Source organism: Ovis canadensis, chromosome 17, assembly GCF_042477335.2.
Source record: "Ovis canadensis isolate MfBH-ARS-UI-01 breed Bighorn chromosome 17, ARS-UI_OviCan_v2, whole genome shotgun sequence".
Lineage (NCBI taxonomy): Eukaryota > Metazoa > Chordata > Mammalia > Artiodactyla > Bovidae > Ovis > Ovis canadensis.
The window spans coordinates 29056384-29200562 of record NC_091261.1 but is presented as its reverse complement, the minus strand read 5'-3'; the positions used below and the strand labels follow the sequence as shown (position 1 = coordinate 29200562).

General features: G+C 40.7%; 1 non-coding gene and 1 pseudogene across 1 annotated transcript; both read right to left on the bottom strand.

Moving 5' to 3' along the window:
- Nucleotides 1–22788: 22788 nt before the first annotated feature.
- On the bottom strand, nt 22789–22860 carry TRNAE-UUC (transfer RNA glutamic acid (anticodon UUC)). Its single transcript has one exon. It is a non-coding gene; the product is annotated as a tRNA-Glu (tRNA).
- Nucleotides 22861–57124: 34264 nt separating this feature from the next.
- LOC138422830 (large ribosomal subunit protein eL32-like) lies at nt 57125–142917 on the bottom strand (annotated as a pseudogene).
- Between the last annotated feature and the right edge of the window lie 1262 nt (nt 142918–144179).

The following is a 144179-nucleotide window of genomic DNA, read 5'->3' as shown; positions in this document are numbered from 1 at the left end:
CTCATGCCCAGTGGAGTCACCCAGAGAACTTCCTACACTAGCCAGACAATTCAGTCAGAAGCTGGAGGGAGGAGAGCCTGGAGGTTTTAAGTCTCACCCACACACCGAACACATTCTTATTCAAATCGGCAGCCATGGATGAAATCTACTGGTACAGCACCAGCTACGCAAGATGCTCCATGAAACACAAGGGTTCTCAAAGGTAGGATAAGTATAAAAGACTGTCATCCATAAGCCCCTCTTCTAGATTCCCAGTGCAATCGGTCACATCAAAGAATCTGGAAGTCCTACGACAAAAATTTCAATTTAATTTTACTTAAATTTGTTTAAATGTATTTAAATTGCTCTCAAATTTTAATTGGAGAAGGAAATGGCAACGCACTCCAGTATTCTTGCCTGGAGAAGCCCATGGACGGAGGAGCCTGGTAGGCTACAGTCCATGGGGTTGCTAACGGTCAGACACGACTGAGCGACTTCACTTTCACTTTTCACTTTCATGCATTGGAGAAGGAAATGGCAACCCACTCCAGTATTCTTGCTTGGAGAATCCCAGGGACAGAGGAACCTAGTGAGCTGCCATCTATGGGGTCGCACAGAGTTGGATACGACTGAAGCAACTTAGCAGCAGCAGCAGATTTTAATTGCAAAAAAAAAAAAATCCACTTGCTGTGTGTGTTTGCGTGTTTGGTGGCTAAGATGGTTGGGTTTTACAGAATAGGAATGAACATCCTGTGTAGTAGGAACACACTTAAATAAAGGTGTGTTTATTTTCTGAGTGAAGAACTAGCCATGATGTTCCAATGCAAATATGTGGCATTTTCTGAATTATCATTCTGCTTCCATCAAACTCATTTCTATTTACTATTTTATCTCTGGACTTTCTGTTGGCACTGACTCTCCCAAACTTGGTGATAGGTTCTCCTTCAAGGAACTTGGCTGAGACAAAGTTTTTTTTTTAACCCCTTTACCTTCATTCAGCCTAACTTGGGGGACACAGCCCGCTCAAATGCAGTGACATGTCTCTAAGTTGGCTGCAAACATATATCCAAGGTTTTTAATATCATGATTTCCAGTTATCCATATCCCAACAAGAAAGGGTTGGAAAACGAGAGACCTGGAATCGTGTGTATGTGGAGCTTGCCCACAACTGGATCTCCATTGCCTAAAAACTATAACACAGGAAGCAGGGGGCAACCACAGTTCCCATGCACACACTTCCCTAAGTGGCCAATTTCCAAAAGGGGAGCAAAAGTAAGTCATTAAAATACGTGAGGAAGATGAAGTGAAAAGCAATGGACTCTACTCAGAAAAAAAGAGAGGCAAAGAAATAGTGAATTTTAAATTAGTGACATTAAATTTCTCTCCCACTAATCCAGCAAAAATTGTCATTCTAACTAGCACTAACTCTATGATGGGATCTCTCCACAGCAGCAGTCCTGACATTGTAAGTGAAGATGTTTAGCAGTAACCCTGGGCTCTACCTGGCTTCCCTGGTGGCTCAGTGGTAAAGAATCTGCCTGCCAATGCAGGAGACGTGGGTTTGATCCTTGGGTCGGGAAGATCCCCTGGAGAAGGACATGGCAACTCACTCCAGTATTCTGGCCAGGGAAATCCCATGGACAGAGAAGCCTGGCAGATCACAGTCCATGGGTTCGCAAAAGAGTCTGACCTGACTTAGCCACTAAACAACTTGGTTTTACCCAGTAGATGGCATCGGCAAGCCCTCTCCCACATTGTGGCAATCAAAAATATCTCTGGATATTGCCAAATGTCCCTCAGAGGCAAAACTGCCCCAAGTTAAGAACTGCTGCTCCAAGGCATGATTCCTGTTTGTTAAACATTATGAAATCCAACCACAGTGTGGGAAATAAAAACTTAAATCACAAATGTTTTTTCTGGATTATTTCACTGGGATTAAATAAAATATATGAGTATTAATTTTTCTAAGAAATTTCCCAAGATTTTTGTTTCCTATAAAAAGTACCAACCACATTATTTTAAATCTTCAGTTGATTGGTGGAGGGTAATGATTTGGGGGAGATGGTAAATTTCTAAGCTCAACCTAGAATATTTTTAATTACCAACAAAGTTGGGGAATTATGAGTTTACTACAAAAAAGTTTACAAGGTTGTGTTTTAAGAAAAAAATAACCCAAGTAAAAAGGGAAACAACAGGCAAGAATTCAAAATACATGTAACAAAGATTAATGTTCAACATACGAAGAGTCTGCCAAAACAATTTGTAAAAAATAGAAACCACTAGGATTGTGATAAATAAGTAGCCAAAGATACATGCAAACAATTCAGAAAAGAGGACACTCAACAAATGAATAATGATGAGTGCTGGAAAATTATAAGCATCATTGGAAATCAGGGAAAACTAAATGAAACATAAATTTTGACCTCTAAAACCAGTATCTTTGTAACTAGGAAGATTTTGCACTAATAAAGGTGAGATTAAAAAAAACATCCTCACATACTGACAGAAGAACTTTTTAAAATTAATTTGGCAAAACTTAGTATGAGCTTTAAAAATATTCACTTTGCATAATCAATTCTAAGAAAATAATCTTAATGACTGGAAAGGCTTTAAAAATGCTCATTATAGTATTATCTAATAATGTGAAAAATTGAATATCACCTAAATGTCCAACAAGTACATTGCAGAGGTTACTTGTGGTGATTGGCTGTAGCGTTATGAAGCCACTTGGATCGCAAAGTCAGGCAGACACGACTGAGCAACTAATAGACACAAAAGATACTTTCCCTAAGAAGAAAACAGGCACAAAAATCATGCTAAAAGTATGATTACAACTATATATATATTTCAAGGAGGTTGGGTAGAGCCTAACCGAAAAGCTAACCCTGTTTACTCCTGGGTGTGGATTACACATGAGGTTTTTCACGCCCACTGTTTTCTTTCTGAAATTTTGGTAATGAGCATGTACTTCTTTCACAGTGGTGAACGTGAGCTTCACAGGAAACGATTAACTTTTCTGAAAATGCAGCTCAGTACAGTTTAGGTACTAAAAATAAACTGGCTTCTCAGTCATATTTTCTTCACATTGAGCTGTTTTGAAAACACTCCCATTGTATGAAAGCTGACTGAAGCCAAGGAAACCTAATCTGTTGTGACTTCAGGGCAATCAGACCCAGCCGCAGAAACAGTCAGGGTAAGATGGCTTCCGGGACAGCCTTAAAAAGCCTTAAGATACAGTTTTTCTTCCTTTGCTACTCTTTTTTTTTTTCAACTGAATACATCAAAGAGGCTCCTCTCCACACATCAATAGAAAAATCCTAAGCAGGGAAAAGTAATATTAAGTCAATTCATTCAGTGAGATAACAAAAATATAAGATAAAATAAATTGTGAATTCGCAATGTATCTTTCTCATCACTGAAGCCTGGTCAATATTTATTGATTATTACTCTGTTCCCTTTATCACACCACATTCATGAGACATAAGAAAGAAGCAAAAGATATGAAAAGATCTCAACTATGAAACAAATAGTAATAAAATAAGGAAGTAGAGAAAAGACATAGCTACATGCATATGTAAGTATTATATATACATATATATACAATTACTTATTTGCAGGTCAGAAATTCATACAGTTTAGGATTGGAAGATACTTTAAATACAACTACTTCCACTAATTTATTTTGTATATGCTTTTGTGTTGAAATAAAGAAGACTGCTACAGGAGGTCATTGTAGACAGATATCAGAGCAGGCACAATGGTGGGAAGATCCTTAGAATCAGAATCTTAGATTAAATTAAGATACTAAATTAAATTAAGCAATTAAAATAGTTATATAATGCCTTTAGTTATCAAAAGCAGAATTCTTTTCTACATTCCCTAATGAGGTCGAAATCCTTTAAGAATCATCACTGATGCCTTTATCTCCATACCAAACTCCAGGTCATATGAATTTTACTTTGCAAACATCTTTTCCATACAACTGCCCTTTCTACACTCATCAGTTAGATGAACATAGTAAGAAGAGGATGGCACTGATCCAGGCAAGAAATGAAGATCTGGGCTGAAGTGGTGACAATGAGAACAAACAGAATAGGATAGATGAGATATACTTTAAAAGAAAGTGCAAAAGGAGATTGATGACTCATTATATATAAATATGGAGACCAGTCTGACAGGACTGAAGCGACTTAGCAGCAGCAGCATGTTTTCTGAACCAAAAATAATGGGCTACATGCCCTGACAATCGTGAGGGCACTTTTGAGATAAATGGGGCAAAATATTTGCTCTCAGCACCAACTCAGAAAATCCATAGAGGGATTTTTTTTTTTAATGAGTATGGCTGGGAGTTACAGAATGAAAGTCAGGATGAAAGAGTGGGGAGCCAGCAAAAAGAAGAAAAGGAAGCCCTCCGTAAACTTTAAGGACTGGAATATTTTCTTTTTCTATTCAAGCATGTTCTCCTCGGCTGAAAAATGCTGTGTTAAACGGATCCGAGGTCGTTTCCATCCTCATGAGAAATCTGATGCAGTATTTCATCCTAAACATTATAAAACTTGGCATTAAAAGCTTCCCAAAGTCTATTTTCCCCTGGAGTCAGGTACCGTTTGTCATGTGCTCACACATTCCTCTGGCAGACTGCTTTACAATGATTCCCACGGGCAGCTGAGGAGCTGGAGAGCATCCTTCACACATGACTTTCCACTGAGTCTAGAGGCCGATGGACCCAAGTAGGAAGCCAACTCACCCCATTATGGATGGCGCCTGCCACAGAGGGCACATGTGTGTTGTCTGCTCTCCTTATTGCCCACCTGGGTTTATAAGGTGCCACCAGAAAACAGAAGCTGAAACCTGACAATAAGTTCTGTATTAAAGTGGTCCTCCCTGGGAAGCATTGTTCTTTTTGAGTGTTTGCCCAAGCCTATCTAGTCCAGAAAGACTGGGAGTAGAGAATATATTCTCAGGGTGAAGACAGAAAGATGGTGGAAAAGGAATATGAGCAGTATTTTAACCAGAAATATGGTGACTGCATTTTCTGAGAAAAAAAAATGTGATTTATAGTCTGAAAACACATTTTTATATTCAATACAATGGAGGCCAAGAAAAAAATCATTTTGAAATTAAAATTGAAAAATCTAAGATGTTGGTCACTATAGCGCCACAGACACATGGAGAGCAGTCTTTTTTTTTTTTTTTTACCTTTGATAAAAGAATTTTTTTAAATCTTAAGTCCTTAAATTTAGAAGGAGTACAGGGAAGGAGGGCTTCCCTCGTGGCTCAGTGGTAAAGAATCCACCTGTCGATGCAGGAGACACAGGTTTGATCCCTGGTGGGGAAGATGCCCTGGAGGAGGGAGGGCATGGCAACCCACACCAGTATTCTTGCCTGGGAAATTCCACAGACAGAGAGCCTGGTGGGCTGCAGTGCATGGGGTCACAACTGGAGAGCCTGAGCACGCACACAGCGCAAGCGCGGGAGGTGGATATCAGAATACATAGGCATCATGCAAATTAAATCAGCAAATCACTATTTTTGTAAATATGGTACATAGTCTAAAAGAGGAATGTTTTGGTCCATAACGCAGCTCTCTAAATATTTCTAATCCATAGCCTAAACAAGTCAGAAATTGTAGGAAGTGTATGCACCCATTTGCTTCCTTGTGTATGAGTCCTTGTGACCTTATGAACAGCAGCCCTCCAGGCTCCTCTGCCCATGGGGTTCTCCAGGCAAGAACACTGGAGTGGATTGCCATGCCTTCCTCCAAGGGGTGTTCTCCAGCCAGGGATCAAATCCGCATCTCCTGCCCTGGGGTGGATTCTTTACCCGCTGAGCCATTAGAAGATACATTTTATCCTTACCTTGTTGACAGGAAGGAATACGGTGCAGAGAGACGCTAGGAATAAACCATCCTAAAATAGCCATGTTTTGGTCGGCCTTGATGGTGGTCTGTTTTACCCTCAGAAGCCATTAAAGTTAATGACAGTTATAGAGACACAAGAAAACAGACCTCTAAGCGGGACTTTTCAGGTGGTGTCTCTGTGAATATGAGATGAAGTTTCTGGTATCTATTAATGTTATTGATTAAACCACATGCTTTTATGTATCCAGAATGTAGTCTGTGTTGAAAATCTTTCTTTGAAATATTTTCTCTACCTTCCAACACCCCCATCTGTAGGGGAAATTTTTCTCCACTCAAGGGGCAATCATGATGTAAAAATGCTCCCATCTCTGGATACAAAAGATGGGGGGACTCCTGAACCACGACAGCAGGCCTCTGTGGTAGTTAAAACCAGACCTGCACCTCCAACACAGGTCTCTCCCCAGGGAGCTCATTCTGTGGTGACAGACGTCCCCTGAAGAAGATGAGCTGGCAGCAAGGGCCCCACACCCACAGCCCTAACAGACCTCAGGAATGGCAAGGTCAGTGTTTGGCCGTGGGCTTGTGTACCACACCCTGCTGCTGCTGCTGCTGCTGCTGCTGCTGCTGCTGCTGCTAAGTCGCTTCAGTCGTGTCCGACTCTGTGCAACCCCAGAGACGGCAACTCACCAGGCTCCCGCATCCCTGGGATTCTCCAGGCAAGAACACTGGAGTGGCTTGCCATTTCCTTCTCCAATGCATGAAAGTGAAAAGTGAAAGTGAAGTCATTCAGTCATGTCTGACTGTTAGTGACCCCATGGACTGCAGCCCACCAGGCTCCTCCGCCCATGGGATTTTTCAGGCACTATGATCCCTGATTTCAAGGAAATGGAAAGAAACTCCCACCTGTGAGGGAGTGAGGAGAGAGAGAGAAAACAGGTTGTAGACTTAGAGTAATCCATTTCTAAGGGGAACTCCTGCCTCTCTTGAGGACCAAACAGATCCCACTGAGCCCCAGACAAAACCAGGCATATTCTCGAAGTCTCAAAATTCTAGGCAACCGACTTCTCTGGGAGTCCAATGGCTAAGACTCTGCACTCCCAATGCAGGGGTCCCCAGTTTGATCCCAGGGAACTAGATCCCACATGCCACAACTAAAGATCCTAAGAGCCACAACTAAGACCTGGGGCACCCAAATAAGTGAATAAATAATAATAAAGTTAAAAAAAAAAAAAAAACTCGGCAAGATCTAAGAGAAGGCTAGTATGACTCATTCAGAACCATAGTCATCCAGGTTGTGTCCACACACAGACAGATTTATGTCTTACCTGTTGAGTTCAAACAAGAGCTCATATAAATATTCTAGAAACTCTGCCATATGACTTAGATCTGTCTTTAAATGATCGCAAACATAACTATCAATAGCTTAACCTTTGTAGAGGGCAATTCGGCAATACCTTTCAAAAGCCTTTATAGTGTGTATATACTCCTAGACTCAGCAATTTCTCATTCAGGAATTTGTCCTAAAGAAAAATATGGACTTATGCAAAGATTTAGATATAAGGATATTCAATCTGTATTTGTTTATAATAGTAAAAAACTGAAACAACCAAATGTCCAGCATTAGGGGGCTGAATAAATTTTAGTATGCTGGTATGAAAGGCACCATTTAAAAACAGTGCACCATTTAAAAGTAGTGTTTTAATGAGGAAATATGGTAAATGAAAAAAAAATTACAGAACAGTATCAATAGCATGGTTCTATTTTAGGAATGCATTATAAAAAAATATGAGTAAGCAAAATTATGAAAATCAAAATCTCCATTGACTTGTTAATAGTTTGGTGTAGCTTTGAAAGTTTGTAGGAGTATGGGTTATTTAAAATAAAAAAATAAAACAAAGTTTTTTAATTGCTACTTTTAAATTTCAAACAATTAAGTATTCCTCAATAATAATGATCAACCCAGCTGCTGGGAAAGAAAGAAAAGAGAACTAACGTGAGTTGTCTTTACATATGTTACTTTGTATTCAATATCATCCAAATGTAGGGTCAATCCAACTTGAACTGTCTCCTTCTGGTAGATGTAAGATAATTAGAATGTATATTTTCTATAAGAGGAGGGAAATGCCTGGCTTTTTCTTTGACTCCTTTATCATTAAAACCCTATCATTATGATTACTTCCTCTGTTTACTGAACTGGATGAATTCTAAGGTTCTTTTTTCTGAGGTGAAGATGTTAATTTGCATTACCTCTGATTACTCATTTGAAAGAATGAGCCAGGTTGCATCTGCTATATATTATGCAATGAACTGTTGATTATCTGTGGAGACAAGGGCAGCACAAATAATAAAAATCCACAGAGAATACCCAAACTTCATTTTAGCCAGAAGTGTCAACAGTTTGCCAGAGTTGTTAGCAAGGAACAAAGCTGATTTGAGTTTTATCTCCCAACTCCCTTCCATCTGCTAGAGGATTATGCTAATAAGAAGTGAAATGACCAGCAGCAGAGGCAGCCCTAGGTAATTCCTACTTAGGAGAGTTGGTTTCTGATTAATCAAGATTTGGCTGAATTGGAGCATGGACATACAACTCCCTCCCAATAAGGATCTTAAATATTCTTTAAATATTCATCACCTAAAAATTTCCATTTACTTGATAACATGTTTCTTTTTTACTAGAGCTACATAAAACTTGATTTTTATAATACCCTATTTCGGCCCTACCTGAACTCTACCTACATAGACTAAACAGTGAACTCATTTCTCTTTGTTGTACTACCCTACTAAACTATCCAATTAAAATTTCTAAATAGGTGTTATTTATAGCAATTACCATTCTGTATTCCAGATCAGTCTATTTAGGCAAGATGCAATTACCCTAAAACTCAATAGCCTAAAATTATTAGTCGCTAAAACTTGGAAGAAAAATATGTCCTTCTGTGACCTTTCTTTAGTCAGTATCATCTACAGAAATTCTACACTCCTACATATTTACACATACATAAGCCCTAGCAATGTCCATGATTTGAATTAACAGATGCCTCTGACACTCCATATGTCCACGTATCTCGTTTTAAATTTGAAACTACGAAAGTTAAGATAGGCCTTTTTAGACCTTATGAGAAATACCATTTCTCTAAAACTGCTTTTCTTTGAGGGAGTATCATAAATTGACTGACAGGGACGTTAACTGCATTAACTTTTTAAGATTCTTTTAAGCCTCTGTCTTTTTCGAAATGACTGTAAATTTAGATACATGGTTCAGGTGGCTTTTCTCCCCCCACAACAAATAAGATAAATTGGACTAAAACTCTTTTATGCTTTATTGAATAACAGTCGGTAACAAGGCAACCTCAGAAAGAAGATTTTAATATCAGATGCATGGCATAGCTTTAAATATCTTCTATTGCACTAGATAACATATTAAAATCTGTCCCTTCAAGAGATTCAAAATGCCTCTTCTAGACTTTTCATCAAGAACATTTGGTCTTTCCTTTCTCAAAGTAGTAAGACATTTTTTCCCCCAGCTGTGCCGTGTGGCATGCAGGATCTTATTTCCCCAACCAGGGATTGAATCCATGCCCCCAGCACTGGGAACTTAGAAGTCTTAACCACTGGACCACCAGGCAAGTTCTGTTAAGACTTTTTTTACTTAATTTATACACAATTTGTGTGCCCCTCCATCTTCACCACAACCTTAGAAAATACTAGGCATTCTGAAGAGAAACTGATTTAGACTGATTTATTGCCAGTTTTTAGCAATATAACATTCCCTTTATTGGGAATATTGCAAGTCACTGTCACCAAGTTAAAAGACAAACCTGAGCAATCATCTGCAGGAATCCCTATTGCTTTTAAGTTCAAGAAGCTTCACAACTTCCTAAAAATATAAACATGAATGTTTATTAAAATAAAAATTCAGGAAAAAATTCCAATGTAAATCTTTCTTGGCTTGTATTATTTGCTTCTTGACTCAGACTTTTTTTCCTTTAAATAATTAAACATCTCCCTCAGAGTCTTGAGGAATAGTGGTTCTATTCTGTATATGACTATTTCAAATCAAGTTTCCTAGTCACTTTCTCAGTGTTTTCCACATGAGGCAGCAGAAAGGAGAACCAACGCATTAAAATAACGCACAATGATTTCTGCACACTCATTTCCTGATTTGGGGGTAACTTTTCCCAAAATTTAATTAAAGTTTTAAAAAGATAAGTGTATACTTTCACAATGTGATCAAACTTCTTACAGTATTTTCACATCCCATAAAATTCAGCTTCAACATTAATTGAGCTTTTGGGACCTCAAAATGTCCCTGGTATTTTTCAAATATAAAAATTTCAAGAAGTAGGATTGAAAAAAATAGCATCCACCTAAATATGAATGAAGGCGCCATATATAGACCACATATTCATTCACCAGGCATTCAATAATTGCTTACATTAAGTAAAACAGATTCTAGTGGTAATGACAGGGAAAATTATGCCCTCTATGATAAAAATATGATGCCTTCTTTTATGACTCAAATTTTTCCAGAATTGGCAATGTACTTTTTTTCATTTTTATTTTTAACACTTTCCTTACTCTTTTACCTCATTTCAACTCATTGGCAGTAGTCCTGGACACTGAAAGCTTAAATCCCACTGTGAACACATATGCTTATTCCAGAATCCACCTGAACTCAGTGTCAGATCAAGGACTGATTCCAGCTCACACACACACAGAAACCCAAGTCCCCAAATATTCCTCCCTTCCTCCCCGACCTTGTTCCAAAAACTAACTTCCGGTTATTTTTTCTCAATCATGAGGGGTGGGAGGAGGAGGTGAGTTAGAGAATGAAGAGCTGTGTTTATTCCCCTAACACAATCAGTGTTTGCAAAGTCATTTCATTGAGAACACAGAAAGTGCTATGCAGTTTAATAATAAAGGGAAAACAAACAAGCCAAAAATATGGAATATGTGGGTCTCACACCAACTTTCATATAGAAGCTGAAAACTGCTATTTTAAAAAATGAACTAATCAAATGGGGTTTGTGAGTTTTAAAAAAATGCTTTCTACAACTAAATGTTGCCTTAGGTTAAACATCTATTACGTCTTTAGCTATTAAGTGATACTAAATTTGTTTGTATCACATACACTCATTTAACTAAGCCAGGTCCTTTATCTCAGTTATTTTAAAAAATTCAAAAAATGTCCAGAGTAAAGAAAAGATAATTTCACAAATTCCTGTGAGAAACAGTCCTAGGCTGTGTTACAAAGCCAAAGAGAAATTGGGAATTGAGCAACGTGCTTTATTGACTATGCCAAAACTTTTGACTGTGTGGATCACAATAAACTGTGGAAAATTCTGAGAGAGATGGGAATACCAGACCACCTGACCTACCTCTTGAGAAACCTGTATGCAGTTCAGGAAGCAACAGTTAGAACAGGACATGGAACAACATACTGGTTCCGAATAGGAAAAGGAGTACGTCAAGGCTGTATATTGTCACCCTGCTTATTTAACTTATATGCAGAGCACATCATGAGAAACACTGGGCTGGAGGAAGTACAAGCTGGAATCAAGACTGCTGGGAGACATATCAACAACCTTAGATATGCAGATGACACCACTCTTATGGCAGAAAGGGAAGAAGAAATAAAGAGCCTCTTGTTGAAAGTGAAAGAGGAGAGTGAAAAAGTTGGCTTAAAGCTCAACATTCAGAAAATGAAGATCATGGCATCCAGTCCCATCACTTCATGGGAAATAGATGGGGAAACAGTGGAAACAGTGTCAGACTTAATTTTCTGGGGCTCCAGAATCACTGCAGATGGTGATTGCAACCATGAAATTAAAAGATGCTTACTCCTTGGAAGGAAAGTTACAACCAAACCTAGACAGCATATTAAAAAGCAGAGACATTACTTTGCCAACAAAGATCCATCTAGTCAAGGCTATGGTTTTTCCAGTGGTCGTGTATGGATGTGAGAGTTGGACTATAAAGAAAGCTGAGCACCGAAGAATTGATGATTTTGAACTGTGGTGTTGGAGGAGGCTCTTGAGAGTCCCTTGGACTGCAAGGATATCCAACCAGTCCATCTTAAAGGAGATCAGTCCTGGGTGTTCATTGGAGGGACTGATGTTGAAGCTGACACTGCAATACTTTGGCCACCTGATGCGAAGAGCTGATTCATTTGAAAAGACCCTGATGCAGGGAAAGATTGAAGGCAGGAGGAGAAGGGGACGACAGAGGATGAGATGGTTGGATGGCATCACCAACTCAATGGACATGGGTTTGGGTGGACTCCAGGAGTTGGTGATGGACAGGGAGGCCTGGAGTGCTGTGATTCACTGGGTCACAAAGAGTTGGACACAACTGAGCGACTGAACTGAACTGAACTTCTGGTTTTATTAATTGTATAAGCTATTTGGAAAAATACACACTAAATTAAGTCTGTTTTTTCTTTACTAGCAATACTTTGGGGTCTGAGATATCTAGATATCAGAATTTTGCTTGGCTTTTACATGCAAGCCTAGCCTGAAACACTATAATTAAAAACCTACCTTGCTCCTTTCCTCTGAAAATAAGTGTCTCCAAAAAATCCAAAGGATTTCCTTTCCTGCTGTTTCTCTCCTATATTACACACTAGACAACCCACTTCTGCCCCCACCACTCCCTCCAGCTGCTCTCTCTGAGTTATCAGCGACCATCCAACTGCTAAACTTTTAAAAATACCTTTCAGTCCTTATCATAGTTACATAGGTTGACTCTTTCCCCCATCACTCATCCTTGGAAACTGCGTGAGTATGACTTCCTCCATGAAGCCTTACCCAACTCACACCCCAGAGGTACCCCGGGCACCCCACTCTCTGTGCTCCTGGATCAGCTTTTCACATTCTAAGTGAATTTCCATGCAGCAAGTTACCCATTTTGTGTTTCCTCCGCCAACTGTACGCAGGAGGGATTCAATTTATCTAACTATATACCCACATCACCTACCTAGTGTCCAGACTTGGCTGGCAATCTATGCAACTTTTTCCACCTCAGGAAGTAGAGCAGAGAGCCCTGGCTACACAGCCTGGTAGCTCTCTCCCATGCATTTAGATGGAGAGGTTTTCATAAATTCTGGAAAGAGTGTGAAGAAAAGGGAACCCCCTTCTGCCCTGTTGGTAGGAATATAAATTGATACAGCCACTATGGAGAACAGTATGGAGGTTCCTTAATAAACTAAAATTAGAGCTATCATATGATCCAGCAACTCCACTCTTGGGCATATATCCAGAGAAAATCATAATTTGAAAAGATACATGCACCCCAAAGTTTATTACAGTACTATTTAAAATAGCCAGGACATGGAAGCAATCTAAATATCCATTAACAGAGGAATAAAGATGATGTGGTACATGCTTACAGTGGAACGTACTCAGCCATAAAAAAGGATGAAATAATGCCTGAAGCAACATGGGTGGACCTAGAGATCGTCACAGTGAATGAAGTAAGACAGAAAAGGATAAATACCACACGATACCGCTTATATGTGGAATCTTGAAAAATGGTACAAATGAACTTATTTACCAAACAGAAAGAGTCACAGATATAGAAAACAATCTTATGGTTACCAGGGAGAGAAGGAGGAAGGATACAATTGGAGACTGGGATTGACATATGCGTACTATCATATATAAAATACAGCTTCCCTGGTGGCTCAGATGGCAAAGAATCTGCCTGCAATGCAGAAGACCCTAGTTCAATACCTGGGTCGGGAAGATACCCTGGAGAAGGAAATGGCTACCCACTCCAGTACTGGATAGCTAATAAGAACCTATTGTATAGCACAGGGAATTCTACTTGATACACTGTAATGATCTGTATGGGAAAAGAATGCAAAAAAAAAGTGGATATATTTGTATGTATAACTGATCCACTGTTTTACACGGCAGAATATAACACAACATTGTAAATCAACTATACTCCAATAACAACATTTTTTAAGGATGGACAGATTTTGCCTAATTTCTTTCTAAGCACACTCCAGCAACGTTCTCATCTACTCATTCCTCATCCCAAGCAAAGAAGATGTTCTTTCAGCCCACCGTGTCATCTAGCATCTCAGGACTCCTCTATACCTGAAATGGAGCCTAAGCAGAAATGAGGCACGTGGTGGCAAGAGGGCAGGGAGGCAGCAGAAGCCTCAAAAGTTTTCAAAATGAACTCACTTTTTCTGCCTCCTTTGCTTCTTCTGCAGCTTCATCTCTTTCAGAAGCACTGACACCTCCTAGCCATCTAATCAAGACAAATCTTTCATGCGGTAATTAAAATACAGCTCATCTTCAAGGGGAACAGAAAAACAAAGGCTGAAACAATTAGCTGACTGTGCCGAACAGCATGGTTCACCCCCTCCCGCCCCCACCCTCTCCCCACTTCCTCCAATTGCTTGCTTTTAAGTATTTTCACTGCAAGGAAAACTTCATTCTGCTGAAAGGTAAGAAACTGCACAGACATTCAGACTCAGAAATAGTTTAATTGAATTTCATATGAAAAATGTTTAAGACTATTTAAGACGAATGTCAGGTTCCCTGCTTGGCTAAAAATGCCTTATGCAAGGAAAGGAGTCAGAGATACTCACTAATCTATTATGCTCAGGTTAGAAGAGAATCTTGTATTAGCATGCAAAAGGACACAGGCTGGCAAGACAGGGAAAAGACAAGCTTCCCCAGAATGAAGACTGCAGAGGAGAGAGGTAATTTGTAATAACTCAGAAGGTGGAAAATGAACTTGTAAGACTCCTAAGTCTCTGTGTGCCTTGATTACGTAGCACTACTGCAATATTATACTGTATATTCATTTCTACTGTATTAGTTTTTGAATAGTCCAGTGTTTTACTTGGCTCTCTGAGCCGCCTGTCTTTTCTGCAACATCCCCTACCAGCACATTCAAGCATTAGCATTCAGGTTTTCTAAAATCTTTTAACCATTGATGACTGCCAGCCATCAAATTAAATTCAAAGGATTCAGTGTAGCTCCAGCTTTTAGCTATATAATTTACTAAGAAGGCCCAAAGCACTTGCAACCTAATTTGCACTTCAGCAATGGATACCATTTCCTAACAAAATCTGCCTGAAATCTCTTTTTGAGGCTCCAGAAAAAAAATACACCTGTGACACCTGTGCATCTTCCTTCTGGCACCCACTCAAAAAAAAAAAAACAAAAAACCAGAATGCCATACCTCATGTAAGATGGCAGAGGAAAAGTATCAAAAGTATGGATTTATTTTATTGCCAGGCTATCTGGGCCAATATAGTCAAAGCTATGGTTTTTCCAGTAGTCATGTATGGAGTGAGAGTTGGACCATAAAGAAGGCTGAGCACCAAAGAATTGATGCTTTTGAACTGTGGGGCTGAGGAAGACTCTTGAGAGTCCCAGGACTGCAAGAAGATCAAACCAGTCAATCCTAAAGGAAATCAGTCCTGAATATTCATCAGAAGGACTGATGCTGAAGCTGAAACTCCAATACTTTGGCTACCTGATGCAAAGAGGCAACTCACTGGAAAAGATGCTGATGATGAGAAAGATTGAGGGCAAGAGGAGAAGGCGATAACAGGGGACAAGATGATTGGATGGCATCACCGACTCAACAGACATGAGTTGGAGCAAACTCTGGGAGATAGTGAAGAACAGGGAATCCTGGCTTGCTGTAGTCCATGGGGTCTCAGAAAGTTGGATGTGACTGAGCGACTGAACAACAACAATCTGGGTCAATATAGTCACTCAATATTTCTTTTTTAATTTAAATTTTTTTCTATATTTTCTAAGTCCAATGTTAGCAGTATATTCATTACAGCTTGACTGGCAACCAAAATGCCTGCTCAGTCACTAAGCTGTGTCTGACTCTTTGCAACCCCACAGGCTGTAGCCCACCAGGCTCCTCTGTCCATGGGATTTTCTAGGCAAGAATACTGGAGTGGGTTGCCAGGTCTATCTCCAGGGGCCAACATAGGCTTAACCAAAGTCTTGGCCCTCTGATAAATAGATGGAAAGATACATGATAGATAATGATATGATATGTAGATACCACTGCAGAAAACCCCAGAGTCAATCATTTCTCCATCTGTATGGAAGTAGATTTGGCCTCTCTTTCAGAGCCAGGCCAGAGTATCAATTCCTAATACTGGTGCTAATTTCACTTCTATCGCTTAACCCTGAAGCACCACTGCTTGCGCCTCTATTTCGCTCTTACAGAAGGGAAATAAAGCAGAACTGTAAACTGTTAAAAGTCTATAGGTAACTTATAATATTGTTTTGTCTTATAAGACGATGGCCCTCTCTCACCTGAGGTCAAGGCATGAGGAATCCTTGAAAACCGTTGTGAATCTTCTGGGAAGTTGAAAACACACAATGTCATTTACCTTTGATTCTTAAACTTTATTTCTCTTCCTCTCCCTGTATTGAGGAATTCCAGTTCCTAGCCCTAATGACAAAGGAGCGAGGGGAAATGCAGCTAACTATTGCCAAGTAAAATCTGAAAGCTTTCAAGTTTTCCTATCACAGAGATGGTACTCACCCCTAAAAGACGATCTAGAGATAAAATCATCAGGCTTATCTAACTTAATTAATAAACGGCATAATCTGGAAGCCCATTAGAGAAGTCAGAATGGCCAGCTATACCCACAACAGTGTTCATCACCACTCAGCCAACTCAGTGTAACTCTAGACATTGAACCATTAAAGTACAAACTGGAAAAAGCCTAGTTCCTGGTCACTCTAATAATCTAAATCTGGTTCTTGACCACTCTCCTTCCATTTCTCCCTCACCAGCCCCCATTATACTTTATAACAGCCAACTCATTGGAAAAGACCCTGATACTGGGAAAGACTGAGGGCAGGAGGAGAAGGGACGACAGAGGAGGAGATGGTTGGATGGCATCACCCACTCAATGGACATGAGTTTGAGCAAAATCTAGGAGGTGGTGAAGGACAGGGAAGCCTGGCGTGCTACAGTCCATGGGATTGCAGAGTCGGACACGACTGAACAACTGAACAACAAAAGTTTATAAAATGTGAAAATACTAACAGAAAGCATTTGAAGTGTTTTTTAAGCCCACCAAAATACCAGCTTTTATTAAGGTTGAAAGAGGCACCTGAAGCCGAAAGGAGCTGAACTAGAGCGAGTGCTTCCAGCCGCGTCACGCCTCCCATCCCAAACGCTCTCCCTCCCCAGACTTTGGAGGCTGCTTCCTATCCAAAACTATGGCAGAAAATGAAACAAAAGTGAAGGCCGCAATATTTTGATGTTTGCATTTTTATTACAATGGAATAAAAAACATAACTAACCCACTTCATAAAAATGAAAATGAATCTGCTTTTCAAGCATCACCTTGCTCCTCGCTGCTGACAGCACCCATCTCCACCCACCTCAGCTCATAACAAGCAACTGTGTTTGTTAGTGGCACACCAGACAGAAAATTAATGTAGTCAGCCATTCGCTTGCCAATTAATTTAGTGAAGCAGCAACTAAATAAATCCAATTCTCTCAAGTCTGAACATAAAAATATCAGCTGCATAGCTGATCCTAGACATAGGAGGAGGAAGAGAAGTAACTAGCATTTGTAAATATCCATACCTTCTACCTTTTAAATACCTTCAAACACATTGGTAGGCCCTGACACGCATTCTTTCACATCCAACCTTACAAGAACTCTGCAAGGAAAGAATTACTATCTCCATTTTACATAAACTCGCTTTACATAGGGAACTTAAATAACTTCCCCCAAATCACAGAACAAGTTTGTGGCAAAGCTGGGATGTACCCGAGGTCTTGCGGATGCCTTGAATTAAAACAAAAATGAATGAATGATAAAAAATGATGACACTTTATGTGTACGCTAGATGAGGGTTTGTACTTGGTACCTTTAATAATTCTGTTTGAAGTTTTTTTAACACATATATTTTTTCAGATTCTTTTCCATCATAGGTTATTATAAGATATTGAATATAGTTCCCTGTGCAATACAGTAGGTCCTTATTGCTTATCTGTTTTACATATAGTAGTTTATATCTGCAGAGTACATCATGAGAAACACTGGACTGGAAGAAACACAAGTTGGAATCAAGACTGCTGGGAGAAATATCAATAACCTCAGATATGCAGATGACACCACCCTTATGGCAGAAAGTGAAGAGGAGCTAAAAAGCCTCTTGATGAAAGTGAAAGTGGAGAGTGAAAAAGTTGGCTTAAAGCTCAACATTCAGAAAACAAAGATCATGGCATCTGGTCCCATCACTTCATGGGAAATAGATGGGGAAACAGTGAACACAGTGGCACACTTTATTTTTGGGGGCTCCAAAATCACTGCAGGTGGTGACTGCAGCCATGAAATTAAAAGACACTTACTCCTTGGAGGAAAAGTTATGACCAACCTAGACAGCATACTCGAAAGCAGAGATATTACTTTGCCGACCAAGGTCCGTCTAGTCAAGGCTATGGTTTTTCTGTGATCATGTATGGATGTGAGAGTTGGACTGTGAAGAAGGCTGAGCGCCAAAGAATTGATGCTTTTGAACTGTGGTGTTGGAGAAGATTCTTGAGAGTCCCTTGGACTGCAAGGAGATCCAACCAGTCCACTTTGAAGGGGATCAGTCCTGGGTGTTCTTTGGAAGGAATGATGCTAAAGCTGAAACTCCAGTACTTTGGTCACCTCATGCGAAGAGTTGACTCATTGGAAAAGACTCTGATGCTGGGAGGGATTGAGGGCAGGAGGAGAAGGGGACAACAGAGGATGAGATGGCTGGATGGCATCACGGACTCGATGGATGTGAGTCTGAGTGAACTCCGGGAGATGGTGATGGACAGGGAGGCCTGGTGTGCTGCGATTCGTGGGGTCGCAAAGAGTAGGACACGACTGAGCGACTGAACTGAACTGAACTGAACTGAATCCAAAACTCCTAATTTATACTCCAGCCCATCCCCTTGCTGGTGGTTTAGTAGCTAAGTCGTGCCCAACTCTTGCAACCCCATGGACTGTAGCCCACCAGGATTTTCTATCCATGGGATTTTCCAGGCAAGGATACTGGAGTGGGTTGCCATTTCCTTCTGCAGGGGATCTTCCCAACCCAGGGGTCAAACCTGGGTCTCCCGCACTGCAGGCAGATTCTTTACTAGCTGAGCTACCAGGGAATTCCCCCCATCCCCTTTGGTAACCATAAATTTGTTTCCTGTATCTGTGAGTCTATTTCTGTTTTGTAAATAAGTTTAGTATATCTTTTTTTTAGATGCTACATATAAGCAATATAATATTTTTCGGTTTGACTTTGCTGTTATCTTATTGGTAACTTATTCTTGTGCTGTGCTTAGTCACACAGTAGCGTCCGACTCTTTCTGACTCCGTGGCCTATAGCCCCCCAGGCTCCTCTATCCATGTAGATTCTCCAGGCAAGAATACTGGAGTGGCTGCCATGCCTTCCTCCAGGGGATCTTCCCAACCTAAGGATCAAACCCAGGTCTCCCGCATTGCAGGTGGATTCTTTACTGTCTGAGCCACCAGGGAACTTATTCTTAGATCTAATCATTCACTTCTTCAGAAACAACTCCGCCTGTATCCATTCTTTCCCTTGCTTCATTGTCATCTTTCCTTTCCTTGTTGACTTGTCTATATCTCCCAAAGATCCAGACAGGCAAGATGACTAGATGGGAAGTAATGAATTGTGTTTAATGTAAAATTAATTCTGAATACAGATTCTTTGTTACATTTTATGGACACTTCTCATGTGCATTTGGGATTGGAATAACTTGACAGAGGATTAAGGACCAATAAAATTGCACAAGATATACAGTGTATGTGTCAGACATCTAAAAATTCTTGAGAAAGCAATTATACTGAGTGCTGTCTAATAATAAATCCAAATGGACAGCTATGATCTGAACATTTCCTAACAACGCTACCCCCACCTGACTCCGCATTGCAATCTTTGCTCGACTTTCTGCAAAAGAACAGATGTTCTGCTTTGGGTTGAGAAATCAACAGTTACCATTCATATGTTCCAAATATTCAAGGGCCTAGTGCTGCTGTTTTAAGGATGCTAATTAATTCCAGCCCTTATGCTCCAAAATTCTTGCAGTTTTAATCAATTGTATGCTCGCAGGACCTTGGTCCCCAGATCTGCTTTGAAAGCCCCTGGGATAAACAACTAGGAAATGGACACTTCACTGACCCAGGGGGAAGAAAGAGATTAATCTAACAGGCTCTGATTTTGTCTGTTTCTTACAGTGTTATCATCACCATCCTCTCTGTTGAATCTATTTGAGCAGGTAAGCAGAGCCCAGATGACAAATTTAATTGAAACAGCGCCTAGAGATGACTTTGGTCATATTTTTCCCCATTTATTTACCATTTAAACACAGACTAATTTTGAAACCAGCATAGCAAGATCTATTTCTGAATATGTTTCTAGTTTTTATACTGTTTGTTTATTTGTTTGTTTTTATATCTACTGTTGATTGTACATAATATCCAGGTAGGAGCATGGGAGGAAAAGGAAATGGCAATCCACCCCAGTATTCTTGCCTGGAGAATCCCATGGACAGAGGAGCCCAGCAGGCTATAGTCCATGGGGTTGCAAAGAGCTGGACACATCTTAAAGACTAAACCACCACCACCAGGGACATGGTAAAAAATGCAAGTTCCTGAGCTTCAAAGTCCATAGATCAGTGGATCTGTGAAGGCACCAGGTCTTTAAATAAATGCTCTATTCTGAAGCAGATGGTCTAAGGAACTGATGAAATGCTGTGTTCAACCAAGTGCACTCCTGAACATGGATATTAACAATCTGTGTGACCTTTGCCCCAGATGAGAGCGCTCAAGCAGAAAAAGAGCTGTGGGTCAAGTATGGTATAAAGTCCCATCGCATTTACACTAGCTCTGCTCCAGGCCCCTCAGACGTCCTTCATACCAGCCTTTCCCATCATCTCCTATGCTTGTATAATCTGGAGAGATGACCACCGCTGGGTCCTGGCACTTGCTTTCTTAACAAGCACCCCAAATGACTCTTACAAACCCTTCAGTTTGATGTGTGTATGTGTATGTGTATGCTCAGTCATGTCCAACTCTTTGCAGCCCCACAGGCTGTAGCAAAGAGCCAACTCATCGGAAAAGACCCCGATGCTGGGACAAGAGGAGAAGGGGGCAACAGAGGATAGATGGTTGGATGGCATCACCAACTCAATGGACATGGGTTTGAGCAAACTCAGGGAGACAGTGAAAGGCAGGGAAGCCTGGCATGCTGCAAATTCATGGCATTTCAGAGTTGGACATGACTTAGTGGCTGAACAACAGACTGTAGCCCACCAGGCTCCTCTGTCCATGGAGTTTTCCAGGCAAGAATACTGGAGCATGTTGCTGTTTTCCTACTCCAGGAGATCTTCCTGACCCAGGGATGAAACCCGTGTCTCTTGCATCTCCTCCATTGGCAGGTAGGTTCTCTACCACTAGCACCACCTGGGAAGTCCAAAGTTTGATGAGCAATTACATAAGACCAATGCCAAGGAGTCAGACAGACCTGGCTGGGAATCCAAGATATTTTGCTTATAACTGTCTGACTCCTAAATTTCTTAACTCTGACTTAGTCTCTCTGCGCTTTGGTTACCTCTCTCTAGTTTGGAACAATAGTGTTAACCTTCAATTGTAGTGAGAATTGAATTAAATATGATAATGTATGTCAAAATATGTGCACAGGGTAGAAATTTGAAAACAGGAGAACAAGCGGTTTCTCCTTTGGGTGTTGCCCACTTGTCCAAGGAGCAGGACCTGTTGTAACTGAGCAGGACTGAGGGAGCCTCCTGGGAACAGACTCCCTGCCATGTCCTTCAGTTGCCTCTTGTCTGTAGGAAAACTTTAGCCTCCCAGGCCTTCCCCAAGTTCCAAAGAGTAAATTTAATCAGAGAAGTGAGAAAATGCAGAAAGAAAGAAAAAGAAGAAAGAGAAAATAATTATAGTTCAGCCATTCAACAAAGTCAAGGACCTTTAATATGTCTTCAAGGGTTATAGATAATATTCTGAGCCAAATCCTTTGACCTAGGGGTCCCCAACCTTCAGGATCTAATGCCTCATGATCTGAGGTGGAGCTGATGTAATCATAATAGAAATAAAGTGCACAGTACATGCAACGTGCTGAATCATCCTGAAACCATTCCCCACTCCCCGCCTGCGGAAAACTTGTCTTCCACAAAACTAGTCCCTGGCGCCAAAAAGGTTGAGGACCACTGCCATGAACCATTTTACAGAAATTGAAACCCCCACCAAGTGGAAGAAGTAACTGTGCAGTGGTCACAAGCATGCAGACCCCAGACGGGTTGGAACCAGAAGTTGGATGATGTTGACTCCCGATTATGTCACTGCCAACCCATCAGAAGAATGTCCATGAGCTGATGACACACCTCACCGCTGCCCTCCCTCATCCAGTCTTTAAAAACCTTTCTCTGAAGGCCTTCCAGGAGTTTTCAGGTCTTGAGCGCTGGCTGCTCCTGCTCCGGACCCCTTGCTTGGCGCCCTGTACTAAAGGCTGCACTTTTCCTCACCACCACCTGCTGTCAGCAGACTGGCCTTGCTGAGCACGACTGTGGCCCTTTCCCACAACCATCTGCACGAGTTGATATACAGGATCCCTTTGGTGTTTTGCTGAAGGAGAGGAAGAAATGCTATTTTTTGTTGTAGGGGACTTTGGGAGGGGGCTGGGAAGAGGAGGAAGAAACACAGAGAGGGTGATCATGGGACCTGTCTGGATTCTCACATGACTTCACACTGTCCCCAACACAGGAGCAATTAGGGCTATGGTCTGAAGGAAACTCTTTCTTTCTTCCTTCCTTCCTCCCTTCTCTCCTCCTTTCTTCTTTCTTCCCTATTTCTTTCCTTCCTTCCTTCTTCCCTTCCTTTCTCTCTTTCTTTCTGAATGTTGGCCATGCCACACAACTTGTAGGATCTGTTCCCTGGCCAGGGATTGAACCTGGGCCACAGCAGTGAAAGTACCAAATCCTAACCACTAGGCCACCAGGGAACTTCTAGGAACTATTTTCTTAAGAGACATTTTGTGACTGCACACCCAGGTTACCCAGACTGGATGAGGGAGGGAGCTGTGGGGTATGTGATCAGTTCATGGACCTTCTTCTGATGGGTTGGTGATGAGGTAATCGGGAGTCAGCATCATCAAACTTCTGGTTCCAACCCATCTGGGGTCTACATGCTTGTAGGCAGTGCACAGTTACTTCTTCCACTTGGTGGGGGTTTCAATTTCTGTAAAACAATTCAAAGCAGCAGTCCCCAACCATTTTGACACCAGGGACTGCTTTCATGGAAGACAATTTTTCCATGGACCAGGGCAGGGGGTGTTTTCAAGATGATTCAAGCACATAGCATTTATTGTATTATTATTTGGTGTGCCCAAATCATAAAGTGGAGCTAAGAAACAGGGAGAGAGCCATTCTGCATTTCTGTGGGGATTTCAATGCCACACAGAAACCTAAAGATGGGCATCGTTAGAAGAATCAAAAGACAGGACTTGACTTAAGTATCATTGACTTCACAGCTGCCACTGTTCAAAACCCAGTGGAGTGCTCCCCCAAATGGTGCAGAGGGCTGCGTGTAAGGGATCATCACAGAAAGCAAGGAAAGCTTAATTTCTAAAACTGAAAATTCAGTTGTCAGCACATGCCAGGCTTCCCTTGGGAGCCCCACACACCTGGAAAGGTCTCTGTGGGACTGCTCCAGGCCCCACAGAGCAGAGGAGGGACAGGGGCAGAAACCCCAGGTCCTTGCCCTCCCCACGCTTTGCTCTGCATCTACAGATGGGTAAGGAGTCGCAGTAACAATCTTCATCATAAATGCTAGTTATTGGTCCCAAGGGGGACCAGCCAAGCAAGAGCAGAGAGAAATGAAGGCTTTTTGCTTTTCCAGGACTAAATGCCAAAGTAAAAGTTCAGAGAGCAGTAGGTAGTGATCATTTCTACATGGGTTTGTTTACTGCTGATCTCAAACTCTTCTAACACACCTGATGCTGCCTCTCCGTCTGTGTAATAGTCTACTTGATGGAGATTCCCAAAATTTTGATATATGAAGATCAAAAGAGCTCAGTATGGTACAGAGAGCATATAAAAGCACACAAAAATGAAAGGTTTGGTCTGTACCTGATGGTCAAATAGCACAGCCATCTGTGACTTATACTTTATTCAGATGGGTGGCAGAAAGAATGCAGTAACTCTTTGTGAATTTGCTAGGTCAATAACAAGCTGAGTGACCGTGAGCAAGTCTTTTAAACTCTATAAGCCTCACTATCCACCTCAGTAAAGGGAAAGGGTCTGTAAGGTCTATTTCATGACCTTAGGGTTCCAGATAGAAGATGCCAGGTCTTGACAAGTGTGGTTTAAAGTACCGTCTCCTTGGAATGCCGAGGGAGTTACATCACCCTGCGCTTACAAGCATCCAAATGTTGACTGAGATCTTCTGTAAGCAAAAAGAAACACTGAAAAGCCTTGTCAGGCATTTTGTAGTCATTTGGCAATGCAGATTTGAATGTGTCTATCTTGAGCATTCCCAGATGTTTATACCATTTGGACGTGTGGTAAAAAGTTAATGTTTCACTTAATGAGATGCATCCAGGCCCCTTTCTGGCATTAGAGCCACCGTGAGAGGTGGAGGAACAGGGCAGCTGGCCTTCATAGTGAGAATGACACACTGTAGTCACCAGTCAATTGATGACATTGGCCGTTTGAGTTTAATCTGGGTTCATTCATTGGTTCCTCAATAAACTGTTACTGTTTCACTCTCCTAAGCGAAGCGCTGTGCAAAGATGTGGGAAATGCAAAGGTGTTATCCCTGCCTTCCATGAAGGTGAAATCTAATTTTGAAGAGTTAGGCAACTGATTATAAAAAAGATAATATACCGTGAGTGTCAGTCACATGATTCTAGGCAATACGTGACGCTTATCTGGTGGATTTTAAATGTATTCTGTTTCTTTCTTCAGCTGAATAAGACATCAGTTCTAGATGGAGTGCTCCAAGGTTTTTCCAGTGGAAGTGGAATTTGAGCTGAATGTATTGGGGGGATGTAAAGAGAGGAATGAATGGAAAAAGGCTCCCTCCCGGCAGGGAAATTAGCATAAACAAGGGCACTAAATGAGGAAGTCTCAGAAGCAACCTGAATAGAGCAGATCAAATCCTGCACTGCTGCTCAGTGTGAAAACTACTTTCAGCTCGTCCTCACTCAAACTAATCCTTATACACAGCAACTTGACTGAGAGCACTGGTTTCTCTAACCAGAACTACGCATTTCGTTAAATTAAGTGGTTGGTTGCCAGACTTAAGTTTAGAGATCTGTAAATCCAATCTTTCCACTAACACAAGAAAAAAATACATATCTATAGACCTCATTTTTGCTCTCATCCAGCAAGAATGGAGAAGGCAGTGGTAACCCACTCCAGTACTCTCGCCTGGAAAATCCCATGGACAGAGGAGGCTGGTAGGCTGCAGTCCATGGGGTCTCTAAGAGTCGGACACGACTGAGTGACTTCACTTTCACTTTACACTTTCATGCATTGGAGAAGGCAATGGCAACCCACTCCAGCACTCTCGCCTGGAGACTCCCAGGGATGGCAGAGCCTGGTGGGCTGCTGTCTATGGGTTCGCACAGAGTCGGACACAACTGAAGCGACTTAGCAGCAGCAGCAAGAATAGACCAGCATGTAGTCCTCTCTGCCTTCTTAACTTTAGGTGGATCTTCCATGTTTAGCTATTCCACTTGTCTTAATCCACAATAAAGCCACTGGGACATGTCGGGAGCGTAAGTGCCCAAAAGCCAAACCATGAGGCTTTCCAGTGGAAACCATGTTGATAAATACCCAGACGTGTCTGGGTTGAGCAATATAACATCACTCCACTGAGCATGGAAGAAATCATGTTAGCCATTAGCCATCAGGGATACCACAGCCCTACCATAAACTTTCTTTGCAAATCAGAAAGATCTAAAACACGACATCAGCACAGCTGGTGCTGGAAATAAACTCAGGACTAACACCAACTGGACACATAAACACTGGAAAAGAAAATACCATCAACGAAAGAGACAGCCTTTATATCACACACCTCACCATAACCTACCTCCCTCACAACTGAGTTGAATTCATCCTATTCAATAAGTATTAGCCTACAACAGTCCTGATGATTTTTTATATTTTTCAGCACTCTGAGTACTTTAAATTACAAAAGGCTTTTTACAAATAAATTATCTTCATTGCAAGATTTCTACATCAATTACCTCCTGTAACACAGCAGGTCTATTATTTTAAAGTTTGGTGTTTGCTCTGTCACCTGACACATTCCACCTTTGACAAGTTTCTCTCCATCGGCAGTTTCTATTTATATTTCCACATATTAGTATAACAAATTTAAATAAAATCCTCCACTTGTATCATTAATTAGCATTTGGCAATGGGCCTGATTAAATGCCCTTGGCAGCCAAATGATTTAAGTATCTAAAAGGTTATTTTTATCATTTATTAAGAAAGCCTGTTAGAGAACTATTACCACCAACTTCCCAGTAAGGGGAACTCTTCGGAGTGTAGAGCAGCTTTTAATGCCCGTCTCAGGGCTGTGATGAGTAACCAGCAGTCGGCATGGCCCAGTTTTTCCAACAGAGGAAAGTTTGTCTAAATGAGAGGAAGTGTAAATGATTTTAAATCATTTAAACTAATGATTAATAATTTCTTGTTAATCTATGCTAGAACTTCAGGAAGCAAAGTTTTATCCTCGTTAATGGTAATTTAGGGAAATGTGAATTGAGTTTTTTTTGTTTTTTTTTTGAAGTATAGTTGAGTTACGATGTTTCAGGTGTACGGCAGAGTGATTCAGTTACTGTACCGCAAAGTGATTTAGTATACATATGTATTTCTTTTTCAAATTATTTTCCATAATTAGTTATTATAAGATATTGAATATAGTTCCCTGTTCTATACAGTAGGTCTTTGTTATTTATATAGTAATGTGTATCTGTTAATCCCACACTTCAAATTTATCCCTCCCCACCCCAGCAACCCCTTTTCCTTTTTGTAAAGCATAGTTTGTTTTCTATGAACCCATTTCTGTTTTGTAAATAAGTTCATTTGCATAACTTTTTTAGGTTCCATATAAAAGTAATACCATATGATACCTGTCTTAGTCTGACTTGCTGCACTTAGTAAGATCATCTCTGGGTCCAGAGACCCACTTGCTGGAACTGGCATTATTTCATTCTTTTTTGTGGCTGGTAATTTATTTAACCAGAAGTCTTAATCCACACTCTTCTGTGAAGCCAGATGTACTTCTCCAAACAGCCTTACGGCAAACAGACTGCACTGGGCCTCCAACACCTTTGCTGTCTGACCGGGCTCTCATCCACAGGGCCCCTGTGCACTGCTGTGTCTTGAGCAACTAGCCCAGGGCCTGGCACATAAGTACTCCATAAATACATGTTATGAAAACTACTAGTCTATATTACACCTTTTAAGAGAGGATGGCAAAAAAATAAAGTGGATTCTCATTTATTTTTTCACTTGTTTGTGATTCCATTTAAACATCAGACATAGCTCTAAGAAGAGAATAATGTGGAAGAATATTTGAAGCAAGCAAAGCAGCAAATCTTGGAAAGTCAGCCACTGCAACAGTGTTATCGTCCCCCTTTCATGAAACGGTCTACGTAACAAAGAAAGAAGGAGTAGAGGTAAGAAAAGAGGGAAAAAAGAAGAGACATCCATTTTTACTTAGCATAGGAATATACAGTATTGTGCTTAAATATTATCACTTCAGTAATCTATTGGACCAAGAGCTTCTGAAAATTAATATGTATTGTATAAAATGAGTGAAAATGTTCACTTGCTGTCAGTTTTCCAAGTACAGTGTTGCCTGGTTTTCTGACTCATCAGGAGAATTAGAAACAATGTCCCACGATGAACAATGCTTTGGTGACTAGAATATAGGCAGAACACTGCAAATGGAGCAGTTGACTTCCTAGAGAATTTCCTGGGCTTTTGCATATGAGTAAATATTTGCTGAGCAAAGAGATTTAAGACATAGAGACTTCTTTCAGAGAGCTTAAAATATGGTTGTCTTCAGGAAGAATCTTGGGAGGAAAAAAAGAAAAAATATAAAGAGGAATCTGGGTTTCAAGAAAATCTTCAAGAATGAAATAAAAAAAAAAACTAGAAACTTCCAGGACAGGATATGAGAGGAAACTACAAAATATAAGGCAGATAGCACCTGAAAGAACCCCAAACTCTAGGAGAAAAAAAGCTCAGAAATGTAATCCACCACCACCTTCAGTCACAGGTGCCCTGTTATTCAATTTTAGCAAAAACTTTAAATAGACATATATATATACATTTATAAGTTTTATATATATATATAATTTATATAATATATATATAGGAGGAAATGAATATAAATCTAAGCTATATTGTGAATAAAACATTTAGCCATCAAACCAGTTCGTAATCAGAAGCTGGCTACTTTTCAAATACAATTTAACAGTGAATGAGGAGAATTTTAGATCATGTGTAAAAGAGGCTTGAATAATTCTCTGAATAGCAACACTAGGTTTTATAAACACAGATAATACACTGTTCAGTAGACTGGGTCCCCTCCATCTTAGGAGACTTCCCCTGCATTATTTGCAGCCCCTTACTTTTCTTCAGTTTCCTTAGCGCTACTAAAAAGTAAACAACCCCAAAAAGGGTTCCTACCCTTTTCCTTGGAACAGTTATGGCAAAAGCATCAGACCAATAGACTGACTGGTATAAGCTTACTCTCTGCTGGAAGAGAAAAAGATAGAGCAGGGATCTCTGTTGAGGGTTTTCTACCTGCCAGGTGCTAAATGGAGGATATTATTTGTATCCTCTCTTAATCCTTATGACAACCCTGCAAATTTGTGTTTATAGCAACATTATTCCTATTTTTCAGATAAAATAATTAAGAATCAGAGATTTACTAGTTTCCACCATGCTAACCATTAGAGGAAGTAGGATCTGATCACAGGTCATTGGACTGAAAATATCTGTGTTCATCCCACTGACCCATGCAGCATCCTTTCCTAGAGAAAGTTTTCCGTAAAACCACCGCATCTCCATTCTGGGCTACAGATGTGCATTCAATCCTGTCTGACCTCCATCACGCTTAACTGAATGACCACTACCAGTGACTTGTCCTTGGTGGTTTTTATAACCTGTACTCTAGATACAGTCACACATCCACATATGCTTCTTGGGTGTACTTTTTAGGTAGCTCTCTGATGAAGCTAACATTGCCTGTTTTATAGATATTACATTTGTTTACTTGTCTTACGCTGGCAGTCAGCTCCACCACCATCATCAACAATATCAGATTGTATCTGCAGCCCCCAACACAGTGCCTTGCAAATTACTAGCAGTAAATGGGTGCTGAAGTAACTGAAATCTACTGAACTGAGTTGGATTATTCTGAGCTATAAGATCAAGTTGTATAACCCACATCATATTTGATTCAAATAATTATTGAGCACCAACTCTGTGCCAGATGATATTGTATTTTGTAGCACTATCCATGATATTTAGTTTTTCTACAGTATCTTTTAAATAGTAAGTGAGACCTCATTGATTGCGATATCATTATGGATCGCTATGTCTTAGAGATATTCTGGTATTTGATATCTTCAGATTTTGCCATTCAGAGCTGTAGGTCAGTACTGTAAACAAGTCTTTCTATGTGACTTTCCCCTCCATGGGTAAAGCAAAAGCGTGAACATTTCACCCTAATTTTTTTTATGAAAACTCTGCTCTTGAGTGAAGTGGGGGCATTGCAAGTTTGAAGGAAGGTGGGGGACCTGAAACAATATCAAGATGCTTCTGTGATTTAGTCCCTCTCCTGCTCAGATTTCCCCTCCACCTTTTGTTAGAGTTCTGAGAACCACAGTTCCCGAGTAATGAAATCCACTGGTTCCTGATCACTTTCCTGCCTGGCCATTCTGATTGTTAAGATATGCCATTTTCTGTGTGGCCATTCTGATTATTAAGATATGCGAATCCTTGGGGACACAATTAAAGAGACACTGAGATGCTTTCATCAAAGGACAGTCCGTCTGCTGCAGCTCTACTGCTGTGTGTGCAGGCTTACTGCTTGGCAGTCCTTTCATGTCCCGGAGTCAATCTGTGTTTAAAGGATGGAGGTGAGTGGGCAGGACAGGGCAGTTTATCTTTGCTGCCTTCTCATTTATTATCACACTGCTCTCACACGGCACTACCTCAGCTGATCAAGATCAAGGACCACATATCACCAGAGTTGTTGGGATGAAAGGCAAAAGACATTCTTTGTTCAATCTACATAAGAGTATTTAAAATAATCATGGCAATAAATCTGGTGGAAATACCCAAACATGAGCATGGCTTATTCGTGACAGGAATTCAAGAAGACAGGAATTCCTGTATTGATTCAAGACAAGAATTACTGTCTTCCTTTATTTTATTTATTTATTTATTTTTGCTAGCTTCCCACAGCACTCACAGACATCTTTTCAATATATGAATATTCTCAATTATCAGATCAGCCTGAAAAATTGTGTCAGTCCGAACACTCTGCCTGCAGCCAGCACATCTGTGCCTGATTTCAAACAGGGAATGGCCAGTTAACAGCAGGAGAAGCTCAGCTCTATTCTCCTTTCTGACATAAGGCCATAACCCTTTGAAAGACATCAGAATAAAGAGGTTCCACTAAAATAGCATTCATCCAAATTGTGCCTTCTCTCTCTCCCTTCTAAAATTCAACACAATCCAAATGTATTAGGTGCCTATCATGTTCCCATAAGGTCAAAGTGAGGAGCCAGAAAAATAAGAGTGGAAGAGACAGAGGCAGATAAGAACTTGGAGAGATGAAAGAAAAGCGGCTGCAAGGAATTTCTGAGGATTTTTCAAAATACCAGCAATCAGACCACTGAAATCAAAGAACAAAATTACGAAAGCAGACATTTTTTTCCACCCATTGAAAAGCCATGAAAAGTCAATCAACATAAGTGTGACAGCCCAGGACCCTGAGCACAGAAAACTTGAAACCAAATTCTGTGCCAGGAAGACAGATGGAATTCATCATTCCTCTGCAGTTTGCTGAGAAAAATGCACAGGGATCTGCATACTGCCCCTTTGAATTATGACAGTAACATCATTTAACACAGCCATTAAATGCAAGAGCTGTAACATGTATAACAACCCTGTGTAGGTGACGGAAGTCTGCTGAAAGATACCCAGGACATTACCAACTTAGCTGGCAGACTGAACTAAAAAAACCACACAGGGCTCCCCCGCAAAGCTGAAAACCTGTCAGTTCCAACTACATCTATTGAGGAGACACTGCATACTCCAACTAGCATCATTCGATAAGCACGTGACCAAAAGTGTGAAGAGTGGCAATCCATGTGCCAAGTTCCCACTAGATAGCATAGGCGGTGGGTGTCAGAGGACAGTGGGGGAGGTTTGTGTGACCTATCCACTTTGAAAACAAGACACAGTTTTTCTAGGGGTCTCTGGCATAGAGCATTTTTGCTGCAATGAAATGTTATCTCCAAACAAGCCACTCCAGCACACAACAGCATGAGCTAACAAAGCCTGAAGTCCAGTGGAGGCCACCTCCTCACCCTGTTATATTATCTGAGGCCAGTGGCCAGTGTTGCTATGACAACCTTTCAAAGTAGCCTTACTAGGGACCAAAAAATAAAAAACCACCTTCCAAGCACAGATTATGTCTACAGGACATGAAAGAGGAGGTCAATTCAGTGGAGGGTAGTCAGGACATTTATTTAGAGAACCTCCACCCCCAATTTTGAAAATTGTCAGAAATCTTCACTTATGCTCTCAAGAAAAGTATGGAGAAATTTCTTTATAAACGTTTATAAAATAATTACATAGGACCCCAAAGGTTTGCCCTTTCTGATTCCTAGGATCAAAATGTAATTTCCTCTGTTGCAGGACAAGCATCCCCCATTGCAGGAGATTTTTATAGCCCCCTTGATATTCGAACCCCGTAAGAGAAGAACTCTGATGCATAAAAGCAAATGGGAAAGAGAGACAAGAAAGTTCCTGGATCGCAGTGCCTCCATGGACAAGGACAATCAAAACAAGACAGAGAATGAAGGACTTTTTCTCTGTTTCTGATTCTATCAAGGAAAAAATTACTTTCCTTAGTAATTATTTATTTTCCAGTTTCCACACGTGGTTTCTCGTGATAATTGCTAACTTTGTGAGATGTTAGAACGCTGACAGTTCTGTAAAGCAAAGTGCTTTTTGACATTTATGAAGTGCTGATTCTCCATAAATATAGAAAAGTGGCAATCATCACAAGGACTACTCAATGGAAGAGATCAATAGTAAAGACGAATACTCCTTACATTGAAATTCAGAAGGCAGGGGAAATGTCTACTTTTTTATCTCTTTGATAAACTGGCACATTCTGTGGCTTGCCAAATAAGATTTAAGATCGGAGCTATGACACAGGAAAATTATAGGAAAGGAATCACAGGTCAACTTGGTCTATTTCCCGTCCTCATATAGATCTATCTATAGATAGATGTATGTGAACACCTTAGGAGACAAGATAGTGAACGCTATACTGTCACTCACGTTATGATCTTTATGAAAAAAAATCACCAACTGTAGGTAGCTTGTAACAAAATAATCAGTGATATCTATCATAAAATTGCTGGAAAAGCAGATAAGCCACCAAGAGTGATTTGAGGAATATTAAGTGTAAAATGTGCCTCCATTTTCAAGGGATGTTTCTTTTCCCTCAGAACCACAGGAGATTGCTGGAGAAGGTACAGTAAGGCTTGACACCTCCATGAAGAGCACACCAAGCCCGTCAGAAGCTTCTCAAAGGGCTGAAGGTGGACACTGCAGCGTACTTGGCAGTCAAATCCCATTAGGCTTACCTGCAGGATGAGTGGAGACCTAATCTCTGCAAACCATAGAGTAGGCACCACACCAGCACGGGTTGCGTCCATCTCCTGACCTCAATTTGAATGCTGGGTTAATTTTAGCATCCGGAAATCTAAGATGGCTCTCTGATCCCTCCCCAATCACACTGCTGCTGCTAAGTTGCTTCAGTCATATCTGACTCTGTGCAACCCCATAGACAGCAGCCCACCAGGCTCCCCTGTCCCTGGGATCCTCCCATCATATTTTAGTGTCTTAAAAGAATCAGGGATCTGATTGCTATCCAGGAATTCCAATTCCCACACTGGTGATATAAGTCTCTGAAAATAAACCACGTGGCATCATTCACTTATTGAACAAATAAATATTTGTGGAGCACCCCCTCTACAGGAGTGTGGGGGATAGCAGTCCAAAGCATGGACCATGGAGCCAGGCTGCCTCACACACTCAAATCCTGGCTCTGCTATTGGCTAGGCGGGATGGCCTTGGACAAGTTAGTACTTAACCATTCTATGCCTTAATCTCTTTATCTGTAAAATGGGTATAATGATAGTGCCTGCTTCGGATGGATCCTAGGAGGCGGATCCTCCTAGGATGCACATGAAACACCTCAACAGTGCCTGGCATACACTGCTGTCAGCTTTTAGGTCTTAGAAAGCACAAGCTGGTGTCTGATAATGAGATGAATTAAGGGCCCCCAGTTTCATGCATCTCATCCAGTCTGTTCTATTTAATCTACTTCTCATCACCAAAGAAATAAATCAAGTAAGACATTCTTCTATTTTTTTCCCACTTGGCCTAAGATATTCAACTAAGTGTTAAATTGTTAATTCTGCCTCAGTCTTTCCAAAACAATTTACTATAATTACTCTCATAATCCATTAGGATGAACTGAAAAAACTAGTTTGTTTCAACTTCTAAAAGGAAACACTCTAACATTCCTATTAGCATAGCAGGCAGATTCTTTTCTGTCTGAGCCATCAGGGAAGCCCAACAATACTGGAGTGGGTAGCCTATTCCTTCTCCAGAGAATCTTTCCCACCCAGGAATTGAACCAGGGGCTCCTGCATTGCAAGCAGATTCTTTACCAGCTGATCTACCAGGGAAGCCCATTATTATTAATACCTACCATTTATTGTGTATTTACTGTATGCTAGGCAATAGGTTAAACATTTTATAAACTTTACCTCTTTCAATCCTTACCAAAAATGTTCCATTAAATGGGCATTAGTTGCCCCAGTTTATAGATGAGGAAAGTGGGGCTGACAGACTCACAGAAAACACACTAGTAGTTACCAGTGGGGAGAGGGGAGGCAGGAGGGACAAGATATGGGCAGAGGTCTAAGACTATTAAGTACAAAGTGAGCTACAAGGATATACTGTTCAACACAAAGAATAGAGCCCATATTTTGCAATAACTATGAATGGAGTATAACCTTTAGAAACTGTGAATCACTATACTATACACCTGTAACATAATATTATACAGCAAATACACTTCAATTTTTTAAAGCCTGGAAAAAAAAAAAAAAACCAGCTAAGAGAAACACACAAAAAAAGAAAGTAGAGCTGATAAGGACCATGCGTCTTGCCCAATATCTCACATGTAATAGAAGAGTACTAGCTTCTCTAACAGGCTACCTGGTGGTTCCGATGGTAAAGAATCCACCTGCAATGTAGGAGACCTGGGTTCAATCCCTGGGTTGGGAAGATCCCCTGGAGAAGGGAATGGCAACCCACTCCAGTATTCTTGCCCGGAGAATCCCATGGACAGAGGCGCCTGGTGGGTTACAGTCCATAGAGCCACAAAGAGATGGACACGACTGAGTGATTAAGACATCACTTCACTTCAGCTGCTCTAACAGACCCCCAAATCTCAGGGGCTTGACAAAGCAAGATGCTCTTGCGCATGTCTCCACCCGATGTAGAAGACACTATGGGGTGGGAGGGTAAGTAGCCAGTGCTGTAAGAAGTCATTCAAGGACCCAGGCAGCTTCCATTTTCTCAGCCATTCCACAGCCCCACTATGTCCCCCCATCCCCGAGTCGCCATTCAGATGGCAGAGGGGGAATGCAAGCGAGTGTCACAGAGGATGGAAGAGCGTACTTCTGGCCCAAGGCTGAAAGCCCCTCATTCTACTCCCAGTCTCTCCTTCCAGCAGTCAGAATTCAGCCACATGGCCACACCTCAGCTGCAAGGGCGGCTTGGGAATGTGACTGGTCTGTTCCACTGGTGCTCACCCTCTTTGAGACGCTGCCAGAGCCCACCGAGCCAGGTCCTGAACCAGAGCCAATGGCTCCAAAGCCCTTACTCTTTTCTTTTTTAACCTTATGGTTTTTGTTGTTTGCTGAGCGACTGAACTGAAGTATAGTTACTTCAACATGTGTCACTTTCAAACATCCAACAAAGTAATTCAGCTATATGTGTGTGTGTGTGTATACACATCCTTTTTCATATTCTTTTCCATTACTATATATTACAAGATATGGAGTATAGTTCCCTGTGCTATACAGTAGGTCCTTGCTGGTTATCTATTTTACATATATTTTATCAGTTCAGTTCAGTTGCTCAGTCATGTCTGACTCTTTGCGACCCCATGAATTGCAGCACGCCAGGCCTCCCTGTCCATCACCAACTCCTGGAGTTCACTCAAACTCATGTCCATCGAGTCGGTGATGCCATCCAACCATCTCATCTTCTGTAATCCCTATCTCCTCCCTCCTTCAATCTTTCCCAGCATCGGGGTCTATTCAAATGAGTCAGTTCTTCGCATCAGGTGGCCAAAGTATTGGAGTTTCAGCTTCAACATCAGTCCTTCCAGTGAATATTCTGGACTGATTTCCTTTAGGATGGACTGGCTAGATCTCCCTGCAGTCCAAGGGACTCTCAAGAGTCTTCTCCAACACCACAGTTCAAAAGCATCAATTCTTCTGTGCTCGACTTTCTTTATAGTCCAACTCTCACATCCATACATGACTACTAGAAAAACCATATTTTATAGTAGTGTATATATGTTAACCTGAAACTCCTAATCTATCTCCCTCCACTCTGCCCCCCACCCCAACTATCTCCTTTGGTAACCAAAAATTTGTTTTCTCTGTCTGTGGGTCTATTTCTGATTTGTAAATAAGTCCATTTATATCATTTTTTAGATTCCATATATGAGTGATATCATATAATATATGTCTTTTTCTGTCTTACTTAATAATATCTAGGTCCATCCATATTGCAGTAAATGGCATTATTTCAATCTTTTTTATGCAAAGCACTTATTCTTGCCAACAACACCATTTATGTCTGCGCCAGCCTTTCACATCCCCTGCCTCACTCTGCCAGCTGACTTCCCAACAGACTGGAAGGCCACCTCCCTCGATCTATAGTTATACTTGTGAAATTCCTTCTTAAATTTCATACATTTATCTAGCTGTAAACATATTTACTTAATATGGTTTATTCAATTCATCATGAAAATAGTCAAGAATACTATATGACTTTTATCAACCCACCTCAGTCTCTCAAACCAGACTTTGATTCCATGAACAGAAACCATCTCTGATTGAAAGAGTACAGCCTCCACAGGGATCCCGAATTATTGCTGTCTCTTCAAAGTCCATATCAAAATATCACTATTATTAAATTTAAATTTGTGACATATGAGATTCCAGATCTGTGTATGACTTCTGTTTAATCATCCTCATGCACATATTCACTGGATTCTTGCTCTTGAACTAAGAAAATAAGACACATTGATGACCCACCTGCTCAATATGCAATAAACATTATGAAAAGCCTTTAAGAGCAATACCCAAATTGGATGTGTTGATGCTACACTCAAAAAATTTTGATGATATATTTTTATAGTCAGTGCAGAGCTAAAAAATAATTAAACATCAGGGAAGGCTTGAGGTACATACTAAACAGCACCATTTAAGTCTTACATATAGCCTAAAGATAATCAAACAGTCTTGAATCTGATTGGCTAACTCTGTTACATGAGCTGCACACTAATGAAAATCAAGAAACCTATTAATTCCCAACAATAGAAGTCTTTATGGTCAACAATTGGAAATTTGTTATTAGCATCATTATTTCCATTCACCAAATACTTTCAGCCTTTTATCTTCTCAGCACAGCGTAGGGAGCCATTTCCCCACCGTCTTTGAAGACAGGCATGGCCATGTGACCTGGTTTATGATGTGAGTAGAAGCGACAATTGTCATATCCAAGGAAAAGATTTAAGAAGAACAGGCAGACCTAGTTTCATTGCGCTTCATTTCATTGCACTTCACAGAAAACTGCATATTTTTACAAATTCAAGGTTTGGAGCAACACTGCATCCATTCTATCGGCACCACTCTTCCAACAGCATTTGCTCACATCATGCCTCCATGTCACTTTTTTGTAATTCTCACAATACCTCAAACTTTTTCATTATTGTTATAGCTGTTACAATGGTTTGTATCAGTGATTTTCAATGCTATTACTATGATTTGCTGAAGGCTCAGATGATGGTTAGCATGTTTTAGCAACAGATATTTTAAAAGTAAGGCATATACATTGTATTTTAGATATAATGCTATTGCACATTTAATAGACTGTGTAAACATACAGTATTATGTAAACATACCTGTTACATGCACTGAGAGAAAAAACAAACTTTATGTGACTTTATTATGATATCTGCTTTATTGTGGTGGTCCAGAACCAAACCCCCAGCGCCTCTGAGGTCTGCCTGTACATGATTTGCCGCAATCCCATTCTCCTGCTGTGGTGAATTAAAAATGGCCATAAATTCTCTGTGGTTTCTCCCATCAGCAGGTGGAGTCTTTTCCCTTCTCAGGGACGTGAGCCAGCCCCATGACTTGCTTTGACCAATAGAATGTGGTGAAAGTGATAATGTGGGCAGCCTTGCAACTTTACCCTTCACCCTTTACTCTTTATCAAAACAATGAAACCCAAGATAGCTTCATTGAAGACGAGGGAAGGTGGTTAGAGAGATCCAGCCACCCCAGCAGCTCCAGGAATCTCAGTTGAACCCCAGACGTGACTGAGGCCAACCTGTACAGTTAGTGGATAGGGAGAGTTGCAGAGGACCCTTCCTCGTGAGCCTCGGTTCAGTTCAGTTCAGTTCAGTCGCTCAGTCATGTCCGACTCTTTGCAACCCCATGGACCGTAGCATGCCAGGCCTCCCTGTCCATCACCATCTCCCGGAGTTTACCCAAACTCATGTCCACGGAGCTGGTGATGCATCCAGTCATCTCATCCTCTGTCATCCCCTTCTCCTCCTGCCTTCAATCTTTCCCTGCATCAGGGTCTTTTCAAATGAATCAGCTTTTCGCATCAGGTGGCCAAAGTACTGGAGTTTCAGCTTCAACATTAGTCCTTCCAATGAACATTCAGGACTCATCTCCTTTAGGATGGACTGGTTGGATCTCCTTGCAGTCCAAGGGAGCCTCAAGAGTCTTCTCCAACACCACAGTTCAAAAGCATCAGGTCTTCAGTGCTCAGCTTTCTTTATAGTCCAGCTCTCACATCCATACATGACTATTGGAAAAACCATAGCCTTGACTAGACAGACCTTTGTTGGCAAAGTAATGTCTCTGCTCAGTTCTTGGTAAAGACACAAAGAAGAATCTGAGGTCTTTCCCATGGCAAAAACAAGTTTATTAAAGAAAGAACATCTCAAGGGAGAGGTGGGTCAAGCCAAGAGAGGCACTGGTGTTAGAATGATGAGGTATGGGGCTTTCTAGACAGGGCTTTAACATATTCATCTAGGCCGGCATGGACAGACAGTTTTGACTGACAGATGCAACTTGCAACAGACTCTATTGCACATGTCTTTTCCACAGTTCAGTCTGTTATAATCAGATGTATGTATAGAATATTTATGAACCCTTAATAGGCTCCCGGCTGCCCAAGGTCATTTGAGGACACAGCTGTGCCTCAAGGGTACATGTGTTGGAGTTGGAGAAGTCTCTGTGGTTATTTTGTAGCATGTATCTGTGAGCTCTCCTGGGCCACTCTGGTGCCCTAATCACCTGGTATCTCCTCTTCAATGAATCTAGCCTGGGTTTCCAAAATGTTGTGTCTGGGGTGGGGTTTAAAGATCAGCTTGTATCTTTTTCGTCTAGGCCACCCCTTGGTGCTCATACCTAACTTCCTACCTAGTAGTATCAGCTGTCCCCATCAACCCACCAGCTGACTGTAGCTGCAAAGCCATCCCAAGCAAGAACAGCAGAACCACCCAATTAATCCCACCCCAAGTTGCAAAATAACAAGCAACTAAGTAATCATTTAAAGCCACCAAGTTAGAAAGTTGTTTGTTATACAGCAATAGGTAACTATGACATCACCCTGAGCAACTGTAGAAACAGACAGAGTTTCTTTCAGCCTGGATGTCAGGGTGAGGAGGACAGAGCAGCGTTCCTCAAAATACATGCTAAGAATAAGAGATCATCCTTTGTCTTTTAAGTCACTGCAGTTTTGAGGTTGTCCTTTACTACAGCATAACCTGGTCAATCCTGACTGATTCAGAAATTGGTTACCAATAAGTGAAATTCCACCCTACGAGAAGGAAACCAAAAGGTGAGGTCAGGGAACAGACAAAAGGAAAAACGACCATCAGAGGCTGCAAGGATGACAGTCTCCACCACACAGTGACATAGTTTCTGGTAAAATGCTCACCTGTGAAAACTCCAAAGGGAAAAATGTACCAAATGAATATGGAGCTCCAAGAGCAATGCGGTCATGGAACAAAGTCCCACGGCCCCACCCTCCAAAGGGCACTTAGCCTGAGCAAGAAATAGACCTCCATCTTTAAGACACTAAAATGTTTGTGGTTGGCTATTATCAGGACATGTCCTGACAAACACAATCTCTGAGCCCTTCCTAACACTAAAGTGGGGTCTGTCAGCACTGAAAGAGGAAAGACAGCCAGTCAGAGCCTTACTGTGATTCCACAGGGAAACGTTCAACAACAAAGTGAGCATGGGAAATACTGAACTTGAACGTTAAGCATTTGGCTCCATAATACTGGGAAATGGAAACAACCAGCCAATCCTTCAAAACAACTCAACCTTCTTGAGTAAAACCATCAGGTAGCCTGTGGAGAACAGAGCTGCAAGTAGGGAGAAGCCCAATGAAAGGAGGAAATAAAGGTTTGTTTGGGATTTTCTCCTCTTTTAATAGTCTTATGTCCTGACAGTTAGGAGTTCTTTGTTACAAGTGGCATCACTGGAGAAAACATAGCCCCTCTCCTCACCCAAAGAAAGCCTAAACCTGTCATTTTTACACACTGTAATCAGTGTGTATGGCTGGTACAATCAAACACATAGTTAGGTATTATGTAGAATGTGAATCAGCATAAAAGAGATGGTTTTCTTTTTTTTAGTTGGATTTAGAGTTAGTTTTTGAGAAATGTGATTTTTGCAAAACTGCAGGACACAGAGGAGCTGGTAAAATTTTGCAGTGATTCTTTAGACCTACCCAAAGCTTTCCTCTGATATTTTTATAGACCTGACCTCCACGCAACCTTTCTTCTTTCTGGAACTGCAACCACCATACTTGAAGTGTGCAAAAGAGGACTTAGATATCAGCAGGAACTCCAGGTGGGAGAGTGAGATTGAAGTGTAATTGATATCAGGCATCAGATAAATCTCAACCAAGGGAATGAGTCTGTCCCTTCTCGAGCAGCAGGCTTGCACATGCCTGGATCTAGGATTGATAGATGTGTGCCGCTGTTTCATATACACCAAGGTGACCTCATTCACTCAGCCAGCCATTGCAGTGATTCTTGAATAAATGTCCCCAACTGAGAAAGAAGTAGAAAAAGTGATTCTAATGAGCCAGACTCATCATCAGAATCAACATCTCTGGATTCCAATGTCTGAACCAAACCAGGCCGGCCCTGGGGAGCCCAGGACTTCATGTAGCAACAAATGAGAATTTCCCCTCCAAAGCCCTGCAGATGCTCATGGAAATGGACACCCCAATATTAATACCAGCTGAGCAGCTAATAAAGCAAATCTCAGTTTTCTAAGAAGGCCATTAGTATTGGCTACAAGTAGAGAATAGAGGCAAGAATGAAGGAAATAAATCCAAGGGAGGGAAAATGTAACATCTCTGAAGAACAATGAGCAGAATTGTTGTTATTTAGTTGCTCAGTCATGTCCAACTCTTTTTCAACATCACAGACTATAGTCTGCCCATAGGATTTCCCAGGCAAGAACACTGCCATTTCCTTCTCCAAGTAATCTTCCTTCCCAACCCCCAGGGATTGAACCCATGTCTCTTACATTAGCAAGCAGATTCTTTACCACTGAGCCACCAGGGAAGCCCATGAGCAGTATACATAATGCCAAACCATTTAAACATTTAACTGGGAAAGAGTTGAATGAAAGATTACTGAAACTTGAAAAATGGTGCATTTAATGATTTGAAGGTATATTTGTTTTCCCAACAAAATGGGCACCAGCACAGAATCCTAAATTCTCCATTTAATTCAGATTAGAGAGTACTGTTTGTTTGTTTTTTTAAAAAAAAGCATTTGCTGAATCACTTTCCTGGCTCTAGGAATGCCTATAGTTGAGAGATGTAAGACTCATTGATGTTATATAGTTACCAACTTGTGAAATACCTTATTCTGTAGCTTACCATAGCTTTCAGAAATTTCATGCTGCAATAATTTTGACACTTGGATTCTTTGCAAAGGTGAGATTAAATATAAATTATAGATAAACTACTATATTCAATAATATAATGATAGCATATCTAGTGAACTTGTAGGCTCAGTGAAAAACAGAATGACTTACTCCTAGGGGAGGAATATATTAACAGCTTTCTGTCCAAAGACCCCTGAAGCCAATAAAAAAGGGATACAATGCCTTATTTTATTTGTTTGCCTGTTTGTTTTTATTTGTTTGCCTGTTTATGTAGGTTTTTTTCTTCCAGCTTTATTGAAATGTAATTGACATAGAACACTCCATACGCTATAGAAGGTGATAAGTTGATATATGTATATGTTGCAAATTGAATTCCCCAGTAAGATTAACTAATACATCCACCACCTTAAAAATGATTTCAACTATATTTATCCTACACAGAAAGAACCCAAAGAAAAATCAGACAAAACCGTTTTTAATATCAAACCAGTAACATGATGAGATTTTAATGACTTAGTTTGGCAATATCTAGGCATGGACTATGCAGATAATAAAATATCAAGGGGATGTTTTTCTCGCCCAACATTTGGGCTCTGTGGTCTTCACATCATGGTAGATACCAGTTTCAACAGACAGATTTTCAACCCATGGTCCACCGTTTTACCACAGGTTGAAAAATAAACCCTAGGTTCTAAAGCAATCTCTGCAGCCTTGTGTTCCCACGCATCCTTACAGATCACTCCTCATTCTCCAATGAGCCTGTCTCACTAGACTGCCTGACGTTTCCCAAACATGCCAGACTCTTTCACAACTCCCTGTGCTGGGCTCCATGCTTGAAATGGTCTCTTCTCACTCCTTATACAGTCAAATCCTAACCAAACCCAGTGAAGTTACTCAACGCGATTTCCTCTAATAACTCCTGGCCAAATGAATGGAACTCTCCTCCCCATCCCTAAAAACTTTGCTCCTGTAGCCACTCTGGTAATCACTGCAGAAATATGTGCTCCTTAAAAATAGAAATCATAGCCATCATCATCCCCCAACCATCTATATAATAGAGTGATATTTTAGTTATCTATCACTGCAAAAAAAAAAAAACCTCCTAACTTAGTGGCTTCAAGCATCATTTATTATTTCATAGTTTCTGTGAGTCAGGAATCTGGGCAAGGCTTAGCTGGTCTCTAGGCTCTGGATCTCTCATAGGCTGTAAACAAGCCATAGGTTGGCAGGGGCCAAAGTCTCATCTGAGGGCTCAGCTGGGAGCAGAACTGCTTTCCAAGCTCACTCCAGAGGTTGTTGGCAGGATTCTGTTTCACATCAGCTGTTGACTGGAGGCCTTCCTCAGTTCCTTGCCACCTGGGTCTCTCCATAGGGCAACTCACAATGTGGCATCTGGTTTCATCAGAGCAAACAAGTGAGAAGAAATGAAAGTGCCAGCAAGAGAGAGCGAGCTAGCAAGAGAGAAGTTACAGTCTTTTGTCAAGGTAGTGGTATCCCATCACTTGTGCCATATTCTCTTTGTTACAAGCGACTCGCTAGGTCCAGCCCACACTCAAGGGTAGGGGGAAGGGAGGTATTACAAAGGACATAAGTACCAGGAGTTCAGGTCATTGAGAGCTCTGTCAGTAGCTCTGTCCCATAAATGCGTCCTACAGTAAGCACTCAGTAAGGGTTTATTTATAAAAGCAGAAAAGATATGCGACATTTTCTTCAAATATCCTTACTTGTGTGATCAACTCCATTAACTTTAAGTTTATGTAATAATAGAAATTATGGGCTTCCCTGGTAGCTCAGATGGTAAAGCGTCTGCCTACAATGCGGGAGACCTAGGTTTGATCCCTGGGTTGGGAAGATCCCCTGGAGAAAGAAATGGCAACCCACTCCAGTATTCATGCCTGGAAAATCCCATGGACCAAGGAGCCTGAGTCTATCAGGTCGCAAAGAGTCGGACACGACTGAGCAACTTCACTTCACTTGACTTCATGCAAAGCCTATGCTCAGAAACACATTTTCAAAATAAGCATCTTGAAGGCAATGTGACTGTATCATTTTAATAAGTAATACTAGCCGCCATAACTAACAAACCCAACAACTCAATGACTTCACGTGATAAAGGTTTATCGTTCACTGTTGTCATAGTGAATGGAGGGCAGCTCTCCTAAATGACTCTGGTCCACACAGCAGGATCCGTCATCCCCAAAACCCCAGAAGGAGAATGTGTGTGGGTGATTATAAAGGGATTTTCATGATCAAGACTGAAAATGGCATCCATCACGTCCCTTCATATCCCACTGACACCCCTGAGATGGTCCCAGCTCAACTGTAAGCAAGGCTGGGAAATGTCTTTCTGTGCGCACAGAAAAAGGAAACTGACTAGTGAATACCTAGCCGATCTCAGACAGAAGGATGCTGTCACTCCAGTTACTCGTCTTGTAAATGAAAAACTAAACCCTCTTTAAATAAGATTATGCTGCATCAAGTCCCTGACAGTTATTAAAGTATAGGTACACAAGCTCTCGAGCTTCCCTGGTGGCTCAGGGATAAAGAATCTGCCTGCCAACGCAGGAGGTGCAGGAGACACAGGTTCGATTCCTGGACTGGGAAAATGCCCTGAAGATGGAAATGGCAACCCATGCCAGTATTCTTGCCTGAGAAACTCCATGAACAGAGGAGCATGGTGGGCTACAGCCCATGGGGCCACAAAAAAGTCAGACACAACTTAGTAACTAGGCACACACACACATCAGCTCTCAAGTCAGTAGTTCAGCAATGAATTCCAAGTCCTAGTTCAAGTACTCTGTGCACTGCATTCAACTAGTTACAGTTAGGCCTAAGGAGCATCACAGTGTTTAAACAAAGTCAGATATGCTGTCGTCTCAGGAGGTTAAAGTCAGCCCAGTTCAAATGTCTTCATCCAGATGAGACAGAGTTCCATTTGGAGCCTAGCTCTGAAGCAAATCTTTTATGCTTCTATGGGCTAAAAATATTTTGCAAAGCCAAAAGAGAATTCAATCTCTATTTATGAGAAAAGTAACCATTATTTGCATTCTGGGTCCAAACTCTCTCTTATTTGTACCAGAGATTTCAGGATACCAGGAAGCATGGTGGAGAGGGATAGGAAGATGCAGGGACAGAGAAAGTGTGAAAAGAAAAAAGCAGAAGAATAATTAGAAGATCCATTCAAAGTTCTACTGGTCTGTTAGCTAATGGGTTGTCATTTCAGCCCAGATGCTTTAAGAGACTTTTAAAAATCTAGAATTCTCCTATAAGAGTTGGGTAGGAAAAAGAAGTGTGAAAATATCATGCTGTATCTTTTTTATATTCTTACAATACAAACCACCAAAGCAAAAAAACTCGGGTGTGTATGTGTGTGTGTGTATGTGTGTGTGTGGTATGTCTAACAGGAAAAATCCTGTCTGACCATACTGAACAGATTGGTATAAAAAAGAAGAGCCTATAGATAACCACTCTACCTTATGGATGGTCTGCATTAGCACAACAGGGGAGAGGGACTCTGTGTTATGAATAATGTATACAGCATACGGAGCAATGCAATTTCTCTTTAATTGTTAGTACCTCTTTCACCAACAGAAATATCAGAGACAAAACTCTAGGACTTAATAAGCACATATTTTGTTACACACGGAGGAATTTTAGTCCAAGGGTACTATGAAAATATTAACTATGTTTGTCCCTTCTCAACATCACAGTCATAAGACAGAAGAGTTGAGCATGAGGACAACTGTAATGACGGCAGAGTCACTGCCTCACACTGGAGCATGAATTCTTCATGACCATCTAGGTAGGATGCCTGGGCTTAAGAGGCTGAACACCAAGAGGGTTTCAAAGACCAAAGGGCAATTATTTCTTCTATATTTTTCTGTGCAAAGCATAAACTGGGACTATTTTGCTATAACTCAGCGATCCCTTAATTTGCAAGCAGAAGAAAAAAGGTATCTTTCTGTTTAGATTATGATTACACTCATGCTATTTATGTCTATCTATTTAAGGAATGAAGGTACGTAATTAAGAAGACTCTTGAGACATTAAAAACCAGGCTACTTACCCACCAGGTCCCTAACACTCTCCCAGACTTCTGAAAAACTTCACTTCATCCTTATGCTTCCCAAATTTCATTTGTTAGAGAAGAGCTGTGTAAATCCATAAATCTCCTGAAATGGCCTGCTAAAATGTGCCCTTCTTGCCTGAGCTTGTGACATTTTCCTAGGGACAGTGGCTAGAGCTCTCATCAGATTCCCAAAAGGATCTTTGAGCACACTAAAATAAAGGCACTGGACAGTTCTTTGGTTAATAAGCTCTTCAAATGCAAAGTGCCCTTGGAAGGTTGGTGATGCCTTTTACACAAACAGTTCCCAAAGGCTGGTTGGTGTGTGGCCCATGCTGGCAGAAATTTTTTACCAGTCTGAAGCCTCCCTCTTAAGTACATTTTTGATGACTCCAGGTTGGGCAAATGGGGCACCCAGGTTGCACAGACGTGTGTGCCAGCAGATGCCACATGGTGCTTGCTCTGCAGTCTGGTTTTGGAAATTTTGCTAATCAGATGCCCTGCTCATTGCTGAATTTCTCAGGTTTCTCATCAGTCCTACAAAGAGAAGTTGTGAAAAAGCGATGGAAACTCGAGGGCAATCATCTCAGAGCTCCTCTTAGTTCACCTAGAACTTTTCAAATTGATGTGAACAAGTTAAAAAAAAACAGAGCTCAGAGTTTTGTCACGCTCCTCCATGTGAAATTTGATATTTGACAATGACTATGCTAAAAAAAAAAAAAGTTCCAGAACATGACAGATGATCTTGATCTCTTGATATAGATTGTTCAGTTGACAATTAGACATGTGAAATTATAAAATAAAGATGAATGTCATAATTTTATTAAATTCTTTTAAAAATACATTCTATTTTTTTAACATGTCAGTATGAATTTGCCAACTCTCTGTTAGGCTGAACTATATTTTATTGTAAGATTATATCCATTCTAATTTGAAAGTATTAAGCTATCCTTTATTTTAGAAAATCATGGTGATAGAAGTTGAATAGAAAAGATGGCAATTCAATTTTTTTAAATTTCCATTATTCCTAAAATCCAAAACCCTAGAATTGATTTATACTGTAATATGAATTTACTTATCAACTTGATTTTGTACCTAGAAAAGAAGGAATGCTTTAAGGATGTGAAGGCAATGGAGAAAAGGATGAAGAGAAGTAGAGATGTCCCAAAGCTTAGAACCCTATGGAGGGTTGACATAGGTGGAAATTCCTATGGGTTGGGAGAGGTCAAGGTCAGTATGAGGGATCTGGGCACCTAGATATGAAAAGGGACATGGGGAGGCCCCAAAACAAACTCCGCCTCTTCTGTCATGCTGTCAATGGCCTTCCCAAGCTGTCAAGGTGTATCTGCAGTAATCACTGCTAAACAAAGCTAAAAGCAAATGTCGGCACTGCAAAGACACCTTGGAAGTGTTACATTTTATATAAATGTAAAAGCTGTACTTGGAAAAGATTGCTTGATATGTGTTTTTATAGAGAATCCTGCATTTTTGTTTTATTTTACTTGTATAGGTCTACCCTTCTAGATACATATAGAGATGTCACTTCCAGTCAAATCCAATAGAAACCTACAGTCAAATCCAAAAGAACCTCTACAGTTTACCTGGGCCCAGCAACAAGGCCATAACTGCATGGCCATAGAGATTGTTGCCTTTCTGAAGATTCTCTCAAATATCCCTTTACTGTTCTGTAAATATTTCTTTGGAATCAGTGAGATACTTCCACTCCATCCAATTCAACTGACTCATATTCAGCAGCCAAATAAGGATGTCAGATTTTTAAGTACTAAAGGTCATATTTATATTAAATGGGGGAAATATATATATTTTTTTTTAACTTCTAAAAGCCCTGGCAGAAGCCTGGCTTTTTTTTCTTAACAATTGTGACCATCCATCTGAGAAGTGACCGCTCACCCAGTGGCTTGCTATTGAAATCTCTCTGGGACACTCAGGGCCTTTTGGTTTACAACAAAGAAAGATTCATTCTGCAGCTATATAAAAGGATCTTCTAATAGAAAAAAAGCTTCTTACCTGTCTCAAAGGAATATCAGATGGATGACTTAGGTAATGCCTTCAAAAAGGCACTTTTAAACGATGCCTTAGAAATAGAAGATGCTATCACTATTGTCATTTTTGTTATAGATAATAATGTTACTTGTTTTTCTTGGGAAAGCTATCTTTCCATCAAAAAATTTAAAGAGCCAAAAAAAAAAAACCCAAAAAAACAAATATCCTTAAAGTTGCCATTTGGTAGATTTTAAAATGGGTTTGTGGCTAGATGGCTACTTCCCTTCTCCCTTTCTCCTCTCTGAGCCCAAGCAACCCCATGGAACCTGAGATTTCTGTAGTCAAGGTTGGCAGAATTGAGACTGACAATAGAAATATGTAAGCAGAAAACAGCAGAGAACAAAATTATAGAAACTTACCATAAGAGGAGACACTTGACAGCATGCAACTTAAACTCTGCTGTACTAGTGGACGACATGGACCCAGAAAGCTTAAGCACCATTCCAAACATTATATAGCTAGTTAGGAACAGAATTGTGATAGTCCTTCAACATAACCAATTGATTAGAAGGAGAAAAGGAAACCCACGCCCCCCTCCACCATGCCTGTTTTAGCATCACCATGGTCCCAGAGGCTGCTTCATACTCAAGCCCATCAAGAGGGCATCCAAGCGCTGATGCTCTACAGCATGGAGGTTAGGAACTGGCACCCTCAACTCTGCCGAGGTTCTTTCCTAACCCCACCCTACTGCCTAGCTCAGTAACTTTGAGCAAAGAATCGCTCCAAGCTTAATTTCCCTCAGCTGTATGAGTGGATATTATCAGTACTTACTCACCAAAGGGTTGTTGAAAGGATTAAATGTGATTACACAGACATATTTAACACAATCTAATGATAACTGTTGCCTTTAATATCTCTAGATAGCAAAATTAAATGAGGATTAAAAGAGAAATGCATATAAAGTGCTCAGCTCAATGTTGGACACCGTAAGTACTCAACACATTTTGGGAACCATTATAACTTTGATTCCCAGGTGGCAGTAGTGGTAAATAACCCACCAACCAATGCAGGAGATATCAGAGATATGGGTTCTATCCCTGGGTCAGGAAGATGCCCTGGAGGAGGGCATGGCAACCCGCTCCAGTATTCTTGCCTGGAAAATCCCATGGACAGAGAAGCCTGGCGGGCTATAGTCCACAGGGTCATAAAGAGCCTAACACGATTGAAGTGACTTAGCACGCACACACGCATTATGACTCCATAGTCCTGCACAGGGATCCATTCAACAAGAATTTGAAGAGTCCTTCTTCCCTGTGTTTGTCGCTCAGTCATGTCTGACTCTATGTCCCAGGATCCCATACCTGAACTCAACTGCTGACAGTCAAACGGGAAAGATGGATGTGTGGCTGAATAAGAGCTCTACCTCAGAGCTGGGCAAACACAGCCCATGGGCCAGATCCATGCCTCTTTTTGTATGGCCCACAAGCTAAAGATGGTTTTTATACTTTCAAATGTTTGAGAGGGAAAAAATCAAATGAAGAAGACTATTACAGGACATCGCAAGAGTCCATGAAATCCAAATCTCAGAGTCCATAATTAAAGTTTGTTGGGGCACAGCCATGCTTATTCATTTTGATATTGTCTATGACTGATTACACCCAACAGCCAAGTTGAATTTGAAGAGTTGCAACCGACACCATATGGCTGGCAAAACTGAAAGTGTTTACTATCTGGCCCTTTACAGAAAGCCTGCCAACTCTTGCCCTGTGCCTTGGTAAATATTACAATACATATGTGTGAGGAAGGATGCTACAGAAGCATGCGGTAGGGCGTGGGGGTGCCTAACTGTGTCTGAGAACTTGTGGAAGCTTCTCTAAGGCACTGAGTCTTAAAACATGAGTAGAAGTTGCCAGATGGAAAAAGGGCATATGGATGCATAAAGGTTCAGAATCATAACAGAGCAAGAGAGGTTCTGGGGAAACAGCAAGACACGACACTGGGTGCTTCTGAAAGTTACCTCTGACTTCACTGTCCTGACAGCATCCGCAGAGGCCATATTCTATGTCCCTGTGCAAGAATGCATTAGGTCTTCAGCTGTCTAGTAATCTCCAGAACATTGTCCTTGATGCCAGAACAATTCTCTTCTCTGAGAAAAATCACATAGAACTTTAGATCCCTCAGAGGTTTTTCAGCTTCGAATAGAAATGAGATTTAATGGCCTCATTATGAATATGCTCTTTCCTTGTGTCCATGCCTGGTCTCATCAGTACGTATCACTGAATTCATCGGTAACTGTGACTGGTACTTATGGCAGGTGTGAAAACCATACTTGGCCACAGGTTTAAGGAGCACTGAGACATGTGATCCATGGATTTAAAAAGAGTAGAGGAAAAAGAAAATAAACAAGAGAAGTGCAGGACTTAGCAGGTGGCACCAAAATGATACCTGGTAACCTGGGAATGGCTGGTACAGGGGATTAGTATCTTCCAATCCTGGGGCCAGAAAGTGAGCAGCACAGACGGCCAGAGACATTCCTAAAACTTGGGACACAGAGGAGAAACAAATGGCAGATGCAAATGTGACTAAGGTCACTAAGATCTGTGACTGGTACTGACTTCAATTAGTGAAATCAGTTGAAGGCTCTGCTCTTGTAAACTAAGAGGCTGCCATAAACTTAAAGTCACATGGTAGAAGCTAAGAAAGACAGAATACAAATCTGAAATGCTTACCAAAACAGAAACCAACAACCCTCAAAAACAAGTATCAGGCTCACTTCTGACTTGGAAAGGTTGATTGGTTGGCCCACGATTCAGGGCAGCTCTGCTCCCCAGCCCTTCCTATTTCCATACAAGGCCCAGAAGCTCATCCCAGCTCTTCCAGGCACCCCAGTGCAGCCTTGAGCATCACTACCTTCCTCCACCCAAATTCCATCCATCCAACAACAGGGTGATTGAGTTCTGCTAGGAGGCAGACCTATACAAAGTGCTGGGGATACAATAGGGAACAAGACAGAAGCCAGTTGGCTCTCAAGGAGCTCTGTGCAGAGCCGGGGAAAATGTGATGGTCAATGAACTGAATTCTCTAGAATGAGACAACCAAGGATCCTACTAAAGCCAAGTGAGCAGTGGTCCACAGTGAGGAGAGGGAGAATGGGCCACCCCACTCTGTGAAGCGTGCTTGTATCCCATTGTTTAGGAATGTTGACCAAACAGATCTGAATTTTGCTTATAGCCATGAGGGCAGAGAGGTTGTGCCAAGGAGACAGATCCAAGCCACATGCAGTACACAGCCTTCAAAACATCTCTACCTGCTCCCGAGTCAATCTCTCTCACCTAAGATGGTGGTTTTCCAGAAGTCTCCTAAGTCCCTCCGAGTGTAGACTTCAGTGGGCATCCCCTCCAGGTGAGCAGAGGCTCCTGGAAACATCTGCACACCAGAAGGAGAACCAGCTTGTGTTCTTTCTTGGGAAACTACACAGCCCCTAAGAAAATAAATTGAAATTTTCAATTCATCCAGCCCCTGGTTCATTAGCTATGTTGGACATGCCTGAACCACACTTGGAAGCAAATCAGTACCCAGCTACAGGCAGACGAATGTCACTTACTGAGTGACCCTGGATGCAAAGAAATTGTGCAGTTTGGATTGCTGGGATCAACACAGAATCCACATTGCATATTTATCATCCTCCAAACAATGTTCACACCATAAATCAAGCCCTAGCACTTTGCAGAAATGCTTTCAGGCAGAAAGTACCTCGTTGTTACGTCCCTCACCCACAAACAGTGCATTTTCTTAAACATGCATGTTCTCTACCTGCCAAACTTCAATAAAGTCAGAGGGAAAATACATTTTCTTTGCCCTCAATAGAAGGAACGTGCGTAAGTTTGAGAAAAGCTGAGGGACCCACTTCTAACCTCTCTCACAAAAGCAATCAAACAAACTACCTGCTTTTTGTAAAGAATGACTGCATATAAATCTCCTACAATCTATGTAACATTATTATGTTAATATTTATGTGTGTGCCAAAGTATACATAGCCTTATACAATAAATAAGACTACAACAAAAAACACAGTAAAATCTCTGCCTAAGGATCTTTATAATCAAATGTATAAATAAAACAAGAAGGCAAACCTCAGATGAAATCCAGAGCTGGAAATGGGAATTCGAGTCAGAAACTGCCTCTAGTTTTGAGAATGTAAAAGGAAAGACTGTTGTAGAAAGGACAAAGAGAAGAAAAAAGAGAAAGGAGACAGTAAGTAACCACTTCAAGAGTGAAATGCTGTCTCTCCCCCTGGGCTCCAACACTTGGGCTGATGCTCAATTCCTTTCCAAGGAGAATCAGAGCAAAGAAACTGCAGCAAAGAGCGTGAGTGTCAGGGGGCAGTTGAGAGTGAGGTCTCTGAGATAAGACTGGGCTCAAATCCTGGTTCTCAGAGGTGTATGATTCTGATCAAGGTCCTTTAACTCTGTAAGCCTCAGTTTGCTTATCTGTAAGGTAGGTAAACAGATGTAACAATAGCTTAGTAGAGTCAAAGCATTTCAGAAAGATTCAATGACATAATGCAGAAAGCACAGTGCCCAAAATACCGCAACAAATTCTAAATAAATCTAAGTAAATCTAAAGCACAGTGCCCAAAATACCCCCCAAAAATTCTAAATAAATCTTATCTATGCTGATTTTTTAGTAAATATATTAGTCTTCACCTTGAAGAGGAAAGGAAGTGGTTGAATGGCATGGTGAGGGACCCACTGGCTGGTGCCCTCCAGCCTTGGTTTTGGTATCACCACCAGGCAAATCATCTCACCACTCTGAAGCCAGGTTCCTCATAGAAAACAAAGATGTTGGACTAAACTATTCTAAAGCTTCCTTATATGTGTAAAAGAATTCTATGAGAACTGTTTGAGATTAAAACCAACAAGTTCCTATCTAACTCATGTTTCTTGCCAAGATGCCAAGCACCATATGGGCCTTCTTGCTCTCTGTAATCTGGACTCGGTATTGCCACAAATCAAATCATGTCTCTTGAGACACCAATGACAAATTTAGACTAGAGTGTGGGCGTATGTCTTGTTCCCCAATAAGAGCTACAAGAAGGGTCAATCTCTTTCTTCCTGTACTTTAACATCAGTCACAAGAAGCAGGCTCTCTTTACTCTGAAAGCCACGTGACTTTGGCATTTTTCCAGAGTTGAGGTGACAACCATTACCTTCATCCTATAGGGAAAAAAAGAGAAAAAAAACAAGACCTGGAATTATGGAAATAGATTCAATTTACTTTGTAAAGTTTCCCAAAATCTGGTATCATGGAAATATAAAGTACAATGCTTACTTGGAACAATAAAAATGAGGTTAAAACAGTACTGAATACAGCAAAACAAATCATGGAACTATATCTTTCCTAAGAAAATACCTAACAATAGGTGATTTCTGAAACCCAGGGTTGTGGTTCTGAGTGGCATACATGCAATTTTGAAATATCTCTTTGCTCCTGTTTCTCATAACCATCAGTGCAATACTCTTGCTCTTTTGATAAGAGACTAGATATCATTTCATTTCCTTAGTGTTTCACAAGCATTTTGAAATCCTGTAACAAAGGGTGATATGAAACGGATATATGGGATTTATCTGAAATCCAATTGTGCTTAAGCAGAATACTTCTTACAGAAATCCCCCTTGTATAAGATCATATGTGATATATTTACACAGCAAGAGACAGTAGTCATAATAAATGATGCTAGTGATTACTGAAGCTGCAGGTATTAATGTTGTCCTCTTCTTCCCTTTTCTCTGGCTATTTGGGTCCCTTTTAAGCATAGCTCATTTCTATGTAATCCACATCCCTTTGGTTGAATGCGCTGCTTCTCTCATATAAAAATTAAATTCCCTAACAGCTAAAGATAGTACATAAACCAAGAGAGGACAAATTCCGTATGTCTCTATTGTGTTTATAATAATAGATTTTGATTTTTTTTGTTCAGTTTCAATTACTGAAGAGCAGCTCCAATTTTGAGATATAGCACAGAAAATAAAAAACAGCTCTGTCATATCATACTTTATCATAGTGACAACCTGACTGGATGGCATGATATTGGTAAAAGAACATGGGTATAAGCCAAAAAACCTGGGTTTGCATCCTGACTGTACCATTTATTATGTGTGTCTGAGACTCAGCTGGTTCATCTGTAAAGTGAGAGACAGGATACTCTCCTCATAAGACCATTATGAGGATGAAACAGAGGAATTTAGATCAATGAAAGAGTGCTATGCAAATATTAGCTGTGATTCTGTGATTTAATCAGTGCCATCTCAAATCCTTTGTGAAAATTAGAATGATTAAATGATATAGACAGATGATAGACAAATAGATAGGACAGTGTTTGAGAAATAGAATGTACCATTACTAATAATTCCCAGTATATGTATGACATTCTATCATTACAAACTAAACTTTTAGAAGCCTTGGAGTCTGTGCACACAGCTGTATGACTTGTGACCTGTACCCAGAGCATTCACCCAGCTAAGAGGATGAGTAGGGAACACAACCCACACTTCACTCACAGGGCAGATCCTGGGGACAGGGCTGTGTCTGCCTGAAGGTGGGAACACCTTTTTCTCATCATCGCAAAGCCGTCCTCACTAGCAGTGAGCCTGATAAGAATAACTGTATTAAACCCACATGGAGAAGGCAATGGTGGTCCACTCCAGTACTCTTTTGCCTGGAGAATCCCATGAATGGAGGAGCCTGGTAGGCTGCAGTCCATGGGGTCACTAAGAGTCGGACACGACTGGGCGACTTCACTTCATTTCACTTCATTAAACCCTCAAATATTTCTGAGAGATATCATTGTGCCACTCTTACAAATTAGAAAACTGAGGCTCCACTGAAATGAACTGTCCAAGGGATTGACGCATCAGTCAAGGTCTTCTGACACCCAAGCCATCGCTCTGTTTAGTACACAAGGAGACCAAAGAGCCAACCAAGTCAGTGCTAAGCTGTCTGACACAAAACTGCTGACAAAAACTCAACCACAGGGGTTAAACCTTACACTCTGCTCATCTCCACCTTCCCAGGTGGTGCTAGCGGTAAAGAACCCACCTGCCAACGCAGAAGACATTAAGAGACACAGGTTCGGTCCCTGGGTCAGGAACATCCCCTGAAGAAGGAAATGGCTACCCACTCAGTAGCCATGCCTGGAGAATCCCATGGACACAGGAGCCTGGGGTCGGGGGTCGCAAGGAGTTGGACACGACTGACTCGACTTAACACAAACATCTCCACCAAAAGATCCTAAACCCACAAGAGAGAGAGAGATTATGTCAAGAGCTCACAAAACAAATCTTCAAAAGACAAACACGACGTCCACCACATACAACACAACAAAAAAATGCAATTCTTTCCACCAAATATTTTTACTACAAGCATAGGAAAAAGACATAGAGCTTATAAATAAACACAATGAACTATTTACTGATAGGAGCCATGATAGAAACACAATGTGTTTTCCAGTGTGTATCTCTAAACTGATGGAAGGTTCAGATAAATGCTGTCAGGATGGGGTGGGACTGACTGGCAGCTGGGAGGGTGGCCTGGAGTGTGTGATGATGAACTCTCGGTGGTGAAACTGCCAGGGCAAACTGGCTGACCTGGTCACCGAGGGTGAGGCAGCAGCCACAGCACCCACAGCCTGGGATGGGCAGAAGACTCAAGAGGTAGAAGATGAAAGCTGAACAGAGGGGATCAAAGCATGTAAAAGCAAGCTTCACTGAGTGCCCATCACTAGTGTGTAGTAGTAATCGTATAGAAGCAGCTGCAGTATCGTGTAAACTAGATCACTAGTGGGGAGTTGCTGTGTAGCACAGGGAACTCAGTTCTGTGCTCTGTGATGCACTAGAATGGTAAGATGGGGAGGGGGACGATCAAGAGGGAGAGGACCTATGTATACATACAGCCGATTCATGTTGTTGTACAGCACAAACTAACACAACATTGTAGAGCAATCATACTCCAATAAAAAACTAATAAGAGGCAGCAGCAGCAGCGGCAGCAGCTGACACTTAGCACTTCTATGCCACACACTAGTCTTGTTCCGTTGCTAAGTTGTGTCCGACTCTTTGCAACCCCATGAATTGCAACACGCCAGCTTCCCTGTCCTTCACTATCTCCTGGAGTTTGTTTAAACTCTCATCCTCTGTCGCCCCCTTCTCCTCCTGCCCTCAGTCTCCCCCAGCATCAGAGTCTTCTCCAATGAGTCAGCTCTTCACTCGTTGGTGGCCAAAGTATTGGAGCTTCAGCTTCAGCATCAGTCCTTCCAATGAATATTCAGGGTTGATTTCCTTTAGGATTCACTGGTTTGATCTCCTTGCTGTCCAAGGGACTGTCGTAAGTGTTTTCCAGCACCACAGTTCCAAAGCATCAATTCTTCAGTGCTCAGTTTTCTTTATGGTCCAACTCTCACATCCATACATGATACTGGAAAAACTATAGTTTTTACTATACTGACCTTTGTCAGCAAAGGGAGGTCTCTGCTTTTTAGTATGCTGTCAAGGTTTGTTAAAGCTTTTCTTCCAAGGAGCAAGCATCTTTTAATTTCATGGCTACAGTCATTGTCCACAGACTATTCACGAGACTTCAAAATGATTTAACCTTTGCTCCCTTATGAGCACTCCTATAGAGGAGAAAACTGAGGCACTGAGAGGCTAGGTTGCCTGAAGTCATTCGGCTAGTGAGTGGCACCAGCAGGGTTTAGATCCAGCCTCTCTAGACCCCGGGTCCATTCTCACATCCTTAACATAACTGACTGCTATTCTCTGCCAGCTTCCACAGCTATAATAAAACTTGCCCCCTTTTTCTAAAGGAATTTGCCATCCAATAGAAATTTTGGAAGACCAGTAAACAGGACCATGGAGGCAAAGGTCCCATGTAAAGCTTCAGTCAGTCACAATTTTCCTGGGTAGACCCAGACTTTCTTCCCCTCTGTTGGATCCTCCCCATGGAGAGCTTGCCCATTATAGGAGCTTCACATTCATCAGAGGGAGGAGAAAGAATCAGACCTCCCAAAAAGTTCACTATCCTTCCAACAATAGATCCCAATTATGCACATTTGGTTTGAGCTCTTAGCTGGTACCTGGAATCTCTTTCTGGTTCATCTGAATTCTTCATCAAAAAAAAAAAAAAGTCTAGAATATCCTATAGTTTGCCATCAAATAAATATAAGCCTATACCAGGAAGCTGTTTGTTGTGCTTAAGGTGTTCTCTGTGAGAGTTAAATGGTCTTTAAGAAGAAGCTCTGGATATTTGTATTAAAGATTATTTATAAGCAGAACACACTATAAGTATACTGTTAACAAGAGTGACACGGTTTCCAAAAATGTGCAGGAAGGTTCAAAGGCATTCAAACTGCTTTGTTTCCAAAGCCAGTATAATTGTTTCACTGATGGGCGCTGGAGCTCCCAGCTTCAGCCTGTACAGAGCCCAACAGCTCAACCCCGTATGTGTTTGGCACACTGATGCTGTAAAACACTGCTGCTGAATTTTTTGTTTTGTTTTGTTTGTTATTGTTTTGTCTGAGTTTTACAGTTTTATTAACACAAACAAAATGTGCAAAGGAGCTGTCTATTCATTTTCTTAGCTGCACAGTCTGGCATTAGGATTGGCGACTCCAGTGGGCAGGTGTGCTGCCCTTTCCACAGTGGCTTTGTGGGTCTTGGAGGAGACATTGTGAGCAGTCTCAGCGCAGTGACATGTGTTGCACATCAGTAGCGCTTCAAGCTCCTTGATGTTGTGGACCAGGAACTTGCGGAAGCCGCTGGGCAGCGTGTGCTTTGTTTTCTAGCTGCTGAGGTAACTGATGTTGGGCATCACTGAATCTCCTGCACACCCCATTGTCAGTGCCTCTTGGTTTCCTCCAGTTCTGCTTAAATGTGTATATATCGGTTTGACAGATGTCAGATGAACTTTGTGGCCCTCTTTTTGGTCATCATTGGACTTCATGAAGGGTCTGAGGGCAGCCAAGATGCGGAGTCGGAGATGGCTGCCAACTTCACAGGCATCAGCCAAGGAAGAGAAGTTGCTAGAGTTTAATATTTTCTTTTATTTTCCAGATTTTTATTTTTTTATTTTTAATATAAATTTATTTATTTTAATTGGGGGTTAATTACTTTACAATATTGTATTGGTTTTGCCATACATCAACATGAATCCGCCACAGGTATACACGTGTTCCCGATCCTGAACCCCCCCTCCCTCTATATTTTCTGTAAATAAACTTTCCCAGTTACTTACTGCTACATAAAAAACCACCTTAAAACACACCAGGTTAAAGCAACAAATAAAACTTATTTGAGGGACTTCCCTGGAGGTCCAGTGGTTAAGACTCTGCCCTTCCAATACAGAGGGGGGCAGGTTCAATCCTGCAGGGAGCTAAGATCCACAGCCTCTGGACCAAAAAAAAACAAAACAGAAACAATATTGCAACAAATTCAGTGAAGACTTTAAAAATGGTCCACACCAAAAAAATATAAAAAGAAAAAACAAAACTTATTTTGGCTCATGAATCTGCAACCTCAGCAGCCCTCAGCAGGGATGGCTCATCTCCTCCCACTCAGCTCCATCTGATTGGATGCATCTCTTTATCTCCATCACATGGTCTTTACATCATGGCAACTTCAAGGTGCAGAGACTTTTCATATGTGGGCTCCAGGCTTCCCAGGCATCTATTCCAAGAAAGAGAGCCAGGTGGGAACTGGGTTTCCTTTCACTGCTTTGCCTTGGAAGTCATGAAGCCTTACTTCTGCCAGGTTCTATTAATCCAGGCCAGCAGTTCCAAGCCAGCCCAGGCTGAGGGAGAGGGGGAAAGAGACTCCACCTGTTGAGTGGCAGTGAAGAGGTTTTGCAAAATCAGGTGGGTTGGAAAATATGGCTCCTATGATTTTTCTATGCAGTCTAGTATATGAACCCACAGGAAGAATCTGTTTTAGAATCTATACCAGGAATTAAGGTGATATTAACCAACCAAATGTTGGCTGAACCCATCAAGCTATGGATCTTGTTTCTCTTTCTTTCCATTGGCTTCCAGAAAACTCAGTGACAAACGTGTTGCCTTCCTCTAATCAGATCCCTCAGTAAACTCCATATTTAATAACTTACCTTGTCTTCATTTTATTTTTCTACCATTAGTTTCCCTCTGCTTCAATTTTCTGACTTTTAAAACACCCTGTTTTTGTGTGTGTATTTTGCTAAGCTGTCTTAAAGTGAGAAATGAATTTTAAAATACTCTGAGAAACCAGAGAACTTACACAATAGGAAATACATCAGTTAAAAAAAAAAATACAAAGAGAGTTCAGTTCAGTTCAGTCACTCAGTCATGTCCGACTCTTTGTGACTCCATGAACCACAGCACGCCAGGCCTCCCTGTCCATCACCAACTCCTGGAGTTCACTCAAACCCATGTCATCAAGTCGGTGATGCCATTCAACTGTCTCATCCTCTGTTGTCCCCTTCTCCTCCTGCCCCCAATCTTTCCCAGCATCAGGGTCTTTTCAAATGAATCAGCTCTTCACATCAGGCGGCCAAAGTATTGGAGTTTCAGCTTCAACATCAGTCCTTCCAATGAACACCCAGGACTTGTCTCCTTTAGGATGGACTGGTTGGATCTCCTTGCAGTCCAAGGGACTCTCAAGAGTCTTCTCCAACACCACACCTCACTAATAAAGAAGTGCATATTAAAACAAAGCACCGTTTTTTTAATTCATACTGGAGCCTAACTCAAGGCTTAGTCCTTCACTGGTGAATTTTCAAAACAATTTTCTTCCCTTTTGTCAGGGATGCAGGCTGGCACGTGAATAATGACATCAGCACTGATATGTGCGCCTGAGAGCTGTAAACCTGCACAGCTGTTTTCACAAAACAATTTGGTGACATTTATTACATGCCATAAACTCTGATCCAGGAAGATTTCTTCTAAGGTCTAAAATAAGGAAATAATCCAAATACTGGGAAATTTCTATTACATATTAGGATATATGTATTTCCTATATGCACTGGGATACCATGATAGCTTTTTTTTTTTAAAGCTGTGATAAAAGATATATATATACTTTAACTAATTTTAGGTGCACAGTCAGTGGCATTAAGAAAATTAGCATTGTCATGCAACCATTATCACTATTCATATCCTGGACTTTTTTATCATTCTCAACATAAGCTCTGTACCCATTAAACAATAACTCCCCATTCCCTTCTCCTCAAGAGTGGTTAGCTCCTGGTAACCACTATTCTATTTTCTGTCTCCAAATTTGACTAATCTATGTATTTTACATAAGTGGAATCATATTTGTCCTTTTGTGTCTAGCTTATTTTATTTAGCCTAATATTTCAGGTTTGTTCATACTGTATCCAGCATCAGAATGCATATAATACATATCATATATATGTCGCATTTTGTTAGTCCATTTTTTCATTCTTGGGCACTTTTATTGTTTCCACCTTTTGGTTATTGCGAACAACGCTACTGTGAATGCTGGTGTACAAGTATCTGTCTGAGTACCTGCTTTCAATTCTTTGGTGCACATATCTAGAAGTGAAACTGCTTCTAACCTATATCAATGAAAAATTAGAAGCAATGGTCAGGCACAAAAAAATAAGGGAACTGCTAACTAAATTTTGGCATGTGCCCTTGATATCGTGTCTCCTTTTAAAATGAGGGCTCTCGAGGCCTCACAGGCTGCCCACCCAGGCCTCCCATTCTCCACGCCTTGCGCTGCTTCCATCACAGCCCCTGTCCTGCCATGCTGACTGTTTCCGCTGCAAGAGCTCTGTCAGGATACAGATTATGTCTTCCATCTCTGGCCTCAACTCCTAATAGCTGGCACATAATATGCGCTTGATAAGCATTGATTAGGTGAACAAGAGATTAGCTGGAAATAGGACAGTCAAAAATCACCTCATAATAAATTTGATTCAGATGGCTGTCAACTAACTGTGAAAACTTTATCAAGGACATGAACCTAGACTCTAATTTGGGGAATACAAAGTGAAGATTCTATAATGAATAGGAAAGTCTTAGGAGGAGTGTGATTATATCTAGTAATTCAGGGCATGCAAATCGGTTCCTTTACTTGAGTATTTAATGTACAGAGAGAGAGTAAGAGTCTTGAAAAATCTGGAATCTTTCAGGAGGGTCCAATGAATCTTTCTTACATGGAAGCATTCACACTTACACATTACTCTTTCCATTCTAGCCCACTGAGTGTGCATACAAATATACATGCCTGTATTTTGAGATAATAAATATGTCCAATATTCTACAATGCCAGAACTGATAAATATTTAATAGCCATAATATATCTAACCCACTCCTAAGTCTGAAGAAATAAACTGGTCTTTAGTAATACACATCAGTAACCCCAAATCTAACTCACTCTAGATCTTCCCTCTTTTCATTTAATAATGTATCCTCTTGAGAGTTGAGTCAGACCTTTATTCAGCACCAGTTCCTCTGAGAAGTCTTCCCTGATACCCTTTCCTGGACCACATCCATCACTCTCTCCTTCCTTCCACTGCTTTACTTACTCTTCATGTCATTGATTGCCATCAGACATGCCTCTTGTTTAATGTTTCCTTTATTTATTTTCTCTCCCTCATTTTAGAAGGTACATTCCTTGAAGGCAAAAGCTTTTATCCACCCAGCACCTAAGCAATACCTAGAATATAATATCAATTCAATAAAAATTTATGAAATGACTGTACACAAAAAAAGGAATATTTCATTAAAAAGTCAAGACCTATAGAAGAGATCATAGGCAAAACATTCTCTGACATAAATGATACCAATGTTTTCTTAGGTCAGACTCCCAAGGCAATAGAAACAAAGACAAAAATAAACAAATGGGACCTAATTAAAGTTACAAGCTTTTGTATAGGAAAAGAAACCATAAATAGAAAGACAACCTACAAAATGTGAGAAAATATTTGCCAACAATGCAACAAACAAGGGCTTAATTTCCAAAATAGAAAAACAGCTCATACAACTCAACAACAAAAAAACAAACAACCCGATCAAAAAATGGGCAGAGGACCTAAATAGACATTTATCTAAAGAAGAAATACAAATGGCCAATAGGCGCATAAAAAAGATGCTCAACATCACTAATTATTAGAGAAATGCAAATCAAAACTACAGTGAAATATCACCTCACACTGGTCAGAATAGCCATCAGTAAAAACTCTATAAGCAACAAAGCCTGGAAAGGATGTGGAGAAAAGGAAACTCTCTTACACTGTTGGTAGAAATATAAATGGGTGCAACCAACATGGAAAACAGTATGGAAGTTTCTCAGAAAACTAAAAAGAGAATTACCATATGATCCAGCAATCCTACTCCTGGGCATATATAGAGACAAAACTCTAATCTAAAAAGATACGTGCAACCCCTATGTTCATATCAGCACTAACAATAACCAAGACATGTAAACAACCTAGATGTCCACTGATAGACAAACTGATAAAGAAGATGTGTCCATATTTGCAATGGAATACTGCTGCTATTGCTGCTGCTGCTAAGTCGCTTCAGTCGTGTCCGACTCTGTGCGACCCCATAGAGGGCAGCCCACCAGGCTCCCCCGTCCCTGGGATTCTCCAGGCAAGAACACTGGAGTGGGTTGCCATTGCAATGAAATACTACTCAACCATAAAAAAGAACAAAGTTATGACATTTTCAGCAGCGTGGATGCAACCAGAGATTATCATGCTAAGTAAGTCAGTCAGAAGGAGAAAGACAAACACGATACGATGTCACTTATGTGTGGAATCTAAAATGTGACAGACATGGACCCATCGGTGAAACAGAAAGAGTCGTGGGTATAGAGAACAGATCTGTGGTTGCCAGTGGGGAAGGGGTTGGGCAGAGATGGCGTACAAGCTTAGGTCAGCAGATTTAAGCTACTCTACACGGAATGGATAACCAACAAGGTCCTACTGTATAGCACAGAGAACTAGATCATTAATAAATATCCTATGATAAACCATAATGGAAAAGAATATTTTAAAAGAATGTATTTATATGTATAACTGAATCACTTTACTATATATAGAGCAGAAAATAACACAACATTGTAAATCAACTATATTTCAACTATACTTCAATAAAAAAATAAAAGTTACCATTTTGATTTTTAAAAATTCAGGACCTCAGTTACATATATATATATATATATATATATATATACACAACATAATACAACATTGGTGTGTGTATACACACACACACACACACACAAATTACATGGTAAACGCCTCAAAAGTAAAAATGACATCAAAACTGTAACATTAGTGAAATTGTGACTGATTTTTTACTGTATTCTAAATGTCCTAATGTAACTGCATGACTTTTGTCATGGGCTATCTGTCTTGGTAGTATGGGGCCAAGATGAGAGTCTGCTACCAAGAATCTTCATATTGGTACTTCAGTGAATTCATACTTCTCCAGAATCCTTTCTCTCAAATTTGCAAGTTCAACTAATTGATCTTTTTCATAATCAGAGAGTAAGCAGATCATTCTTCAATGGATACACTCAAATTAACCCTGCATACAAATGACTAGTATATAAATCTAAATGCAACCAATGTCTTTAAAGCAAGAAATTTAACTGCCAAAGGGACCTCAAGTTGTACCCTGTTAACTTAATGATCATAGAATTAAATCAGCACCTCTTATCTTTAAGTCCTGATGTTTAATGGGATTGATTCTTCTATGTGGGGACCTGTTAGCTATGTCACTTCAAAAAAGCTGTTCTTGTCCCCAGAGAGATGAAGTCCACAGGCCAGGAGAACATCTCTTGGGCACAGCTGGGATGTTAGGGCAAGACAATTTCCATAACTTTGCAGACTTCCATTACTGATCATCTACTTTCTTTTCTGACTGACATGTTTCTTCTTATAATGTATTAATTCAACTTAATTCATAACTTTCTGACATGCTAAAAGAGGCAGTTTTGTATTGCACTTCCTGCTTTTGGATTTGAGCAATATTTATATTTGAGTCCTGATTTGCATGTATTCTAATGTTGTTATTATTGTGCTTTGATTTTATAGATAATTCTCAGAGACCTCTGGAGGAGGAAAATGGCACCCCACTCCAGTAGTCTTGCCAGGAGAATCCCATGGACAGAGGAGCCTGGTGGGCTACAGTCCATGGGGTCGCAAAGAGTTAGACACGACTGAAACAACTTACCACACACAGACCATTTCACCAAATTTGAGAAGGCTGAAATTTCTGAAGACCAAGTGAGAACAAATATATAGAAATACTGCTTTGTAGTTGTTTCTGCCATCCCAAGTTTTACCAAGGTAGATGTGACCTGGGAAATAACGTTTCAGTTCAGCTCAGTCGCTCAGTCGTGTCCGACTCTTTGCAACCCCATGAATCGCAGCACACCAGGCCTCCCTGTCCATCACCAATTCCCAGAGTTCACTCAGATTCACGTCCATCGAGTCAGTGATGCCATCCAGCCATCCCATCCTCTGTCGTCCCCTTCTCCTCCTGCCCCCAATCCCTCCCAGCATCAGAGTCTTCTCCAATGAGTCAACTCTTCGCATGAGGTGGCCAAAGTACTGGAGTTTCAGCTTCAGCATCATTCCTTCCAAAGAAATCCCAGGGCTGATCTCCTTCGGAATGGACTGGTTGGATCTCTTTGCAGTCCAAGGGACTCTCAAGAGTCTTCTCCAACACCACAGTTCAAAAGTATCAGTTCTTCGGCACTCAGCTTTCTTCAAAGTCCAACTCTCACATCCATACGTGACTACTGGAAAAACCACAGCCTTGACTAGACGGACCTAAAAATTAAGTTTCAATGGGCTAGAATCCTTTCACTTATGGAAAGTGATTCATTCTCCAGTGAGAGAAGATCATGTAGTTAGTCACTATGATTCCTAGTAAAATCAAGCTATATACAACTTTAAAAAAGGGTTATGAATTTGCAAAAAAAAATTTTAATGCCAAAGAGTAAAAACAGCATTATAAATACCCATCTTCACCACCCAAAATAAACATTAAATATTTTGTCCTATGTGCTCCAGACCTTAATATTTTAATAAATAAAGCATCACAGTCAAGGAAACCATCCCCTACATTCCCTTCTCCATCCTCATTCCGTCCCAAGAGGAAGTAATGGATGCAATTTTTGAACATATGATAAATAATGTAGCACACTGTTTATGAATATAAAAATACGTGTACCCCAACGTTCACAGCAGCATTACTGACAATAGCCAAGATATGGAAGCAACTAAGTGTCCGTTGACAGATGAATGGATAAAGAAAATATGGTATATATTTTCATACATACATACAATGGAATATTACTCAGCCATTAAAAAGAATGAAATTTTACCATTTACAGCAACATGGTTGAACTTGGAAGGTATTAGGCTCATTGAAATAAGTCAGACAGAGAAAGACAAACACTATAGGTATCACTAATATGTGGAATCTAAAAATACAACAAACTAGTAAATACAGCAAGAAAGAAACAGACTCTCCAGTGATAAAAAAAAAAGGAGGTGCTGGCAGGATTGGGATAAGGAATTAAGAGGTACAAACTACTATGTATAAAATAAATGATACAAGGATATATTGTACAGCATAGGGAATATAGCCAATATTTTATAATAATTACAAATAGAATATAAACTTTAAAATTATGAACCACTATCTTGTATACCTAAAATTTGTACGATTCTATAAATAAACTATGCCTCAATAATAAATAAACAGTAGATAAAATAATAAGCAAAGTATAAGGGCAAGGAATGGCTATATCAAGGTAAGTTTTTAATACAAAAGATAGGAAGGTAATATTTTATTCTCCTTACAACTACTATAAACTAAAACAAACCTGATTTCTTTCAAACTAAAGAAAAAGTAATTAAGAATAGCAAAATACTTTACTGAAAAGTATAACACAGCCATAATCTCACTCTTCCCTTTCAGCTGAGTGTGAGAAAATGATAGGAGAAAGTTGAAAGCTGGGAACCAGAGATAAGATAGTGTTTGCTCCTTCCAGCAGTTCTTCCTGTTTAGAAACTGACGGAGGAGGAGACTAGGAGAGACTACAGTGACTTCTGATCACTGAGTAGCTGGAGGCACCATGATGCCAGCCAAGCCTAAAGGATAAAAACCCATGTCTGGGCATGGCTTTTGATTCTAAGCTAAGAAATTCAAGGTAAACTACAAAAAGCATTGTAATCATGGACTACAAGTGTTGGTTTACAATAAATAAATAAATCTAAAATTAATTTTAAAGTTACCCAATTTTTCCCTAATTTTTCCATAGTTTTGTCTGCCTTAAAAGTGACTATAAAGCTTTAAGTATACAAGTCATTAAAGGTATTTCAATGAGGTTTTCAACTGAAAAGAAAAATAATGTACAAATTGGGGCTTACATATCAGGGTCAGATTTCTAATCAAACAAGAAGATTAAACCTTTTATTTGTTGCTGATTCTTACTAAAATCCAACTAATTATAACACTGTGTGCGTGTGCTCAGTCATTCAGTGTAGCTGATTCCCACCAGGCTCCTCTGTCCATGGGATTCTCCAGGTAAGATTACTGGAGTGGGTGGCCATTTCTCACTCCGGGGGATCTTCCCAGCCCAGGAATCGAACCCACATCTCCTGCATGGACACGCAGATCCTTTGCCACTGTGCCTCCTGGGAAGCCCCCATAATAACACCAAGGGAATAAACATATATTCACTCCCAAGTTCTCAGAGTACGAGTGGGGCTTAGCAACTGACTCTAGACTGTGGGAGAGAGTACAAGTCACCCAAAAGGCAAACTGCAGGAAACAGGAGGGCAGAAAGGAGCAGAAGAAACGTAGCAACAAAGCTCTGGAAGCTGGAAAAGCTGTGGACTTGAGGCAACTGAATAGTCAAAGGGAGAAGGCAGAAAGTACCATAGTGGGGAATAGGGGGAAGAAGATAAGAACTAATCCCTTCATACCACAGAATTCTAGAAAGAGTCAACATTTGGAATGCTGAGAGACAAGGCTGACAAACAACACCTCTCTTTTTTTCACTTGAATATGCAACTGGTTAAGACACAGATGCGGGCTTCCCAGGGGGCGCTAGTGGTAAAGAATCCATCTGCCAGTGCAGGAGATGCAAGAGAGATGGGTTCAATCCCTGGGTTGGGAAGATCCCCTGGAGGAGGGAAGGACAACCCGCTCCCGTATTCCTGCCTGGAGAATCCCATGGACAGAGGAGCCTGGCGGGCTACAGTCCATGGGGTCGCAAAGAGTTGGACATGACTGAGAACACACTATTGTACCGTTGCATAAGACACAGAGGCAGGACCAGGGCAGCAGGGGATCGAAATGTCACGTTTAATGTCAAACCCAGGATTGGATCCTGGGCCAGAAAAAAGATTTATGGGAAAACTGATGAAATTCAAAAGGTCTGTGGGTTAGTTCATTGTAGTATATTATGATCTATCTCGGCTTTCTAACTCTGTCCTGTGGTTACATAAAACATCGACTTCAGGGGAAACTGGGCAAAAAGAATCTAAGAACACTCTGTACTATTTCTGCAACTTGCCTGTATGTCTAAAATCACAAAAATTAAAACTTTTTTAAAAGTTAAATGTTTATTACAAATAAAGCACTTCTTAGAAAACATGGCTTATTATGCCTGAATTAGACAAATGTTCTGATTCCACTCCTGGATTAAACAGACTTATCCAATCAGAATCATAAGCCATGACAGGCCAATTCAAGTCTCATCACAGGACAGTGCCACAGGCCCTAAGGTGACCACCATCAGAGGGTGATGAGAACACATGCTTTATTACAGACAGGCAAATCTTACGTGTAAGAACTGAGGACCGTGTAAAGGAAAAGTGAGAGGAAACAGCTGAGCCCTACCTCCCCAGTTCTTCTCCCAAACTCTTCAATTAAGTCACTCTTGTCACCTAGAGAGGAGTGAGGCCAAAGAAGAATCCAAGAGTATTATTCTAATTCAGCGACTTCAGACATTTTGATCTCAAGACCCTCTCATACTATTAAAAAGTATTGAAGACCTCTAAGAACTTTAGTTCACATTGATCATATACTAAAAGTAACAGCTTTTGGTAAATTTATATGCCAATATATATTTACACATATGAGTGAAAATGTTAGTTGCTCAGTCACGTCCATCTCTTTGCGACCTCATGGACTGTAGCCCACCAGGCTCCTCTGCACATGGGATTTTCCAGGCAAGAATACTGAAGTAGGTAGCCACTCCCTTCTCCAGAGGATCGTCCTGATCCAGGGATTGAATGCAGGTCTCCTGCCTTGCAGGCAGATTGTTTACCATCTGAGCCACCAGGGAAGCCTTTACATGAATGTGTGTGTGTGTGTGTGTGTGTGTGTGTGTGTACATACATACATACTTGGACTTCCTGGTAATTCAGTGGTAAACAATCTGCCTGCCAATGCAGGAGACCCAAGGTATACAGGTTCAATTCCTGGGTCGGGAAGATCCCCTGGAGGAGGAAATGGCAACCCACTCCAGTATTCTTGCCTGGAAAATTCCATGGACAGAGGAACCTGGCAGATTACAGTCCTTGGGGTCACAAAGAATTGAACGTGACTGAGCATGCACAAACACACACACACACACACACACACACACACATATATATTTACCCAAAACTGATACTTTCTGTATTTATTTATTAACTGACTTAACAATATTAATAATCCCAGTACCTGGTAACACGAATAACATACTTTATGAAAGATAATTGTTTATTTAAAAAAAAAACAGTGAGAAAATCAGCTCTGTTGTACATTTTTACACATCTCTGTAATGTTTGCTTAGCAGAAGATAGCCAGATTCTCTTACCTGCTTCTGCATTTAATCTGTTGTGGTATCACACATCATCTTGCCTCTGGAAAGTTCCCCCATATGCTCAAAGGAGCATAAGAGAGAAAAAGGCAAATTTTATCTGAGTATCATTATAAATTCTTTTGACCTTCAGACCCCAAGACTACACTCTGAAAACCAATGTTCTAATAAATGCCCCTCAATGTGCAGTAATGTCAAGGTACACGTTCTCCAAACAAGAGACATGAAGTGCTTGTGAAGGCTGGAGGGAAGGTAAGCCTCAACCAGAGCATCACTGTTTCAAAGTCTTTCTACGAAGCAGTTAAACCCCTCATCCTAAGTCCCCTCCATTAGCTGGTGTGCATGTGGGTGCATGCTAAGTCACTGCAGTTATGTCCAACTCTTTGCAACCCTGTGGACCGTAGCCCACCAGGCTCCTCTGTCCATGGGATTCTCCGGGCAAGAACACTGGAGTGGGTGCCATGCCCTCCTCCAGGGGATCTTCCCAACCCAGGGGTCAAACCCACATTTCTTTTTTTTTTTTAATACTTAGATACATATTTATTATTTTCAAAATTACAGAATAAAATAAAACTTTCCCTTGAAAAAAGGTCTGAGTGGAACTTAGATTTTCATGATTTGCAATTATTCATATTTTGAAAAAATTACTCTGGAGGTACTTTATTTTTTTAATTTTTACTTTATTTTACTTTACAATACTGTATCGGTTTTGCCATACATTGACATGAATCCACCACGGGTGTACATGCGTTCCCAAACATGAACGCCCCTCCCACCTCCCTCCCCACAACATCCCTCTGGGTCATCCCCATGCACCAGTCCCAAGCATGCTGTATCCTGCATCAGACATAGACTGGCGATTCGATTCTTACATGATAGTATACATGTTTCAATGCCATTCTCCCAAATCATCCCACCCTCTCCCTCTCCCTCTGAGTCCAAAAGTCCGCTATACACATCTGTGTCTTTTTTGCTGTCTTGCATACAGTGTCGTCATTGCCGTCGTTCTAAATTCCATATATATGTGGTGTTTTTCTTTCTGGCTTACTTCACTCTGTATAATCGGCTCCAGTTTCAACCATCTCATCAGAACTGATTCAAATGTATTCTTTTTAACGGCTGAGTAATACTCCATTGTGTATATGTACCACAGCTTTCTTATCCATTCATCTGCTGATGGACATCTAGGTTGTTTCCATGTCCTGGCTATTATAAACAGTGCTGTGATGAACATTGGGGTACATGTGTCTCTTTCCATTCTGGTTTCCTCGGTGTGTATGCCCAGCAGTGGGATTGCTGGGTCATAAGGCAGTTCTATTTGCAATTTTTTAAGGAATCTCCACACTGTTCTCCGTAGTGGTTGTACTAGTTTGCATTCCCACCAACAGTGTAGGAGGGTTCCCTTTTCTCCACACCCTCTCCAGCATTTATTGCTTGTAGATTTTTGGATCGCAGACATTCTGACTGGTGTGAAGTGGTACCTCATTGTGGTTTTGATTTGCATTTCTCTAATAATGAGTGATGCTGAGCATCTTTTCATGTATGTCACCTGTATTGGCAGGTGTGGTCTGTACCACTAGTGCCACCTGGGAAGTCCATTAGCTGGTACAATCAGGTAGCTGTCTGTCTCCCTCCATGTTAGCAATTTACCGAAAGCCTAAACCCAGACAAGCTCCAGATTCAGGGGTGCCAGCAGAGCTGAGGAACACCCCACTAAGGCAGAAAAACCAGGTGAAATTGTGCACAAAGTGTGATGAGATTTCCCACCCCACTTACCCAGCTCTGCTCTTAGAATCCTGAAGCCTAGTTTGTTATCTGTCCCCCAACATACCCACCCTAAAACAAAACAATCCAAGAGGGGGAAAAAAAGATTTATAAATACTAAGTTGAGATATTTATCAATGAAAGAGCACCAACCAATTACCCTAAATTAAAGCCCCAAGTCTTGACAGTCCCTGCCTCTGAACATATAGTTCCAATCAGCTTTCATGTATCATTCTTCAGCACTAATAGTTCAATTTCACTAAGTCAAACATTCTCATAAAGCATCCAATGGGGGGAAAAAATTAGACAAAATGATAAAAGTAGAATGGAAGGACAAAGTGTTGAGAGAGAGAAAGAGAGAAACATTCATCAAACAACAAAGGAGCTCTTAAAAGTTAAAAAATAAAAGCAGAATTTTAAAAATCAATAAAAGTCTTGGAAAATAAAGTTGAGAAAATCTTTCAGAAAGCATATCAAAGAAACACTGGTAAAAAATAGAAAGTATGATACAAAGAAAAGCAAAGAATCAATACAGATTAACCATGTAACAAATATGACCCCAGAAAGAGATAACTGAGAAAATTACCAATAAATAAAAAACTTTATTTTTAATAAATGAAAACTTTACAGAATTGAAGAGCTTGAGTTTCCAAATTAAAAGAGCCCATCACATATCCAGGGCAATACACAAATGTATGAAGAAGAAAAAAAAATCCCACACACAGTATGAAACTCCAAAATACAAGGGATAAAGAGAAAAGTCCAAAAGTTTCAAGAACACAAAGACAAGGAGTACACAGCAATAAACATCCACAATGGCATCAGACTTGCCAATAATAACTCTGGAAACTACATGATAAAGAATAAAGCCCTCAAAATTCTGAAGAAAAATGCTCTCAACCTAGAATTCTAAACCGAAACCCTCATTCAGGGATGAGGACAGATTAAAGACAAGTTCACAGATGTAACATCTGAAAAAGATTACTTCCCAGGCAACCTTTTCCAGGATGTTGCCAGAAAATGTAGCCCACCAAAAGAAAGAACATGGAATCCAGGATAGAAGATTTGGTAGCCAGTCTTCAAGGTGGACCCAACAAGCCCCTCTCCTGGTATCCACACCCTTGTACAGCTCCCTCTTATGCTGGACAAGGGCTGGTCTGTGAGACCAAAAGAGGACGGCAGAAGTAGCAATCAGTTACCGTTCAAAGTAGGGTCAAAATATTACTGCTGCTGCTGCTGCTGCTAAGTCGCTTTAGTCGTGTCCGACTCTGTGCGACCCCATAGCCGGCAGCCCACCAGGCTCCCCTGTCCCTGGGATTCTCCAGGCAAGAACACTTACTACTCAGCCACAAAAAAGGAATGAAACAATGCCATTTGTAGCAACGTGGCTACAACTAAAGGTAATCATACTAAAAGAAGTCAGGCAAAGAAAGACAAATATCATATGATATGACTCATGTGTGGAAACTAATTTTTTTAAACAACACAAATGAACTTATTTACAAAATAGAAGCAGACTTACAGACATCAAAAACAAACTTATGGCTACCAAAGGGAAGGGATAAATCAGGAATTTGGGATTAATACACACATAAGATAGATCACCAACAGGGACCTAATTTATAGCACAGGGAACTCTACTTAATATTCTGTGACAACCTAAATGAGAAAAGAATCTGAAAAAGAATGAATATATGTATATGCATAGCTGAGTCACTTTGCTATATACCTGAAATTAACACAACATTGCAAATCAACTGTACTCCAATAAAAATGTTCAAGAAGGAAATACAATTAAATCAAAAATGGTTGCCCAACTATGAACAATATTTGCAAAATCATAATAATGATTTTATAACCAATTTATACCAAAACTATAAAAATCTCCTGAGAGTATGAAGCAATCAAAGGTTGTGTAGTAGGGAAGATATGGTGGTAGGATGTGCTGAAAACTGAAATCTAACTTCTAGAGTAGGAAGTAAAAAGATAATGTGTAAACAGAGAAAACAGACCTGTGGTCGCCAAGCAGGAGCTAGATACGAAAGGGATGGATGGGAGAGTGCGATTCACAGATGCAAACTATTATACATTAAGCAGATAAACAACAAGGTCCAACTGTATAGCACAGGGAACTATATTCAGTATGCCATGATAAACTATAATGGAAAAGAATTTTTTTTAAGTGTATATGAATAACTGAACCACTTTGCTATACAGTAGAAATTAACATTGCAAATCAACTATTCTTCATTTTTTTTAAATTTAAGATATCTAAAACGCAAAGATCACAAATTGTAGTGTAAGTATGCTATTGAGACATTCAAAGATTAATACCAGAATAAGAGCTAAAAGAATTGATAGTGCTTGACACTGGGGAGCAGAAATTCAGAGTGGAGAGGAACAGAGTCATGCAGTGTTCTTCCACTACAAGCCTTATCATTCTCTTTGTCTCAAAAAAAAAAATCCACTTTAAATAAAATATCAATTTAACAGTCTCTACCTGTCATAGGACAGCACCCATAGACAATGTCTCATATTTAACAAATCATAAAACAGAAAATTTCTTCGGATATCTGTTAGTAGCCACTAGAAGATACCAAAAATAGAAAGGTCAAGTGTGTTTCCTCTGGGAGGCAGGACGGGGAATGGTCTTCCAATAGGTATTGCTATGTTACAAACTATGTCACAGTTTAGTAACTTAAAAGGAAAAGAATAAAAGAATCCAGACTTAAAAACAATGCAGTGCTTGTGTTGACTGAAAAAAGAAAACAGACAATGTGAGAGGGATGAGGTCAGTTATATCTGGGGACTTACTAAGGACAATAGCCAGGGAGACAGCCTCTCAGAGAGCTCCGAGGAACGACTCCAAAGAGGTGGGCGGGGAAGTCAGCACATATATGCAACTTGCTAAGGAGGTACATGCAATCTAGAAAACATTTTAGGGGACTTTCCTAGCAGTCCAGTGGTTAAGACTACACTGCCAAGGCAGGGGCCTGGGTTCGACCCCTGGTTGGGGAACTAAGATCCCACACACCACACAGCATGGTGAAAAAAAAATTTTTATTTTAATTAAAAAATTTCTCAAAAAAGAAAACATTTTGGTAAAAAGTTTCTAGTCTCAAGGAGCAGATTTCTCCATTAACGATTTTAATGCTTTTCCAGGTATGAGAAGATGCAAAAAAATATCTAACTATTTAGGGCCTGTTCTGCCAGTTTTTTCCAGAGGACAGAGTGCCTCCTTCTTGATCTTCACCATGAATTCCTTTCAGGGTGTGCTGGTCAGCAACTGCAGTGACTAATGGCTAACTCTAATAGAACCAGGTGGCAAGTAACATTCTTTAGTTGGCACGTGGTAGATTTGTCTCTGCTCCACCAGAGGCACCTGGGATAACTCAGCTGGGACATAAATGATCCTCAGCCCAAATCTTGCACAGTAGCCACACAGTCTCCAATTGCCTGACTCCTCATGCTCTGCTTAAACCCACACTAAATTTCATTCATGCAGTTTTGTCAACTTGTTGTCAGCCCCCAGGAATATGAGAGAAAATCACCAAGATTAAAGAGAAAGTAAGGGCATGGAACACACGTAGATTTCTGCCTGAAGGGAGAAATTTCTTCCCAGGAACTGAGGGATTGAAAGTGGTAGGAAAGTTGAAGACATTAGTTATTAGATGGTTCTGCTACCCTGAGGGACCTCTCGTTGCTCAGGTTTCCTCTCTGAGATACAGAGATGGGCAATTTACACTAGTAGTCCCCAGGCTTTTTGGCACCAGGGACCAGTTTCATGGAAGACAATTTTTCTACAGATGGGGGTTTGGGGGAGGATGGTTTGGGGAAGATTCAACTGCATCACATTTTTTTCTCAGGATATTCCCCCTTGACTTTAGTGTTAGGGTCCAAGTTCCTAAGAGAATCAAATGCCACCACTGCTCTTACAGGAGACAGAGCTCAGGCAGTAATGCAAGCAATGGGGAGCAGCTGTAAATACAGATGAAGCTTCACTCGCTCACCTGCCACTTGCCTCCTGCTGTGCCGCAGTTTCTAACAGGCCATGGACCAGTAGCTGTCCGTGCCCAAGGGGTTGGGGACTTCTCATTGACATGTTACAGGATGTTGCTGCAAATGGGGTGGCCTTTTCCTCTGTTGCTCCTGAATGTTTTCAGAGAAACGACCTGCAGCCAACCTGGCCTCCTACCTCACATCTCTTTAAGACCCCAGTTTCGTGCTTCAACAGCCAGATGGGTGACAGAGAAGGTCATGATTGTAGAGGCTTGTAGGTCATGATGTAGAGGCTTGCTAAGACTGAACTACTCCCAATCAAAAATGAGGAAAGAAATGCCACTTCAGGACCTCTTTGAAATGTCCCAAGACAGAAGCTTGACTCCTTCATGTCTAAAGTAAAGTGACTCAGTCTAGCTGGGTGACTTTCACAGTTGGACATGGGTGACATTTTTAAGGGCAGTGTCTCAGAACTCTCCATTGCTTTGACACTGGTTAGTGAACAGGAAAACAGCTCAGGTGTAATGGGTCTTTCTTAGTGAGAAAACAGCCCATTTCCAAACAATTTTACTTCATGTGAGTTATGGTGACTTGGAAAATTATTTCTTTCTATTTTTTTTTTTTGGCTTTGCTTTGCTCTTTTGTCAAAAATTCTACTATAGTAATAGTATAAAATGTAAACTAGGCTAAAGCTTTTCTATTCCCTATGTACGTAATTACAACTGGGAAGAAGCAGAGGTTTCCTCTATTATCCGAAAGTAGAGCTATTCCTAAAAAATAATTTCTTATAAGCCAAAATGGCATAAAGCAAAGAAGCAAGTATCTTAGGACACATATTGCTAATGATGCACAAAATAATTCTAGTTAAAGCACAGATGCTCACACAGTTCAAAACCATAACAGCTTGATGCTGAGATGCTGAGTGTAGTTCCTGGGGAAGGAGCTTGATGGTTCCACTCTTGCTGCTCAGGATTCCCACTGTTTCTATACCAGCCCCCCGTGAAACAAACACTGTTTTTACTTCTCAGCTCAGTTCAGTCACTCAGTCGTGTCCAACTCTTTGCAACCCCATGAACCGCAGCATGCCAGGCCTCCCTGTCTATCACCAACCCCCAGAGTCTACCCAAACCTATGTTCATCGAGTGGGTGATGCCATCCAACCATCTCATCCTCTGTTGTCCTCTTCTCCTCCTGCCCTCAATCTTTCCCAGCATCAGGGTCTTTTCAAATGAGTCAGCTTTTCACATCAGGTGGCCAAAGTATTGGAGTTTCAGCTTCAACATCAGTCCTTCTTCTTTTCAGAAACATGTAAATCCTCTTTGGATTTTTACAGATTAGCGAAAATAGGTATCAATGTTAAGTCTTTCGTATAAGCAAAGTGGAGCAAAGTGAACTTTCAAAAAATGGAGGATACCTGTACAGCAAGGACAAAGGCAATCAACAGATAATACCAGACCTTAGCCTCTTGCTCATGAAAGTCTTTGTCTAGACAAACTAATATTCTATCTGCCAAAAATATGTACATGTAACTAAAATGACTTAAAAAAATGCTTTCAAGAAGACCATATATTTAAGCCTTACATTCAGCTTGTGTGTGTGCTCAGTTGTGGCCACCTTTTTTCAATCCCATTGGCCGATAGCCTTCCAGGGTCCTCTGTCCATGGAATTTTCCAGGCAAGAAAACTGGAGTTGGTTTCCAGGGACTGAACCCATTTCTCCTGTGCCTCCTGGATTGGCAGGAAGGTTCTTTACCACTGCATCACCTGGGAAGCCCCCACCGTAAGCTTAACTTTCCTTTATTCAGATCTTGTGAGTTGTCTATTCTCTTATATATTTATTTAAAAATTCAGCTGGAACTACTAACCTGAAATTTCTAAAAATACGAGGGGATATACAACATGTAAATTAATTAACCAAGAGTTGCCATTAGAATAAAGAAGACTAAAGGAAGTTTCTAACCAGAAATCAGGATACTTTTTTCACCTGAAGAGCTCTTCCTCTTATGCATTAGCCTTGGAAATCACTTCTGTCAAGAGCCACAGGCCTGCCAAGATTCAAATGGAAAATCATAACCATCCCCAACACACATATCTTGATGGAAGACTGTCAATATTACATTCTAAGAAGACAGGCAATCTTGTAGCCATCTTGGAAAATTCAATCTGTCACAAGAAGTAAACAAAAAAAATAAATAAAGTCTCTACCTCATACATATGTTTAGGAGTGGGAGGAGCCTGGCAATTAACAAATCCAGAGATAAATACAGGAAATATCAGATGATGATAATTCTATGAAAAGAATAAGGGAAAGAAAGGGATATTGATGGAGAAGGAAATGGCAACCCACTCCAGTACTCTTGCCTGGAAAATCCCATGGACGGAGGAGCTTGGTGCAGGCTACTGTCCATGGGGTCGTAAAGAGTCAGGCACGACTGAGCGACTTCACTTTCACTTTGAGAATGGAAGAAAATATTTTCGACATATTATGCTTTATTATTTCAAGAGAGGTAAAAATGCAACTGAAATGCAAAAAAAGATTTGTGCAGTGTATGGAGGTGTTCTGACTGATGGAATGTGTCAAGAGGTTTGTCAAGTTGGCGATTCTTGCTGAACGATGCTCCACAGTCGGGTAGACCAGTTGAAGTTGATAGCGATCAAATCGAGACATTGAGAACAATCCCGACATACTTCAAAATATCCAACTCAAATTTGAAAATCAGTTGCACCAGTTTGATTATGTTATTCCCTTTGATGTTTGAGTTCTACGTAACTTACAAAAGAAACCTTGACCGTACTTCTACACACGATCCTCTAATGAAAACATTCATTTTTAGAACAGGAATGGGCAATGTGACAATGAAAAGTGGATACTGTTCCACGAGGTAAAACAGCAGAGATCTTGGGGCAAGTGAAATGAACCACCACCAACCACACTTAATTCAGGCCAGTCTTCATCTAAAGAAGGTGGTGATGTAGATATGGTGGGATTGGAAGGGAGTCAGTCCTCTATTATGAGCTCCTCTGGAAAACCAAACAATTCCAAGTGTACCGCTTCCAGTTAGACCAAGGGAAAGTAGCGCTCGACAAATAGTGTCTGGAATTGTTCAACAGACAGTGCGTCATCTGCCATCAGCTCACGTTTCTTTGATGATCAGGCAAAACTGACCACTTGACTGGGAAGTTCTGATTCATCCACTGTACTCACCAGACATTGCACCTCCGGATTTCCACGTATTTGGGTCTTTACAAAATTCTCTCAATGGAAAAAAATGTCAATTCCCTGGAAGACTGTTAAGGTACCTGGAACAGCTTGCTTTGCTTGAAAGGATAAAAGTATTGGGAAGATGGGATTATGAAGTTGCCTGAAAATTGGCAAAAGGTAGTGGAACAAAATAGTGATTGAGATTGTTCAATAAAGTTCTTGGTGAAAACAAAAAAAAAAAAAAAAAAGAAAGGGATATTGAGGGCATCATCTATTTTATGGAGGGTGGTCACAGAAGGCTTCTTGATAAGGGACTATTTAAGCAGAGATTTTGGAGCAACTGGGGGCTTCCTAGGTGGTGCTAGTGGTAAAGAACTCACCTGCCAATGCAGGAGACCTAAGAGATGTGGGGTTGATCCCTGGGTCAGGAAGATCCCCTGGAGGAGGGCATAGCAACTCACTCCAGTATTCTTGCCTAGAGAATCCCTTGGGCATGGGAGCCTGGAGGGCTACAGTCCACAGTGTCCCAAAGAGTTGGACACGACTGAAGCAACTGAGCACGCCCTGGAGCAAATGAGCAGTAGAGCCACGCATTCTAGGTGGAAGAAACGGCAGCTGTGAAGATCACAAGGGGAGAGAGTGCTTCCTGTAGTCAGGGAATGACTGGTGAGTAAGCGTGGTTGGAACGGTGGCAAGGACTCAAGAAGCAGGCAGAGAGGTTGCTGGGGACCAATCTTGAAGGGCTTTTGGCCACAGTGTGGGCCATGGCCTTTGCTCTGAGTGAAAATGAGAAGCCACGGGGAGTTTCTAGTGGGGAAATGGAAAACTGACCCGCATCTTAGAGGAAAACTTTGCTGCTGTGACAAACGCAGCCCAGGAGCCACATCCAGGGAAGAAGTGAGAGACCAGCATAGAGACTTTTATAACCATCCAGGTGTGAGGTGATGGCACCTCAGGGGATCTATTAGTAGAGGAGGTGGTGAGAAGGGATCAAATTCTGATGCTAGAAATACCAAGTTAACCTTCAGATTATAAACTGTGTTTATTGATCTAAATATTAAAACCTTGGCTCAAACAGTAAACGCTGAAAGATTAAAATGCATCAGTTATCACTGGGTTGTGTATCACAAGCAAATTTTCTTTAACATAGCATTATAGATTATCTCTAACACTTCGGAAAACTTTTCCTTCTATAGCTTTACTATTTTTGCATCCTGTGACATAGTCCAGTCCTCCTCTCCAAAGTGAAATGCGAAATTAAGGCAATCAGCAATGAGGCCTAAAATCATTTGACTGAAATATCTAGGCAACTGGAGAAAAAGCATTTTTAGGGGTCCATAGGATTTACATGGTTAGCTCAAACTTTCACTTTCCTTTACACAAGCGGATAACGGTAGAAGCTGAGTTGAAGAAAAATGTCACCCCTGTGAAATAAGTGGCGTTTTGTAGGACAAGAGAGTAAATCACCTTTCAGGGTACTAGGTGTCCTAAAGGAGGTCATTTCCTCCCACACATCAGATCACTTTATTCCCAGGGAGTTTTACGTTCGCAGCGGCTCATTGACCATGCAGTCAGGACAGTTAGGCAGCTCTTAATAGATTAAGGGTTATTTCCTTATTATGTTTGCTAAACGGTGGTGCAGCTAATCATTTTTACCATGTGGGGAAATTTCATGAGGTCTCTCTGGCCAAGCCAAATCCCCAAACAGGATTCCCTGTTTATTCCCTTATGCCGTAACTAAAAGTTAGCAGAACCAATTAAAGAGTACATAATAAGCCAATTAGTAGTTCCTTATTTTCTTAATGAGTGGATAATGTGTGCCTGCTCAAATTACAGCTCATTTGAGAAGATTCTTTGCCATGTTGCTACTACAACTTGGCATTATTTCATTTCTTTCAGTATCAACAGCATCAGTTCAACAGTTGAGATCCTCCTTTGAGATTCCATAGGAATTGAGCTTGTCCTTACAACCATTCACCCTTCAAGTCCAGCATCGTGACCAGCACTCTGGATGGCTGCATCAGGGCCCCTCAGCAACACTAAGGTAAAGCCAAACCACATCCAGAAGATGGGGCACTTCCTAGAGAATCAGTTGACTCTTGGGGTATAAGGGCTATGGGTCCCCTATTTTCAGACTTACAGTATTGTCTTGCTGCCACCAGAGGTTAATCATTACGTTGTTAGGTTCTTTTTGCCTTGATCCACGCATCAAGATCAAGCATACAAAACAAGCAAAACACATCCAAGGCCAAGGCCGAGATCCTATCCATGGATGATGTGAAAAGATAAACTCTTGGATTATTGCAAAATAGCCAGCTCCAATATCCAAAAAAAGGACAACAATGTTTATTTTTTATTTTTTATTTTTTGGGTTGGCCAAAATCTTTATTTATTTATTTTTTTAAATTTATTTATTTTTTGCATTTATTTTTTATTATTATTATTTTTTTTAAATTTTAAAATCTTTAATTCTTACATGCATTCCCAAACATGAACCCCCCTCCCCCCTCCCTCCCCATAACATCTTTCTGGGTCATCCCCATGCACCAGCCCCAAGCATGCTGCATCCTGCGTCAGACACAGACTGGCGATTCAATTCACATGATAGTATACATGTTAGAATGGCATTCTCCCAAATCATCCCACCCTCTCCCTCTCCCTCTGAGTCCAAAAGTCCGTTACAACAATGTTTAAAAAAAAGAAAAGAAAAAAAAAGAAAATTTTGTAACTTTGTCAACATTTATTTTCACCAAACAACTCATTAAATCACTATAAAAGTCAAGGCGTATGGTCGGTTTTGACAGTTTAAATTCCACAAAGAGTTATAAGTCAAGTTAAACTCATAATACATAATGTAGTCTGGGTGTCTCATCCATGAATTATAACCTTTTTATTATATTCCAACTGTGAATTACTAATGTCTTCCCTGTCCCGCCAATCTCTTGATTAAATGGGGGACTATTCAGTGTTATGAACGTATATTATGGTAAAGGATGACTCCATCAATTGTCTCAGTTATCTCAATATTCTTATTTAAAGCTCCATCACGAGAGCAGCTGGTCCAACCTGAATTGTTGATTTAAAGAAATGAAAGCAGTAGGAACAAACAGGAAAAAAACATTGGCCAAAAATGCCCATGTTCTGTAGTCATTATCTTGCTGTGTCTCATCATATTTTTCTGTAATATCTGTGTTCCTTCAATACTTTTGGTGTCCATTTTGATCACTTTAGTTTCTTCTCTTCAAAGTTATTCTTGCCTTACAGGTCTTATTCCCATAGGTCCAACTGAAGGGTATTTTATTCTGTGTCTTACACTGATAATGGGGCAATAACTTGTACCCATCAAGTCTCCTCATAAAATGGTTTAATGTCTTGAAGCGATGCCAGTATGTCAGCTGAGGGAGTGAATCAAGTAGATACCATTTCACGTTTATCGGAGACCCACAGAGCATTAAGTCCTTAGAAAGAACTTGCTTAAAAATTATTCTCTTTTAGAAGTTTTGATTCTAAAACTATAGGACACATAAATATTTCAAAATATAAATAACAAGTTGATCAGTTTTAGTATTCTTTTCTTTTATTTGTATTCATTTTGGATTAAGTGGTTTGTTCACTTTTTGCCAGTTGCAAATAAACACACATTCACTACAGAAAATTTTGAAGATAAAAATTTTTAAAAAATGAAAACAACAATCACCCATAATAATCTCAGTACCCAAAATATGGAGTGGTAATATTTTACAGGTTTCACAATTAATTCTGACTTATGTTTTCCACTTACAGTAAAAGAGAAAAAATCGTGCAGAAATTTCTCAAGGAGAAAACCATCTTTGTTTAGGAACATACCTATATAGACATGTTTGATTACAAAATTGAAACCCAGAAGGCTTGACTTGAGTCTTCTAAAACAAGACGAAAGAAAATCTAGGTGATTCCCACCCACTCCCCTCGCCAGAAATGAACGAGAATTCTCATCTAGAAGGAGAGAGGAGGAATTAAAGGAGAGAAGGGCAATCCTGGCATGGTAGAATAAATGACCAGTAATTTTTAAGGCAGATCTATCTCAAGAGTAGAATAGTAATGTCTAGTATGCTTTTCTGTTGTTAGTATCAATAAATTCTGTAATATTTTCTCTAATATGCTTTAACAAAATCAGTGAACACAGACCCTCTAACCCTCTGGGTTGACCACCATCAACCCCTAAGTCTTCCGTAAAGTCTGTAATACATAGCAGCTTAAGTTGGTGGGGCTTTGGAGAGAAAAGATCCTGGATAAGGGCAATACACAGCAGGATAAAACCATGCAGGAAAAGAAACAACATCCAAGAAGGCAAATGCAGAATAGAAACTAAATCTGGAACCAAAGCAGAATCTCACAACCAGAAGTAATTATGAAAAATGTCACTTCCCTGGAATCCCAAAGATAATGAGAGAAACATTGAATTTCCCACTGTAATGGAGACAAAAACCAAACTCTATTTAAATATCAAAGATAGATGACCCCCAGTAAGGTAGTTTTAGACGGATGTCTGCATTACATTTTCAAGAAAATACTGGAAGCTTTAGATGATGATAATGATGGAGAAAATAATGATGCTGATGGTGGTGCTAACATACTGACAGGTGGCTGTGATGAAAAATACCATGGACGTGCTCTACACCTGTTCTGTCAATCAAGTAACCAAATAACATTCCAGAATTTGCCAAGCACTTTCAGAGACAGTTTGCTGAGGGAGATAAAACACAACTCTGATAGAGCACGACCCTGATTGCATCAGGTTTCACATCTGGTCCCGTTCAGTTCAGTTCAGTTCAGTTCAGTTCAGTCGCTCAGTCGTGTCTGACTCTTTGCGACCCCATGAATCGCAGCACGCCAGGCCTCCCTGTCCATCACCAGCTCCCGGAGTTCACCCATCTCATGTCCATCGAGTCAGTGATGCCATCCAGCCATCTCATCCTCTGTCGTCCCCTTCTCCTCCTGCCTCTGGTCCCTCCCAGCATCACAGTCTTTTCCAATGAGTCAACTCTTCGCATGAGGTGGCCAAAGTATTGGAGTTTCAGCTTCAGCATCAGTCCTTCCAAAGAAATCCCAGGGCTAATCTCCTTCAGAATGGACTGGTTAGATCTCCTTGCAGTCCAAGGGACTCTCAAGAATCTTCTCCAACACCACAGTTCAAAAGCATCAATTCTTCGGTGCTCAGCTTTCTTCACAGTCCAACTCTCACATCTATACATGACCACTGGAAAAACCATAGCCTTGGCTAAACAGACCTTTGTTGGAAAAATAATGTCTCTGCTTTTGAATATGCTGTCTAGGTTGGTCATAACTTTCCTTCCAAGGAGTAAGTATCTTTCATGGCTGCAATCACCATCTGCAGTGATTTTGGAGCCCCAAAAAATAAAGTCTGACACTATTTCCACTGTTTCTCCATCTATTTCCCATGAAGTGATGGGACCAGATGCCATGATCTTCGTTTTCTGAATGTTGAACTTTAAGCCAACTTTTTCACTCTCTTTCACTTTCATCAAGAGGCTTTTTAGTTTCTCTTCACTTTCTGCCATAAGGGTGGTGTCATCTGCATATCTGAGGTGATTGATATTTCTTTTGGCAATCTTGATTCCAGCTTGTTCTTCTTCCAGCCCAGCATTTCTCATGATGTACTCTGCATGTAAGTTAAATAAGCAGGGTGACAATATACAGCCTTGACGTACTCCTTTTCTGTTTGGAACCAGTCTGTTGTTCCATGTCCAGTTCTAACCCAGTCTCCCTACCTCCAGTTAACACTATGGAGAATCTCTGGAATTGGTTACATGGTAACGAGGGAGGTATACAGAAGGCAAGAGAGAATGGAATCAGCTAAGTATGAGTCTATTTGCATAATCACTATGCGCACTGCCCTGAATCACAGATAAAAGGAACTACAGGAAAATAACCTTGAACTCACAAATAAAACCACATGGGTGGTACCAAGTACAGTTCAGTGATCAGATAACAGAAAGTCATCAGAAGTTAGAAGAATCAGGGATGTTTGGTAACTGAAGTGGTATACATTCAGAATGTATAGAATGTTGGTGGAAACAAAGAAAGAAAGGGACAGAAATAGGAAAGATGGAAGGGAGGGAGGGAGGGAAAGGGGGATTCAGGAGAGAGGAAGAAGATTAAAAAAGAAAGAAGATCAAAAAAAGAAGAAGAAAGATGAGGGAAGATAATTCCAGGCCAGACAAGGGTTTGCTACAGCTTGGGATATAGTAGATAGGAAGACAGTAACCCAATCAAAACAGCAGGTTCAAGGTCAGGCTAGAAATCCAGAGGAAGATAAGATTTTGAAAACTAAAAGGAATCAGTTTATTAGGAGACGGAAAGTCAGTGTCAATTCTTGATGAGGGATTGCCATGATAAAAGGGGCATATTAGTAGGAAGGTCAGTTTTATCCAGTTAGAGGGGGAAAACATAGTATGGAGAACACAGAGGAGGTTGCCACAATCATACAGGTTTAAGTAAGAAGGGATATGGCTGCGTGGGCTCAGTAGCGCCAGCTTCGTATGTGCAAATGGCTGCATTTACTGGGCATCTGAGAGGAGTTACACAGAAGAACAGGAGTTTAATAAGTACCTATTTCTATTTTATTATCTAAAACTCCAATGGATTAACAAAACTAATACACCTCAAAGCACAAGACAGAGCGGGAAGAAGAGGGAGACAGTGCGGAGTTATCGGAGGAAAGCGTTTGGGTAGGAAAACAAGCAAACCCAGTGTATTCATTTCCTACTATTAGCATAACAATTCCTTTTCTGCCTTTTGGTTTTATTTTTCATCCAGATATTTTTAATACAACTTTTAAAGGTTACACAGCATTTACAGTCACTAATTTTGTAAAAACTTAACTTTTACAAAATATTAGCTATATTCCCCATGTTATATAATACATCCTTGTAGCCTATCTTACACCCAATAGTTGGCACCTCCCACTCCCCTACCTCTGTATTGCACCTCCCACACACACGATGGCAACTACTAGTTTGTTCTCTGTCTGTGAATCTGTCTCTTTTTCACTATATTCACTAGTTTGTTTTATTTTTTGGATTCCACATATAAGTGATATCACACAGTATTTCTCTTTCTCTGTGTGGCTTACTCAGCGTAGTGCCCTTCAAGTCCATCGCGCCTGCATGCATGCTAAGTCACTTCAGTCGAGTCCAACTCTTTGTGACCCTATGGACAGTAGCCCACCAGACTCCTCTGTCCATGGAATTTTCCAGGCAAGAGGACTGGGGTGGGCTGCACACCCTTCTCCAGGGGATCTTCTAACCCAGGGATCGAACTCACATCTGCCTACATCTCTTGCATTGCAGGAAGACTCCCTACCTACTGAGCCACCTGGGAAGCCCGTGTGTGTGTGTGTGTGTGTGTGTGTGTGTGTGTGTGGTGTGTATACACACTATACTCACACACATCACACACACACATCTTCTCTATCCATTCATCTGCTAGTGGACATTTAGATTGCTTTCAGACCTTGGCAATTATAAATGGTGCTTCTATGAACATTGGGGTGCATGTATCTTATTAATGTTTGTTTTTGTTTTTTAGTATGTATACCCTGGAGGAAAATTGCTGAGTCACATGGTAATTCCATTTTTTTAGGTTTTTTGAGAAATCTCCATATTGTTTTTCAGCAGCTGCACTGCTTTAACAAATTATCACAAATTTAGTGGCTTGAACAACACTAATTTATTACCTTATATTTCCGGGAATCTATAAATATCATCCTCTATTTACACTCACTGGACAGATCTCTGTCATGTAGTCACACTCAGCCAGCAATATCTATAACACCCCATAAAACTATTTCCTTTGTAGAAACAGAAAGTTTCCAAATGGAAACAAATCATTGCTTCACAGTCACGTACCAAGAATGAGAAAAAGAAGGGTGAGGAAAGAGAGAAGGAGGTAGAAAAACATTTCCTCCTAGAAAACAACTTCTTGATATTTGATAGTATTTATAGGACATCAGGAGCTATTTCCGAGGGAGCTGGTGGTATGCTTTTCCCTGGAGAAATTTAAGGATTTTGAACTGCAATCAAGTGAATGAAAATAGTTTATAATTTCTCTCTTACCAGAAAGCAAGGAAATTAACCAGAGTCCTCTGAGTTGCCATTTAATCCCAATCTGTTTTTATGGCATATTTGTTTTCTATCTTCTCAGAACTGTTCAGGAAAGTGTTTCTGGCAATAAACTATAAGTTCCAAGTACAGAAATGAGGCCAAGAGAAAAAAAAAAAGCCAGATTTTTAACTGATACTGAAATATTCCCACATTAATGTTGTGAATGGTTTGATATGTCATCTTGTGTTTGACGAAATAATTTTCTAATCAATATTACCTGTCCTGTGCTCAGTTGCCACAGTCATGTCCAACTCTTTGCAACCCCATGGACCGGACCAGGCTCCTCTGTCCATGGGATTTTCCCAGCAAGAATACAATATTACCTGTAATAAGTCAAATTACACACAGGAACTTCCCCCATAGCCCCAAATACGTAAATCTGAGACAGAAGTAAAAACAAAAATCATTAAATCTTTTAAGAATCTAGTCACTTGAGAGAGAATATTATCACCCCCAAATATTCAGTGGAAATTATCCAGTTGAAAGAATGTGTATATGTGTGAGTGTGAGTGTGGGTGGTGGTGGGGGGAGATTGAGGAAGAGAATTCAGAGACAGCAACAGTAAAAAGAAATAGAAGTGGTTTTCATGAATAAAACTCTGAAAATACTTCACTCCACCTGTGCAAGAATTATGGAGAGCAGCATTATTTTGCTGACCCAGCAAGATACTTGCTTAGCAAATCTCTTGACTACCTAAGAACACTCTGTCAAATTATTTAACTTGTTAATAACTTCTAAAAACAGAAAATTCTTGGCTGCCTCTTTGCTAGGAGGCATGGCTCTCATTTCAGAGCCGTCTTCGCTGCTCTGGCTGCAGTTGCTACTCCCCCTCCTCACGCTCTTCAGTCTTCCTCTTCCCACTGTTGGCTCCAAATCCCAATCTATCTATTTCTCTCTGTTCAGGAAACTGCATCACAGCCCTTCATTCTCATGCGTCCTTGCCCAGACTGAATATATTCAGCGGTTCCCTCCAACAAGCCTCTTCTCTCGCCCCCTATAATTTATGAAAAGGAATTCTGTGCAGGTTTAAACGTAGTCCTTGCCATAACCAATTTAATTCAATAAATATTTATTGAGGGCCTGCCTAGAATTGTGCTCTACACTGTGTGGAATATAAAAGAAATATATAGCACAGTCCCTCTTGTCAAAGAGTTTGCAATATTCCTGGGAATAAAGCTTGGATGCTGAAGTAATTACAGGGTACAAGATAGAATAGAACAACGCAATAAAATTATGTAACCAAGACCAAAATATAAGGCACAGACAACATTATCTTTGGTCGGGGCTGGCAGGATGGAGCTATGGGGAATTGTTCGTAGAGAAGATAGAACTTGAGCTTGTCCTTAAGAGATGCATGGGTTCGGCTGGGTGCAGTGGTGGAAAAAGGCACTTCAGACAGCATGAATAAAATCAGAGAGCAGGAACAGCAGGCAGAATATGCAAGAGGGAATTTGAGAGGCCAGGCTGACTGGAGAGAAGGGGATGGAGGTCGCAGAGTTGTGTTAGAAAAAGCTCCATGGAAGAATACAGTGAAGCCACAGAATGCCACGAAGGGCACAGCAACAGATCCGGACGTGAACTGTACGCTCTTCATTTCTCTCTGTCTCTTGATGTTGATGCTTTGTCATCCGAGAATTCACTCATTGGCAACCAGCATGATGTGTTGAGAAGAACATGGGCTATGGAATGAGAAAACACTGCTCCTGCCTCCTGTATGACCTTAGCAAGGTCATTTACCTGCTCAAGCTTCAGTTTCCACAACTGTGAAAATGGGAATCTCATTGCCTGTCGTAGGGTCATATGCCCATCATATCTTTATTTTGAAAAATAAAGATAATGTGTGCAAAGGACCTTGTGGGTACAAATATATGGAATACTTTATGCACTATATTCACTCAGTAACTATCTATTATTGAACATCTACTCTGTACCAAACATTGTGCTCAGCACTAGGGATTTAAAACACACGGTAACAGTGCTTCTTTTCAAGACATGAACAGATACAGTTTAAAACGACAGAAAGAGTAGCATCGTAAAGTCACATAAACCTGCTGGGTTTTCAATTGGGGGAAACTATATCATTAGTCTGAACCTCAATTTTTTCATATGTGTATGTGTGTTAGGCGCTCAGCCATGTCCAGCTCTTTGATTTCATGGACTGTAGCCCCGCTAGTCTCCTCTGTCCATGGGATTTCCAGACAAGAATACTGGAGTGCGTTGCCATTTCCTTCTCCAGTTTATCACCTGGATAATTGGTCTAATAGTATCTACCTTATCGGCAGACTTGAGAATTAAGTATAAATCTGTAAAGAAATTAATATACTGCTTGATAATCAGAGACAGTAAGTGATACTTCTTTCATAATGGAAAAGCAGACATGAAAAATCATAACAGTACTGGTAGGGAGTTAGAGAAGTTTTCACAGATGACAAAGTCCCTGCACTAAGACTTAAAAATGAATAGTATTTGCTGAATGGGCATGTATTGAGAGGACATTCCTGGAAGAGGAAATAGCATCGAAAAGGTGCAGAGACATTAAAGTGACAGGCATCTTCCAAGACATGCAGGTATTTAAGTATTGCTAGTTCATAATCTCAAGGCAGGAGAGAGTCCAGAAGATGACAGTGGTCAGATAGACCCGTGTCAAATAATGAAAAGCCTGGAACATCACAGGAAGGGGTAGAATCCATCTCATAGAATTGGGGAGATGCCGAGTAGTATGCTCACTGTTGAGTAGGAAAGTATCATGACCACTTTTGTAGGTAGGACACCTCTTTGCAGTGTGGATAAACAGAGCAGGAAAAGCATTAGAAGTCTGCTGAAAAATCCAGGTGAAACAAGGAGATGGAGAAGATGGGATGGTTACTTAAGATGTTTACAAGTTGGTTCCAACAGAATTAATTTTAGTTGCATTTTGGAGGAGGGTAATGCTGTGAAAGTGCTGCACTCAATATGCTAACAAATTTGGAAAAGTCAGCAGTGGCCACAGGACTGCAAAAGGTCAGTTTTCATTCCAGTCCCAAAGAAAGGCAATGCCAAAGAATGCTCAAACTACCGCACAATTTCAGTCATCTCATATGCTAGTAAAGTAATGCTCAAAATTCTCCAAGCCAGGCTTTAGCAATACGTGAACTGTGAACTTTCAGATGTTCAAGTTGGTTTTAGATAAGGCAGAGGAACCAGAGATCAAATTGCCAACATCCGCTGGATCATCGAAAAAGCAAGAGAGTTCCAGAAAAACATCTATTTCTGCTTTATTGACTACGCCAAAGCCTTTGACTGTGTGGATCACAATCAACTGTGGAAAATTCTGAAAGAGATGGGAATACCAGACCACCTGACCTGCCTCTTGAGAAACCTATATGCAGGTCAGGAAGCAACAGTTAGAACTGGACATGGAACAACAGACTGGTTCCAAATAGGAAAAGGAGTACATCAAGACTGTATATTGTCACCCTGCTTATTTAACTTCTATGCAGAGTACATCATGAGAAATGCTGGGCTGGAAAAAGCACAAGCTGGAATCAAGATTGCCAAGAGAAATATCAATAACCTCAGACAATGCAGATGACACCACCCTTATGGCAGAAAGTGAAGAGGAATTAAAAAGCCTCTTGATGAAAGTGAAAGAGGAGAGTGAAAAAGTTGGCTTAAAGCTCAACATTCAGAAAATGAAGATCATGGCATCTGGTCCCATCACTTCATGGGAAATAGGGAAACAGTGGAAACAGTGTCAGACTTTATTTTGGGGGGCTCCAAAATCACTGCAGATGGTGATTGCAGCCAGGAAATTGAAAGACGTTTACTCCTTGGAAGGAAAGTTATGACCAACCTAGATAGCATATTCAAAAGTAGAGACATCACTTTGCCAACAAAGGTCTGTCTAGTCAAGGCTATGGTTTCTCCAGTGGTCATGTATGGATGTGAGAGTTGGACTGTGAAGAAAGCTGAGCACCGAAGAATTGACACTTTTGAACTGTGGTGTTGGAGAAGACTCTTGAGAGTCCCTTGGACTGCAAGGAGATCCAACCGGGCCATTCTAAAGGACATCAGTCCTGGGTATTCATTGGAAGGACCGATGCTAAAGCTGAAACTCCAGTACTTTGACCACCTCATGCGAAGAGTTGACTCATTGGAAAAGACTCTGATGCTGGGAGGGATTGGGGGCAGGAGGAGAAGGGGATGACAGAGGATGAGATGGCTGGATGGCATCACCAGCTCTATGGACGTGAGTTGGGTAAACTCTGGGAGTTGGTGATGGACAGGGAGGCCTGGCGTGCTGCGATTCATGGGGTCACAAAGAGTCAGACACGACTGAGCAACTGAACTGAACTGAAAGATGAACAACAGATCTAGGATGCTTTCCTTACTAGAAGGTGATGCATTTCTTGAGATTGAGAATGCAGATGGAAGCAGTTTTGGAGTAAAGGTGATACACGGTATCTAGGACACGATGAATTTGAGGTGCCTGTGGAACATGCAAGTGGAGATCTGGACGTGCTGTTCGGGAGTGGAGACTGAAGAAAAGAGGTGGCTGTAGATGTCAGTCCGCAGGTTGCTGACATGGACGGATGGATGGAAACAGCCACGAGGGCAGACTCCCCAGGGCAAAGGACAAGAAAAGCGGCAGCGCCCAGTCAGGCCTTCTCTGCTGCTGCTGCTGCTGCTGCTGCTGCTAAGTCGCTTCAGTCGTGTCTGACTCTGTGTGACCCCATAGACAGCAGCCTATCAGGCTCCACCATCCTTGGGATTCTCCAGGCAAGAACACTGGAGTGGGTTGCCATTTCCTTCTCCAATGCATGAAAGTGAAAAGTGAAAGGGAAGTTGCTCAGTCATGTCCAACTCTTTGCGACCCCATGGACCGCAGCCCACCAGGCTCCTCCGTCCATGGGATTTTCCAGGCAAGAGTACTGCAGTGGGGTGCCATTGCCTACTCCACAGGCCTTCTCTAGCTAGCCTTAATAATTGAGCTGCTCAAGGAGATGACACTCAAATCCTTTAGGGCAAAGACCTCAGAAATAGAGTATGCTTAGGTATGCCCAAGGTCAAAAACATCCATTTTCTGGCACACCTTTCCTCCACATGGTGTAAGTTTCATTTGTCTGAAAATAACCAGAGGGAGCTCATGGAGAGAAGCTCTTGGATATTGAGGGACTACATACAGGATGACAATTATAAACACACTGTCTCTAGAAAAGCACTTCATTTACAAAGCAGATTTGACAGCTCAAGTTGCTTTTTTGGCAGAGCGATCGGCCTGGCCCCTGAGCGACCTGGTGAGCTTCGATTACAGCTTTGATGCTAGCTCCACCACAGAGACCCCCTAAAAGGGGAGTGATAGATGAGGTCCTGTCAGGCTTCATTCCCTGGGTGGCCTTGAATCTCTGCCGTTATCTGTTACCCTGCCAGCGCTGACAGTGATGAACACAAGGCAGGCAGCTAACGACACCCCGATTCATTATCCAAAAAGAAGGGAGAGCAGAAATAAAGGGAAGGTGACTGCCATGTCGAAGCTTCACTCACATCAGTGCCATCTTCCTCCTACAGAGCTGAGTGGTGAAGAAATGATGGAGGCCATTTGTCCCAAACAAGGGCTACTCAGAACAGAACAAGTCACAGTGAAACTTGCCCAGGAAACTGTGCCCCGGCTTCTTCATGGCTAAGCTCTTCATAGACTTTTCAGGCATAAGAAAAAATATTTAGAGGGCCTGAATTTTTTTCTCAGTCCACTTGCACTCTGGAAAAACATAAAAGAATCAAAGATACATAAAACTATCGATCTCTACTGCTTGCCCAGGCTAAATTGTTATTCATTCCAGAAGAGTACACAGTTTCTCTCTGCACAATAGTATTAAGCCTGTGAGTCAGCGATAGCAAATATTTTAGGCAAGCCTAACCATTGCTTCTCATAATAGACATTTATATCTTTAAGTGGTTTCTCCCTAAACAATATTTCATCAAGATTTTTTTGTGTCAACTGGTTTTTTCCCTGACCTGATGGGAAATGAAGGCTTTTTTACTTACTTCATTGTCTCCTTTTTCTTACTAATGGTATTCTTGTGATACCTAAAGACATGGTTATATATTCAATAAATATAACAAATTTAATGCCCAAAGAAGGCAAGATTTTCCATCTTAATTTAATCTATTTTAATCTAGAATGTTAATCAGAGCACTGGTTTAGTGGGACATTAAGGCAAAGAAGTTTTTAAAAAGAAGGGGAAAAGTTTCTGGTCAAATAGACTTGAGAAACCCTGGGTTTACTACTTTGCTGCAGATTTCCTTCCTACTGGACTTCTTTTCAGACTCTTTAATATAGAAACGTGCATTTTGACTCTCCTAAATAAAATACAATCTCAGTCTATATTTTCTTAGCATATTTGTATGGGATATACATCTAGACTAACGTTACCTAGAACCACACTTTAGGAACTCTTTGTCTAGACTTGCCCACAAACTCCATATTCTTGCCCATTTACCCCATCAACAAAATCAAATGACTGTCAAGCTAGATTTGAAGTATTTGGCAGACAGAGACAGTCTATGGATGGAATAAACACTGAAGAAGATATGGTTTCTGCCCTCAAAGAATGCATGTATCTTGCCCTATATCTTACCTTCATCATTCCTGCCCTCTGTCCTTGTCTTCCCAGTCTAAAAGAAAGCATGGGGCAAAGAAGATGCTGAAGCAAAGGGAATGACAATAATCTTAAATTTGGAACAAAGGCAATGGAGGAGATTAATACATGGGTTTTCTCCTTGCTCTTTGATAAAGATCAAATTTTCTTTCTAAAAACAGTAGCACAGACACTATCATTTATTTGGGGGAGTGCTCCAATTTTTCACTATAAGCACGAGTGAAAGTGGTCAGAGCTCCAGAATACCTAAAAACTGCAGCATAAGTTAAAACACAAAAAGTACCATATCTGAGAGTGAGCACAAAAGGATAAATCACTTTGATATTAGACGACATATTATATGTTTTTTGTTAAGCACCATGTTTCTCGTTATGTAAGACATATACACATTGGCAGTATTTCTCATGTTGGCTGTTCAATTTATTCTAATAAAGGAAGCCACTAGTTATGTTCAAAATAACTGAGGAGAGCTGAAGTCTGGGCTTCAATACAAAACTAAAAAGTGATAGGAACTAATCGGTTTTGTTTATGAATGTTTGTTTGTTAATCAAGCCATGGAATAAAGAAAAAATTGAAAACAAACTGGAATTCTTATTACCCAAAGAATTTTAAGCTAGTATCAAAAGCAGTGTGTAAGTTGCAGACGTGTAAAGGCTAGAAATGTACTATACAGCCTCTGTGATCTTTTTCATCTTCAAAAAGCAATCAGGATTCAGGTGGGGAGAAGCGATCATCCAAGAACTAAAGTAATATCTGGGGGAGATGAAACCATCATTATAAATTAGAAGTAACCCATCATTCATTTTTCTGCTATCCTCTCTCCAGAAGAAAGCAGACTCTGGAAAAGCTAACTTCATTCTTTCCTCATGTGCTCTAGGAATTTAAAAGCCAATCAGGATGTTTTCTAAATAAAATGCCAAGGAAGGCCCCTCCATTTTTTACCCCTTGTTCCTAGTGGCAGATTATTTGGATCCAGATGTCATGGAATTTACCAGAGATAGGATGACAATAATTCTGTGGCTTTTAACAGAATGAGTTTTCTCTTTCCACCATTTCATGTAAAATTCTCTTTCCAGTTTCCTACAACCAACTGTGTGCCTTTTACTTTTCCTCCAAAGGCATTTATTTCTGTCTGACCAATCTGAATTGTTCTGTTGCCTTGCTACCCACCAGTGACAAATATACTCCTTATTTCTGAGTTCTCCAAGAGCTGGAGGATTGATGGGTGTGAAGAAAGAACTGGGATCACCAAGGCAAAGGAGGAATTCATCTTATTAGTCTCTGATCCAGGTTAACCACCAGGGAGATAATATTTTAAACTCCAAAAGACTTCTTAGAAGTTTCCAGAATTTCTCCAGAGACACAGATCAACAGACCAGAATAATCAAGAAAAGGGAACGAGTTTGCCAAACGCCACTCACTTGGTAGATTGTTTTACTTGAGTAAGCAAAAGACTTTTAATGGAATTATTTCAACCCAGTGAGAAAAGGAGCAGATCAACCCTCAGGGGAAGTACCTCCAAACTGCAGCTGTAGATAAAAGAAAGGGTGACATTTTAATTCCAGTCTTCAACCCTCAACACAGGGATGCAGGCAGCACTTGTTCTGAATGTGGTTCAGTTGATGAACAGCTTTCCCAGAGCACTGAGCAATCAGCGTTGTGTCCACTTAAAATAATGCACAATGATATGGGGGTCCTGGGCCCCATAATTCTGCAGATAACTCCCCTTCTCTTTCAGCTAGAAGTAACTGAAAAGGAAAGCTGCCTGATTATGGTGAGGGCTCCTTTGGCTTCTTTGATGTTTAAATATTAGCCCCAGGGCTCAGAACTAACCGCTCCCCATCAGCAAAGCAGAGTCATCTGCCCCATTATCCTGAAGCAGGGATAAAAATTCAAATATTTAAAAGTAAGGCCAAATTTCTAAAAACAACAAAGGAATTATGCAGGGTAGAGTCTGAGTAACAAGTGAACCTCCAGCTCCCAAGAACATTTCCCAAAAGGGTTCCTTTATATTTGTTCATTGTAAAGCAGAGACATACAGGCTCACGGGATTTCTTCCTCTCTAGATGCCCCTGAGCTTGAAACTGAGAGTTCCGTCAGCCCCTCCAGATCCCTCAGGGCTCGGCTCTTTCCCAATCCACTTCTGCCTTCAACTTGATAAGCTCTTCTTTCCTCACCCCCTCTCTCCTCTCCCTGCTCCATCTCTTTCTCTGTTCCTCTTTACTCCTGTCAATCTCCCTCCAGGAGCCTCTCTTTTCCAGTTATGGCAGCCACGGAAGCATCCATAGGTGCCCAAACTTAGCTTAGCTGGCAGGGGGCCACGGAGGCTGCCCAAGAGAAGGGAGACCCTAAGAAAGTGCAAAACTCTGAGCTGGAACAAAGCATTTCTTTAACTTGAAGTCAAAAGCATTTTCCTTAGCCCTTGCTGCATATGCTGTATTGTTAACTTATATCAAAGGGGTTCATATCTAGGGAATCACGGGAAAGTTTCAAACATGATTGATGGCTGGTCAAAAGAACATCCTCAGCGCGATAAGCCACAGAGAGGGTCTGCGCTGAGCCAGTGCAGGGCTGCCCGGCTGTGCCTTTCAAATTCCTTTCATCGCAATCGGCGACTGTAAGCACTGCAGGGTGAGAACAAGCCAGGACTTTGTGGAATATTCTTAACTGCTAATATGTAATCCATACAGCCAGTGCTAGCAGCCCGATAAAAGATTTAAAGAAATGGAGACACAGGACTGGTGTGTGTGTTTTTTGTTTTTTTTTTTTTGAAAGGCAACTTGGAAGGAAAAAAAAAAACACCAGTGAGAATAGTAAGATTTATGTTAACCCATTGGGAGCGCTCTGGAAATCTCTTTGATGAAGGATTGAGATTGCTTTGAAGCTGACTTTATTGAAGCAAAAAGTAAGTGTGGTGCCCAGGGACGTGGGTTGACTGGGTCACTTATCAGTCTTCTGGACTTTGCGTTTCCTTTTTCTTGCACATGCTGCAAGCTACCATACTCCTAAATGCAGCCCTACCAAAATATTCTCCCTCTGAAGAGGAGGCTTTATTTAGCCTTTGTAATTAGTAGAAACTTAACCAGTGGGACATATGTAAAAAGAACCCAGAAAAAATAATACACAAAAACGCACACATCCATATGACATGCAAGAGGCTACTAGAAAATCTTAACACTGTTACCCATATCCTTTCTTACTCTGAGCTCAGATTTCGAACATGACGGTGCAGGAGCATGGGGATAAACCCAGCGGATATCACAGGGAGGCAAAAGTGGTTAGCGGTTTCCCCTGATAGAAGAATCATGGGGGGGGGCAAGTATGGTTTTAGAAGTGATAAATAAAGATGGTGTTGGCTAGAAAAAAAAGAGAACAAACAGCGGGCTTTGAACCATCAAAGAATTTGCCTGGAACCGGGAATATAGAAGTATTTGTGTTAGTCACTCAGTCCTGTCCGACTCTGTGACCCCGTGGACTGCAGCCCACCAGGCCCCTCTGTCCATGGGATTCTCCAGGCAAGAATACTGGAGTGGGTTGCCATGCCCTTCTCCAAGGGATCTTCCTGACCCAAGGATCAAACCCAGGTCTCCTGCATTGCAGGCAGATTCTTTATCGTCTGAGACATCAGGGAATATAAAAGCTTCTCTTAAACAAGTAAGACTGCCACTTTAGGGATCATGGGAGAAAGCCTTAAAATTTTTTTTTAATGAAAGAGGAGAAAAACAATGAATGACATAATGACTAGAAAAGGACATGCAGCTGATGATTAAGGAAAAGCTAATACTCTGGATTGTCCTTTCTATCACGAGTTATTGACTATAGCTGTGCTAAGATGTTATTATAAATATTCTTTTCTATCCTTGTCAGTTGTGACCATAAAGTAATGGGGCTGATATTTTCTTGGTAAACAAACCACAGCTTATACATTCAAAGAGTGTTGATTTTCAAAGAGATCAATACTCCTGTTCTCAGATTTTAAAGTCCCTGATATCAGCAAACTATTTTCTTTGTGACTAGTGTTTTGCCTTTGAAGGCAGTTTCCAAAGGGAAGTCCCAGAAATGGTTTAAACAATCACACATCAGCCTCTGTGGTATCACTGGGATTAGTGCTGAGCCTTCCCAGGTAATTCTTTCGAAAGACAATACTAATCTAGGGATACAAGCTCAAGAACAATAGTACAGACATCAGGCTCTGGTCACAAAATGAAGTCATAGAATTACTAGAGCAGGAGGAACTAGTCCTCCTCTATAGCCCTTTCCACAGATACTGAGAAATATACTGATAGCAGTCTGGTTCCACTGACCAATGAAGAAACCATAGTAGAAAATGTGAAAGCCAGTATAGCCGAGAATCAACCTATTCAATCAATATAGCTCATAAAGCAAAAGGAAATCACTATGCTGTCATTTGTCCTGATAAAGACATATAAACACAGCGTACTCTCAGATGTTTAGCAAAACAGATATGTCCCAGGGAGAACCAAAGACTCAACACTGTGGCCAACGTGGTTCCTAGGGAAATTGATAATAGCACTAAATGGGCAAATGCTGAAACCCACTGCCTCCCCTTAGATTTCCCACAAGAGGGCAAGAACACTTTAAGACACAAAAACTTCAATATCTTAAATGAATAAATGTCTAAACACAACTCATCCTTTCCCTATAGAAGGAAGCAGTCCGGGGACCTAACAGTAAACAGATATATCTCCTCTGCAGGAGGCTGAGCAGCACAATCCTACCCACCCTCCAAGAGTGTCAAAATGACAAATATCTTGTTATTCTATAATATCTGGGCCAGTTTCATGTATTTTATTACAATGTCCATCCACCACTATTGGAGATCCTTAGGAGTTGTCGACTCCAGTGCCTTAGAATTATGGTATTCTTATGTGGTCTATGGGAAAATAAAAACAGGAAACACATAAACTTGGGAATGGTTTTTTTCCTACTATTTGCCACTCCAAACCCAGGTCTCCTACATTGCAAGCGGATTCTATACCATCTGACCCACCAGGGAATCCCAGTAAACTTATTGGTTAGCTGAAGCTTTTCCTCAAATGTGAAGGTAGTAACTCAGTGTAAAATGTTGAACTGGGGCACTTAGAAGAGACCCAGAATTCAACACAACAGATTAACATGATGGTAAATGTGAAGAATCCAATGTTACATCACTTCTAAGGACTGAGAGGGGAGCAGGGCCCCAGGACGGGAAGTCCCTGTGGCCACTGCACATTATCATAGGTGATTTCATACTTGAGGATAAATCACCAAAGTCCAAGAAAACCACTAAGAATTATTTTGAGCAAGAAACGGTGTCTTTACCATCACTGGCCAATTTCTTTGATAAACAAAGATGATGCTTTCAGTTCAACCTAAATGGGTATGTGCTCATGCACCCATAGAGAAAGAACAGGATGAAACAGCCCTTGTTGAGCCTCCATCATGTGTCAGAAACTTTACATCATAATGACCTGGTGTGAGAAGAATCATTACCTCCATTTCTGCCCATGAATCAGCTGAAGACTCAGAAGCGAAGTGATTTATCCGGTCACAGAGCTTGCAAATGGTGGACCCAAAATTCAAATCTGATATCTCTCTGCTATGTAAAGCTAGGTACTTTTCAGATCCCCAAGCTCAAGTGACATCTCACAAGGGGTCTTGACAGTTGCTTCTTGCTTTCCTGAAGTCTGTACTTTGAAAATCCAGTTTTACAAAATACTTAAATTAGGAAAATATATATATATATTTTAAAAATAATTCGCCATTGAGCTCCTTCAGGAAAAAGCTCACATGGAATATCTTAAATAAAAAGAATTTGTGTCTTGCATGAAATGGTGTATTGGTATAAACAGGGTCAATTTTCCTGATGCATCCCAAGTTTCCTCCTCCCTCTATCTCCTTACCCTGTTCCCAACAGCAACACTACCAACAGCCCCCTAGTAGTAATAAGCATTTAATAAAGGGTGGTCCTCAGGGGAGCCACAGGGCAAGGCATTGAAACAGGTGAAAACAATTGAGGAGCAGGCACTTGGTAATAACAGGGCAGGGTATATCTCCCCCACGTCAAGCTCCCTTCTACACTATTGCTTCGACTCCCTTCCCCAGCCTCCCACTAGAAAGTTACACAGCATCCATTTTTCAGTATCAGGCTATCATTAAATGAAACATAAACTCTGTCCTCCACAGGGCCAGGATTGAGCTCCAAACAAAATCTAACGTGCGAACAGCTCTTAAGGGTCCTTGGTTGCCATTCTGTTACCCCCATCACCAGCCTGTTTCAGATGCCTCATAGCTTGTCCTCTCCGCCAGTGACTTGTCTGCAAAGCAAGTTGTTTAGAGCAGCAGATAACAACCTCCCTTGAAAGAAACTAGTGCAGCATTTTAGAAAATGGGGTCTATAGTAAATGTGGTCATGGAATCACACAGCAACCTCTCAGGACTCGTTTCCTTCAGCATCGCCCTAATGATGCTGCTTACGGCCTAAATGATAGAGAACGGCTCTCCCACACCCCCTAAGGTCTATGATGCCCCAGTATTTTCTGATATAGGGAAAACTGAAAGGATGCCAGCACCAAAGAACTTTCTCCTGGTTAAGAGACAGAATTTGAGGTCACCTGGAGAGGGGCAGTCTATTGTAAAGATTCTTTGAACAGTAATGAGACTTGAGAGATTGATCTGCCTTCAGGCAAAGACTCCCCTAAACTACCCAGGATGAGACACTGGCCTATTTTAAACATCTCCTAAGAAATGGGGTTCTTAGCTCTTCCCTTCTGTACAGGAATACAGAGAGAAATGGAATCAGTACATGTGTGAGTCAACATAATTGGCCAAAGAAAAGCCGATACCACGATACCAGGTAAGTTATCCTTAAATCATTCATCATGAAAGTCCTTTCCTATCTATTGCCTAATTATAGGATCTGAACCAAGGAAATCCTACCAAATAATTTCCTTAATCAAAATTCTTCTATGGCTCCTTGTAATTTAAGGAATCTCATGTAAAGGGGACTGAAGACAGAAATCCCTTTTACACTTACCAGGCATGCTTTCACTTAGGGCTTTACACTTTCCATCCCCAGAAAGCCTATGGCCCATTCCCTCACTTCCTTCAAGTCTATCAGCAAAGGGCATTTAAACCTTCCATTACTATCCCATTAACTGCAACACACACACACACACACACACACACACACACACACACACCCTGTACCCTTTCACATTGTTTCTCTATAGATGTATCATCACCATCACCATCCAACACAGTATGTAATTACATCTTTTTTATTGTCTATCTTCCCCTACCAAAATGTCAGCTCCAAGAAAAAAAGAATATTTTGGTCCATTTGCTCAATATGTTTGGGATCCATAGCTATTAAAATAGAGACTGATCCTAATACATAGTAAGTGCTCTAACATGACTGGTGAGAGAACTCTAACATGAACTGGTGAATAAACATGTAGCTTACTGCAAGACTTAGAGTCTTAGAGTTTTATATAAGCTAACAGATGATTACCTTTCCCAAACAGGATATGAACCAATAAATATGCAACAGCTATTCCTAGTTAGGATTCTTATCTCTAATTCTCTTTAAGAGCCTGAAGTGGTGGGTTTGCTGCCGGGATTCCTGGAAACTTGGTGCCCCTCTAAGACATGTCCTCTTCCCCCCAAACCCCTATTGTAGAGCCACAAGAGGGAAGACCAAAAGCCAAACATCTGGCTTCCTGGAGCCTGCTTCAGTTATCTGTCTTATGCACTGGCATTTTCTGTTAAGATGCTACCAGGGAGGAAACTGTCCATCACTAAAAACATAGAAAGACTTGAGCCTGGACCATGAGACAGAAAAACATGAAAAGACACTGGAGGGAGTGTCACAGAAATATGAGTATTTATAGAGCATCTACTGTGTTCTCAGGTGTGATCTGGACATTGGGAACAGAAAAGCAGAACATAGCCAAACTCACATTCAACCAGGTTCACATAACAAATAATATTTTCTGAAACTTTGGAAAATCAAAGGATCCCTGAGGAAGGATTTCAGGGATCTGTCCTTCCAGAGGCATCTGCTAGTCTTTTTTCATTGAAATCTAGCTGGAATAAATATCGTGTTAGTCTCAGGCATGCTACATAGTGATTTGCCATTTGCACGCCTTGTGAAAGGATAACACAGTAAGTCCAATAACTGTCTATCTCCCTGCAAAGCAATTACAATATAATTGACCATGTTCCTTATGCTGTATATCACATCCCCATGACTCATTTATTTTATAACTGGAGGTTTAAAATTCCCTTCACCTATTACACCCACCCTCCCACTCCCCTCGTCTCTAGTTACCACACATTTGTTCTCTGTATTAATGAGTATGTTTTTGTTTGGCTTGGTTTGTTTCTTAGATTCCACATGTAAGTGAAATCATATTTGTCTTTGTCTGTCTTGTATCACTTTGCATAACACCCTCTAGATCCATTCATGTTGTTGCAAATGGCAAGATGCCATTCTCTTTTGGCTGAGTAACATTCCATTGTATGCATAAACCACATTTTCTTTATCCATTCATCTGATGGATACTTAGGCCGCTTTCATATTTGGCTAGTGTAAATAATGTTACAGTGAACATTGGGGTACATACATCTTTTTGAATTAGTATTTTTGTTTTCTTCAAGTAAATACCCAGAAATAAAATTGCTTGATCATGTGACAGTTCTATTTTTCATTTCTTCAGGAACCTCCAGTGATATTTTCCAATCTGCTAAGTTTTAAGAACAGTTGTTAGGCAGGCAAAGCATAAAGAAGACTGACTTTCACTTTGTGACTTTAAATAAGACTTTAATCTCTTTAGGAATTAGTTTTTCCAACTCTAAAAAGAGAGGCTTCAAAATTAGCTATATGTAAAATCCCTACAAAATTTAAGACTATGTGTCCAGCTTCTCCTACTCGTCCTACAACCAGATAACAGAAATCATTTGTTTCATGGAATATTGCTGAACACCAAATGTTTGGGCCAATTCATCTGAACATTGAGAATGTATGTGGCACATTGTGAAGATCAGTTGTCCCAAGGACAGTCATTTAAATTAATTGATGTTTTCTTCTATCTATGAGAGATTTTTATTGCATTGTCCAGATTCAATTTCAATAATTCCATTATAACTATCCTAAATATCAGTTACAAAGTTATCTTAAAGTAAGTATGGAATTAAAAACTTTATTGTTCACTATTAGCATCAAGTTTGTTTTTACATTTAAGATAAGACATCCTTTCACATTTAACATATTGAACAAGGAAGCAGAGCTTTCTAAATCTGTTAAATTTGGAACTAGGGAAAATTTCAAGACATTTTACTCCTCCATACTTTCAAATCATAACTAACACGTCAGCCAGGAATATTTTAACTGTCATCAGCTACCAAACTATCAAAAGTTAACAGGTTGGCATGACGATAATGAGTGGAATTCCAAAGTATAACTGCCTAGGGAATGTCTGTGTTGAGTCTGTGGATGTGTGTAAATCTCGTTACATTCATGGTGCCCAAGAACCATGTAGTCCCTACAGGGAAGCATTAACAAAAATGACTTAGTGGCAAAGAAATCAAATTAATAGCAATACTTCTAAACATAAATACTAGGTTGTCCTTAATTTTAAGAGAAAATAAGGAGAAAGTGAAAAGATATGAAAAGAGATGTTCTTATATTATGAAGTATGAATGGATTTAATTTACTATTCTAGTGATGTCTGGCTATATGACTGTGAATAAGGACTGTTTTATTTTAGGACTGTTTTCCTCATTTATCAAATGAGAGTAGGGGACGACAGAGGATGAGATGGCTGGATGGCATCACCGACTCGATGGACATGGGTTTGAGTGAACTCCAGGAGTTGGTGATGGACAGGGAGGCCCGGCATGCTGCAATTCATGGGGTCGCAAAGAGTCAGACACGGCTGAGCGACTGAACTGAACTGAACTGGGGAAAACCCAAATGTTCACCAGCTGATTAATAGATAAACAAAATGTGGCTTATCAATAAACAAAATAAATGAAAGTGGAGAAACACAACTGATATCACAGAGACACAAAATATCATAAGAGAATGCTATAAATAGTTATGCAAAAAGCTGAACAAACTAGAAGAAATGGATAAACTTCTGGAAACACACAATCTCCCAAGTCTGAATAAGGAAGAAACAGACAATCAGATCATACAAATCACTGGTAGTGAAATTGAATTTCTAAGTTAAAAACTCACAGCAAACATAACTCCAAGACCACACAGCTTCATAGGGGAATTCTACCAAATATATATATAAGAAATAGATAATATCCATCCTTCTCAAACTATGCCAAAAATATTGAAGTGGAGGGAACACCCAAATTCCCTCTATGAGGTCACAATTACCCCAATAGCAAAAGCAGGAAAAGAAAACACACACACAAAAAAAAGAAAATTAAAGGCCAATTTCTCTAATGACTATTGATGCAAAAATTCTCAACAAAATATTAACAAATCAAATTCAATTATATATATAAAGGATCATATACCATGATCAAGTGAGACTTATTTCAGGGATGCAAGAATGGTTCAATATCTGCAAATCAATCAATGTAATATACCACATTAACAAAACAAAGGATAAAAAACCACATGATCATCTAAATAGATGCAGAAAAAGCATTTGACAAAATTTAACATCCATTCATGATAAAAACTCATCAGAGTTGGTATAAAGATATATACCAACTTTGATATGGTATATCTCAACATAATAATGTCCATTTATGACAAACCAACAGCTAACATCATACTCACTGGTGAAAAGCTGAAAGTACTTCCTCTAAGATCAGAAATAAGACAAGGATGTCCATTCTCACAACTTTTATTCAACATAGTACTGGACTTCCTAGCCACAGCAATCAGGCAAGGAAAAGAAATAATAGGTATCCAATTGGACAAGAAGAAGTAAAACTGTTACTATTTGCAGATGATATGATGCTATTTAGAGAAAACCCTAAACTCTCCACCCAAAAACTGTTAAAACTAATAAGTGAATTCAATAAAGTTGCGGGATATAAGATTAACACACAGAAATCAACTGCTTTTCTATACACTGATAATGGACTATTGGAAACAGAAAGCAAAAAAACAACCCTGTTTAAAATTGCATCAGGACTTTTCTGGTGGTCCAGTAGTTAAGACTCCACACTCCTACAGCAGGAGGTATGCAGGGTTTGGTCTCTGGTTGGGGAACTAAGATCCTGCATGCTATACAATGCAACTGAAACTAATTAATTAAAATGGCATCAAAAGAATAAAATATCTATGAATAAACTTAACCAAGGAGGTAAATGACATACTCTGAAAATTACAAAACACTAATGATGGAAACTGAGGTCAAAACAAAGAAATGGAAGAATATCCATATTCATGAATTGGAACAATTAATATTGTTAAAATGTCCATACTACCTAAAGAAATGTACATATTTAATGTGATCCCTATCAAAATACCCATGCTATTTTTCACATAACTAGAAAAAAAATCATCCTAAAATTTATGTAGAACCACAAAAGATCCCAAATAGCCAAAGCAATCTTGAGAAAAAAGAACAAAGCTGGAGGGATTATGCTTCCTGGCTTCAGACTACACCAAGTGTGTGTGGGTGCTGAGTCCTCAGTCGTTTCTAGCTCTTTCTGACCCTACTGACTGTAGCCGGCCAGGCTCCTCTGTCCATGGGATTCCCCAGGCAAAAATCCTGGAGCAGTTTGCCATTTCCTCCTCCAGGGAATTTTCCAGACCCAGGATCAAACCTTGGTCTCTTATATCTCCACTTTGGCAAGAAGATTCTTTACCACTGTTCCACCTGGTAAGCCTAGACTATACTACAGACTACAACAATCAAAATACTATTATACTGGCATGAAACAGACACAGAGATCAACGGAACAGAATAGAGGCTCAGAAATAAATCCATGCACTTATAGTCAAATAAAGCCAGTCACTTATAATCTATAACAAAGGACACAAAACTATACAACGGAGAAAAGACAGTCTCTTCAATAAGTGCTGCTGGGAAAACACAGCTACATGTAGAAGACTGAAATTAGACCATTTTCTCACACCGTAAACAAAAATAAACTCAAAATGTATTCAAGACCTAAATATAAGATACAGCACCATGAAACTCCTAGGAAAAAAACATAAGCAGAACTCTTTAACATAAATTACAGCAATATTTTTTAGGATCACTCTCCCAAGGCAAAAGAAACAAAAGCAAAAAATTAACAAACTGGATCTAATTAAACTTAAAAGTTTTTATAAAGCAAAGGAAACTAACAAAATGAAAAGAAACCTACTGAATGGGAGAAAACATGTACAAATGATATGACTAATAAGGGCGGATATCAAAAATATTAATATATAAAACAGCTCATACAACTCAATATCAAAAGCACACACAACCTGATTTTTAAAATGGGCAGACGTTTTTCCAAAGAAAGATATACAAATGACCACAGGCATGAAAAGATGTTTGATATCACTAGTCATTCAGGGAAATGCACTTCCAAAGAACAACAAGATACCACTTCACAACTGTCAGAATAGCTATCATCAAAAAAAAAAAAAAAACCCACAAATAACAAATGCTGGCAAAGATGTGGAGAGAAAGAAACCCTAGTATGCTGTTGATGAAATATTAATTGGTGCAACCACTATGAAAAACAGCATGCAAGTTCCTCCAAAAACTAAAAATAGAACTACCATGCCCTGAGTTGCTCAGTCACAATCAACTCTTTGGGACCCCAAGGACTGTCGCCCGCCAGGCTCCTCTGCCCATGGGGAATCTCCAGACAAGAACACTGGAGTGGGTTGCCATGCCCTCCTCCAGGGAGAACTACCATACAATCCAGCAATTCCACTCTTAGGCATAAATCCAAAGAAATCAAAAACCCTGCAATTTGCTCCCCAGTGTTCATAGAAGCATTATTTACAACAGCCAAGATATGGAAGAAACCCAAGTGTTCACCAACAGATGAATGGATAAAGAAAATGTGAAAGACAGATAATCAGTGTACTCGGCCATTAAAAAAGAGCGAAATTTTGCTATTTGTAATGACACGAATGGACCTGGAGGATATTATGCTAAGTGAAACAATCAGACAGAGAAAGACAAATACTGTATGATATCATCTATATGTGGAATTTTAAAAATGAAACAAGTTAATGGATATAACAAAACAGAGTCACAGAGACAACAAACTAATGGATAGCAGTGAGGAGAGGAAGTGGGGAGGGGCACAATCAGGGTAGGGGATTAAAGGGTACAAACTGCTTTTGTAGTCTGTATAAAATAAATAAGCTACAAGGATATATTGCACAGTACAGGGAATACAGCCAATATTTTATAATGACTATAAATGGAGTATAACCTTTAAAAATTGTGAATCACTGTACTGTACACCTGTAACATACAACATTATACAGCCACTATACTTCAATTTTTAAAATCTTCCACAAAACTATGTGGTATATCCATACAATGGATTATTAAACATTAATAAAAAATAAGGTACTAATACATGCTACAATATGGATGAACCTTGAAGATATTATACTAAGAATTCATTCACAAAAGGCCACATATTAAAAGAAAGGAAAAGGCCACATATTAATGACTCCACGTGTATGGAATGTCCATAAAAGCCAAATCTGTAAAGGCAGAAAGTAGATTAATGGTTGTCTAAGGTTGAGAAATAAAGACATGGCGAAGTGACCATTAATGGGCGTGGGACTTGGGGGAGGGGTAATGAAAATACTCTAGAATTGAGTGTGCTGATGGTTTCCCCACTCCATGAACATAAGAAAAACCACTGAACTGAACACTTCAAAGGGTAATTGAATGCAGCCATAAAAAAAGAACAAAATAATGTAACTTGCAGCAACATGAACGGACCTAGAGATTATCGTGTTAGGTGAAGAAGTCAGACAGAGAAAGACAAATATATAGTATCACTTATACGTAGAATCTACAGAAAGGGTACAAACAAACTTATTTACAAAACAGAAATAGAATCCCAGATATAGAAAACATACCTAAGGTTACCAGGGGTTAGAAGAGGAAGAACAAATTGGGAGACTTGGATTGACATATATACATTTCTATTTATAAAATAGATAACTAATGAGGATCTACTGTGTAGCACAGGGAACTCTATTCATTACTTTCTAATGGCCTATATGGGAAAAGAATCTTAATAAGAGGTGATATATGTATAACTGATTTACTTTGCTCTACACCTGAAACTAATACATTATAAAAATCAATTATACTCCAATAAAAATGAAAATAAATAAGAAAAAAAGATAATCGTATGTTGTTTGAATTATATCTCAATAAAGTTGTTATTAAAAAAAAATAATACTAGGACATCTCTGGTGGTTCAGTGGTGAAGAATCCATCTTGAAAGGCAGAGGATGCGAATTTCATCCCTGATCAGGGAGCTAAGATTTCCACATGCCTGGAGCAGCTAAGCCTATGCACCACAGAGCTCACAGGCTGCAACTACTGAGCCCATGTCCACAGCTAGAGAGTCCGAGGGCTGCAACAGAGGATTCTTGAAGAAACACCTGGATCCCACATGCTGCAACTAAGACCTGAGGCACCCAAATTAATTGATTAACTGAAAAATAATCCCTATCAGATATGTTGCAAGGAGTAAACAATGTAAGGTATATGAAAGCTCTCCATTAAGAACATTCTATGTTATGGTAACCATATGACTGACTACATTTAAATTTTCCTTGAAAAAGGTTTTTTGATGCCATCCTGTCAATCCAATGATATTTAAGAATAAGCCTAAAACTTATCAAAGCAGTCACTATCTGCACATGTTCTTAAATTAGCATATTTAACAAACCTGAAGCCTGGCCCCAAGATACAATAGTATGCCAGGAGTCTGTCCGTCTCACTAAGCTCTTGTATTCTATCTCCAATGCTAAAATTTGGGGCAGCAGTCACTTTAGACTTTGTCAGATTTCTGAAAGACTCACTACTTGATATCTTACTCTGAACATAAGCCAATAAACAGACAAGGATAAATGTGCTGTAAGGTGGTTTTGACATACGAAATTTAATGTGCAGAGGGGACTAGGTGTACATAAAGCAGAAAAGTTCAAGAGAGATTTTTCTTGTGACATAACCATGTTAATTCCAATTCAGAAGCCCATTTTCCCTTGAATTTGGAGTATATCCTGGTGAACACAGCTTTCTCTTGTTTCACTTAACAACTGCTGTTAAAATTTTAGTGACAGAATGAGAAAGCCATTCAATGGAGATTGCCAAATGTCTAATTAAACGATGCTGAAAATCAAAGGAGGAGAATCCAACTGCTAAATATAATAAGCTCAGGCATAAAATCATTGATGAAAAAAGAAAACAGCACCTTCACTTTGTCAAGATGGGGTGCATGTATTAGATATTTTCTGTGATTCTCCATTGACTAAGTTCATTAGGACCAGTATCGACTACCTTAGTTTCAACTCCACATTGATTTCACATCTGATCAAGCTAAGATCCAGAATTACTGAAAACTCATTGCACTAGAGGAAGAAAAGAAATGAAACTGTCTTCCTAAAATTTAAAAAAGAAAAACCATAAAATATAAAGTAAATTGGTTACCTGAAAATTTTAAAACTACATCTAAACAAAAGACACCTAAACAAAGGGCAAAGGCAAGAACCAGACTGTGAAAAATATTTGAAACAAATATTAGAGACAAAATGCTTATATCCCAACTATAAAAAGAACTTCTAAACATTGATAAGGAAAAGGTGATCCAGTAGGAGACTATAACAGGCAACTGGTTGAAGAGGAATGTCATTGTTCAGTTGTTAAGTCATGTCTCGCTTCTCGTGACCCCAAGGACTGCAGCACGCCAGGCTCCCATCCTCTACTATCTCCTGGAGTCTGCTCAAATTCATGTTCATTGAGTCGGTGATGCTATTTAACCATCTCATCCTCTGCAGCCCCTTCTCCTTTTGCCTTCAAACTTTCCCAGCATCAATGTCTTTTCCAATGAGTCAGCTCTTCGCATCAGGTGGCCAAAGTATTGGAGCTTCAGCAACAGCCCTGCCAATGAATATTCAGGATTGACTTCCTTTAAAATTGACTGGTTTGATCTTCTTGCTGTTCAAGGGACTCTTAAGAGTCTTCTCCAGCACCACAATTTGAAAGCATCAGTTCCTCGGCACTCAGCCTTCCTTACGGTCCAGCTCTCACATTCATACATGACTACTGGAAAAACCATAGCTTTGACTATACAAACCTTTGTGGCCAAAGTGATGTCTCTGCTTTTTAATACGCTGTCTAGGTTTGTCATAGCTTTCCTTCCTGGGAACAAGGGTCTTCTAATTTCATGAGTTCAGTCACCATCCACAGTGATTTTGGAGCCCAGGAACATAAAATCTGTCACTGCTTCCACTTTTTTCCCTTCTATTTGCCATGAAGTGATGGGACCGGATGCCATGATCTTAGTTTTTTTGAATGCTGAGTTTTAAGCCAGTTTTTTCACTCTCCTTTTTCCCCCTCTTCAAGAGACTCTTTAGTTCCTCTTCACTCTCTGTCATTAGAGCGGTGTCATCTGCATAAATGACAAGGTTGATATTTCTCCCGGCAATCTTGATTCAAGCTTGTGCTTCATCCAGCCCAGCATTTCACATGATGTACTCTGTATAGAATCAAATAACCAGGGTGACAATATAAGCCTTGACATACTCCTTTCCCAGTTTGGAACCAGTCAGTTGTTTCAAGTCCAGTTCTAACTGTTGCTTCTTGACCTGCATACAGGTGTCTGAGGAGACAGGTAAGGTGTTCTTTAAGAATTTTCCAGTTTGTTGTGATTCACACAATCAAAGGCTGTGTGGAAGAGGAAATACAAATGGCCAAGAAGCATATGACAATAAGTTGGCCCTCTCTAATAACCAGGGATATATAAACTAAATTACTAAGGATATTTTACAGTGATCAGATTAGAAGAAATGTTAGCATTTGAGAATACCCAGCATTGGCAAGGTTTTATAGACAGAAGGATTTATTCACCAGTGGTGACCTTGTGAATGAGAACATTCACTTCATACCACCTGCTAAAATTTTAAATGTTCATATGGGGGTATGAACATTAAGAAACCCTAACCCTAACCCACATGTTAAACGTTAAGATATCAAAACCACAATGAGGTACAATTTCACACCAGTCAGAATGGTGTGACTACAAAAGTCTACAAGCAATAAATGCTGGAGACGGTATGGAGAAAAGGGAACCCTCTTACACTGTTGGTGGAAATGCAAACTAGTACAGCCACTATGGAGAACAGTGTGGAGATTCCTTAAAAAACTGGAAATAGAACTGCCTTATAACCCAGCAATCCCACTGCTGGGCATACACACCAAGGAAACCAGAATTGAAAGAGACACGTGTACCCCAATGTTCATCGCAGCACTGTTTATAATAGCCAGGATATGGAAGCAACCTAGATGTCCGTCAGCAGATGAATGGATAAGAAAACTGTGGTACATATATACAAAGGAGTATTACTCAGCCATTAAAAATAATCCATTTGAATCAGTTCTAATGAGATGGATGAAACTGGAGCCGATTATACAGAGTGAAGTAAGCCAGAAAGAAAAGCCAGAAAGAAAAACACCAATACTGTATACTAACACATATATATGGAATTTAGAAAGATGGTAATGATAACCCTGTATGTGAGACAGCAAAAGAGACACAGATGTATAGAACAGTCTTTTGGACTCTGTGGGAGAGGGAGTGGGATGATTTGGGAGAATGGCATTGAAACATGTATAATATCATATAAGAAATGAATCACCAGTCTAGGTTCGATGCAGGATACTGGATGCTTGGGGCTGGTGCACTGGGATGACCCAGAGGGATGGTACAGGGAGGGAGGAGGGAGGGGGGGTTCAGGATGGGGAACACGTGTATACCTGTGGTGGATTCATGTTGATATATGGCAGAACCAATACAGTATTGTAAAGTAAAATTTAAAAAAAAAACCACTCTAGTACAGGCAAAGATGTTCACTACAACAGAAATCATGGAATTGTTAAATAAAATTGATGTATAGCTAAGATGTTGAATATTATATTGTAGATAAAATGAATAGACTAGAGTAAATGAACGGATGTGTGTGTACTTCACCACTGTTGGTTTTCCTTTAATGTAATTTCCATCAAATACATAAAATATAATGTGAATATATTATATATAATATAAATATTTTTCATGTTACAAAAAATACTATACATTTCACAGAAGTACCTATATATGTATATTAGTGCAAAAAACAACCATGTGGAAGAATATAAAACAAACTCATGATTATGAACACCAAAAAGGGACTGCCGCTTACAAGAGGGAGGCAAGATTTAAATGATCATCAAAGAGGACTTCAGCTCAATCTAAAATGTTTTCCTAAAAAAAAACAAAAAAGGAAAATACAGTCAAGTGTTTCTTGGATATTATTTTAAGAAGATGCTTAGGATAAAGCCAGAACAGAAGTCTATCAAAATGTTCAAGCACCTTGCTTGATGATGAATACATTTGAGGTTGTTATTTTCACACATACAGGGATGGTGGGTACTGGGAGATGGGTATGTGTAGATGTGTTTTCCAAATCTCTCAAGTTTAAAGTAAAAAAGGTAGAAAACGTGACTACTATAGTTTGATATTCAGTCATATAGAATAACAAGCTCAGCTGTAAAGCAGGCCTAATTTCAATGTGGTAAAAGCACCCTGCATATTATAACCCGCTAACTAATCCACTATTATCCATTAGATTAAACATTGGATTAAAAACTTTATTAAGTTTTAAGCTTTCACCTTGGAAATCAGAGAACAGATCTTTAAAGAAATGAGCAGAACCAGTAGATTTTTTGTGATTAAATATTACTACATAATTTGTCTTAAACACTTCTCCCTTTTAAAATGTCAAGATAATTATATGTTAAATATTACCTTAATAAGCCCTAGAAATTCAGATTTTAATTACAGAAACTTGGAAAATGTGAGTGTCTAGCCTAACATCATTTAACTCTGGCCTCAAGGAATTTGCAGGTTACACCAGAATCCTTCATTACCTGGTTACACACTAGTGGACAATATGACATTTTGCTTGGAAATGATGTAGGATAATATGATGGAAAATAACTGCACTTTCTCTATTGTGCTTCTCCTGTAAGGCCATAAATAAGTTGAATTGTGCTCCCTTGATTTATGTTTATGACTATTATTATGATGATTTATTTGAGGTTGAGTGCTGACAGTGTGCTGAGTGCTATACCAGACTCATAAGAAGAAATGGTTATGCCCCAGAGGCTTACATACCAAGACAAACAATTCAGTCATAAAATACACCGGCTAAGAGATGCTTAATCTCAGCAGTGCAATGCTTCTTGGAGTTTATACGTAGGTGGAGAAAATTCTCTCCAACTGGGGGAAGGAGGTTAATGCTCTTTGAAAGACTTTGAGGGCCAATTTTCAACAGAGATTTCATATGGGGGTAAAGAAACATCAAAGTGCATGCTCTGAGAGCATAATAAAGGGGATAATCGATGGAGGGTTCCCCAGCAAACAAAGAGTTTTAGGTATTGAGTTAGGTATGGTGGATATAAGACTGCCCTTCAAGGACCTCAATCTAATGGGCACACTCAACTGTACTATTCCAGGTAGGTTCAACGTACTGTTTTTATATTACAACCATCTTAAATCTTTTCTGGAATAATATTGGTTATGGACATCTAACTCTCCAGCCCAGTGTTTCAAAACATATTTTTAAAGAACACTAGGTTTAGAGGATGTTTTTAGGTAGGGCAAAGTTTGAAAACCTGCGGATAAACAAACTTGAGAAATGCTGGGTTAAAGTGAAACAAGTATCTCTATTGCAAGAATTCTCAGAGTCATCATGAAATCTGTGGATCTCCGAGTTTGAGTGCAAAATAATTTTGGTAGAGTATTTCACAGGATTAGTACTGTGGAAAATACACATCGGGAGATACCAAAGTTGGTGGAAGAGAGAATGAAAGAAGGAATTAAAACATTTTGTTTTAACCATGATGGTTGTTGTAGTTCCTTGTTTTCTGGTTCACTTGCTCAAAAGACATAATGTGCCCCAGTGTCTCTTCCAGCTCAGCTAAACAAGGCACAATGCTTTTCATCACCTTCCAAATGTGGTTGGAAGGATAACAGGGGCAGAATAAGGCACAATAAATGGACCTACACATTTGTGGTAGCCAGCCTCCAAGATGGTCCCCAGTAATCTCTGCCTCCCGGTACTGGACCTTTGGGTGGTCCCCTCCCACAGTAAATAGGGCTGACTTCTGTATGGGGATTCCCAGGTGGTAGAGTGGTAAAGAATCCACCTGCAATGCAGGAGACGCAGCTTTAATTCCTGTGTCGAAAAGATCCCCTGGAGGAAGACATGGCAACCCACTCCAGTATTCTTGCCTGGAGAATCCCACGGAAAGAGGAGCCTGGCAGCTACAGTCCATAGTGTCACAAGGAGACGGACACAACTGAAGTACCTGAACACACCGTGTAATACAGTACTTGGAAACAATGAAGTGCAACCCGCAAGGCTAGGTCATATAAGACATTAAATCTTCTAACTTACTGTTCTGGGATCACTTGCTCTAGGGGAAGCCAGCTGCCATATTGTGGGAACACTCAGGCAGTCCCATAGAAAGACCTATGTGGTGAAGCAAAGAGTTTCTACTGACAACCATGTCAGGGAGTCCTCTTAGAAGCAACAAGTCCTTCAGATAACTGTGACCTCAGCCAACATCTCGACTGCATCCCTATAAAAGACTCTGAGCCAGTACCATCCAGTTAAACTGTACTCAAATTCTTGACCTACAAAAACTGTATGAGATAATAAAAGTTTGGTGTTTTAAGCCACTAAGTTTTGGCGTAGTTCATTACACAGCGATGGATAACTAATACTGCATCCCGATTTTTCATGATTTCAAATATTCTGTCCTATGTGTCTTGAGTTGGGGATTCAAAGAATTTGATCAATAAAACTATTGCTTTCCCTGCATACAAGGTTATAGTCACTGAATCTCAATCAGTACCAAAACCAAAAAGTTCTGTATGGCACTCTAGGAACATTCTATCACTACCCAGTTCACCAAAAAGTTCTATTTCCTAGATGTGACTGTATGCGTGCTCAGTCATGTCCCATCCTTCGCAACCCCATGGGCCTTAACCTGCCAGGTTCTTCTGTCCATGGGATTTTCCAGGCAAGAATACTGAAGCAGGTTGCCAGTTCCTTCTCAAAGGGATCTTCCCAACCCAGGCATTGAACCAGCATCTCCTGTGTCTCCGGCATCGGCAGGCAGGTTCTTTACCACTAGCACCACCTGGGGCAGGGCAACTTCTTGAGGAACTGATAAAATCACAGAGAGAGCTATTGAGACTCTTTGGGAAAACAGGCCCCCTGACCAGGTAATAAGAGTCAGGAAGTGGCCTCCACTATGGGAGTTGACACTGGTAGTGTCTAAACTCCACTATGGGGAAAAGCGGAAGGATCAAGTTGAGCAAGCAGAGGTAAATCCAGCTCAGCCCTGCGGAACATTAAAAAGGAACTGAGGAGTTTCCAAGAATGAGGGCAAGACTGGGAGAAAGAGAAACAATACAAATGATCTGAAGAGAGTGGTTCAGAGACGCAAAAACACGAAACAAGGCCAAGGGGGCTGGAGCCGAGATAACAAGCATAGAGAAAGTAGGTAGAGAAGGGCCTGGCCGGGGGCATCGACAGGAGCCCTGCAGATGATGCGAGTTGTAAAGGATGCGAGAAACTTCGGATAGACCGTAGTCCAACTCAAATCTGTGAAAGTCTTCAGAAGGTACAAGAGAAGCAGGCTGACCAGGAAAAAACAGATACGTGAATTAGGCAAGGTTTATGGAGTCCCCGCAGAGCAACATGTCCAAAAGAAGCTGCAGCAGGATGCGTGCACCCAAAAGAGAAGCGGAGCATTAGCAGAGGTTCCTATCTGAGCTGTGACCTTGCCATGTGTATGTGTGCCCTTGTGTGCTGAGTCATGTCTGACTCTTTGCAACCCTATGGACTGTAGACCACCAGGCTCCTTTGTCCATGGGATTTTCCAGGCAACAATACTGGAGTGGGTTGCCATTTCCTTCTCCAGGGCGTCTTCCCCATCCATGGATAGAACCCTCGTCTCTTGCATCTCCTGCGTTCACAAGCAGATTCTTTACCTGTTGCTCACACCCAAAACAAGTGAGGGGCAAAGACAGGAGTAGGGGGAGGGAAGATGCACAGAAGTGTGTAGGTTTCTTTGCTGGTGGCAGCTACCACTCTCCTTGGGGAAGCTGGAAAACCCTTACTGGGTTGTCTAGTTGAGCATGGGATTTCTGGGTGAAGACGTGAACATCTGGACCATGGGCACCTCTGTACAAGAGTGTGCGGTGCTGAAGTGTGTGTCAGGCTCCTTTTGCAACACTGGCAATCTTTGGAGAAATTCTGCATGAATAAGTTGGAATTATTTCCTCCCATTGCAGAGTCCAGAAATAGTCCATGACCAATGATCCATTACAGCTGCCAGTAGAAATAAATTTACTTACAACTTTGCAACAGGCTCAGTACACAGTCTTGCCCATGGAAACGCACGTAGCAGTAATCAGTATTCCTCTCTGGCTCCAGACCTGGTGGATAATTACAATTAAGATTCAATGGATTAGCTGCCAGCAGGACAGTAGATAGTGGTATTTTACATCTGTACTTCTTCAGCAAACTTGGGTATGTGAGGTTTTTTTTTCCTTCTCCATGGAAAACAAAAAGTTATTTCCAATTAATTCAGGAGACCATCAAAATTACTGAAAATTGTGTTGTTCCCCGTGATAGGATGAATGAGGTATAGAATGACTCTCCTCATTGTATTAGAAATGCAAGGGCCACTCGCATTTCTTACAGAGCCCCTAGTTTACATTTTTCAATTAGGAGATAATCAGTGCGCCATTATGAGTAAAAATTGTTGGAATGACCTTTCGGCTGTATGTTTTAACCAGCAAATCTTTGGAGAGGATTTGATTGAAAGCATGACAGGAGAACAAGGCAAGTTATACTGATGATAAATAAGAACAATTATCACACCTATTATCTGATAAATAATTTATTGTGATTTGCCATTAATCCATTTCAAGCCACCTCCTGGATCAAAACACACCCCAAAGACGGACTCACATCATGTCAGAAATTCTTGTCTGAAAAGCACAAAGGAAGCATTTACCTAGAATATAAAGAGCTGTCCCTGTATACTTGATCATTTTAATCAGTGCAGATAAATTATGCCCCTTATAGAAATGGTAAATCAGTACTTCTCTGTCAGTTTAAAAACAAAAACAAAAAAACCTGTGAGAAGAGGTTTTAAGGAGAAGCCATAGCTCAACACTTAGGAGTCTGTTTTGTTTTTAAATCTTGTCTTCCACTCTTGTTAAAAGCCATCAGCCTATGCATTTTCCATCAAAGCCTGCAGCATATTTCTAATTTCAAAGTGTACATACTATTATTATAGGATAATTAAATTCTTTACTCCATAAGTCTAATTGGTAAGGATTGGTGGAATATATAAAAATGATTCTCAGTGTTGGAGTTTAGTGGCAAATGTTGTTTCTGCTACGGCGCTCTTCTTCTTGATAATTCCAACAGGCATATATATATATTATTTTTAACCCTGGTGCCAGAAAAGTAATGTGGACCTTTTGGACATAAAGATCACATTCGTCTATAACTTCCCTGGTGTCTCAGATGGTTAAAAATCTGCCTGCAATGCAGGAAACCTGGATTTGAGCCCTGTGTCATGCAGATCCCCTGGAGAAAGAAAAGGCACCCCACTCCAGTATTCTTGCCTGGAGAATCCCGTGGACAGAGGAGCCTGGTGGGCTACAGTCCATGGGACAGCAAATAGTTGGACACAACCGAGAGACTAAGCACCACGGTCACTTCACATCTTGAAAAAAAATTATACTATTTTTTCCCTTTGTGCACTCGCACGATGCATGTATGACCCCATGGTGTCTCTTGTTCCAAGATCAGGTTTTAATTCTACTTTTTCTCCTCTTTTGTAATTTTTGTTCCATTTCAAAGATGAATGTTTTTAAGTAAATTAGACTTTTTATTATTTACCTCTGATGTTAAACATAGGTTATTTGTTAGAGTTTTTTCTCCATGCTTTATTCCCTTGACTTTTTTTGGTTACCGTTTTACTGTTATTTACTTAGTCGTCCTATCAGCTTGGATTCATTTCGCAGGATTCCAGAACACTTTTTAATCAATAGAACACCAATGTTGGGCAGAAATCCACGTACCATTATCAGAAGTTACAAACTGTCACGGTTTCCCCTACTAGAGAATTGAGTTATGGACCTAACGTCAAAGGGTTCTGTCTTCAGCCTCCAGGTATCTGATAGGGATTAAAATAGTCTTTAAGGTCTGTTGAGAATGTGATTATACAACTATTCAAGCAATTGGACCTCTTCAGCATCAGGAAATTCTGCCTCAGAGCAAAGCCCTCCAGCTACAATAAAAGCCCATTTTAAACCTGACTTTAGGACTGGGTGACTCAACAAACTCTTGTATTTTACAGATGAGAGGACGATAGAAAAGCAGACACCACAGTGTTTTATGGCCAATGTACCCTCTGCAGTGAATGGGGGGGCAGGGAGGGGATGGGTAATGGTCGGGGGAGGTCTTGATAGGCATTCCCTGCTCACAAGCAGAAGGTCTTTTATCCACCATCATGATATGAGATGGGATCAACTTCATCAACCTCAACCAGAACAGTTCTGAAAGACCCCAGCCACAGGAGCTTTACAGAATAAAGCAAGAGAACAGAGAATTATAAGTGCCCTTCATGACATTATAGTTTTAAATAATGGGGGAATTCCTGGATTATACTCAACTTAAGGACAAGGCTATTTTTCCTAATACACTCAATTTCTAATATATCATACAGAAGTGACAAGACCTCTCTCCACGTGAAATCATAAAAACTGTTTAAAATAAGCTAAAAAGACCAGAAAAAAATCTGTAGCGCTTTCTCTCGCCTGACACAAGAAAGAGATGTCTCTAATGTAAACCAGTACAGCTGAAAGTCTGGTGATAACGCAACATTCAGACCTTTCATGCCAATATCATGAGAATTAACAAAAGGGAGATTTTTTTTCTCTTTCTCTCTCTTATATCTCCCTGTTATATATATCTATGTGCCTATCTGAATGTGTGTGTGTGGCTCAGATCCCACAGATACAGTACCAGTGAAAAACAGATGACCTGAGAAAAAAAGGTTTCTATTCTCTTTCAAGCAAAATTAATATGAGTTTCTTACAGGTGTGTTTCTCTTTTTAAAAGACAATCCACTTTGAAAACTGATGGTCATCCAATTCTCCCCATCTAGAAGCTCTCAGGGAAATTAGGTAGATGGTGTTTAACTTATAAAGGCTAGCAGATTTCTTTTCTTTGAAGAAATTCCAGATATGGCCCTTCTGTGAGGATACTTGTGACAGAACCTTCCAGCACTCCCTACCAAGCAGAACAAAGCTGCCATTTCACACAATTCCAGATATCCTCAGGCCTTCTAAGTTACCACCTGTGGTTGGATCTGAGCAAACAAAAACCTAAAAGAGGAGAAAAATCATCAGTAAATCTCTTAGGTACCAATCCACAAATACTAGGAGGCAAGGGAAATAACCAGGAAGGTCCTGAAGTGATGCTCAGGAATTATGATCTGGTGGGCATCAGGGAACCTGTTGGGATAAATCAAATGACTGAAATGTCAATACCGAGGAATGCAATCTGTGAAGAAGAGAGGACGAAGAGGTGCGGAGAAAGGGCTCAAGCTACAGATCAAAGAGTTGGACTTGCGATGAAATACAGATGGATGATAAAGGAAGTAGCAATGCTGAAGCTTTATGAGTTAAGGTAAAAGAAATATATGAAATAATGGGGAATTAGCAGTACGGGTCCTCTGTGCACTACTAAATCAAGATGAACTCACTGATAAATTACTGTAGAGGGACAAAACAGATACCCATGTCCCCATAAATAAATAAAAGGTAGCGTGCAGTATCAGTCTTGGCATAGATGTCTCACCTCTCTGTTACTGTCCACTAAAATGTTCCATGTTCTTCTCCGCCTTTTCCTCCTTCTGACTCCCAGACAACCGTGGGCACTAAGACCTCTGCTTAACTTCTTGCCTTTGAATTAATGACGATATTCTGGGTTTCATTTCTTTGGGTCCCTTAGGCAGACAGTGACCACTTGGAGTTTAAAGGCACAGTATGAATAAACCAAACAGAAGTAAAATGCTAAATGACAAGATCACAAAACTTGCTACTCTAGATTTCGATTACTGAGATATTTCTTAAGGGATAATAAAGAGAGCAAAATGCAGGTCATCCGGGAATTTTTAGAGCTGTGTTACTATTAGCTGCTTGTTTCTAAAGTGGAAAGGGCAGTGAGAGGTGAGGCAATTTGGGCCTGCTCATGAAAACCAAGGAAGAAACCATCAGGAATCTGGAGGTGAAGGGCACTTGGGATCGTAACCTGATTCCATTTGCTATGCTGAGAGGAGGCTGATTTGTGCAACTTCTCCCAAATACACAAAATAGGAAAAAGGTGAAGCCATAAGAGAGAATTCTACCCTGAAAGTTAAAACTCACTTGGGAAAAATCTGTGAAGCAAAATTACACTGTGAAATGTCATTCTCTAAAGGGCTTAAACAAGAAGTGTGATAAATGTTATTACTCTGCAGTGCCATACGGGTGTTGAAGACTCAATCACTGCTCTGATTTTGCCCAACAAGTGCAAGAAGGCAGTTAAAGGAAAACAGACCCTGTTCCAAAGTGCTTTCAGGTTAAAGGCTTCAGGGAGAGAAGCAAAATGGGAAAACCACAAATACAGCCATCAAGCTCATAAATAACTTTGAATCATCACTGACTAGTTGCCCTCTAAGGTTTAAAGGCACCTTAAGGTCAGGATAAGCAAAGAATGAATAGAGTTAAAGGTCAGAAAAGTTCAGAGAAATTCCACTTAAGAACCAAAGGAAAACCAGTCTAAACCAATCTTTAAGACTGATTTTCTTAATGATCTCAGCAAAACAGTTGCAAGAAACCCCCTAATGTCATTCCAAGATCAAGCAAGTATGTCTAAGACTGGAGAACAGCTGCACTTCTAATCTGGGATACAGATAAAAGAGCATCTAAACAGTTAGAAATTAACACCCACAGGGATGATGCCCAGATACGTGAACACAGAAATTGTGCAAAATGCGTGCATGCATGCATGGATATTGAGATATATATGTGTGTCTGTGTGTTTGTGTGTGTGTGTATTATGTCGTGTAATCATGAATTCTAGTTTCAGTACAAAAGAGACAGATTTCACTAATTGAAAGTGTCATTTTAAACTTTGTTTCATATTTAATTTTGACCTTTGAAATGAGTCAACATTACACATACATAATATATAATATAAGCTATATTATCCAAGTTGTGATCAAGTCTTCCCAGGCTAAAAACACCCTGACGACATCTTCCACGAAGAGCCAATAAATTAAGCATCTGAGGATACCATGAAAGAGAAGAGCAGAAAGAGCCAAGAATCAAAAGAAAGGAGTTTACTCTCCAAACTCCATCTGTGTGCATGAACAAAGAATGTTCTCTCCCAGGGCACAAGGCCACTTTCAAGTTTATCAGTAAACCAAAACTACCACCAAAACCAAGATCAAAGACTTTGAGCCAGAAAAATACTTTGGGGTTTAGGCTTTCCCATAAAGGATGCCAAAAGACTACCCTCACATACCTGCATAGCCAGACAGGAAAATATACCAATGACATATTGAATTTTTTTAAAAGAAAGTTATAAAGCAATAAGACACATGGTATAATCTCATTTTTATTAAAATACAAACACAAGTTATAAATGTGCATATTTATGAGCATAGTAGGAGATCTGAAAAAATATTTTAAAATCTCTAATGGTATTTGCTCAAACAGAAGTGAAAGTGAAGGGCTGACTCCTATATTGAGAATTCACTTTTGTATTATAGTAATTGTGTCTTGATTTTTATAATTTTGTAAAAGTGAAAGTGAAGTCGTTCAGTCGTGTCCAACTCTTTATGACCCCATGAACTGGGGCCTATCAGGATCCTCCATCCATGGGATTTTCCAGGCAAGAGTATTGGAGTGGGTTGCCATATCCTTCTCCAGGGGATCTTCCTGACCCAGGGATTGAACTCGGGTCTCCTGCATGGTAGGCAGATGCTTTACCATCTGAGCCAAATCAACATGAATATTCTCAGAAATTAACCTTGAGATTTCCTAGCTGCCTTCTATGACTCTTTGTTAAAATAAAGTAATATTTGTCCATCCAAATTCTATAAAATCTCTTAAAGTCAAGAACTGACATTCTCTTAAAAGGCAAAAGTAGTCAAATCACCTATATCCATAATAACTAGTTGAAGAATACACAAAAAGATATAAAATATGATGTGAGAAATGGTAAACATGGGGATGGGGAATTAAAATGTAGGGTGGTTAGAATGTGTTCAAACTTAAGTTATCATCAACTTAAAATAATTAGATATAATATATGTTGTTATTATGAAACTCATGGTAATGGCAAACCAAAAACTTAAGATACATGCACAAAAAAGAGAAAGGAATTCAAACATAAAACTAAAGATAATCATCACATCACAAGGTAAGAGAAAAAATAAGAAGAAAGGAAGAAAAGAGAACTACTAAAACAATCAGAACACAATTAACAGAATAGCAATAAGTACATACCTATTGATAGTTACTTTAAATGTACATGGATTAAATACTCCAATAGAAAGATATAGGCTGAATGGATTTAGAAACAAGACCCATATATTTGCTACCTATAAGAAATTCACTTCAGATATAAAAACATACACATACTAAAAGTGAGGAGAGCGGGGGGAAGGTATTCCCTCCAAATAGAAACAGAAAGCTGGAATAGCTATACTTACATTTTAAAAATCTAGATTTTAAAACAAAGATGGTAAGGAGAGACCATGGGTGATATTACATAAGAAAAACAGACCAAACAAGAAGATAACAATTGTAAACATATCTATTCCCAACATACGAGTAAAATTAACAAACGTAAAGGGAGAAATTGACAATGACACAATAATAGGAGAGGACTTTACCACCACCTACATCATGGACAGATCACCCAGACAAAAAATCAGTAAAGAAACACTGGCCTTAAACAACAAACTGGACCAATCAGATGGATTTAGAGGTACATTTCATTTCAAACAATCCATTCAAAATCAGAAGAACACACATTCTTTTCAAGAGCACATGGAACATTCTTTAGGACAGATCACCTGCTTTGCCACAAAACAAGTCTCAATATATTTTTAAGAAGATTAAAATCTTATCAAGCATCTTTTCTGACCACACCAGCACAGGACTAGAAATCAACTACAAGAAGGGTGGGGGTGGGGACTGCAAAAAAATAAAACAAATACATAGAGGCTAAAAGTATGCTACTAAACAAACAATGAGTCATTGAAGGAATCAAAGAGGAAATCAAAAACTACTCGAGACAAATGAAAATGGAAACAACAATCCAAAATCTATGAGACACAGCAAAAACAGTTCTAAGAGGAAAGTTTATAGCAATAAAACATCCTACCTCAGGAAACAAGACACAATAAACAACCTAACATTAAACCTAAAGGAACTAGAAAAAGAACAAACGAAATCCAAAGTTAGCAGAAGGGAAAAAATCATAAAGATGAGAGCAGAAATACATGAAATAAACACTAAAAACAACAGAAAAGGTCAATGAAACGAAGAGCTGGTTCTTTGAAATTGAAAACCTTTAACCAAACTCATCAAGAAAAAGAAGAGAGAGAGATGATCTGCCCAAATAAACAAATCAGAAGTGAAAAAGAAGTTACAATGGACACCAAAAAATACAAAAAATCACAGTTGATCACTATGAACAACTAACTGCTGATAAAGTGGATAGTCTAAAGGGGACAGATAAATTCCTACAAATGTACAATCTCCCAAAACTTAATCAGGAAGAAATAGAAAATGTGAACAGACCAATTACCAGTAATCAGATTGAAGCAGTAATTTTAAAACTCACAACAAACAAAATTCCAGAATCAGATGGCTTCACAGATGAATTCTACCAAACATTTCAAAAAGAGTTAACACCTATCCTTCTCAAACTATTCCAAAAAACTGCAGAAGGAACACTTCCAAACTCATTATATGAGGTCAGCATCACCCTGATACCAAAATCAGACAAGACATCACACATGAAAAAAAGAAAATTACAGGCCAAAATCAGTGATAAATCCTCAACAATATATTAGCAAATCAAATTCAACAATATAGTGAAAGGATCATACACCAGGATTAAATAGGATTTATTCCAGGGATGCAAGGATAGCTCATTATCTGTAAATCAATCAATGAAATGAATTGAAGAATGAAAATAATATGATCATCTCAATAGTAACAGAAAATACTTTTGACATAATGCAACATTCATTGATGATAAAAACTCAACAGAGTGGTATGCAGGCACGATACCTTAACATCATAAAACATCATATGACAAACCTACATCCAACATCATACTCAACAGTAAAAAAGTGAAAGCATTTCCTCTGAGGTCAGGAACAAGACAAGGATATTCATTCTCACCATTTTTATTTAACATAATACTGGAAGTCTTACCCAAAGCAAGTGCATAAGAAAAAGAAATAAAGGAATCCAAATTGTAAATGAAGAAGTAAAACCGCCAGTGCTTGCAGATGATATGGTACTTTAAATAGAAAAAAATAACGATGAAACCCCCTCAAAAAACCCACTAAAACTAATAAATGAATGCAGCACAGTTGCAGGATACAAGATTAATATTAAAACATAGGCAGGACACTCTCTGACATCAGCTTTAGTAGTACTTTTTGGATCTCTCTCCTCGAATGAAGCAAACAAAAGCAAAAACAAACAACTGGAACTAAGTCAAACTAAAAAGCTTTTGCACAACAAAGGAAACTATCAACAAAACAAAAAGGCCACTTACTGAACAGAAGAGATACAGATGGCCAACAGGCACATGAAAAGATGCTCAATATCATTAATCATCGGGGAAATGGAAATTAAAGCCATGAGATAACACCTCACACCTGTCAGAATGATGGTTTTCAAAAAGACAACAAATAACAATTGTTAGTGAGAATGTGGAGAAAAGGGACCCTTTTCACTGTTGGTGAGATTGTAAATTGGTGTAGCCATTATGGAAAACGGAATGGAGGTTCCCCAGAAAATTAAAAGTAGAACTTCCATACGATCCAGCAACTTCACTTCTTGGTATTTATTCACAGAAAACAAAAACCCTAATTTAAAAAGATATTTGCATGCCAATGTTCACAGAAGCATTATTTATTTATAATATCCAAGATATAGAAGCAACTTAGGTGTCCATCAATAAAAAAATGGATAAAGAAGGTATGATATGTATAAGCACATACATATACACACATATATATAAATATATATGATATATATGCACATATATACACACATTATATATATATGTATATACACAGCAGAATATTAGTCATTAAAAGAGACATCTTGCCACTTGCAACAATAAGCATGGATCTAAACAGTATTCAGTTCAGTTCAGTTGCTCAGTCGTGTCCGACTCTTTGTGACCCCATGAATCGCAGCACGCCAGGCCTCCCTGTCCATCACCAACTCCCGGAGTTCACTCAGACTCACGTCCATCGAGTCAGTGATGCCATCCAGCCATCTCATCCTCTGTCGTCCCCTTTTCCTCCTGCCCCCAATCCCTCCCAGCATCACAGTCTTTTCCAATGAATCAACTCTTCGCATGAGGTGGCCAAAGTACTGGAGTTTCAGCTTTAGCATCAGTCCTTCCAAAGAAATCCCAGGGCTGATCTCCTTTAGGATGGACTGGATGGATCTCCTTATAGTCCAAGGGACTCTCAAGAGTCTTCTCCAACACCACAGTTCAAAAGCATCAATTCTTTGGCGCTCAGCCTTCTTCACAGTCCAACTCTCACATTCATACATGACCACTGGAAAAACCATAGCCTTGACTAGATTAGCCTAAGTGAAAAGTCTCACAAAGAAGGCCAAATACTGCATGATCTCACTTAAATGTGGAAACTAACAAACAAAATTAAAACAGTCATAGATACAGAGAACAAGCAGGTGGCTGCCAGAAAGAAAGGAGGCCTGGAGGTAGTGGACACAGATGAAGGGGATTAAGAGGTACAAACCTCTAATTAGATAATAAATAAGCCACAAGAATATTATATACAGCATGAGAAATATAGTCAGTAATATTGCAAAAACTTTGGGGACAGACTAGATATTGTGGTGATCATTTCATAATGTATGTAAATGTCAGATCATTATGTAGTATACCTGAAACTAACACAATATTGTATGTCAACTATATTTCAATTTAAAAAAGAATTTCCCTTCACTATGAAAGATGGAATATATACACACACACATATATAAAATCTATACACATATATATGATATATATGCACATATATACACTATATATGTATATACACCGTGGACTATTACTCAGCCATTAAAAAAGACATCTTGCCATTTGCAACAATAAGCATGGATCTAAACAGTATTAGGCTAAGTGAAATAAGTCTCACAGAGAAGGACAAATACTGCATGATCTCACTTAAATTTGGAATCTAAAAATCAAAACAAAAAAAAAACAAAACAAAATGAAAACAGTCATAGATACAGAGAACAAGCAGGTGACTGCCAGAAAGGAGGGAGGCCTGAAGGTGGTGGAAACAGACGAAGGGGATTAAGAGGTACAAACCTCCAATTAGATAATAAATAAGCCACAGAAATATAATATACAGCATGAGAAATACAGTCAATAATATTGTAATAACTTTGTATGGGGACAGACTAGACATTGTGGTAATCAGTTTACAATGTATGTAAATGTCAAATCATTATGCAGTATACCTGAAACCAATACAGTATTGTATTTCAACTATATTTCAATTTTAAAAAAAAAGAATTTACCTTTACTATGACAGACAGAAAGATTAAGCTGATGTTCCAGGATAATGAGACAAGAAACATGATAACTACATATAACACATAAGCCTGGTCTGGGTCTGAACCAAAGGAAGTTGTTTTTTTTTATTGTCTTACTTTAAAGGACATATTCAGTCAGTTCAGTCACTCAGTCGAGTCCGACTCTTTGCAACCCCATGGACTGCAGCACACCAGGCTTCAAATTTGAATAAAGTCTATAGGTTTAATAGTGTTGTCAGTTTAATCTTGATGTTAATAACTGTACTGTGGTTAAGTACATCCTTAGAATATTCACTGAGGTATTTAAGCATAAGGGGCAACTATTTTGTCTTTCACGTACTCTCAGTTGGGTCAACAAAACATAGATATAGATGGAGAGAGAGAGATGACAGCAAGCATGGTAAAAATGTTAACATTTGGGCAACCTTTATACTATTCTTGCAACTTTTCTATAAATCTGAAATATTTCAAAATAAAGTTTTTAAAAAGACAGAAGGAAGGAAGAAAGGGAGGGAGGGAACTTGCCTTGCCTTCTACTCCTTCCTCACAAATGATGGTCCAGTACTCTTCCGTTTTGTTTGTTTAGTTGGTTTTATTCATTTACACAGTTTGATCTTGTCAGCTCAAACTGATATATCTTCAGAAGGAAATCGAATTTTCCCAAATACTCAAGACTAATTTAGCTAATAAACATCTCAAGATATTTCGAAAGCAAATGTTTGATAGCAAGAGTGATTGACCTTACTAACAGGGCAGAAGATATAAGAAATTTAGACAAAGTCAGAGAAAGTCAGCAGTAGGACTGAAAACAAAAATCAAGTTTCCAAGCAGCTCATTCAGTATGATTTTTTTAAGCCAAAATTTTGTGATGCAGCAGCTATTCTACAGTGGAAAACTGCCCCTGGGAAGAAACAAGAGTTCATCAAAGGCAGAGGGTCAGAGTCCTCTGTCTGCTGTGGAGAGACACTGGTCATATTGCTATGCACCCCATAAATCACAAATAATAATATCCTGAGGCATTCTTTCCTGTATTAAAAGATAAGAACTCTGTTTTTGTTTCTAGAACCATTGCTCTCCTTCCCCGTTTCACACAGCTCATGTAATTCAGAAGATAGACTTCATTCAAAGAATGAAAAATAGTTAAGTCTGAATCCCGGTGCCTCTCTGCATCAATTCAGCAACTGCAGAACGTTATCTGCCTTGTAAGTACTCAGCTCCCTCTAACAAGATGAATTTCTTTCCTAAAACAGGTTTGTTCTTAGGGCTTCACCACCAGCAATGTTAGCACCACTCTGAGAAAAAGATGCGTTGCTATATATGGGCTTTATAGATTGCGGGTAGACCTCAGCTTTGGAGAAAAAGAGATACACAGTACTCAAAAATAACGACTTCACCAAAAAATGAGGAGGAGGCATTCTCCATGAATTCTGGCAGAATCAGAGAGGCAGGCTCCAAAATCATCACCCAACTGAAGATGGCTTCAGAGGCTTTCTGCAGGCAGCACTGGCTACACAGTCTACCCAAAGTGTAGTCCTTACGCCAGCAGCTTCGGTGCCCTCTGAGAGCTTGTGAGAAATGCAGAATCTCAGGCCCCTCCATGGTTATGTTGAATCAGTACGTGCATTTTGACAAGATTCACAGGATATTTGTATGCACGCTGGAGTCGGAGAAACACCAGATTACAGGAAATTATGCAGTAGACAGTTTGAGCCTAGAAGCTAAAGGAAAACAACTGTGTGCACATTCACACACGTGCGTGCGCACACACACACAAACACACACACACAAACACACACACAAACACACACATACACAAACACACACACACATACACACTGGGACTGCAAAATGGGACCACAAAAGGACACTCCTTTCTAGCCAGAACCACCCACAGGCTGGTACCCAGCACTCTGCCATCTCTCATCCCTCCACCCCACCACCCCTCCCATGAGTCTTGGATCCATGATCCGCAGTCACCCTAAGTCAAGGACAGGTGCTGAGAAGCCTCACACCCTGTTATCCCAGAAAGATGATCATATGATTATTATCTTTCATTCTATTAATGTGATGAACCACATTTACTGATTTGCATGTGTTGAAATCACCTTTGCATCACAAGGGTGAACCCCTCTTGACCATGGGGTACATAAATCCCTTTAATGTGCTGTAAATACCGTTTTGTTGAGAATTTTTGTGTCCATATTCATCAGGGATATTGGCATGTAGTTTGCTTTTCTTATAACCCAACTGCTCTATTTTAGTTTTCTGGGAGACAAAAGGAAATAAATGGAAACAAGTACACTTACTGAGTGACTACTATGTAACCAGGCCCTGTCCCTATGTCATCTCATTGCTTCTAACAACCATGCAAAGGTAACAGCATTAGCTCTAATTTACTAATTAAAAAACTGAAGCTTTGCCCTAGATCACACAACAAGAAAATGTTTTGGGGATCCCACTCTGGATTGCAAGTTCTATTCTTTCTCCTGTATCACAATGACACAGAAACTGAGATTTTTAATCTCATTTCTTAAAGGGAAAAAGGAGCCAGTTCTATATGACTCCACTTTCACAGGAAGCTAGATTCTGTCCACAGCAGGATATCTGGTTTCAACAAAGCCAGAAATTGTTCAAGTTGTTCTTAAAGATGGGAAGGAAATTTATGAAATGTGATGAAATCTTTGTCTGACCACCTTCTAAGCACCTGTAGAGGTCAACCAAGCCAAATATGTCCCAGAGCATGCATTTGCCTTAAAGCATTGACTTGAATGACGACATGAAGAGAAACCCACTTCCATAAGAAGGTACCCATTCCATTTAAACATGTCACCCTCAAATGGAGTCAAGTAGGTTTCAATTGTTTCTTGAAAGCCACACAGAATATTCCATACCGCTTCCTTCAACCACCCTTTAAGAACTGAAGACAAAAACCAGGACACACACAAAATAAGAATTTCTCTTCTGCCATTAAATACACTTGGTCTTTACTCCCTTCCTCAGATGACAGGATTTTCAATCCCTCTTCCATTCTGGTTCTGCCCCCAGGCACACATCACACCCCACATGAGCACCCATACCTAGCCCATCTTGCAATTATGGCCACCTTGTGGCTGAGGCAGAGTCACTTTCTTCCTTTAGTTTCACCCCATCTGTCTCTTTCCATCCTGATTTGACCCAGCCCCTCACACACAAGCTGATCCAAAATGTAATCCATCTACGGAGGGGCGATGCTGTGATAACTGCACAAATGCATTAACTCTCCGAAGTGTTTCACCAACCCACTCACCCACCTGCCTCCGAAGACTCCTGTTTTGAAGTGGCAATGTGATCAATCAAGTCGGTTTCGTGTTCCACAGCCCACACAGTACGGAGAAAAAATTAATGACACTGACTGTTCTTGCTCGAGAAGCAACTCAACTAGACAGCAGCCTTCATGACAACAGGAAAGGAGCTCTTCACTTTTAGTCACCCTGTAAGAGAAGAGAAAAATACATATATATGGGGAGGCGAGGGTATTTGACGTATAGATGAAATAAAAAGCCATTTGCCCAAAGGCCACAGCAGGACTTGCTCTACTGGCCTAAGTAGAAACTAGGATTCCTCTTCTCACTCAGTGCTTAAGCATTTCACAGACACCAAAGGCAATGAAGGCAGAGACTTGATTTAGAGTCTAAACTCAGCCCCTGTGGTTTGCAGATTGGGACTTCCAAAGCAACTCAATGGAAATGGATAGACTACAAGGACAGGAGAGTCCCCTCCACGCCATCCATCACAGTCTCCCAGCAGCTCTGCTTCATTTCCTGCCCACCAGACCCAGGGAGTACAGGCCCAGGCTGGCTACATTTCTCTCTCTCATTCTTGCTCTTTCTCTCTCTCAGTCTCTGCCTGCCCCTCATCCCTGTTTCAAGACAAGCCCAGGAGCCAGTCTCTTCATTGTAGAACTCACATCCACCCCTTGCACGGGTGTCTAGACCTCATCTGGTCAGCTCTACACATGCCTGCCAGGCCTCACTCTCCCTCTCACCATCCTCAGGAGGACGGAGCCTCTCCATCCTCCTTATTTCTGTCTACCCAGACCTACTCAGATTCCCATACTCTTCCTTACACATTTGTTCTTAAATTAGATTTCCCATTACCAGCTTTATTTACATAGAAACAGCATAGAGTGGTTTAGAATTTGGATGTTAGAGAACTAACTAATTTGGATGTTAGAGCAATGGTTTTCCACCCCTCTCCAGCAGAGACCTGGGGCATCCCTGGAACCTTCTCAGCGGCCAAAGGAATAGCCTCCAAAAGGGTTTTGGACTCCCTCACCTTTCTCACATTTATATCTAGGAACTCTCTGTGGGGCTTTTCTTTGATAGGAATACTCTTCCACTCAAAAGGAGAAAGAAAAAAAAAGAAACATTAGTACAGGGAACCATATTCCTTCCCTCACTTATCACCCTACAAACCACAACACACACACCCACAGGATGATGAGTGCCTTCTTCACCCGGCCATGAAAGAGAAGGAGCTAAGCAAAGCCTTCAAGCTGGACACTAAAAAGCCACCAACAGGCAGAATGCTTCTCCTTCAGTGTCTCACAGTGCTCAGAATGCACAGTGCCAGACAAAGCGGGATCACCCGGGGCCAGCTGGTCATTATTCAGATGTGAAAATGGAGACTCACAGAGGTTAATGGCTTGCTTTATTAACTCAGAAGCGAAGTCACTACCACCATTTTTTCACATGGGAGACACTCTGTGTTGAAAGAATAAATGTTTACATAATGAATGTGTTACTATATACCCGACTCCTTCCAGAAAAGAGTCCAGGTAGTTTTCAAAGAGACATAAAAACAAAAAAGAGTGGTATTTAACAGGAATGAACAAAGAACGAGCAGCTGCGATTAGAGTTTTCCTTGTCTCCAATTCAAGCTCCAAAAATTTGCTCTTTGCTGTGACAAGTACTCCAGACTTTGAAATTTTACATTCATTGCACTTTTCTAGGCTGTCCTAAATTTTGAGTGATGAACAATTTCCTACTGAGAACTTTAAATAACTAGTGAGATGCCAATGAGGACTTGCAGGCATGGAGGTGTCTTCACAGGCCATGTGTTATATTTAGGTGGATCCTGCCTTGATTTCATGAAAATGTGTTTGCTCTTCTCTCAAGACCAGACGCTTTCTACTTGCATTTGCTAGAAGAAACAGGATCATGTCGTGACAAAGAGCAGGCCAAGCCGAGGGCCTAACAGGCCACGGAGATTGACTGGAGCTTCATGCGCAGGCCCCTGGCAGGATGAGGCCACCGTCTCAATTCTCCAAGGTTCACCCAGGGACCAGGGACAACAGCATCCCCTAGGGGCTTCGTTAGACGTGCGGGACCTCTGATTCCTTCCCAGACCCATTGGACAGGAATTTGCATTTCAGCAAGATTTCCAGGTGATCTGAAGGCACATTCAAGTTTGAGAAACAGTGATCTGTAGTATTCCTGGGCTCTCAGATATGGACACTCACAATGCAGCCAGAAAATAAGTACAGCCTGACCTGCACCCGGAACGGGACACATCAATGAGAGATGGTTATTTTGGGGGGGAGGGAGAGGGAAGCTGGTTTGAGTTTTGTTTGTTTGCTTTCGGAGCTTCTCTGTTGTTGTCCTTGTGGCTTGCTCTTCAGTGAAAATATCAAATGAAAGTCAAATGGGAAAAAGGTGTGTTTTTTTTTTTTTGAGCCAATTTGATTAGTCATACCTTGGCACATGCTGACAAAGGGATTCACCCCCAGGAGGTACCATTGTTCTTGAGGACTGACTTTGTTGGAGAGAAAACTTTTGTTTCCAGAGGCTCAGGCTACACAGCACGGAGTGGAATAGAAATATGGCGATTATCCAGTTCATTTACTTGCTGTACAGAGTCAGACAAACCAATCCAGGTAGTACGGGCTATAAAAAACATTCAGAGATGCCTGAGTTATCTAGGTTCACTGCTAACCTTGTTCCAAGGCACTGGATGACAGCCAGTCTTGCACATCACTTTGTGCTTTTAAACATAGTGCCAGGGGAACCTGTACCAGCAGACTGAGAAAAGAAGGGGCAGGCGGAGGTAACCCCTAGACCCAGGTGGCATCTGATGGGGGTGACATTAGGCTTGGCAGAGCTCCGGCTGCACTGTCTGCAAAGCACTTATCACATGGAAGGCAGGGCGGCCTGCCAAAATACAGACACCGGGACCAAGCAAAGGATAATTGCTATAAATCCCATACAGAGAGCGGAGACAGAGATGTCAGCAAAACACGTCTCCTGGCTGGATAGCAGCACACACAGGACTGCAGGGTAGAGTCGGACAAGAAAGGGAAGATCTTTGAAAAGGCCAGATTTGTTCAAAGCAGGTATGGCAGGCCAGCTGGAAGACATGTCAGTCAAGGACTAGACTCTCCAGTCCGAGGTATTTCTGTCACTTGGCCCTGACAGCTTCCCGAAACTAAATATAAGGAAAAATTACAACTAGATTTCCTCCAGGCCTGGTGTACACTGATTGCGATTTCGGAAGAGTTGAGATTAACCAGAGTTTGTTCAGCCCCTCATAAGTGCCAGGTCTCTTTTCAGTCTTCCAAATGCGGTTATTTTGGTGGAGGAGGGGTTTAACCAAGGGATCACCACCTTTTTTTTTTTTCACCACACCTTGAAACTTGCTGGATCTTAGTTCCCTAACCAGGGATTAAACCTGTGCCCCCTGCAGCGGAAGCATGGAGTCCTAACCACTGACCCACCAGGGAGGTCCTGGGACCACCACCCCTAAGGGGTTCTTGTTCGGACTTTAGGGATCCCTGAATTTCCTAAAATTGTATGAAAATCTGATCATGTATCTTTTTCCCCTGGGAGCAGAGACCATCACTTTCATCAGATCCTCTTAAGAGATCCATGACCACAAGGTGAAGAATTACCACCAGCTGGATGAAGGAACTAAGACCTATGGAATATTCTCTATGCAGACTTGTACTTGGTGATATCATTTAATGTGCCTACAAACCCTAAGGTAAGTGGCATTATCCCCATTTTATAGCTAAGGGTAAGTAAGGCTAAAGAGGATAAGAAGCCTTACCAGAAGAAGCCTTACCTAAACTCACATAATAACTGTAAGAACTGAAAGATAAACTCAGACTTATCTAGTCCAAAATCCATGCTTTTCTATGAGGCTATGGGCTTCCCTGGTGGCTGAGTCGGTAAAGAATCTGCCTGCAATGTGGGAGACCTAGGTTCAATCCCTTGGGTTGGGAAGATCCCCTGGAGGAGGGCATGGCAACCCACTCCAGCATTCTTGCCTGGAGAATCCCCATGGACAAAGGAGCCTGGTGGGCTACAGTCCACAGGGTCACAATGAGTTGGACACAACTGAACTACTAACACAGATGACATGCTTCCTGAGTGCTTTATGGGGATGGGGCTGCGGGGTGAGGAGGATAAGAATTAGTGAAGGGGGACTTCCCTGGTAGTCCAGTGGTTGAGACTTTGCCTTGCAATGCAGGGGGTGCGGGTTTAATTCCTGCTCAGGGAGCTAAGATACCACATGCCTCCAGGCCACAAAACCAAAACATAAAAAACAGAAGCAATATTGTAACAAATTCAATAAAAAGCCTTTAGAAAAAAAAAAAGAGAGAAGAAGAAGAATTAGTGAAGGGAGGCAGCAAGGAAAACCAAACTGACATTTTAGCTGGCTCTTGAAGAATGAGTTGAGCTGGGACATCTAGAAGTATCAGGTTGGCCAAAAAGCTCCCTCTGGTTTTCCATGAGATAGTATAAAACCCAATCCTTTTGGCCAATACAATAGAAGGAAGGAAACCCCAGGTGGAGGGAGCAAGGTAAGAGTCAGAGCAGCGAGAAGGGGTTAAATGTTGGGGGCGGGGGGGCACCCTCCCTCCTATCAGATCAGGAGCTTCCTAAAGGCTCAAGAACCAAAGAATAGTCTCAGGACCAAGCCCCTGTAGGGGTTAAATATCTGGCTCCTTTAGTTTTAAATTTCCTGTTACCCAAACTGCAGTGCAACCGGAGGATAACCGTCCCTGCTGGAGTCCCTGATACAAAGTCCAGGAGCCGCAGCTTAATGCCTGGCATCCATTCAAACAAGTGCATTTTGTTTATTTCTAATGTGTCTGAGCCCAGCGAGCAGGTTTACAGCAGGTCAGGAAGATGCCAAGACCTTTTCCAGGGCCACCGGAGTCCACGCAGAACACACAGCCTCTCTGGAAGCAAAAGATCATCCATTAAGTGTGCGGCTTTAGTGCAGCTCCGTTCCCCCAAGATGCTCCTGTTTCAATATAAATAATATCCCGAGACTAAAATATTCCGCGTGCACCCCCAACACATTTAATCAGGCTTTCGGATGCGCACTGACTCTACTGCAGGCTCCTGCTGCCTTCTGAAATGGAAAAGCCACTCATATTAGCATAGAATCCCATGTAATTGAATTGTGGCTTTAAATTCTGTGATTAACAGATGGTACCGTCTTGTCCCAGTGTGCTCATCTCTGTCTCCCTACCCCTGGAGACACAACACACACCCCCTTGGATCACCACCAGCAGCCACGCTTTCTTTAGCCCTGGTGTTATTTTAGCACTTAACTCTCTTTTATAAAGGGGCCATCTCACAAGCATTATTAATGCTCAGGTAACAACTCCTACCAAATCTTCTCACTGGCTTGTAAATGAATTTAAGTGCATCACAGCCCAAACCTCTTCAGGCTCCCTGGTTGGAAATTCTTGAGATTTTCTTCCCCAAGAGTGAAAGTCAAAAAATATTAAAAGATAAAGGGACATGATTCATCTTGGTTCAGCAGATCATAAGTTCCTCGAGGGCAGGGAGAGTTTATTCAGCTGATTGATTTAATATTTATTGAGTCGTAACTAGCTTCATGGACCATAGAAATAAATCTACTGATGCGCTTCATTACAAGAAAAAGTGTTGCTGTCTCTAGATAGGACCAAGAAGCATTCACTTTGATGATTTCTTTCCTTTATACTGATTAACAAACTTGAAAAAGCAGCTCCTGCTCTAAAAAATATATGAGTAGAAAATACTGTGTTCTGTTGCATATAACTGGAATGAAAGATTCTCCCTTTCTGAAATAGCTATGTGCTAGGAAACGGGATGACTGCTGGAAAGAGGCAGAAGAATTCACCATCCCTGAAAACCTTTCACTTTCACAGCACACCATCTAAGAATTCCTGTATCGTTATGAGATCTCAAACTTAGTATTTTTTTTAAACCATGGTTTCCACTGGAATGAATGGGCTGCACAAGGAAACTTAAAAATGTTTAAAGACATACCCAAAAAGCAGACAAACTTCTACCAGAGTCACAATCAAGGCCAGGAAACATGCATTACTTACTTGTGCCTGCCAGCATATCTCCTAAAAGTGCTATCTTTAGGCAGGGAGGGGAACAGATACAGAAGAAAGGGTGGCTGCGGCTTTACCCACACCAATAAACAACAGGACCATCTACCAGAACGGCACACCCCAGGGCTCCCGGATAATTGTCAGACCAACTTTTGGCAGCTTATTATCAATTCAGTGTGGGTGCTGTTTTGTAAACACATCTAATTTGGTTTTAAATTTTAATCCATAAAGTCATTACTAAAGGACTCCAGGCTGCTGAAATGATGAACCAACTGCTTCCAAAGCAGACAGAAAGGCACCAGCGCCAGCCAGGGCTGCCTGCCCTCCCTTCTTTGCCTCCGGATTCACCTTGGTCTCCTACTCAGCGAAGATTTTCTGTTGCTACCTAAATGTTCTCTCTCCCTGTCTCTCTCTGCGTGCATGTCTGTCTGTGTGTGCATCTGTCTTTCTCTGTCTGTCTCTCAGTCTCTGTCTTTCAAACAGACAGACAGACAGACACACACACACACACACACACACATATATATATACACCTGCACACAAGTTGTTTGTCTCTTTCTGACCCAGTATTCCAATCCCTGCCTTTTCTACTCTTCCAATTTAATCTACTTCTCTAACATAAAAATTGTTCTTTAACAAAAAGATCAGTTTGAAGGAAAGGAACTGTCTGAAAGAGTTAATGGCAGGGAACATAGCTGGCTGACAGATGGACTGACCAACCAAATGGGCCCCCAGCAACTCAGCTATTGCCCTCCTTTGAGAGTTAGTCCTCATGGGTACTTACCCAAAAGAGGAGAGGGTTTTTTCAATGTAAAGATCAAACAGTGAATCTTTTTCAAAACATGGCGTATGATAAAATCTGGTTTCTTGAACAAATTATGTATCAAACCTGGTTCTTAGGAACTGATGGGTTTTAACCCATTATGTTCACCCTTCATAACAACCTTGGGAGGACGGTATTAAAGCTCCTCTCCCCTGTTTCACGGGAGACTGAAGCACACAGAGGTCAAGTAACTTGCCCCAAGTTACACAACTAAAAAGTGATTGTCAGGATTTCCACCCAGATAATTTGTCTCCAGAGTCTGCTTTTAACCACTACTCTCTGCTGCTTCTTATTTGAATGACTGCATTTTTATCTAATTAACAGAGAGGAAATTTTGCGTTCACTTTTTATGCATTCTATCTACCGTTAGATTTTCTCTCATTAGGGTTCTCTAGCAAAGAAAAGAGATGACTGATTTACCTAGTGGCTAATTATTACCCTATTTACCCTATTAAATAAATATTTACTCTGTTGTGCAAATCAGTAATTGCTCACAACTCCTGTTTATGACTCCCCACCAATAACTAGAGATATTCTAGTAAACCTTTCACCTTCCTTCACCTCACTCCTTTTGACAGTCCATATACCTAACCATGGGGCTTCCCTGGTGGTTCAGATCGTACAGAATCTGCCTGCAATGCAGGAGACCCAAGTTCAATCCCTGGGTCAGGAAGATTCCCTAGAAAATGGAATGGCTACCCACTCTAGTCTTCTTGCCTAGAGAATTCCATGTTCAGAGGAGCCTGGCGGGCTATAGTCCTTGGGGTCACAAAGAGTCAGACACAACTGAGCAACTCACACACACACACACACACCTTCAGTTCAGTTCAGGTCAGTCACTCAGTCAGTCCGACTCTTTGCAACCCCATGAACTGCAGCACGCCACGTCTCCCTGTCCATCACCAACTCCCGGAGTTCACTCAGACCCACATCCATCGAGTCAGTGATGCCATCCAGCCATCTCATCTTCTGTCATCCCCTTCTCCTCCTGCCCCCAATCCCTCCCAGAATCACAGTCTTTTCCAATGAGTCAACTCTTCACCTGAGGTGGCCAAAGTACTGGGGTTCCAGCTTTAGCATCATTCCTTCCAAAGAAATCTCAGGGCTGATCTCCTTCAGAATGGACTGGTTGGATCTCCTTGCAGTCCAAGGGACTCTCAAGAGTCTTCTCCAACACCACAGTTCAAAAGCATCAATTCTTTGGCACTCAGCCTCCTTCACAGTCCAACTCTCACATCCATACATGACCACTGGAAAAACCATAGCCTTGACTAGATGGACCTTAGTCGGCAAAGTAATGTCTCTGCTTTTGAATATGCTATCTAGGTTGGTCATAACTTTTCTTCCAAGGAGTAAGCGTCTTTTAATTTCATGGCTGCAGTCATCATCTGCAGTGATTTTGGAGCCCAAAAAAATAAAGTCTGACACACACTCCTAACCATATCCAAATCCCTTTCTGAAAAGCAGCCTATTAAAGAACCATTCTCAAGGACTTCGCTCGACTGCTCAGTGAGGGTTAATAGCATGTCAGAGCAACCAAGCAAATATTGCCCTGGAGACCCAACACTCAGACCAGGCGGCTTCCCTGGAGAAGAATCCATGTGGATCTAGAAATTCTTCATGCACTGTGCTGCTCTGCAATAGCCTACCTCACTTCTTTGAATTCAGAGTCAAAGTGAGCAAAATAAACTCTCCACCGCTTGGGAAAGCCGGGAGACAGAATACATTCTTTTTCTGTAATCATATTTTCAGGGCTTCCCTGGTGACTCAGTGGTAAAGAATCCGCCTGCCAATGTAGGCGACACAGGCTCGATCTCCGATCCGGGAAGATCCCACGTGCCAGAGAGCAGCTAAGCCCATGCACCTCAGCTACTAAGCCTGTGCTCTAGCGCCCAAGAAACCGCAGCTACTGAAGCCCGTGCTCCCAGCAAGAGAAGCCTCCACAATGAGAAGCCCTGCAACGAAGAGCAATCCCCGCTCACCGCAACTAGAGAAAAGACCTGGCGGTAATCGAGACCTAGCACAGCCCAAAACACATAAATAAAATTATAAATGATAATGTTTTATGTTCTGCAGGACTGCTGTTTTTCATGCCGTTTTTTCCAAAGTATGCTTCGTTTTAGGATCTGAAAACCCAAAGGCCCCAGGATTTTTTTTTTTCCTCTCTTTCAAAAATGGATGGTTCTGCTTTTCATTTAAGGTGCAGTTTAGAAAGAAGCAGCCTGTGAAACCAATTAACTAATTGGAAATCACTTAATGACTGTGGCAGCATTTCGGATTTCTGGCATGGGTTCACAGCAGTCAAGAGAAATTGCTTTCCAATATTATGATAAGGTAAGCTGTGGAGGTCTCACCGGGGGTGGCTGAAGGCTGCTGTGAGCAACAATCAGCTCTAATCTGCCCACCAAAATAATGGAGACATTATAACACGGAATCCAGTGATTGGAAATAAGCACGACATAAAATTCCAAAGATATGCGAAGATCTGCTGAGAAGAAATGTGCAGCTGTAGTTCCTGGCTATGATGTTTGAGAGCTTCCAATCTTCACGCAGATATTATGCATTTGAAATGGCTCCCAGAGAGACAGCCAGACATGTGGGGAAGGAGAGGTGATAGGAGGAAAGGAAAAAAATAAAATAAAAGTAAATGTTCACCCTAACACAATTGTCCAACTAATTGTTTTAGTATGAAGAGAATCATTGTTCACATTAAGGAAATAATCCAGTTAATTGTTGAAGAGTTAACAGAGCCAGAGAAAATAAATTACCCCAAACACAATATTTTATCCATTTGCCATTTGCTTGTTCCAAGGTAGTGAGTTCTCTTAGCATATGTCTAAATAGCAGAGTTCATGAGAACCAATATCATCAGTGTTGAAAACAGTATCAGCCGTCTCTAATAGTATATCTATTTCCTTTTCCCTCTATTTTGAAAGAAACGCACAGGCATACACATAGGCCTCAGTGATTTAACATTGCTTTGAGGTGGACCACTGGTTTCATGCCTCCTGGGCCTCAGAATTGTTTTGTGAGTACGGCAAATCTCTTTACCTCTCTTTGCCTTAGTTTACTCACCTGTAAAATGGCCTGACACCTATTCAAAGAAGCAGGTATTCAAATGATGGGTGAATTCTGCAAACATAGAGCCAGGCTGCTGTAAATTCTTCCAGCAATAACAAACGTTCACTTTTTCTCTCACACAGATACCATGAGTTTGGGCAACAAAGACTCTGTCCCAGAGAGATTCACTGTTGTTTTCATATACAACAGAGATTCTCCACACACGCTTGTCACTCCACTGTCAGCATCGGGGCATCACCCAGACCCCGGCTTTATTAATTTAGTAATAATGGCCCACTGGGTAGTGACTTAGATGCATGCTTTGTATGTGGCCATGACCCAAAGGAAGGAAGATGTTCTCTTTTCAGGCAGCAGAATCAAAAAAGACAATGCCACTCAGACAAATCTCTGTGACAATCATTAGCCTGTCAGACAGCAGGACCAGGTTAGCCCTGTTCTCACACCTGCTGGGATATCAGGCCTTTGTTCAAAGCATGCTCCACTTTGTAGAGCCTCATCCCTGGAGGTTCTTCAGCCACAAAATCCCCAGAGCAAGGAGAGCAACATTAAAACTATAAAACTGATGATTATTGTCACCCGGCTTATTTAACTTATATGCAATGCCGGGCTGGATAAAGCACAAGCTGGAATCAAGATTGCCAGGAGAAATATCAATAACCTCAGATATGCAGATGACACCACCCTATGGCAGAAAGCAAAGAAGAACTAAAGAGCCTCAAAGTGAAAGAGGAGAGTGAAGAAGTTGGCTTAACCTCAACATTCAGAAAACAAAGATCATGGCATCCAGTCCCATCACTTCATGGCAAATAGATGGGGAAACAATGGAAACAGTGACAGACTTTATTTTGGGAGGCTCTAAAATCACTGCAGATGGTGACTGCAGCCATGAAATTAAAAGACACTTGCTCCTTGGAAGAAAAGTTATGACCAACCTAGACAGCATATTTTAAAAAGAGAGACATTACTTTGCCAACAAAGGTTCGTCCAGTCAGAGCTATGGTTTTTCCAGTAGTCATGTATGGATGTGAGAGTTGGACTATAAAGAAAGCTGAGCACTGAAGAATTGATTCTTTTGAACTGTGGTGTTGGAGAATACTCTTGAGAGTCCCTTGGACTGCAAGGAGATCCAACTAGTCCATCCTAAAGGAAATCAGTCCTGAATATTCATTAGAAGAACAGATGCTGAAGCTCCAATACTTTGGCCACCTGATGCGAAGAACTGACTTATTGGAAAAGACCCCGATGCTGGGAAAGATTGAAGGCAGGAGGAGAATGGGAGGACAGAGGATGAGATGGCTGGATGGCCACACGATGGACATGAGTTTGAGTAAGCTCCAGGAGTTGGTGATGGATAGGGAAGACTGGCGTGCTACAGTCCATGGGGTTGCAAAGAGTTAGACATGACTGAGCAACTGAACTGAAAACTGATGATTCTTCCTTTAGAACAATGCTTTGAAAACAAAACAAAACAAAAAATGCTTCATTCTGAGCTGGGGGGAAAGTTGTTTATTGCCTTTCTTAGGATTTCATTTCTAATCTGCATTCTAGAAAAGACATCCTACTAATACCAAGATTATATCAAGACAATAGGGCTGACAAACTAACGTTAATTACCAGTGAAGATAATAAGTAAAACAGATCAGGGAATGTAAGGATATACCAGCGAAGCCACTGCACACCAAGAATTCCCTGGATGTGAGTGGAACTCATGAAAGAGAGAAACATCTTCATCTTCATAAGCAAAGAAAAACCTCCAAAATATCAAAGGAGAAAAACCCTGCACGTGAACCTTTCAGACTGACTCAAAACATTTTCCAAGAGGAGGACCCTGAAAAAACATGGGATGCAGTTGATAGCATTCAAAGCTTCTCTGTCCCACTTATAGAACATTGCTCGATGACCCAAAGGTGAGGCTCTACCCACAAAGACAGGCCGAATGCCAACTTGAACAGCCTCATTTGCAAAGCTCAGCACTCTGGAGCTTAAATGTCCCCGCTTAACAAATGGTGAGCAATTTAGTCCACCACGTGTAGGTAAGACCAAGGCCAAAGTCTAACAATAGCTCCCCTCTCTCTAAGTCCTTGAATTAGCGAATGCTATTACAAAAAGAAAATATACTTTTATCTAGGTTGTTCCTTTTTCCCTTGGCTGTCTTCTGTGGCTTTGCCTATAAGCTCACAGTTTGTAGTTAAATTGGACAATTACGGGGCGAGAAGTGAATAATTAATTAAGTCACTGTAGATGTTTGGGAAACTGTGACCCAATCATCGAGCAAATAGCTGAACCACTGAAATAAATGACTTGTTCCACTCATTACCTGATCGGCATTTGTTTAGAGGTTCCTAGGTGCCCTATCAAAATTCTAATCAGTTCTATTTAAATTACATTTTTTGCAATGCATTGTTATAAATGCTAATTTATGCCTAGAATGGAACAGCTTTATTTCGTATCTCCTGAAGAAACGGATGAATAAAAACATACTTCTACAGGGCATAAAAGATTATCAAGGGTTCAACAACTATTGGATTTGCACTTGCCAAAACACATCCTGAAACTCAGAGCTGAAGCTTTAGGAGACAAGGACATTTGGATCCTCCCACCCCAAAGCTGTCCCCGTTATGAGGCAGAGGATTGTCACAGCAGCGTCTGCAACCACGACAAGGGACTTCCTGCCATGGGGACGAGAGCAGCTTTCAGGGTGAGGGATGAAAAGCAGGGAACAGTGTCACTGCTTGAGAATACTGATTCCCCCACATCTTAAAAGCAGATGGTTATTTCAGAATCTCTGGGTAACTTCCTCGAACTGAGTAGAATGTCTCCAAACCTGGTACCCCATCTGCTTTTTAAAAGATGTCCATCTCCACCAGCTCGCAGGAGGTGACCGAGTTATCATAGCAAATGGTAACTCCACAGCTCCTTTCACAATTCGTTTGGCCTCCCAACCTTAGCACAGAGTGCCACTCTAAGCAGTGAGATATGCTCCAGCCAAGAGGAGACAAGCACAGTTGTTTTCAGGGGAACCACTGAAACCACCTGCCCTGGCTGGGCAAGAGAATAGCCACTTGTGTGAATTATTATTGCATGAAACTAACTATTGTTAGTTTGTTACTCGTTGCATGAAACTGACACGCTACCACCAATGGGGAAAGGTCAAGAGGAGACAAGAGCTGCCAGCCCACATGTCCTACCGACCCTCCCAGATTCTTTCTCGCTGGCATCCATCTTGGCTGAGCGATGTGTACACCACCAGGAAGGACCCTGAGTCAGAATGACTGGCCAGCGACAACCTGGAAACCAACCCCATCACCATAAAACTCAAGACTGTGAGCCACGTGGCAGGACAGTTCTCCTGGGTTCCCTTACCTCCTGCTCTCCCCGCAGGCGCCCCTTCCCAATAAACCTCTTGCTTTGTCAACACGTCTCCTTGGACAATTCATTTCTGAGTGTGAGATAAGAGACCACACTCCGACCCTGCAAGGGGTTCCCCCTCCTGCAACAGTTTTACACTGACGTAGAAGCCAGGCCCGGAGAAGGCAATGGCAACCCACTCCAGTACTCTTGACTGGAAAATCCGATGGACGGAGGAGTCTGGTAGGCTGCAGTCCATGAGGTCGCTAAGAGTCGGACACGACTGAGCAACCTTCCTTTCACTTTTCACTTTCATGCATTGGAGAAGGAAATGGTTACCCACTCCAGTGTTCTTGCCTGGAGAATCCCAGGGACGGGGGAGCCTGTTGGGCTGCCGTCTATGGGGTCGCACAGAGTCGGACACGACTGAAGTGACTTAGCAGCAGAAGCCAGGCCAACTTGTGGCCTACAGATGACCAGATGGACCCCAAGTCATTTGGGATATAGAGAACCTCAGGAGAGAAAGGAGATCGAGAGTGGTGCTCTAGAAATAGCTAGAAATCTCCTAATGAGACCAAAACAGTCCTGCTTGTAAAACGACTTTGTTTTGCTGCAGGGTTTGTGGGATCTCAGTTCCTCAAGCAGGGATTGAACCCCGGCCCCCAGCAGTGGAAGTGCAGAGTCCTAACCACTGGACAGCCAGGGAAGTCCCTTGTAAAACTACCTTGATAAATAACACAATGCACCCCACTCACTCAGGCCAGGAGGCTGCTGGAAGTCAGAGAGCCTGCCAGTTGCCCGCTGGGAGTGGGCGGCATCAAATTCAGAATTCACTGCTAGAAGTTTTTCATAAGCTGAGGAATTACCTTGAGAGGATTGAATTTCCAAGTGCAAGTCAGCAGCTGCTGGGGAGGCTGAGACCACCTCAATCATCCTGAACCACGAGTCTCTGGCAGAGAGGGGGCGAGGAGAGGCGGGATCAGCCCGGCTTAGGGCTGCCTGGCCGGGTGTGGAAAACACGGGTTCACACAAGCATTTAACCTCTTTTAAGCAGTGCAATGTGGCTGAGGCTTAAAACAAGGTTGGAACATTTTCTCGCTTATTATCACCTTGATAACCTCTTCTTGTAGCTGAAGGAGTGTAGTTGGGGGGGGGGGGTGCTCACAGGGGGAGGAGGGAGAGCTGGGAGAGGAGGGGGCGGGATCAGGCACCAGAACAAGCTGCTGTTTTCTTGTTTTCTGAAAACAGTTGGGAAAAGGTGAAGGAAATTTTCTCTCTAAATATTTCTCCTTTTGAACAGAAACGGTATTTTCCTGATCACTCCGGTTAATCACTTAATGGGAACAGGAAGAAGAGAATAGCTTTTGTTCACCTTGCATTAAATCTACCCATTAGTTTGAAAGCAAGATTTGTCTAGGAAATACTGATGTAAGGGTGGCGTTTCTAAGAGAACTAAGGGCAGGGGAGTGGGAGGAGTGGGGCAGAGCAGGAACACGTGTGTTTGAGATCATTGTCCGGGAGAAGATGTCATCACCTGGGACAGAGTGGCTGCAAAGCTTTTGCTGATGGGAGTGGTCCAGCACACCTCCCGCTCCAGGACCGAGACCAATCCTAAATGGAGTCTTTTTAGGGAAATTAAGTTGCACGGTGATGTTTCTCACTCTTGTTTAATTGATAATAATTGATCAGGTTATTTCTAATATTTATAAGAATCTCTCATTCTCCTTTAAAGTGCTTTGAACTAATCCCCAGTCAAAGCTATAGGATAGGGACTTCCCTGGCAGTCCAATGGTTAAGACACCACACTTCCACTGCAGGGGGCGGGGATTCAGGCCCTGGTTAGGAAACTAAGATCCCACATACACTGCAGGGGGGCCAAAAGATAGGGGGGAAAGGTGAGTTTACCAGGTGGCGTTAGTGGTAAAGAGCCCGCCTGCCAGTGCAGGAGACTTAAAACTATTAGGTTGTATCCCTGGGTGGGGAAGATTCATTCCCTGGAGGAGGTCATGGCAACCCACTCCAGTACTCTTGCCTGGAGAATCCCATGGACAGAGGAGCCTGGAGGGTTATGGTCCATGGGGTCTCAAAGAGTGGGCCAGGTCTGAGTGATTTAACATGCCTACAGGAGAACAAGCTTGTGTAAAAGCCATCCCTACCACCAGATGACTCTGCAATCCACCCGCCATGCTCCTGCC